General features: G+C 38.9%; 2 protein-coding genes and 1 pseudogene across 2 annotated transcripts; 1 reads left to right on the top strand and 2 right to left on the bottom strand.

Annotated features, from left to right (window-relative positions):
* Nucleotides 1–13655: 13655 nt before the first annotated feature.
* Nucleotides 13656–19026, top strand: LOC124979368 (olfactory receptor 3A2-like; annotated as a pseudogene).
* Nucleotides 19027–26008: 6982 nt separating this feature from the next.
* Nucleotides 26009–136919, bottom strand: LOC124980380 (olfactory receptor 1D2-like). The gene is given in 6 exon segments (XM_047545876.1): nt 26009–26707; nt 26710–27007; nt 128160–128267; nt 133115–133314; nt 136548–136686; nt 136800–136919. Coding segments are annotated over 3 exon segments (975 nt in total). The 5' UTR covers nt 128193–128267; nt 133115–133314; nt 136548–136686; nt 136800–136919; the 3' UTR covers nt 26009–26063.
* LOC124980381 (olfactory receptor 1P1-like) lies at nt 50604–51559 on the bottom strand. Its single transcript, XM_047545877.1, is given in 2 exon segments — nt 50604–50945; nt 50948–51559. Coding segments are annotated over 2 exon segments (954 nt in total).
* Nucleotides 136920–144179: the final 7260 nt, after the last annotated feature.

Raw genomic sequence — 144179 nt, 5'->3', positions numbered from 1 at the left:
TAATGAGATCTAACAGTTTTCTGGTGGAATCTCCTGGTTCCTCTAAGTATACAATCATATCATCAGCAAATAGGGATAGTTTGAGTTCTTCTTTTCCTATTCGTATCCCTTTAATTTCTTTGGTCTGTCTAATTGCTCTGGCTAGAGTTTCAAGGACGATATTGAAAAGAAGTGGTGAAAGAGGGCATCCCTGCCTTGTTCCAGATTTTAGGGGGAATCCTTTCAGTTTTTCACCATTTACAATGATATTAGCCATGGGCATAGCATAGACGGCCTTTACAATGTTAAGGAATGTTCCCACTATCCCTATTTTTTCTAGTGTTTTGAGCATGAAGGGGTGCTGTATTTTATCAAATGCTTTTTCTGCATCTATTGAAATAATCATGTGATTCTTGACTTCAAGTCTATTGATATGGTGAATGACATTTATTGATTTCCTGATGTTGAACCAACCTTGCATCCCTGGGATGAAACCCACTTGATCATGGTGCACTATCTTTTTAATATGTTTTTGTATGCGATTTGGTAAAATTTTGTTGAGAATTTTTGCGTCGATGTTCATTAAGGATATTGGTCTGAAATTTTCTTTCCTCGATGTGTCTCTGTCTGGTTTAGGTATCAGGGTAATATTGGCTTCATAGAATGAGTTTGGGAGGGTTCCCTCCTCTTCTATTTTATGGAATACTTTGAGAAGTATTGGAATGAGCTCTTCTTTAAAAGTTTTGTAGAAGTCGGCTGAGAACCCATCTGGTCCTGGACTTTCTTTGTTGGTAGGCTTTTGATGACTTCTTCTATTTCATTACTTGAAATTGTTCTATTTAAATTGTGTATGTCCTCCTCGTTCAGTTTAGGCAATTCATATGTCTCTAGAAACCTGTTGATGTCTTCGAAATTTTCTATTTTGTTGGAGTATAGATTTTCAAAATAGCTTCTAATTATGTTTTGTATTTCAGTCGTGTCTGTTGTGATATTTCCTTGTTCATTCCGAATTTTAGTGATTTGGGTTTTCTCTCGTCTTCTCTTTGTTAGTGTCGCTAAAGGTTTATCAATTTTGTTTATTTTTTCGAAGAACCAACTATTTATTTTGTCAATTTTTTGTATTGTTTCTTTTGTTTCAATTTCGTTGATTTCAGCTCTCAGTTTAACTATTTCCTGTCTTCTACTACTTTTGGTGTTGGTCTGTTCTTCTTTTTCTAGGGCTTTGAGCTGTAGTGTTAGGTCGTTTATTTGTTGAGTTTTACTTCTTTTATTAATTGCGCTCCATGAAATAAATTTTCCTCTAAGTACTGCTTTCATAGTGTCCCAGAGATTTTGATATGATGTTTCTTTGTTCTCATTGACCTCTAAGAATTTTAAAATTTCCTTCCTAATATCTTCTGTTATCCATTCATCATATAATAGCATATTGTTTAATCTCCAGGTGTTGGAGTAGTTTCTGTTTTTTACTCTTCCATTTATTTCTAACTTCAATCCATTATGATCTGATAGAATAGAAGGTAGTGTCTCTATCTTCTTGTATTTGCTGACATTAACTTTGTGGCATAATATATGGTCTATTTTAGAGAAGGATCCATGTGCTGCTGAGAAGAAAGTGTATTCGCTCTTGGTTGGATGGTATATTCTATAAATGTCTGTTAAGTCTAAATTATTGATTGTGTTATTGAGATCTATGGTTTCTTTGTTCAATTTTTGTTTGGAAGATCTGTCCAGTGGTGAGAGAGGCATGTTAAAATCACCTAGTATTATTGTGTTACGGTCTATTTGATTTCTAAAATTGAGAAGGATTTGTTTAACATACATGGATGAGCCACTGTTTGGGGCATAGATGTTTATGATTGTTATGTCTTGCTGATTTATGCTTCCCTTAAGCAGTATGAAATGTCCTTCTTTATCCCTTCTGACTAACTTTGGCTTGAAGTCCACATTATCTGAAATGAGGATGGATACTCTAGCTTTTTTGCTGAGTCCATGTGCATGGTATATTTTTCCCCATCCTTTCACCTATAGTCTATGGGTATCTGTTTCTAAGAGATGAGTCTCTTGCAGGCAACATGTTGTTGCATCTTTCTTTTTAATCCAATCTGCCAGTCTATGTCTTTTGATTGATGAATTCAGGCCATTAACATTCAGGGTTATTATTGAGATATGATTTGTATTCCCGGTCATTTGGTTCATATTTAAAATTTTATTTCTTTATTTCTTTCTTTCTTTCTTTATTTATTTTTTGACACATCTTGGTTCCTCCTTTATTTGACAGTTCCTTTAGGGTAATTCCTCCCTTTGCTGATTTGCTTCTTTGCTTTTTATCTCTTCCTCATGAAATATTTTGCTGAGAATGTTCTGTAATGCTGGCTTTCTTTTTGTAAATTCTTTTAGCTTTTGTTTATCATGGAATGATTTGATTTCATCGTCAAATTTGAAGGTAAGTTTTGCTGGATATAAGATTCTTGGTGGCATCCATTTTCCTTCAGAGCTTGAAAATGTTGTTCCAGGCCCTTCTTGCTTTTAGGATCTGGATTGAAAAATCTGCTGATATTCTTATTGGTTTCCCCCTGAATGTAATTTGGTTCTTTTCTCTCACAGCCTTTAAAATTCTGTCTTTATTTTGTATGTTAGGTATTTTCATTATAATGTGCCTTGGTGTGGGTCTGTTGTAATTTTGTGTATTTGGAGTCCTATAAGCCTCTTGGACTTGATTTTCCATTTCATTCTTCATATTGGGGAAATTTTCTGATATTATTTCATTGAATAGATTGTTCATTCCTTTGGTTTGTTTCTCTAAGCCTTCCTGAATCCCAATAACTCTCAAATTTGGCCTTTTCATGATATCCCATAGTTCTTGGAGATTCTGTTCATGATTTCTCACCATCTTCTCTGTTTGTTCAACTTTGTTTTCGAGATTAAATATTTTGTCTTCAATATCTGAAGTTCTGTCTTCCAGGTGTTCTATGCTATTGGTTATGCTTTCTATGGAGTTCTTAATTTGGTTTATTGTTTCCTTCATTTCAAGGATTACTGTTTGGTTTTTTTTTCAATATCTCTAACTCTTTATTGAAATGATCTTTTGCTTCCTGAATTTGCTCTGTTAACTGTCGATTGGTGCGATCATTCAATGCCTGCATTTGCTCTTTCATCTCATCATTCAATGCCTGCATTTGCTCTTTCATCTATCGTTTGCTTCCCTAATCATTTTAATTATTTACATTCTGAACTCCCTTTCTGTCATTTCTTCTGTCATGCTGTCGTTGGATTTTATTGATGTAACATCTAGATTTGTTTGGGGCATTTTCTTCCCTTGTTTTCTCATATTGTTCAGGAATCAGTGGGTCATTAAAATATTGCAGATTTCCTCTATCGACTTATAATGTCCCTGAAGATTGCTAGTATATCCCCTCTTATCCTTCAGTAGCCTGAAGTCTTGGAGGAAGTTGGTAATGCGGAGCTCCATGAAGAAGCTGCCTCTCTAGGGTTGGTGACCCTCAGGTGGGGTATATTCCCTGCTAGTGGGCAGAGGTGCCTCCACTTGTTGACCAATGGTCATCCAACAAGGAACTAGGCAAGGCCTGAGGCAAGGCCTGTTTGTGCCTGTGTCTCTAGTTTTACCGTCCCTGTGGGAAAACCTCAACCGGCAGGGAAGACTCACCTGGGGATGTCTAGCTGGTCAGTTCCCCTCCTAGAGGTTCCCCTCAATCTACAACTACCGCCTGGGCTGGGCTGTCTTCCTCTGCAACGTTCCCAGGGGCCCAGACCTACCTCCTGGGCCTGGGAGCCTCACCCTTCGCAGGCAAGTCTCCTTAGGCTGCCTCTCCCAGAGAATCTGCCGGCAGTCCTGGAAACTTTGCTCTGCCCCTAGGCGTGTCTCTGTGTGGCTCTTCCAGCAAGAAGCCGCCTAGCTCCTGGGACCCTGCTCTGCACCTAATTGCCTGGCTATGTGGCCCCTCCTCTGAGCCGCCACCTGGAGCCCCGTACAATAGCTCTGAGACCCAGAGACCCACCACACACCTCTTCCTCCGGACAGCCACCCGGTTTCCGACGCAGTCACTAGGAGTCCAAGCAACTCACTTCGCGTCTCCTCCCCCCGTCCACCGCCCGTAGCCCTCGGCAGACACTCCAAGTCCAAGTGACCCGCCCTGTTCCTCCTCCTCCTTCTCGGGGTAGCCCCCCGGGTGTTCAGGAGCGGTGGCTCCGAGACCAAGTGACCCACCGCGCTCCTCCTCCAGGCAGGCCACCGGTGTTCAGGAGCGGTCGCTTTTAGTCCAATCAACTCACCACTCGCCTCCTCCTCTGGCAACCGCCTGTGGCTCTGATGCAGTCACTCCTAGACCAAGCGACCCGCCGCACTTCTTCTCTTCCTCCGGGCAACCCGCCGCGTGTTCAGAAGCGGTAGTTCTGAATTCAAACAGCTTGCCACGCAGCTCCTCCTCTGGCATCTGCCTGTGGCTCTGATGCAGTCACTCCTAGACCAAGCAACCCGCCGTGCTCCTCCTCTTCCTCCGGGCAACCCCCCGGTGTTCAGAAGCAGTCGCTTTGAGTCCAAACAGCTCGCCACGCAGCTCCTCCTCAGGCAGCCGCCTGGAGCCCCAGTGGTTGCTCCGAGTCCAAGCGCTGTGCTGAGCCGCCTCCTCTACGATGATCCCAGTTGTCCGTGTTTACCGCTCCAGCAGGGGGAGGGGCATCTTGCCGAGCAACTCTACTTCACAAAGTTCCCTGCGTTCCGGGGCTACCGCCCCATCCGGGATGCCTCCCCAATGGGAGAGACTCACCTGGCGGGTTTGAGTTGGTCCCAAGTCTCTCACTATCTCCTCTTTTGAATCTTGCATCCTGGAGCAATGTGAAATGCAGCCGCCCTCTAGTCCGCCATCTTGAAAAACCTTCCTAGAACACTCTTAATTCAGCTTTTCCACTATCACTTCCAAAGTCATTATATGATCCCCCTACCCCCACAAGATGCAATCCCAGCAGCCCCCACTAAAAAGGTTCTGAGAGGGAAAGCACTGCACTCCTGAGGACTCATTAGGAAACCATGTTTGTAGAAAGCTTCTCCCTTTTGCCTCTTTCTTCCACCTCCTTCTCACCTCCAGGTCAAGTCAAACCTGGGGGTTGACTAACAGCTCTCACTCTGGCCAGAAATCTGGGGAAACAAATCATTTGTTCTGGGGATTCTGGTCTGGCTCTAGCACCATCATTAACTCCATGGGTGACTTGATTAACTCCATGGGAAAGATCAATCAACTCTCTGGACTTGCATATCCTTGTTTGATAAATTGAATGAATAACCATCTATTTACCCCATGGAACTATTATCAGGGGTGGAGTAGGGAATTATGTAAAATCTTTTTAAGAAAAATCAAAAGCATCATGAAGTCACAAACCACCATTATGGGGTTCATTAGATGCTTAGATTGTTTATAGGTTTGAGGCTCTCCAGACTCCCTCTCCTTCCTGGGAGAGCTAATTTCTGAGGTCCCCATAGCATTGCAGTGGATGGAGTTCTAGGACAGGATGATCTCATCTATCTTAATTTTCTTATATATTGTCCTTCCTTGTTCTCTGGGGCTAGGGCCTGAACAGTGCCTCAAATTCTTCCTTTCCCTTCTGGCTATTGTACCTGTAACAGTGTGAGTAGTCTCCAGCAATTTGAGGCAACAAGTTGTTACTAAGTGAATTGAACCTCTCATTTCACAGGGGTTTCTATAGGAAGAGTCTTGCTCAGAGAAATACATCAAAAGAGAGAAAGGGCTGGAACTCTCCTATCTAGGGAACTATATCAGACAGTCACATCAGATGGTAAAGAGTTTAGCTGGAATGGCAAAGCAGGGGTCCATGAATGTTCTATAAGTGTGGCCTGAAGCTCATGCTGCACACCTAGTAATTTTAATCTAGGAGACCCTCTTTACTCAAGGTCATCACCATAATCTTAGGTGTATAAATGGTGCTTGTCCTAGAATCTTGGTAATGACAAATTCACCTCTACAGAGTAAGGGTTATAGAGCTGTTTTCTGATGTGTGGTTTTCTTGCCTATCCTTCTTTATTCACAGGGCCTACCCTTCTATTTGCCAAATGTTCGGGGCTTTTTTGTGAAAAGAAAAATGTCATATGAATGGATAAATTTAACTGTTCTCAAATGATTCCTTAGAAATGCCCCCATCTAGACAAAAGGAGCTGAATTTCCTACAGCAGTACATCTGTGCCTGAGCACATACAAATCTCTTACCATCATGTACAAACTCCAGCTCATTCAGAAAACTTTTCCAACTTCTAAAGCCCAATCTAATGTCCTCTTTCACTGATCTTGTTGATCTTATAGTCTTAGTTTCAAAGTTCACTCACTCATTTATTTCAGAAATATCAAATATCTTCTGTATATAACCTACTATGACAGGTATTGAGAATGCAAAGTCAAATCAGGCATAAATCCCTCTGCAACCCAGAGTGGAGGGGAGGTGTGTTCTATAGAGAAATGACAGTGTAAGAAATTAAGAGAGATGAGAGCTCTGACGTGTACTACTCAAGAGTGATGGGAGTTTAGTGAAAGGAGTTTGGGATGGGGAAGAACCATAATAATTTTGTATATCTTTGGTTTTCCTTCCCTAGATTTGCTAGAGAATTATTTTATTTTATTTCTAACTGATCTTTAATGATTTTTGAGCAATTCTTGTGTTCTCTTCCTGAAGGCTTCAGGGAGAATCTATTTCTTGCCTCCTTCAGCTTCTAGAAGCTGCTGACATTCCTTGACTTGTGGCCATATCACTCCAGTTTCCACTTCTAACACCACATTGCCTTCTCCTCATCTGTGATCAAATACCACTGCTTCTCTCTTCTAAGAATACTTGAGATGAAATTTAGGTACCACCTGGCTGATCCAGATAATATTCCCATCTCAAGATCTCTAACTGCAAAATCTCCCTCTTAACTCTTATCAAGTGAAGTCCAGGGATTAGGTTGGATATCATTATGGTCCATTATCCTGCCTACCACAGCCAGGGAGGGAATTCTTTGCAGACAATAAATTGTTTTCTCTTGATTTATTGACTGGGATTTCCTTTCTTATAGAATGCTGAGAGCTGATCCTAATTATTTTGGAGGTAGAGGGAAGTGGATGAAGTTCTTGAGGAAGACATGAATAACCTTGTGAGAGATCTGCTCCATAGTAGACATTTACCTGGTCTTCAGACAAAAAGAACTTGCTCTCCTCTAGCAAAGAGGAGGGTGCTCTGACTTCAGGAAGTGGGTTTAGGGGAGTCTGAGGATGCTAAATTCTCATGCTTATTCACTCAGACATGTCTATTCCAGGACTCAGAGTCTCACTTATTCCCTACCAGGGCATAGGAGATCAGCCTAAGCTATACACTCAGCCTCCCTGGATGCACTGTTGTCTTATAACTGAATCCTAGGCCTGATTTTCAGCATCATGTGCATGTGGCTGCAGAACAGTCATGTCTCACCAAATGTTTCTTTGGAAGGCTTCTGGATTTTATTACATATCCTGAGTTGATGTTGGCTAACCTGGCCCAATTATTCCTTTTGTTCCCATCTTCCATCCCTATTCTTAAAATTTCACAGTTTTGATTTTTGCTGTGGTTAATACACTAGAGCTTATATATCAGCATTTCACCTTCCACCTGTACCTCATCTCTACCTGCCACCATGAGTCTTAGTGATTATGATGTTACTATCACATGCTAAGGATTGTCACCAACTCCACCTACTCCAAGTCATGGTGAATATGTTCTGGAATTCCATCTCAAGGATATGCTTTCTAGGGTTACTCCCAGTACTCCCTTAATTGGCTTCCTGCCAAAACAGAACATATGATAAGATTGTCAAGGGTGTGTGTGTGTGTGTGTGTGTGTGTTGTGTGTGTTTGTCAAGAAGTCATCTCAGGGAGCAAGGCTGGGGTTTTTATTTGAAAGGTGGTTCCAGGGTATAAGACTGAATTATGAAGACAGGAAGACAGAGAAAGAAAACCAGTGCTTTACTAAGGGACACATTGCCAAAATCCCTGCTACATACAAAGACTTAATTGTGCAAGAACATACAGAGTGTCTCCTGGAATTGTGTGAAGAAGTAGGCAGAATTTGTCATTCTCTCCTTTGCCCAACTGTCAAGTTGACTCTGCATTTCTGAGCCCCACATGTGCTCAGGTGGAATAAACTCCTCCATTGTTCATGGTATCAGAGGATCCCAGGGATGAGGCTGCACTGTGGGCTTGCAATCAGAAGCTTACAGGGAAGTGCCCACCCATCATGGATGAAATAAGAAGATGGCTAAACATATGTCAGTTAGGACCTCCAATGTGTCTGCTATAACCTCCATCATAGAATTGTGAGGATTGAAAGAGATGTCAGAACTGCAAAGTTCTTAGTGATGTAACTATGTACATAACAGGTTCTCATTCATATTATCAATTCATGGTTGATGCATTGTCAAATCTCTACTAGAAGCTTAATAAATCTTAATTCATTTAATGCTCACAGCAATGCTCCATGGCAGAGGATATGCCCATGTCATAGATAAGAAACTGAGGCCCAAAAGGGTTCAGCAGCTTACCCCAAATCAAACTACTAATTACCAGAAGAGCCTGTCTGTCTATAATATTGTCCGTGTTACACCACACTTCCCTGGTAGAAGAGAGAATACTCTCCCAGAGAATGGGGGAGGGGTAAGTAATTATTATGGCAATAGAAGCTGCAGGAACACCCTTCAAGCTTCCCACATCTTCAGTTCATTGTGACCTTCACCAGGGCTCTCAATTTCTAAGGAACCGGCTTAGAGAATTATACTGGTAGAGAGCATCCCAGGAGTCCTAACTTGAGATAGTTCCTAAGCTATCTCTTCCAGAGTCATTATAGTATCCTCAAGTCATAGTCCTAGGGGTCCCTGCTAACAAGGCCCTGAGAGAAAGAGATTAAGTACCACATTCCCAAGGGCTCCTTAGGAAGCTGGCTTTGAAGAAGCTTCTCCTCCTTCCTACCTGTTCTCTGGGGTCTCCTCCTCCTCCTCAAGTCCAAGGAAGGTCTGGAAATTGGCTTGTCTCTCTTCAAAGACCCTGGTCTGATACCTGGGGAAGAAAACTCTCCTTTAGGAAGCCCATGTCTAGTCCCAGTCACACCTCTCACTTCCTGGGGGGCTGTGAGGATGTGGACATGGCCTCTAGTCCTCGGTGATCACACCATTAATCAGAGCTGCATCATCTGCCCTCACTCTCTGCCCACAAAGCCAGAACTAGAGGAAACCTAAATTCCAGAAAGTGTGAGATGTTTCCATGTATATGAGGGGCTTGAAATAACCCCTTTGTTGTCTCTCACTCCCCATCCTTGTCCTCTTTCCTGGGAGGGCTAATAACTGAATCCTGTGGTAAAGAGAGTCCTGCAACAGAGGCGACATCTGCTTGCTCTTTCCTTGGCTGCACTCCTGACATGGAGCCCCTCACTTGATTCTGGGTGGGTAACTGGGTCTGCAGTTCTTTTCTGGAAGAAGCCTTGCTGGCTTCTTCTTTCCCATTCCAAGTGAGTATTCTCACAAGTCCTTCCTCTGCTCTTACAAAACAGAGAAGGGGCTTATGTTGCCATCAACTCAAACCTGATATTATCCAAGGTGCAATGATGCCCCAGAAATGGAAAAAAAGAAGTAGGGGAAGAGTGAGGACAATGGTCCAGAGATCCAGGTTCCTTTTCTGTTCACCTTTGCCCAGAACCCCCTCTCTTGAATGAAGTGTGCTCTCTGTTATTTTAGGAGTGAGTATGAGGGAATGTGCTGAGTCCAGTTCAGTGTCCAGGGTCTTCAGCATCAGGAAGCCTAGACGCTTCCCTCCATTGAAGGCCTGGTTGAGCTTCTCACCATTGGGAGCATGTAGGGATGACTGGAGTTCCAGAGCAGGGACTGTTGCCGCTCAGTGAGGGTAGCCGCCAGTGTGGTCATGCAGGAGAGCTCCTCAGGGTGCCACACGTGAGCCTCTCAGACTCTCTGTATAACCTGGGGCATCAGAATCCCATGGGTATTAAGCAAGTTCATGTCAGGCCACCTGAGGGTTGGCAGCAGCTCTCTCATGGCTCTTCTCTCAGGTTCTGATTCATCTCTCTGTAAGGTGGACCCCTCCAAATAATAAGGGCCTTATGTGGGGTAAGATCACGTGAGGAGGAATGTGTCAGCAGGTGAAATGCTGCAGGACCAGTTTATCTCATCAACACAAAGTCAACCCTGCAACCACCTTGCACCCTGCCCTCACCCTTCACCTCCATTAAGTCATACTAATCCATGAAATCTAGCCTAATTCCAGTGTGTCCACACAGTCTTCCATGGCAACTCCAGCTCATACTAATGCTCTCTTTTGCTGGAATCATATGGACACTTGAATCATCCACTTGTTTATTTAAGACATATTGGATACCTACTATGATAAAATATTGTGATGAGTCTTTCTATTGAAAGAGTGAATTAGACATTTGTTCTGTCCTCAAGTCACAGAGGAGGACAGATGTACATTCTTTACAAATGATTCTGTCAAAAGGTAAACAGAAATAAGTTCCAAGAAATTGTGTGTATTGAGAGTTTAAAGGCAGGCAGGAGGAGATATACTTCCCAAGTGGGGAAGATCCAAGGAAAGATGAATTCAGCAGCCAGCATTTGAATCTAGTTCTTGAAATACTTGGACTTGTGCAGTTGAGAGAAAGTCATTGCAGGCAGGAAAAACAACATGAGCAAGGAGGTAAAAATCACAGAGGCATAATCAGCTGCTTAAAATGAATCCAAGAGAGAAAAAGGGGAGCAGTTACTATTCTTTAGTATATATAAAAAAATCTGTTATCATCCATTGATTTGTCCATTTGTAAAGTTTTATCAGTTACCAATGTCATCAATGTTAACAAGGCCTGGGAATGATTTCATGTGATCTTAGAATTTTAAGGACCTCTTGGCGATGCCACATCACGTTCTCATCCGTGTGGTATCCCTACCACATGTCCTGAACACACAGGATGGAGACCTTACTGGGAAGACTGGTCACTAAAATAGCCTCACACTGGAGTTGGCCTGTTGCTATAGTAAAGTGTCAAATGAGATGGAATTGAAAAATATATCAATCTCTAGTTCACTGCAAGACTAGGTGCAGTGTTCTTTGCAGAAGGTCTATCTAACCTAGAAGGGCTAGTGGCCTTCCATACCCTGTAAAGAGAGAAGCAAGGAAGGTGGGAGCAAGAAGCCACAGTCACACTCCCCATGTTGCAAATATATCAGAGGTTCTCTATCCTGGCAGGGCACTTGAACCACCTGAGACACACACGTACCCATACTACATGCTATGGCTCTAATACAGTGACACACAAATCCTCAGGCCACCAAATGGCATGATGTTGGTGCCATCCTCATGGGCAAGTGGAGGGTTCTTTGCAGAAGAAGGTCAATATAGCCTGGAAGGGCTGGTGGCCCCAGCCATTTGCTGACCCCTCACCATCAAACCCTGTGAGAGCCAGAATGTCCACAGGATATTGGTGGCTGCATCCTGGGCTTGTACCTTCACCAATGCATTGCCACCAATTAAACTAATTAGATTGGAATTCCTGGTGAATGACCTGGGCATCAGTAGTTTCTTCTTAAAGCATCCCAAATAATTCCAATAATCATGGGGTCTGGGAATCACATCTAATGAGGTTTAGGAATTCTAGCTGGAAATATTGATCACCAAAACTTTGTAAGATATCTCAAATTTCTGTAACTTTTCTGTGTGTAAGGTTTTAAAATATTGTTTCTTCCTTCAGGACTATCAAAGTAAAATAAGACAGGACTATGACTTAAACTTAAGAAAATGGCAAGAAAGAGCTGCCGATTGGAAATACTCATTGAGTGGAATTCTAAGACAGCTGTGATCAGGAGGGAGCTTTGAGATATACTAACGCCCATGTCTCACCTTCAGAGATTCTGATTTAAGCACCCTGGATGTGGAGCCTGGATATTAAGGTATTTTAAAGTTCCCACATAATTCTAATGCACAGCCAAGCTTGCAACTCCTACAAAATGCTTCATTCATGATTGCTCATGTGTATGTCTTATCTTTACTTCTCTCTGGTCAATGCTGATAGGCAGCCAGGGAACTGCTGACCATGCAGTCTTTTTGTATTTCCAGTCTCCCCTGAAGACTGTACGGTCAGTCTCCCAGGAGGACTTTTCATTCATTCCTGCCTCCTGTGCATCTCAAATCTAAACCAAGACCAGTGAAGTCCATGCCATCAACCTGTGTGTACATTAGTCATTTTCATGAACAAGAGTGTTTAAGAACCTTCTTGGTGACCATGTCCCCAGACAGTCATATCAGTCATCAATTATAGCATCTCTATTTCTGAGATGTCCTTAACCACTCCTGCCCTGAATTTCACTGCCTCCCTGATCACCCATTCCCTTCTCTTAGTTACCAGACTCTCGCTGCTTCCCAGCCTCTGGCTTTACTCTATTCTGTGCAAGGGAATGACAATATATTATTTCCTCATTTTTTATTGGTGCGTGAGAGTTGTACATATTGATAGGATTCATTGTTACTAATACATGAACACAATATAGCAATATAATTTGGCCAATATCACTCCCTAACACTTTCCCCCTCACTGCCTCCCACCTATTCCCTTTCGCTTCTTGATCTCCCTTTGATTTTTAGGAGATTCACCCCCAACTTTGTTTCCCTTTTCCTCTCTGCATAATAACATTACTTTTCATAAAGCTCTGGTTTTGCTTATTCCATGGACAATAAAGACAATTGTATTTTTGATTCAGAGTTTGATGTATGTAAAAGAAAATTCAATATGACTTTCTGTGTACTTGCCTGCTTCACTGGAGGATATCCCCTTAAACTGATATCTCATTGGTCAATCTACCATGCCTGACTAAGTTCATAACAAGTGGAAAAGAAGTCACTATGCAACACAGAATCCTAACTGTACCAAGAAGCAATCAACATTTGGGGCCTACTTACAGCTTTGATTTTGGGGGGGAGTAGTTGGCTATATTAATGGAATAAATAACCTTAAATTAAGATGCTCTCCAAAGCCAACATAAAGGCTTAAGTAACAACAAGAACACTAGTAATTCATTGAACTAGAGATTTTGAATGTACACTTCAGAGTATAGCCCCTGACTTTGGGGAAATGTACTCGAAGGGTCTGACATTCACAATCACAGGTATCTTCTGATTTCTGCTATACTTTCACTTGATCTTTATCCTTTAGAGAAGCCTTTAAACCTAAGTTGTATTTTTAAATGTTTTCTAGTTTCTCTGAAAATATGAATTTTTCTATTTCAAACTCTGCTTATTAGTTTGATCTGATCCCTCAGAGAAAAGAAATAGGAAAATTCCACTAAATCTTTCTATATTTACAGTGGAAGTCTGCTTTGTATTTTGACAAGTATTCTGATCTTTTAAACTAGGAGACAATGGGAGGGAGGAGGTGGTGGCAGCACTAGGCGTCTTCATCAAGAGCAAAGTGACGGTGTTGAGGTGATGGAAGAGGTCAACCAGTAAGGTGTGGTTGGTGGGGGAAATATTCACCTAGGCAGGTACAGACATTCCCATGGGGCTTTGCAAATAAGTGATTTAAAACATTTATGTTCCATAAGTGAATGAGTGAGCTGATATACCCCCTCCTAGGACATTTCCTTATAGCAACCCATGGATCCAGAAGCTGGAACCAACAAGACAGTAGTCACTGAGTTCATTCTACTGTGCCTAGTGGAAACAGAAAAGCCGGTACATGCTGTTTTTGCTCTTATTCTTTGCCTACCTGGTCACAGTTGGGGGCAATCTCAGCACCCTGATAGCCATTTTGGTGGAGCACAAACTCCACACCCCATGTATTTCTTCCTGGGGAACTTATCAGTGCTGGATGTTGGGTGCATCACTGTCACTGTTCCCACAGTGTTGGTTTGTTTTGTGTCCTGTCGCTCCCGCCAGCAAGAACGACCCGGAGACGTGATGGGTGGCAAGCTTCTTTATTAACAGCTGATTCTTCTTTTTATTTCTTCCCTTTCTGGGAAGTTATTGTCACTTATATAGGTTATATCAACTAATTAGAATATTCACGATATGTGGGGAAAAGATAGACGTATATGGGTATAACTTGAAGCACCTAAGAATCACGCAAGAATCATGCAGAGGCCCTGACCAATTACTGAGACTTCCTCAAGGTGAAGTTAGTTGTATACGTGCAGAATAGCAGTTTTTCAACCTCACTGGCAGCTTGCCAGGCGCCATCTTGGCCAGGCTCCACCTAGGGCCGGGGGTCCGTACGCAACCCCGACAGTTCCCCCTTTTTTCTTTTAAAAGAAAAGCTCGGGACCAAGCCTGTCTTAGGCGGAGTGGTCAACCACCGTCCTTACCCGTCATCGGATAACTGCAGAGCATGCTACAGCTCCTGTCTTAGGTTGGTACGGCATTACCTACTACCTTACCCGTCTGGTCAATGGTCCAGCCTCGCGAGCCACACTTGTGGGGAGCTGCCGGCCTCTAGGGCAGCCATGGCCTGATGGAAGATGATACGATCTCTCGCTTGACTCTGGCGCACACGCATGATAGTGCGTGAGAGGAAGATAACAGCAATGATCATAAGCATGCATAATGCTTCCGTACCAGCCCACTGCTTAATAAAACTGAAAGAAGAGGATAACCAATTTAGCACTTCAGACATTGGAGCTACATCAACTCTAGTAGCATTAAGGCTAACAATTTGAGATCTAAGAATAGCTGTAAGATTATCAAATTCATAAGACCAGTTGGAACGTAGCTGAACAGACAAGATTCTAGACAAATTTGCTGCATAGCTGAAGTTATGATAAGCTACAGGTGTAACGCACAGTCCCGCCAGATGATAAATACATCCCACGTTTAACAGTTCCTGTAAAATGTCCATTTGTTCTTGAAGTAAGTCCACTCGCTGGTTCACTAAAAGAATCCCTGCTTTTAAGTGTTGATCCACTGTCTGCTGAGTAGATAAGGCTGTAGCAGTCTGTTGAACCACCTTATTGATTGTGGCTGCAGATTGTACAGACGTAGTTAAGGCTACAGCTGCCGCAGTGGCTGCTGCCGCTGATGCAACTATGGCGGTAATGACTGCCACGGTGATTCCAAAGTCCCTCTTATTTCTGGAAAGCAATACTGGCAATTCATCATCTGTAACAGAGACTGGCATAGGCAAGAAGGTAGGAACACACATTAAGTCTGCCAGCAGGAACCTAGAAGCATTTTAACATTGAGAGATAGCACAAATCTGAAGTACAATTGAGAGAAGCAGTTGTTTTGTTACATAGTTGAACTGTTCCTCCTAAGAGACTAAAAAGAGGTAGTAAGTTAGTTTATTCCGTGGAAACACACAAACTGAGCCGCAGCTCCAGTAAAGCACCGAGTTACCCTTATTTCCCAGAGTTAAAAAACCCCAAACAAAGAGACAAAGAGAAAGTTTATCTTTAGGGGACCTGAAGGTCTCCTCTATTCCCCCTTTTTGTTTATAAAGAGCATTTTTGAGGGTGAGATGTGTATGTTCAACAATACCTTGTTTTTGTGGGTTATAAGGTACATCTGTGGTTAGAGTTATTTTAATTTTAGTGAGGAATTGGTTCTTACCAATTTTAGTTTTTAGAGAAAAATTTAGACTTTATAATGCAGTACAATCTTTAACAGTTGCTTAACCATAATTGTATAAACCCCTATTTTTAAGACAATTGTTCTAAAGAATAAAACTTAAGAGACACAAAGTTAAGAATGAATTGGTGTTTTTAAGAAAACTTTGTTATTTTACCATGTCATTTTACCATATAGATTAAACTTTGGCTTATATCAGAACATTAGTATTTCACCTTAGGAAAAACCTTAAATAGCTTTAGCTGTTTTACATACATACAACCAACTTAGTTACACACAGATTTGTTGAAACTTGTCCTTTGTTACACACAGACTTTCTTATCCAGAAACATTTCCTTTTACCTTTTACTAAATATATTTCTATACCCAGAACCTTTTATTTATTTATTTATTTATTTTTTTTTTTATCTGTTGACACCTTTTTGTTCACATTTTGAAACAACTCTTATGAAATTTCTGAATTTAGATAAATCACCCTATTTTAATAAGATTAAATATTTTGTTGTTTATAGTACCCTTAATTGAAACACAGTTGAAACTTTTGGGACCCTTTATATATAGAATTCCACTTGTTAGGACATAACTTCTAATAACCTTGTTTTTAGTTTAGTGATGACACAAAGCAATTTTAAACCCTTTTATTTACCATCCTATGAGAACACCAATAAGGTTTAAGTATGATACCCCATGGAATTTGAGGAGTTAAGAGTACCTGATGTTATTTAACAATTAGCATTTTAACTTTGTAAATTAACCAGACGTCTCTACAAACACATTTGAGTAATCCCATACATGTTAACTCCAATTTATTTATTTTATAAAACCGAGATATCAGACAAGTGTCCTGAACAGGATCCGTTGCCTCTTTCCTGCTGAAGAAAAGTCCTAGAAGTAATTGATATTAGACATTGTTTAACATTAACATTTCATTAGTTTGACCACCTAGAGACTTGTGAGTTATTTTCAAAGACATTTTACTTTCATTAGTTTACCCAATTTAAATTGAACCTTTTTAATTCACGTGAATAAAAGTATTTGGATCCATTTTAAATTTTAATTTTAAGAGCGCTCAGTTTTGATGCAGATAAGACATAACACCAGACAGTACGACATACAAATAACACAAAATCAAAGGCCTTGTAATTTATAGGTGAATGTTCATTGCAATGAAACAGCTGTTTAAAAAACTTCAGTTGAATAAAAAATAGAACTGATCAAAAATAAAATCATTAACCTAGGTATGTAGGATTAAAATTATGAGCTCAAAAATACAGCATTAAAGAAAAAAAAACAAAACAAAACAAGAATCCTGAAGAATAAGTCAGTTTTATGCAGCGGCCCAGGAATTTAAAACGGACACTTTTTTTCTTCTTTTCTTCTTATCTTTAGGTTACCCCCCTTTTCTCCTTGAGACGCTGTAGTCACATTCCAATGTGGCAGGGGGAGGGAGGATCACCCAGGACTTTACTTTTTAACCCCTTTTTTACCTGGTTGAGAAATCAGGTTAGGTTTGAATGCAGAAAATCACAAAACATTATTTTTTACTACTTTTAAGGAATGGAGCTGCTGAGCTCTCTGCCTAGGGGGACCCTCCCCTAAACTGATTTTTCTCTTTGTGCTCTGTTTGTGGTTTTATTTGTACTTTCTCCTTTTTTTTTTTTTTTTTTTTTTTCACTGCGCCACTGCATATTTTTGTAAGCTCAACTCTTTTGAGTAACTCTTTTTTTTGTAACGCCTTTTTTTTGTCTTCTAGCTGCTGCCCTATGCCCTCCAATTCCCTTAATGCCTGTTGACTAATTGAACCAGCTTGAGAACACTTTGTTTCTTCACTAATTTTATTTAACTCCATTTCTGAGAGTCCCTCTTCGCTCTCATCAGAATCTGACTGAGTGCTAACAGAGCCCTTTTGTGACTCTTCTTTTACCTTTTCTAACACTTCCTCTCCCTGCGCAACTGCCTTTTGTAAAGCCTCCCGAGGGGAACGCAAACAAGTTCTGACTAATGACCAAACTGCTAACGTCCCTGGGAGCGTTACCGGACAGCGCTTTAAATCTTCCCCCGGGTGTTCCCACTGTGGGATAGTTAACAATCCTTCTTCCAGAAACCAAGGTGAAATCTCCTCTACCTGCTTTAAAAACGCCCAAGCAGTTTGTCTTTAAGGAAGTGCCGTTAGCTTTAAGAATTTCTTTCAAGGGACCTTCCATTCTACATCTAGCAACCTCGTTCCCCATTTTTTGAGGAAACTTTAACCTCTCGTTCCTAGGAACTTTATCGCAATCACAATATTCTCGTCTCTAGGAAACTTCCCTGTCCACTGACAGATCTGGGTGCACACTTTCACGGATCGTTGCTCACCTCACTCACCTCTCCGCGGCACGTAAGATTCCCGGGGTTCAGCACCACTTGTCGCTCCCGCCAGCAAGAACGACCCGGAGACGTGATGGGTGGCAAGCTTCTTTATTAACAGCTGATTCTTCTTTTATTTCTTCCCTTTCTGGGAAGTTATTGTCACTTATATAGGTTATATCAACTAATTAGAATATTCACGATATGTGGGGAAAAGATAGACGTATATGGGTATAACTTGAAGCACCTAAGAATCACGCAAGAATCATGCAGAGGCCCTGACCAATTACTGAGACTTCCTCAAGGTGAAGTTAGTTGTATACGTGCAGAATAGCAGTTTTTCAACCTCACTGGCAGCTTGCCAGGCGCCATCTTGGCCAGGCTCCACCTAGGGCCGGGGGTCCGTACGCAACCCCGACAGTGTCCCACAAGCATACAGTTCCGTATGGAGCCTACCTCATACAGCTCTGCTTCTCTATCTGCTGGTTGGGGTGGACTGCTTCCTCTTGACATCCCTGGCCTATCACTGATTTCTGGCCATTGGCCAGCCTCACCTACAGCTCCCAAATGAGCCAGGCAGTCCAGAGGATACTGATGGCTGCATCCTGCATTTGTGCCTTCACCAATGCACTGACCCATACTGTGTCCTTAACTACCCTCAACTTTTGTGGACCCAAGTAAATCACTTCTACTGTGACCTCCCCCAACTCTCCTAGCTCTGCTGCTCCAGCACTCAACTCAATGAACTGCGGATCTGTGGTTTTCATAATTGCAGCTATCCCTGTAGTTCTCATTGTCACCCCTACATCCATGTGGTGGCTGCAGTTCTGCAAATCCACTCTGCTGATGGCAGGAAGAAGGCCTTCTCCATGTGCATCTTCCACCTTACTGTGGTTGCTATATTCTGTGGTTCTGGTGTTTTTAACTATGTGTGACTAGGTTCAGCCAAACTTTCAGATAAGGATAAAGCTGCTGGAGTTTTAAATATTGTCATCAACCCCATGTGAACCCAATAATCTACTGCCTCAGGAACCCTGATGTGCAGGGTGCTCTGAGGTGAGTATTTGTGGAAAGGCAGTCACTGATCTGAGAAGTGACAGGATTCCTCATTTCCTGCCTTCACTGGACAGGGAAATTTCCCATGAAGGCAGAAATCCATATGAGTGTTTTCCTATCTCCCAATGCCTGAAATTTAGTGGTATGTGTTTTCCCTACAAGGAGACCCTACATAATTCATTCATTTATCCATTCAGTAAGTACTTGTTGAATTACTTCTGTCATTCAGTCTGATAAAAATTGGTGGATGGGATGGTGAACAAAAGAGTAAGAAGGAGGGAAGGAGGTGAGGGAAAAGACTTGATGAGAGAACAGAAGAAGAGAAGGGATGAGGGGATTTGAAGTATTAGATAAGATACGTCAGGAATGTCCATGAGGTAACAAATGGTTGCAGAATAAATGAAGAATGGGCAGGGAAAGGGAGGAGGATGAAAGTCATTGTGCGGAATCCCTTCCATCAGAGTGTGGCCACCTAATAACCCACTTCAGCAGCTTTGAGGTTATCATTGAGCCTCACTCATCCTACCAAGGAAAACAAAGAGGTGTAGTGATGCCATCACCTGGGTACTCCTCTTTGGCTTCCTCTAGATGGGGGGTAATTATAGAAGGACAGAGCATGAGCATGACAGGAGGGAGAGAGTGGGGCAGGATGTGTGTGCCGAGAGATCACCCTCCATGACCATCAGCCACCAAAGTCCTCAGCCTCTCTGCCTTTGGGCCCACACCTGCCAATTCTGTGTGACGCATAAGATGAAGTGTGTCTCTTTACTGACTTTCTTGGGTCTCCAGATACTTTGGGGTGGAAGACAGTACACTTCCCTCAAAGGGAAAAATGTTGGGGCTGCAGTTGTAACTCAGTGGTAGAGCGCTTGCCTAGCTCGTGTGAGGCACTGGGTTTGATTCTCAGAACCACATAAAAATAAATAAAATACAGGTAATATATCTTTAAAAAACAAGATTTTTTTTTTTAAAGGGAAAAATCCCTGTGAACAAAATCTGGGGATGTGGGTTGTACTCACAGCATCCCCACTCACCCTCTGCTCTGTGGTCCTGGCAAGTTCCTGACCATGCTGGCCTCATTCTGTCCTGTACAAGAGAGTGGGACAAGATTGTCTCTTCAGTCTTCACATATAGTGACAACTGATTATAATCATCTGACTGAACTGTTCCCCAGACTGTACACATCAAAAAACATTTCAATAGCATTATCCAGCACCCTGTACATCACTCTTTGTACTCCAGTAGCCTTTAACACTGCCCCAACTAATCTAATTTATGATCCCAAAAGATCCCCAGGTCTCAACAGTGGCTACTTCTGAACGGTCACCCTTTGCCCATCTCCTGCCCATCCTCCAAGACCAAAGGGCTTCCTGAAAAGTACTGGAGTTCTGTTTCCTTTGGGATTTCTCTCTTTATACCCCCAAATGTAAATATACTTATTTTAAGATTATTCAGAAATGTTATATCTGGTTGTGGAAACATTCACTTGATAGCATTTGTCAATTAGAAAATAAAAATCAGTAGAATAGAAGAAAGGACCCAGGTGTTGGAGGAGGGGAGGGATGAGGGAGAGCCTGGGAGTGATATTGGTCAAATTATATTGTTATATTGTATACATGTACAAATATGTAATAACAGATTCCATTACTATGTACAACTCTAATGGACAAATAAAAAAGTGTGTGGGAGGAATCACACAAAAAAGAAAGCACCAATCAAAAATAAATAAAGCGTGAATGGAGCCAGGTGCATTGGTACACACCTTTAATCCCAGTGGCTTGGGAGGCTGAGACAGGAGGATCATGAATTTAAAGCCAGATTCAGCAAAATCAAGGTGCTAAGCAACTCAATGAGATCCTGTCTCTAAATAAATTATAAGATAGGGTTGGATATTTACCTCAGTGGTTTAGTGCTCCTGAGTTTCATCCCTGGAACACCCCCCCCAAAAAAAAAAGATCAGTAAAGGAAGAAGAATAGGGCGAGGGAAGGTGGGATGGATAGAAGCAGAAACTGGGGCTAAAATGCAATAAATCAAATTCCATGCATATATGATTTTGTCAAAATAAACCCAACTACTATGCATAATTATAATGCTCTAATAGAATTATTTCACAAAAAAACCAATTGTTCCTTCACTGGGCCAAAAATCTCATTATTCAGAGTTAACTCTTCTTAAGAAGTTTACATTTATTCCTCCAGAGACTTTATTCATAAGAATTGTGTATGTATGATATGTGTATTTCACATCAATAGAATTATACTTTTCTGAGATTTTTTTATTTTTTTATATATTGTGCAATGCGATATTTTACATAACAAAGACTAAAATCCTGCTTTGTGTGTGCTAATGATGGCACAGGATACCATTAAACCCATAAACTGGAATTCACTTAATCAAATTTTTGGTATTTGGGTTGTTTCCACTTGTCTTGCAATAACAAATAATGTTGTGATGCATATGGTTACAGAACTGCCTTTCTAAATTTTTGTAATATTTATCCAGGATTAACTCATATGTTTGCCTTTATTAAAGAAAGTGCACACACGTCTTGATTTCAAAAATTTTTGTACCAAATTATAATATAATAGAGTCTGAGTTATAATAGAGTCTGTTTACCCAAAAACCTTCAGCATTTTTATTGATTTTTTCTAATATTACTCAGGTATATAAAAATAGAATCAATTTATTATATGTGGTGTGATGTTTTGATGAATGCATACAATATGAAGTGATAACCACAATCAAGCTAATGAACATATCCATCACCTCATATAGTTATCTTGTGGGAGGGGGAGCATTTCAGGTCTGCCCTTCTAGCAGTTTTTAAGTACATAATACACCATCATTAACTTCAGTGACCAAGCTGTGCAATAGCACTCTAGAACTGATTCCTCCTATCTGAAACTTTGTCCCCTCAGACAAACATTTTCCTTTTCTTTTTTCCTCTATAGATGAGATCTTTTCTCCTCTAGCTTCTTTCAAGATCTTCTCTTTGTTTTTCATTTTCTGCAGTTCTCTGTGAAGATTGGTATTTTTCCTGTTCAGTGTTCTCTGACTTTCTTAGATCTGTGGTTTTGTGTCTATCATTAATTTTGTAAAACTCTCAGCCACTATTACTTCATACAGTTCCTCTGTTTCTTTTCCTCTTTCTTCTCCTTCTGGTATTGCCATTGTGATATGTGACATATTTTGTACTTATGTCATAATTCTTGTATATTCCATTTCACATTTCCCATTCTTTTTTTCCTCTTTGTTTTTTGATTTGAGAAGATCCTACTGATGCATCTTAAAGTCATGGTTTTTTCTCTCATCTTCATTCAATCTACTGATGATGCTATCAGCCTTAGTCCATCCTGGCTGCTTTAAAAGAATACCATAAACTGGTGACTAGAAAACCCAAAATCAAGGTATCAGTAGATCTGATGTTTGATGAGAACCCACTTCTCGGTTCAGAGATGACTGTCTTCCAACTGCATCCTCAAATAGAACAAAGGATGAGAGAGCTCTTGGGGTCCCTTTTATAAGAACACTAATCTCATTGATGAGGGCTCTACTCTGTTATCTGCTCTTCTACTGCCCTTGGAAGTCTAAGAGGGATCAAAGAGCTATGAAATATCACTTGATGGGCCAAAACCAGGACAGAAAGGAATCCCAAAGGGATTCCATTAGCAATTAGACTGCTTTCCCTTGAACAGCAATTGCCTAGTCCAACCAGTCATTGGGAGCCACTTTGGAAGTTACCTACCCCACCACCCAAATGCCCATCAGTGAGTGACCAGACAGAAATGGAGCATCAGTCAACAACAGAAGGGAATGCATGAATATATTTTAAAACATTAGGCTGATTGAAAGAAGTCAGGCATTGCATTCACCTTAAATTCTAGAAAGTACAAACTAATCTATAGTGAAATAAGGAGATCTGTGGCTGGGTCTTGTGAAGGAGGGAAGAATCCATGACAAAAAATAACTAGGAACTCAAGAGAAGAAAATTATTCTGCATTTTGTTGAGGAGGTTTTAGTATATGTACATTCGCCAAAACTCATACAATTTTATATTTTTAAGTTTTATGTAAATTATGTTGTATGTAAATTGCACCTGCATAAACCTATTTTAAAAGAATATTTGTAATGTGGCAATATTTTCATTGAATTCCAATACATTGCAAACATAAGTAATGCACATATTTCAGGATACATATTTGTAATAAAACTACAAAGAGAAGAAGAAAATGACAAACATGAATTTCAGGATCACAATTATTTCTGAAGGAGAGACACATAAGGATTCCATGTGTCAAAGTCAAATAAAATATAGGGGTGAATTTCCAAGTAGAAAAGTTTTATTTGGGAATAACATAAAATTAGGATTGCAATCTGGGACATGCACACATAGACAAGGACAGCCTTCAGTGCATCAAATGACAAAGGAAATCTAGGGGTTTCATTAGGAAAAAAGAAAACTATATGCTCTTTTGAGAGAAAGCTTATTGGCAATTGGAGTATTTTGCAGAAGCTGGTTGGTTGCAATTGGCAAGTGGGGGCAGCTACTAAGTAAAACAAGTTTTAAAATCATAGCAGGAAGTTTCATCTTAAGTTACTAGTAAAACTAGTCAAAGTCATAGCTGGTTGTTTCTTGGGAATGGCCTTATGGAGTAGTTCTTAGAATTGGTGCTGGCAACCTGAATGTTTTCCCCAATGGTCTCTTATCTCTGTTGTTGGGTATGACTAATAACTGTATTTGTATAATCAATTTTTACATTTTCTTCTTTTAATTAATTCCTTTCTTCTCTGAAAGCATCACTGACCAACCATCCTGTAGATTTTGATTATCCCTTGGTGCTGGGGATGGACCTGTTCTGGTTATTGATCTGTTCCCATGTGGGGTTAGAGGGGTCAATGTCAGGAATCCAGGATACATGTGAGGAATAAAGTGGCCAGAAGGAAATTTTCTCAGGGCAAGTCTATGTGGAGTTCAGTGCTGAGTTCCACTTTATTGGTCCTCTAGTACCAATCATCTCAAAGACTTAGGCTAACATTATCCTGTGAGAAGAGCTAAATTTACTAAGATTTTACAGAACACAAAAACAGAGCTTAAATATCATAATGCAAAGTAAAATCAGCAACAATAGAGCAAACCCAGTTTGAACACTAGTTCTGAACCTAGTCTTTCAGGCATACATGCTACTGGAAATTGAATATATAGAGTTAACAAAACATGCAAATAATAATTGAGAAAAAAATTTCAAATCACTGATACTAGGAAAAATTCAACATTACTACATCAGAGCAATTCTAATGAGAATAATAATAGAATAGAATTTATACCCATAGAATAAATAAAACTGTTAAAATGACAACATATAATGTTACTTAGGGCATGGGGAAGTGGTTACTACTCCAGACATGGAAAACCCAGCGGACTTTCTTTGTCTCTACCGGCCTTCCCCATGTCAGCTTCAGACAGAGATCCTCTTCTATATACTACTAGTGCACGCTGGGGAGGGAGGTGTGATGACAGGGTGCACACTGGTCACTTGCTTTCAACTGACCTGCAGTCAGTTGTGGGCTTTTATTCCCTAGGACCAAAGTTGAGCCTTCAGAAATTTTAACTAGCTTATGGAGGAAATGTCTAAATGCACTGTAGCCACAAGAGATTATCACAATCTGCCACAGCTGAAAAGGTCAGACGTAGCACTATTAACACTAAGAATTTTAAAGAAAAGATGTATTTATTGGAGTGCAAAAGACAAAGAAGAACTCACGAGCATCAGCTGCCACGCAACCTGGTTCCTGTGGGACCCCACATTCCACCAGGAAGTGAGCGGCACTCCTTCAGCAGCCCCCTAGCCTCGGCCAAGCCCCACCCACCACAGGCAATATCTTCTTCCGTCCCCTGATGTGATGATTGACAGAGAACTGTTCTCACCTGCACAGCTAGCCCCAGGTTATGGATTAGAAGCTGAACCGTGCTTTTCATTGGTTGTCTGCTTAATAATTTAGAAATAACAGAAACCGATAACAGAAAGCCCCACCCACTTTTTAGCATAATGTTAACAAGCACAGTGTGGCCAACGAAGCACAACAAGATTACTTCAGCTTTTGCTTGTAGTGCATAGAAGTTCCCAAATCTTCCTCTACTTCCCATGTATCACAAGGCAAGGAAACACAAAACAAAACTAACGTACCTACTCACACTTGGAGAAAGTGTAAACTGGTACAAACTTTGTGGAGGCCAATTGGGGAACTGTATCAAAGGCCCAGAAAATTAACAAAAGGAAAAAAAGAAAAGAAAAGAAACTTTTGACCCAAATACCCCACTTTACCAATTTCTCCTAAGGAAATCAGAGATAAGTGAATGCAGATGGACCACAGAACCATTTATTGTTATGTTGCTAACAACAGGAAAAACTGAGTTACTACATATTGAATAATAGGAAGTATGTTTAATGAATTAGGACATATTCATTAAATCAAACATTGAAATACTGTGCAGGCATTAAGTAATAATATAGCTGAATATTTACTATCATAGGAAGTTTCAAAATAATTTGAATTCATTCTGGAGAAAAAGTGTATTTAGCAAAGGCCAAAGTTAAGAATTTATACCAAAGGCAAGCAAGAGTTGTATTTGGATAGAAAAAATACAAATTATTTTTGACTCATTTTTATTTCTAATATTTCTAAACTAGAGTCAATTTTTGATTAAGAAAACCAGTTAAAAGTTTTCTGCTTGCTGCTTTTGCCCAGCTGCCCCAGCTTAATAGCAACAGTGATTATTATGGGTCAAGCACCCTGCTAGGCACTTCTGCACATTATCTTATTTAATCCTCACTGATGTACATGGATCTCAATTTACAGGTATTAGCCTGACCATATTTATTGCTGAGGCTGGTGCAGGGGAGGACATCAGGTTACAAAGAGAGACCCTGTCTTCACCACAAACTGATAAACAAATCCTGAGCAGGGTCTGTTCTAGTTACTTCTATATCCCTCTACAGGACTTATATAGGGTAGAGGATACTCCCAGTTTCCACTTCAAGTTACCCTCGTGTTGACCTCTGAAGGCTTTCCCTAGGAGGATTCTTCCCAGAGAGAATGTCCTTGTTCCTCAGGCTGTAGATGAAAGGGTTCATCATGGGGGTCACCACAGCATACATCACTGTGGCTACTGCATCCTTCATGGAGTAGGTATGCAGGGGCTGCGGATACACCATGCCAAGTGTCCCACAGAAAAGAGAGACAACAGCCAAATGGGAGGCACAGGTGGAGAAGGCTTTGTACTTTCCAGTGACTGAGGGTATTCTGAGGATGGCTCTGACAATGCAGACGTATGACATGATCATGAACCCTAGTGGGGTGAGGAAGATGAAGCAGCCTGTGGTGATCAGCACGGTGTGGTTGATCTGGGTGTTGGAACATGCAAGCCTCAGCAGGACATACATCTCACAGAAGATGTAATGGATTTTCCGGGATCCACGGAAAGTCACCTTGGTCATGAGGAGAGTGTGGATGAGGCCATAGAGGATAGATAGGGCCCAACACAAGGTGAGTAGCAGGATACAAAGCTTAGAGTTCATGGCTGTGACATAGTGGAGAGGGTGGCAGATGGCCACATAATGGTCATATGCCATCACTGCCAGGATGAGATTGTCCAGGGCCACCAAGGAGACCAGGAAGAAGATTTCCCTGTGTAGGAGATGGCTTTGTTCTGGGACTGAAGGTTCACCAGCATCTTGGGAATTGTGTTGGTGACAAAGAAGAGGTCAGTGAGGGAGAGGTTGGCCAGGAAGAAGTACATGGGGGTGTGCAGGTGGGAGTCAGAGCCAATGGCCAGGATGATGAGCACATTTCCCGCCACAGTGACCAGGTACATGGGCAGAAATGTCCAGAACAGGATCCGCTGCTGCTCAGGAATCTCTGAGATCCCCATGAGCAGGAACTCAGAGTCCCCACTCTGGTTGCCTCCATCCATTCTCCCAACTTGCTGCAACATGAGCACAAACAAATGCTTACCAAATGACCTCAGAAGAATACAGACACAAACATAAACAAAACCCAATGTTTTCTCAGCATTAACAATTTTGTGATATTTTTAGGTTGGCAGCAAATTAATAACAGGCACAAAAACATAACATGGGAAAATCTTTATGGGACATAATCATCCAGCATCTTCTAATCTGTCACACGTATTATTCTAGAACTAATATCTACTTCTTATTTTAATTCTTATCCTACAATACAATACCCTTAAAGTGTTTAAAGATTAGTATGCTATGTTATGATATTGAATTGTCTTTCAAGTTATATTTAAAAATTGCTGTATGCATTATAAGCAATGGATATTGTACAAATGGACAAAGGGGATAGAAGAAAAATATAGGAAAAGGAAATATTATCATTGTTTGCTGATATGATGATCTCTCTGAGAAAATTAAGACTATCAACTGAAATGTCATTAGAAATGAAGAAGGATGTCAGTGAAGTGACCAGTCACAAGAGGAATAGACTCAGAACTAATGGTGCTCCCAGGAAGTCCTGTACCACAGTGACTGTGCCGACAGAATGCTGGAATTCAAGTCCCAGCACTGCCGTTGACTAGCTGTGGAGCCTCAGGCAGGTTGCTTGAGCCCTTTAGGTCTCACTCAGTTCCTTCAAACCAGCTGAGGTGTCTGTCAACAAGTGAATCAGAAAACATGGCTTATATACACAATTGAATTTTGTTCAACCATGAAGCAGAACGAAAGTAAGTCATTTGTAGGAAAGTGGAACTGGAGAGCATTATGTTAAGAGAAATAAGGCAAACTGAGAAAGACAAGGATCATATGCTTTCCCTTATATGTGGAAGCTAGAGAGAAAAGGCAGAGCGGGGGTAGGGGTCCCATGAAAACAGAAGAAAGACCAACAAAACATTGTGGGGGTCAGGGGAAGGGAAGATAGGAGAGCAAGGGGAAACACTGAGGAGTAAAACCGATCAAATTCTCTTACAGGCATGTACAACTAGGCCACAGTGAAATCCCCTACTCTATATAATTAATATGCACCAATAAAAAAGAATATTAAAAAATCTCAATTCCTTTAATTATAAACTGTACTATAGCAAAAAAAATGTATTGTAGCAATGATGAAATTAAATAACAAAAGATTTGGCATGCAGCAAGCACTCAGTAAATATTGCCTATTGTATGTGTGTATAATATATATGTATATTGGATATGTATGACATACACGGGTTACAATACAATGTAAAGCAACACCATCCACAATATCAGCAAAATAACGTATTATGATGTTCATGAGGATTAGGCAGTACCTCTAAATTCTCCAGAAAGACCCAAAATAATAATTTAAAAATGGAATAGTTAATAGAGAGATTCTAGAAATGAGTAGCTTCTTAAGGTCTAAGATTCTAGATAACAGGATGAAATGTGTTCATATTCAAATTTATATTTATTTGAATTAATCTAAAACTTCACTGATTTGAAGTCAAAATCATAATAGGATTTTTGGAAAATAAAATTCAATTTCATCTAGAAGTAAACATGAAAATAATCTAGGAAAACATTGAAGAAGAGTATCAAGTGGGCATGCCTGCTCTGCCAACTATCCAGGACTCTAAGCAGTGAGGTGCTGGTGCTAGAGTGAGTGGATCAGTAGAGCTGGACAAACTTCAGAAACTTCAGAAACATGAGAAATGTAGAGGATTGCAAAATACTACTTTAAATCTGCAGGTAAAGTTTGCATTATGCAATAAATGGCATTGGGACCACTGAACACTTACGTAGGACAAGTCATTTGGTCAATATTTCACATCTAACCAAAAATATTTAAAATGTATTAAAGATTAAAATAGTTTATCATGACTTTTTTCTTTTAGGCAAAGTGAAAATACTGAAAATTAAAAGAAACAAGAAAATATATATACCACTTTAATTCCACCATCTAGCAATAGATAGGAACTTTTTATACTTTGAAGTCTTTTATTGGGAAGAGCAAAAATGAAAGAAACCACTGAACCCAATAGCACACCTCTGTAATCCCAGTGACTCAGAAGTCTCAGGCAGGAGGATTGCAAGTTCAAGGCCAGCCTCAGCAACTTAGACCCTCCGCAACTTAGCAAGACCTGTCTCCAAATGAAAAATCTCTAAATGAAAAGCTGCGCTGGGGATGCAGCTAGGGTTCAATCCCCAGAACCAACACAAGAAAGAAGCCAGTCTTAGGAAGTCTTAAGCAAAGAGCACCGCAGATAGAGAGTCTTGTGTGCAGAGTCCCTGAGGTATTAAAGGGCTGCTTGTATTAAGAAACCCAATGTGGGTCAGTGTGACTGGAGTGACAAGGAGTGTGGTGAGACATGAGGTTGTGCAGTCAGTGAGACCAGGTCACAGCTTTTAAAAGTTTATTCTAAGTTCAATAAAGAGTCTTAAAAGGACTTCAAGGAGAAGGAGCTGTGTATTTTTAGCAACTGTCCTATTTGTATTTGACCAGTAGTATTTTAATACCCAAGAATGGCTGTTGCATTTTTAAACCAATATGCTTTTTTGTGCCTGTCCCAGTTAATAGCTTTCCCACTATTGAACCATATTTGCCTTCCCAGTATAAACTACTAAAGTTGATTTGTTCATGTTTTATGTAGGCTATTATTAGAAATATGTTGAAATTTCTTCAGTATCTTAACATCTCTTCTTTAGAGATATTCCATGGATATTTTTTACAAATAAAATTTTCTTTTTGCCATATTGTGATCCTTTGATTATAAACAAAAGATATTGTCATTTAGGAAAATTTAAGAAACATAGACAAATGTAAAGAAAGTAAAAATCACTTCAGATTCTGTTAATGTGGTATATAGTTTTCCAGATTTTTTCATTAAATTTCTTGTATCCATTTAACAGTGTGCCACAGAACATTCTCTAAGTCTGTATTGTCATGCATTTTTGATGGTTTCTTACTATTCGACCTTAAGACTGTATCATATATTTTTAAATTTGTTCTAATTAGTTATACATGACAGTAGAATTCTTTTACACACATTGTACACAAATGAAGCACAACTTCTCCTTCCTCTAGCTAAACATGGTTCAGAGTCACACCCATAATGTATATGGGGTAATAATATTCATCTTATTCCACCATTCTTCCCATCCCAAAGCCCCCTCCACTCCCCTCACTCCTTCTGGAGAACCAAAGTCCCTTCATTCTTCCCCCACCCTCCAGTAATTATGGATCAGCCATCCTCTTATCAGAGAAAACATTCAGCCTTTGGTTTTTTGGTTTCAGCTTATTTCACTTAGTATGATATTCTCCATCTCCATCCATTTACTGGCAAATATCATAATTTCATTCTTCTTTCAGACTGAGTAATGTACAGTCTTTAAGACTGTGTATATGCACCACATTTTCTTTATCCATTCATATATCTTTCTTGAATCAGTATTCTGATGATACAGTTAGATTGTTTCCTATTACAGAGGCTACATCAATGAACATCTCTGTGTGTACTTTTTACATTTCTAGATATAATCAAAGGGAAGCATGGGAGATGTCAGGCTCTTTCATCATTGCCAATTTGATTAGCAACATAAATAATAAGTAGTTTTAAAATGAACTCATTTGAGACGATTAATTTGTTTCACCAAAGTAATCATGTTCCTATCCATAGGTATCCTATGGCATCATGTTGTAAAAAAACACAAAATAAAACTTACTGTAAAAAAAAAAAAAAAAAAGATGGATGCAAAAACTTTTGCCAAAACTATAATGCTGCAAGGAAATTAGAAAATAAACTTTTGGGAGCTAAATCACAATTATTGGGACAGGCATCTCTCAAAGAATCCAGGCAAGTAGTCAGTGCTACACTTGACAATTATGGAAGATACTTGAGATCCGTCAACTTCTTGCTTTTATGCAAAAAGTTATGAGTGCTGGACACTGAAGCCAATGTTAGGCTGCTTATTCTTTGTCCTTCAGTTTTTAGAAAGTTTAATTTTATTTCTTGAAGATCAAGAAATATGCTAAAGGTTTTTCAAGATGGCGGACTAGAGGGCGGCTGCATTTCATGTTGCTCCAGGACGCAGGATTCAAAAGAGGAGATAGCAAGAGACTTGGGACCAACTCAAAGCCGCCGGGTGAGTCTCTCCCGTTGGGGAGGCGTCCTGAATGGGGCAGTAGCCCCAGAACGCAGGGAACTTTGTGAAGTGGAGTTGCTCGGCGAGACGCCCCTCCCCCTGCTGGAGCGGTAAACACGGACAACTGGGATCATCATAGAGGAGGTGGCTCAGCACAGCGCTTGGACTCGGAGCAACTACTGGGGCTCCGGGCAGCTGCCTGAGGAGGAGCTGTGTGGCGAGCTGTTTGGACTCAGAGCAACCGCTTCTGAACATCCAGGGGGTTGCCCGGAGGAAGAGGAGAAGTGCGGCGGGTTGCTTGGTCTAGGAGTGACTACATCAGAGCTACAGGCAGTTGCCAGAGGAGCTGCATGGCGAGCTGTTTAGACTCAGAACGACCGCTTCTGAACACCAAGGGGCTGTCCAGAGGAAGAGGAGGAACATGGCGGGTTGCTTGGTCTAGGAGTGACTGCATCAGAGCCACAGGCGGTTGCCAGAGGAGGAGGCGAGTGGTGAGTTGTTTGGACTCAAAGCGACCGCTTCTGAATACTGGTGGCCTGCCTGGAGGAGGAGTGTGGTGGGTCACTTGGTCTCCGAGTGACCGCTCCTGAACACCCAGGGGCCTATACCGAGGAGGAGGAGGAACAGGGCGGGTCACTTGGACTCGGAGTGACTGCCTAGGGCTACGGGCGGTTGGTGGGAAGAGGAGAAGTGAAGTGAGTTGCTTGGACTCCTAGTGACTGCGTCAGAACACCCGGCGGCTGTCCGGAGGAAGAGGTGTGTGGCGGGTCTCTGGGTCTCGGAGCTATTGTATGGGACTCCAGGTGGCGGCTCAGAGGAGGGGCCGCATAGCCAGGCAATTAGGTGCAGAGCAGGGTCCCAGGATCTAGGCGGCTTCTTGCTGGAAGAGCCACACAGAGACACACCTAGGGGCGGAGAGAAGTTTCCAGGACTGCGGGCAGATTCTCTGAGGAGAGGCAGCCTAAGGAGACTCGTCTGCGAAGGGTGAGGCTCCCAGGCCCAGGAGGTAGGTCCGGGCCCCTGGGAACGTTGCAGAGGAAGACAGCCCAGCCCAGGCGGTAGTTGTAGATTGAGGGGAACCTCTAGGAGGGGAACTGACCAGCGAGACATCCCCACTGGTGAGTCTTCCCTGCCGGGTGAGGTTTTCCCACAGGGACGGTAAAACCAGAGACACAGGCACAAACAGGCCTTGCCTCAACCCGCAGCCTACTTCCCCGTTGGATGACCATTGGTCAACAAGTGGAGGCACCTCTGCCCACTATCAGGGAATATACCCCACCTGAGGGTCACCAACCCTAGAGAGGCAGCTTTCTTGGGGAGCACCGCATTATCAACTTCCTCCAAGACTGCAGGCTACTGAAGGATAAGATAGCAATCTTCAGGGACATTATAAGTTGATAGAGGAAATCTGCAATAACTTAATGACCCGCTGATTCCTGAACAATATGAGAAAACAAGGGAAGACAATGCTCCAACAAATCTAGATGTTACATCAATAAAATCCAACGACAGCATGGCAGAAGAAATGACAGAAAGGGAGTTCATAATGTACATAATTAAGGTGATCAGGGAAGCAAACGATGAGATGAAAGAGCAAATGCAGGCATTGATCGCACCAATCGACAGTTAAAAGAGCAAATACAGGAAGCAAAAGGTCATTTCAATAAAGAGTTAGAGATATTGAAAAAAAACCAAACAGAAATCCTTGAAATGAAGGAAACAATAAACCAAATTAAGAACTCCATAGAAAGCATAACCAATAGGATAGAACACCTGGAAGACAGAACCTCAGATATTGAAGACAAAATATTTAACCTTGAAAACAAAGTTGAACAAACAGAGAAGATGGTAAGAAATCATGAACAGAATCTCCAAGAACTATGGGATATCATGAAAAGGCCAAATTTGAGAATTATTGGGATTGAGGAAGGCTTAGAGAAACAAACCAAAGGAATGAACAATCTATTCAATGAAATAATATCAGAAAATTTCCCCAATATGAAGAATGAAATGGAAAATCAAGTTCAAGAGGCTTATACGACTCCAAATACACAAAATTACAACAGACCCACACCAAGGCACATTATAATGAACATGCCTAACATACAAAATAAAGACAGAATTTTAAAGGCTGTGAGAGAAAAGAACCAAATTACATTCAGGGGAAAACCAATACGGATATCAGCAGATTTTTCAATCCAGACCCTAAAAGCTAGAAGGGCCTGGAACAACATTTTTCAAACTCTGAAAGAAAATGGATGCCAACCAAGAATCTTATACCCAGCAAAACTTACCTTCAAATTTGACGATGAAATCAAATCATTCCATGATAAACAAAAGCTAAAAGAATTTACAAAAAGAAAGCCAGCATTACAGAACATTCTCAGCAAAATATTCCATGAGGAAGAGATAAAAAGCAAAGAAGCAAATCAGCAAAGGGAGGAATTATCCTAAAGGAATTGTCAAATAAAGGAGGAACCAAGGTGTGTCAAAAATAAATAAATAAATAAATAAAATTTAAAAGATGAACCAAATGACTGGGAATACAAATCATATCTCAATAATAACCCTGAATGTTAATGGCCTGAATTCATCAATCAAAAGACATAGACTGGCAGATTGGATTAAAAAGAAAGATGCAACAACATGTTGCCTGCAAGAGACGCATCTCTTAGAAACAGATACCCACAGACCAAAGGTGAAAGGATGGGAAAAAACATACCATGCACATGGACTCAGCAAAAAAGCTAGAGTATCCATCCTCATTTCAGATAATGTGGACTTCAAGCCAAAGTTAGTCAGAAGGGATAAAGAAGGACATTTCATACTGCTTAAGGGAAGCATAAATCAGCAAGATATAACAATCATAAACATGTATGCCCCAAACAGTGACTCATCCATGTGTGTCAAACAAATCCTTCTCAATTTTAGAAACCAAATAGACTGTAACACAATAATACTAGGTGATTTTAACACGCCTCTCTCCCCACTGGACAGATCTTCCAAACAAAAATTGAACAAAGAAACCATAGATCTCAATAACACAATCAATAATTTAGACTTAACAGACATTTATAGAATATACCATCCAACGAAGAGTGAATATACTTTCTTCTCAGCAGCACATGGATCCTTCTTTAAAATAGACCATATTTTATGCCACAAAGCTAATGTCAGCAAATACAAGAAGATAGAGACACTTCCTTGTATTCTATCAGATCATAATGGATTGAAGTTAGAAATAAATGAAAGAGTAAAAAACAGAAACTACTCCAACACCTGGAAATTAAACAATATGTTATTATATGATGAATGGATAACAGAAGATATTAGGAAGGAAATTTAAAAATTCTTAGAGGTCAATGAGAACAAAGAAACATCATATCAAAATCTCTGGGACACTATGAAAGCAGTACTTAGAGGAAGATTTATTTCATGGACCGCATTCAACAAAAGAAGTAATACTCAACAAATAAACGACCTAACACTACAGCTCAAAGCCCTAGAAAAAGAAGAACAGACCAACACCAAAAGTAGTAGAAGACAGGAAATAGTTGAACTCAGAGCTGAAATCAATGAAATTGAAACAAAAGAAACAATACATAAAATTGACAAAATAAATAGTTGGTTCTTCGAAAAAATAAACAATATTGATAAACCTTTAGCGACACTAACAAAGAGAAGACGAGAGAAAACCCAAATCACTAAAATTTGGAATGAACAAGGAAATATCACAACAGACACGACCGAAATACAAAACATAATTAGAAGCTATTTTGAAAATCTATACTCCAACAAAATAGAAAATTTCGAAGACATCAACAGGTTTCTAGAGACATATGAATTGCCTAAACTGAACGAGGAGGACATACACAATTTAAATAGACCAATTTCAAGTAATGAAATAGAAGAAGTCATCAAAAGCCTACCAACAAAGAAAAGTTCAGGACCAGATGGGTTCTCAGCTGAGTTCTACAAAACCTTTAAAGAAGAGCTCATTCCAATACTTCTCAAAGTATTCCATAAAATAGAAGAGGAGGGAACCCTCCCAAACTCATTCTATGAAGCCAATATTACCCTGATACCTAAACCAGAGACAGAGACACATCAAGGAAAGAAAATTTCAGACCAATATCCTTAATGAACATTGACGTAAAAATTCTCAACAAAATTTTAGCAAATCGCATACAAAAACATATTAAAAAGATAGTGCACCATGATCAAGTGGGTTTCATCCCAGGGATGCAAGGTTGGTTCAACATCAGGAAATCAATAAATGTCATTCACCATATCAATAGACTTAAAGTCAAGAATCACATGATTATTTCAATAGATGCAGAAAAAGCACTTGATAAAATACAGCACCCCTTCATGCTCAAAATACTAGAAAAAATAGGGATAGTGGGAACATTCCTTAACATTGTAAAGGCCATCTATGCTAAGCCCATGGCTAATATCATTCTAAATGGTGAAAAACTGAAGGCATTCCCCCTAAAAATTGGAACAAGGCAGGGATGCCCTCTTTCACCACTTTTCAATATCGTCCTTGAAACTCTAGCCAGTGCAATTAGACAGACCAAAGAAATTAAAGGGATACGAATAGGAAAAGAAGAACTCAAACTATCCCTATTTGCTGATGATATGATTATATACTTAGAGGAGCCAGGGAATTCCACCAGAAAACTTTTAGAACTCATAAGTGAATTCAGTAAAGTAGCGGGATATAAGATCAATGCACATAAATCTAAGGCATTTTTATACATACATTTTGAATCTTCAGAAAGAGAACTTAGGAAAACTACCCCATTCACAATAGCATCGAAAAAAATAAAATACTTGGGAATCAATCTCACAAAAGAGGTGAAAGACCTCTACAATGAGAACTACAGAACACTAAAGAAAGAAATTAAAGAAAACCTTAGAAGATGGAAAGATCTCCCATGTTCTTGGATAGGAAGAGTTAATATTGTCAAAATGGCCATACTACCAAAAGTGCTATACAGATTCAACGCAATTCCAATTAAAATCCCAATGATGTACCTTACAGAAATAGAGTAAGCAATTATGAAATTCATCTGGAAGAATAAAAAACCTAGAATAGCTAAAGCAATCCTTAGCAGAAAGAGTGAAGCAGGGGGTATTGCAATACCAGATCTTCAACTCTACTACAAAGCAATAGTAACAAAAATGGCATGGTATTGGTACCAAAATAGAAAGGTGGATCAATGGTACAGAATAGAGGACACGGACACAAACCCAAATAAATACAATTTTCTCATACTAGACAAAGGGGCCAAAAATATGCAATGGAGAAAAGATAGCCTCTTCAACAAATGGTGCTGGGAGAATTGGAAATCCATATGCAACAGAATGAAACTAAACCCATATCTCTCACCATGCACGAAACTAAACTCAAAATGGATTAAAGACCTCGGATTCAGACCAGAGACCTTGCATCTTATAGAAGAAAAAGTAGGTCCAGAGCTTCAACATGTCGACTTAGGACCAGACTTCCTCAATAGGACTCCCATAGCACAAGAAATAAAAGCAAGAATCAATAACTGGGATAGATTCAAACTAAAAAGCTTCCTCTCAGCAAAGGAAACTATCAGCAATGTGAAGAAAGAGCCTACAAAGTGGGACAAAATCTTTGCCAATCATACTTCAGATAGAGCACTAATCTCCAGAATCTATATAGAACTCAAAAAACTCTACACCAAGAATGCAAATAATCCAATCGACAAATGGGCTAAGGAAATGAATCGACATTTCACAGAAGAAAATCTATAAGCAATCAACAAACATATGGAAAAATGTTCAACATCTCTAGTAATAAGAGAAATGCAAATCAAAACCACCCTAAGATTCCATCTCACCCCAATTAGAATGGCAATTATCAAGAATACAAGCAACAACAGGTGTTGGCGAGGATGTGGGGAGAAAGGTACACTCATACATTGCTGGTGGGGCTGCAAATTAGTGCAGCCACTTTGGAAAGTAGTGTGGAGACTCCTTAGAAAACTTGGAATGGAACCACCATTTGACCCATCTATCCCACTCCTTGGCCTATACCCAAAGGACTTAAAATCAGCATACTACAGAGATACAGCCACATCAATGTTCATAGCTGCTCAATTCACAATAGCCAGATTGTGGAACCAACCTAGATGTCCTTCAATTCATGAATGGATAAAGAAACTGTGGTATATATATACAATGAAATATTACTCAGCCATAAAGAATGATAAAATTATGTCATTTGCAGGCAAATGGATGAAATTGGAGAATATCATGCTAAGTGAGATAAGCCAATCTCAAAAAACCAAAGGACGAATGATATCGCTAATAAGTGGATGATGACACATAATGGGGGGTGGGAGGGGTTAGTTTTAGGGTTAGAGTTAGGTTTAGGGAGGGGGGCAAGAATGGAGAAAGGAAGGACTGCATAGAGGGAAAAGAGGGGTGGGAGGGGTTGGGGGGAGTGAAAAAATAACAGAATGAATCAAACATTACCCTATGTAAATTTATGATTACACAAACGGTATGCCTCTATGCCATGTACAGAGATACAACATATATCCCATTTGTTTACAATAAAAAAATAAAAATAAAAAATAAAATGTGATAATCTAAAAAAAAAAAAAAGAAATATGCTAAAAAATCCACTTACACGCACACACTGTTATCCTTGAAAAATATTTTCTCTAACATCAATTACTGAGTATTTTTCCACACATACAAAAAAGGAGAAAAATGTGCACTCAGCAATGTCATTCTGTGACTTTGGAAACAAACAGGAAAAGACATGTATTTGATCAAGCCTATTCTAGTTTCAGAGATTTATCATAATGTGACCAGACAAAATGTAAGAGATGAATATATTTGATGATTATCAGAGACTTGTGAATAACAGTACACATGTAGAAATAGCATAAAATTTAACACAACTGATCTGGTTTAAAAATTTCAAAAGAAGCATTCACAGAGACAGAAAGTGGACTAACGACCACCAACAGCTGAGGGGAGGGAGAAGAGGGGAGTGACTGCTAATGGGAGGAGAGTTTCTTTTGGGAAGGAAGAAAATGTTCAAAAATGAGACTCTGGATGATAACTGCAAAATGACATGATACATTAATTACAATCTTTACATGGGTGAAGTGAAGTTTACATTATCACTTATATCTCTATAGAACTGTTTCAGCACTACATAATCCATTAAATCAATGAAACACTCTGGAACTATCAAAAATGATGATGTTAATTTTTTCACTTGTGTATGGAAAGGTGTTCACAATAACTGTTATGTTAAAACTACAGGTCACTTTCATACACACACATGAACACACACACACACACACACACATACACATACACACACGCACACAATAGAAAACATGCAGCTTGCCCTTGTTTGAAGCTGATGAAACCTGCCATGTGTCACTGTGAAGATGAAAGCAAGACACACAAGGTGCTCATCATTCATGCCACACCTGATGTGTTTGCAAATAACAAATCTGTCACGTATCTGCCATGGTAGCCAAGTTCTCCATTTCCTCCAGGAGACCACAGGTTAGTGGGCAGATGATCAAGGGTCCAGGATGCCTCACCCCAGTGTATTCTCCTGACTTGTGGTCTGGCACTGCTGAGGTTGGCAATACCTTGCATTTTCTAGAATGCATAAAATGCTTTGCCTGCATCCTTAGCATCAGCTGTTCCTGTTCATGGGATGCACTTTCTCCACTCCACTCTTGCATCTCCTGCCTTGTAGGACCCATCACAGCTCCTGCTCAATCTTCCCTCCCACCCCAGGGGTCACCACTCCAGCTTCTGCACGATCCCTTGGTCTTTGTGTTCTTTTAGGATTGCACAGTCCACGTTTTGCTTAAAGGTCTATGTTCTATAACACTGAGAGAGCCTGAAGAGCAGAAACAACATTGACTCTTGACTGTCTCCTCAGGTCCCCACACAAGGACAGGACAGCATCAGGATCAATGAGTGAGGGCTGAACTGGGCTGGATATAATATTAGGCATTGCCTGCATGTGGGGAGGAGCCAAGAGCCCAAGAGCCAAAATCAATTAAAGAACAGTTAAAAATGCAGGCACAGTGTCAGGAAAGTGTGTCACTGTTCTGCAAATTCCATCTGGATATCACTCATCTAAAGTAACAGAATAAGCAAATGTAGATGTGGGAACTGCAAGCTACCTTTGATCCTGAACTGGTTTGGAACTTTGGGTTGGGAGATAGGATGAGGAGAGACCCAATATTAGACAAATGAATGGATTTATTACTTCATTTACTGAGTTGAATTCCTAGATACAAGTATCAGTGGAAGGAGATTCTGAGTCAGAACACTGGATCCCAACTCTAGCTTAACATATGTAACTATTTTTAGAGCAAACCACTATTCTTTACTGAACATGTCACTGCACAATGTGTTAAATACTTTACACGTATTAAGATCTTACATTGATAGAAACACTGTCTGGTTCTGTTGTCCTATTTTATAGATGAGCAACTGAGACTTAAAAGCTTCATGAGTTTCCTAAAGTCAATAAACTAGTAAGTGATAGAGCCCAAAACTGTTCCCCATATTTTGCTGCCAGATCCACTCCCCAACTAGTATAGTGCCTGGAATTCAGGGCCCTCCAGAACCACTACCTGAAATGAGGAGGTCAGGACGTGGGAGGGTGAGGAAAAGTCAGGGAATTTCCAAAGAAATCCTGCCTCCTGGATTACAAAGCAAGGCAAGCACCCACACACACTTTAATGTGCATCAGAATCGTCAGTGGGTTCCCTTCCTTGAGACATGGTCAGTATATCTTTTCTCAAAACCAAGCTCTTATTACCAAGTATCTGGTGCTTCTGATCTTACACTTTGGGAACAGTGCTCTGAGTTTTTAAGGGTCGGTTGACCTAAACACTGGGGTGATCATATGGCCTGGGATACACAAACCCCTCTCCTATGGTTGAGGGGAAAAGGGAGGGGAGGCAATGTGGGAGTGATATAAAAAAGGGCTCCAAGCTTGGTGTCAGAAAACTGAACTTTGTTCCTTCTCTGTTGCTCCCTAGCTGTGTGACCTTGAAGGAGTATACAACCTCTCTGAGCTGCCTCCTTGCACCCATCATGCTTTATGGGTGGGTTTGAGAACCACAAGCAACAGGGTATATGACTGCACTATGGAAACCGTAGAATGTTAAAATGATCAGAGATCATTATATTACTTTTGAACACCAAGGTATCAGATTATAAGGAGATGTTTTAAAGTATGTGAATAGTTTGTGGAAGACTGGAGACAAGAGAAGATAAAAAGGGGAAGAGAGAGAGGACATCTTGTTGGGACTAATGACACGTTAACTAACTCAGGCTGACTCCTTACTCCCTGGCGAGTGAGCAAGATCAAGGCTCAAAGGCGACTTCAAAGGTTCATGTCGATAAATCGGACCACCATCAGGGACTGGTTTACAACAGTTCCGTGAACGTGATCAGCTCGTGCTTGCCATATAGTCCTATGGGACTCTCGCTGTGTGAACCCCCATGCCTTGCTGACCTTTAGTTCCCGCCTAGCCTCCACCCTACATAAAAGCTGTGTGACTTCCTCAATAAATGAGTTCCTGCTGTGACTGGTCTCCCTGACATGTCTGATTGTCCTCCGCCCGGGGGGCTGGGAGCGGGCGGTCAGTCAGCCCTACCTATCCCGGTCTGACCTTGTTGGGAAGTGGCCCCTTCCCTTGTCGCTGGTCGAGAAGAGCAAGGGGGCTTAAGACCTCGACAACACCTGAGACCTCTGGGCCTTACCTGTGGCACTGCGCTGCCCTCAGATAGATCCCCCTGGCTCTACTGCCTGCACCTTCCTCCTCCATTGAGTGAAGGTCACAGTCAGGACATAGGAAACCTGAAGCAGTTCTGGGGGACTCAGGGCTTCCTAGGGTGAAGGTGAAAAGAAGGGGCACTGGCACCTGGACCTTTGGTCCCCATATAGGAGGAGACACAAGGCAGACTGTGGGTGCCCCTGCAGGGCCAGGGACCTGAGAGCTGAGGCTTGAGCTCTGGTTCAGAATGGAAGGGGCTGAGTCAGGGCTGTGCCAGGCTTATTTATCACTTTTGAAGAGGCCTCAGGGAAGCAAGCAATCCCAAGACATCTTCTTCAAATGAATGTAATTTCCTCAGTGTTAATTTCTGGGAGCAAGGGCCTTGGGAAATGAACCTTGTTTACAAGGAGTCATCGGATTCTCTCTCCTCCTCACTCTTTGTAACCTTCCCTTCCCTTTTTCTGGTGGAAAGTTTGGGCTTAAATCTCCCAAACCATAGAGCCCTCAGCCCACCCTCTCTCTGCCCTAACCACTGCCTCAGAGTTGAAAGGATTCTAGATTCAAACCATGCACTCCATCCCCTCTCCATAGAGGAACTGGCCTCAGCACTGCTGTCCAGACAATGCCTGTCATTGTTCTTTCTATCTCCTCGTTGATGGGAGTCACTACCTTCAAGCAGATCGCAAGCAAAGAGCCTCTAGTCTCCTATGTGGTAGCTGTCAAGCAACATCTCAGTTGGGAATCCTTCATGCTGCAGGGGAGGGTGAAAGGTTTCAGGCTGGTCCTAGGTCCACTAGTAGATGGGCCATGATTATTGCTAAAGATCTGGGTTTCTCCCACTTTTCAGTGCTAGCAATAACAAACCTTCTGCTGCCAAATTATGAGATGGGCAGAGTTGTCATTGGTGCCACCACCCAGACATCCTACAGAGTTGTTTGCATACAGTAGTCACCCCTCACCCACAGGGGATAGGTTGCAAGACCTCCAGCGAGTGCCTGAAACTGCAGGAGTTCCAACCTTTGCATGCTGTGCTTTTTCCTATAAATGTATGCTTATCATAAAAATTAAAAATGTAAGTCATTTAAACTTATGAATTGCTTATTTCTGGAATTTTCCATTTAATATTTTTGGACCCTAGTTGGCTATGGCTTACAAACACAGAAGGCAAGGCTGTGGCCAAGTGGACATCACAGCACTTGGCCTCCCTCCTGCTCCTGAGGTTCTTGGATTTGGTCTTCACCACAAGCCCCCCGCCTTTCTGGGGGTAGCCCTGACTCCAAACACATCTCACCAAAATGGTCTCAGTTCTACTCTTGCCTGAGAGTCTCCTCCCTCTGATTTATTTGTGTATAGTTTGTTGATGACAGATGTGGGACTAAGCACTGGAGATACCACCATGAAGAAGATGGACATGGTGCCTCTCTCATGGAGCTTGCAGACCAGTATGAGAGGCCTTCTGAAAGCAAACAGATGAGGAACTAAAATACTTACAAATTGATGAGGGCCCCAAGGAAAAAGTAACCTGAGATAGAGAGCAATGGGGGACAGGAGCAGGCAAGTTCTTGGGTTGATGCATCAGAAAGGCTCTCTGAGAGGGACTGGGGGTGGCTCAATGGTAGAAACTGCTGCTTAGCATGCCAGAGCCCTGGGTTCATTCCCAGCACCAAACAAACAAATACAGAGATCTCTGAGAAAGAGACATTTAATCTGGGAGAAGATCCATCTAGGGAGGGGGAATAACATTTGTAAAGTCACTAAAGTGGGAAATGAACTTAGTGTGCGGATGGCTGGTGGGAAGGCAGCCTGGATTTTGTAGGCAAAGCTGTGAGTGATGCAAAGCAGGGACAGATGAAGCCAGGGGAGTGGCTCTGTTTTTATTCAATTACAATGTGAAGTCACTGAAGTACTTTAAGCTGGGAAGTGAACTGGGTACTCAGAGATCAGGCAAAGTCTAAAACTTTTGGCAGGAAGCTCCATCAGGAGCAGTGGATGTGGATTTTCATCTGCTCTGTAGTGAAGCTTTTCTGGTGGGATTCAATTATTCTTTGCATTTTGTGTTCTTTGCCTTCTTTTACCTTTTGTTACTAATCATCATTTTTATTATTATTTTTCCTTCAATAAGAGAAATGAATGATAGAATATCACCATTAAGCTACCCCCAGAGAATGAATGAACCCAGACAGTGGGCAACGGTACTGCAAACATCACAAAAGGAGAGCTGATCAGATATCATTTTCCTCATGATAGAAGAAAACACACCCTCCCACGGTCTCGCAGATGGGTTGGAACTGGAGGTTGAGCAAGCCTCTGGCCAGGAGGTCTGGAGCAGCCACCATCTGGGAACCCTCAACTCTAGCCATTGTCCTCCTCCAGGACAAGTCACCCCCACAGTGAAGAGGAGTTACTGAGAATAGACCCTGAATAGAGTAAACAGGAGTAAAAAGACAAGTAAAGACACTGTCCAGGTGAAACTGTGAGAGAGAAAACACCAGGAGAGATCAGAAAATGTGTCCACATATTTGAACACTCCACCAAAATAACAGGGAACTCTTAGGTGGCAAAGTTAGGGGAACTATCACTGATATCTGCCTTCTGAGAAGTAAGGAAAAATAGCTGCTCTTGAAGCTGAATTATACAAGAGATTGAGTTCTCGAAAGAAGGTAAAAAAATGGGCACTCATCAATTTTAGAGAAAATTATTATTGGTATAAACTTATTAGCAATTTAACACATCTATAAAAATTTAAATTTTCATTCTGTTAAGGAGAAATACACTTACCAGACATACTCTATCACAAGTGTAAAGAGTAAAAAGATTATTAATAAATGTATGACAACATTGTTTATAACTATAAAAACTTGCAGTTAATCAAATATTCATCAACAGATGATTGAATAAAATAAATTATTATACATGCATACAATGAATTTTGAGTTAACTTCTACTAACTTAGAGTGACTTTATGTTGTTGTAAAAAAAATGGAATGAGGTATATCTTAAGACAGTGATGTGAAGATTTTTTCCATGATAAAGTTCCAAATAAAAAGAAACAAACTTGTGTGAACTTATTTGTACAATTAATATATGTGCATTTGTATATTATTAGAAAAACCTGCAATTGTATCCATCAAACCACTAAGATTTTATACTAATTTTATTATTTAAAACCTAAGATATTAAAAAATCATACTATGTTTATAATTTGACTCTCATTTATAATTATAGGGGTAGATAATGTAATAAATAATCCAAAATTGAATTAGGTTTATAACTGAAGGTGTCCATCGCAGAATTATTTGCAATTATTTTTCTTAATGAAGTGACCAAATGCACACCAATGGGGAAATGCTTGAGCCTCCAGATGGTACCTACAACAGGTGAGATGCATGTTTGGGCATAGGAAATTTCTTTTTTTTTTTTCAGCTTCTTTTTTTTATTGTAAACAAATGGGATACATGTTGTTTCTCTGTTTGTACATGGAGTAAAGGCATACCACTTGTGTAATCATAAATTTATATAGGGTAACGTTGTTTGATTCATTCTGTTATTTTTTCCCTTCCTCCCGACCCCTCCCACCCCTCCCACCCCTCCCACCCCTCTTTTCCCTCTATACAGTCCTTCCTTCCTCCATTCTTGCCCCCCCAACCCTAACTCTAACCCTAACACTAACCCCTCCCACCCCCCATTATGTGTCATCATCCACTTATTAGCGAAATCATTCGTCCTTTGGTTTTTTGAGATTGTCTTATCTCACTTAGCATGATATTCTCCAATTTCATCCACTTGCCTGCAAATGCCATAATTTTATCATTCTTTATGACTGAGTAATATTCCGTTGTATATATATACCACAGTTTCTTTATCCATTCATCAATTGAAGGACAAGGAAATTTCTTATGAGATGTTGACAAGAAGCAAAACTTTCTTCATGGATAGGAAAATATTGAAAGTAAATATACCAATATATTGCATGCAATGATCTCTGTTGTTGGGATTAGACATTATTTTTATTTATGTCTGTTTCCCACTGAACCAAGATCTGGAATTTCTCTTGGGAAAGACCCTTTCATTTCTTCCAATGTCCCCAGGGCTCAGCCCAGGACTTGGGACCCTGCAGACATTAGTCTATCTATTGAGAGATACATCGGTTAAGATTCCAGCAAGGGTTTCCTCCTCTATGCTGCTCAGCTCCAAAGCTAATCACAAAGAAACTACATGCAGTCCAAGGAATTTTGCTCAGTAAGAATATTTGGATTCTGAGGATTCTTGAAGAGTGTCTGAGAAGAGACCCTAAAGTCCCTCAGAGCTGCATGTTGTTGATTAAAGCTGACACACTCTCTCCCCCAAATGTGCATTTCAGTCGCCAGGACTCTAAAGGTTAGACAGAGAAACAGAAGAACCAACATAAATTACAAAATAACAAATACATTTGACAAATACATTTGAGGACTATGTCATATGCTTCTGTGGACACTTAAAAGAGAAAGGGATATCTCACAGTCCTTGTCCTCAATAAGCATTGAAGCAATTGCTTTTACTCCACAGACTTTTACTGACTCCTCACAGAGGTTTATCCTTGCATTGTGGGTTGAAAGCACAGAGCTTTAATCAGACACGGTAGAAACTTATTTTCCAGATCTGATGGTACTGGGACATAAACTTGAGCAAAGGGGACATAAGATGTCTCAAGACCAGGTTCCATGGAATCAATCAGGGAAAGAAAAAATTGGGCTGAGATGTTGCATTGGGAATATCCACCACCACCAGTCATCAGCCTGTCTTGGTGCTCCTGTCTGTTTCTTCCATAATGAGAGTCCAGGGAGGCTCTGCTTCCTTCAGGTTCCTTGAATCAGATGCTGAATTATTCCCTGGGGAAAGTCTCTCCAATCCTGTAAATCCCACTTAGTGAGTAAAAGTTTGGATTATTTTAAATGTCTCTTGGAGAACCTGGTCCTGGAATCCCTCAACTACAAGGTGCTATTACTCTCTGCTCTTCCTCCATGACAGACATGGGCCTCCATGAGGAAAGTGAATGTATGGGAACAGAGATGGATGGTTGCTGCTGTTTTGCTTTTTGCTTTCTTAGGTGCAGAGTAGAATAAATCCTATATCTCCATGACACATCACCCATTTTTACAAGACACCACTTGTTTTTATTGCCTTCAATTTGCTCAAATCTCCATCCCCTTCCTCTCCCTCCACATATAGTGGCCACTTCAATATATGCATGGATCTTTGAAGAAAATGTATCATTGTGCATTTTTGTGTTTTATGTACATAAATAGTATTGTGCTATAGATCTAATTAAGTTTCTTCCTCTTTGCAGGAATGCTAATTTTTATTATCCATTTTCCTTGCTGTGTGATCCTTTTCCTTGCTTCTCTTATCTCTTTCCAATCCACTCTTAAATAGAGAGTAACTCTCTTAAAATTTAAATTGAACATATCCCTTCACTGCTTAAACCATGACATCACAATTAACATCACACTTAGGCAAAAAATGAATCAGGCTACAAATCTTTACCTGGTCTTGCTCCTGCGCATATTTACAACTTCAGCCAACATCATTCTCTTTTCTTTGTTCCCAATACTTAAGCCATATTGGCTTTATTTCAGTCCTCTGGATTCACAAATTCTTTATCTTCTTGGAGCTTTTGCTTTTGCTTATTCCCATGCCCAGAAGCTCCTCCCTCAACCCTAAATGTCTGTTTCTCAGAATTGGAACTTCAGCTCAAATATATATATTGGTACAATTATTTTGGAACAACTTCAGCAATACTAGTTATCTTGGGTCAGGTTCCCTAGAAGCAGAGCAAGTCATGGGAATGGAGAGAGTGGGCATTTATGAGGACTTTCAGAAGAAGATGGAGATTAGCAGGATGATGGTTCAGTACATCAACTTCACCCTGGTCTTGAGTGGGCCTCTGGAACATGAATTGCTCCTAGAGAGTTAGTCCCACCCACAGTCAAGAAGCTAGCCTTGACACTGTCAGTACTTGGCCACTGGGTGCCTGCCTCCTACCTCTCAAAGTAGTAAGAGCCTGGAAGTCTGTATAACCTCTCTCATCAAAAATGGAACTTATGAGTCATTAACAGTCAACAATCACAGCAACTCGGGGGATGGGCCATGGGATGAGTGAACTAGCCAGTGAAAGATACCAACTAGTGAAAGCATCCTCTAGTAAGAGCTGAGGTGCCTATGGTCTTCCTCCCAACAATCCGTTCTTAGCTGTGCACCCTGGAAAACCTTTATTCCTGTGCCTTAGGAAAAGCATATTAAGATGTCATTTCAGCTTTGTTGAAACTGGTGGAAAACTAGAAATTACTGATTAAGACTTTCTTCTTCTCTAAGGCTTTTATTTAGTGCCATGAAATTCCCTCTCATCACCATTTTGGTTATGTCTTACAAATTTTGGTGTGTTGTATTTTCCTTTTAATTCAGTTCAATACAGTTTTACTACACTTGTAACTTCTTTGTGGGTTATTTATAAGTATGATATTTGGTTATCAAGTGTCTGGAAATTTTTCTCTTATCTTTGTGTCTTTGGTTTCTAGTTGGATTTCATTGTGTTCAGAGAACAACTTGTGTATGATTTCAATTATGTCAAATTTGTTGAGGCCTGTTTTATACCCAGGACATAGTCTATCTTGTATGTTCTATAAGCACATGAAAGTAATGCTTGTTTGCTATTATCAAAGGGAGTGGGCTATAAATGTCAAATAGATCCTGTTCCTCACTGCTGTTGTAGAGTTCTTCTATATTCTTACCGATTTACTGTCCAGTTGTTTAAACAACTGTTGAAAGAGGGATCTTGAATTCTCACACTATAACTGTGGATTTGTCTATGTATCTCTTCAATTCTCTCAGTTCTTGTTTTCATATATTTTGCTTCTCAACTGAATGAGCACACATTTCAAATTGCTATGTCTTTGTAATAGATCAACCTTTTTATTATTATGAAATATCCCACTGTCTCTGGTAATTTCCTTTGCTCTAAAAATCTACCTTATATGAAATTGATATATCCACTTCACTTTTTTTCATTAATATTTGCATGTCTTTTTCAATCCTATTCCTTTACACCTAAGATATTACATTTTAATATTTGGAGAGAGATTCTTGTGGACTGCATACAGTTAGATAATGCTCATTTCAAACCCACTCCATCAATCTTTGTCTTTTAATTTGTGTATTTAGACCATTTATATTTAATATAGTTGTCGGAATGCTCAGACTTAACATTTTCCCTTTTATTTTTTATTTATGTTTGTCTTCTCTATTTTTCTTTTCTTATTTCTTCTTCCTGTCTTCTTGTAAGTTACTCAAATGCTTAATTTATCTATAGTGTTTTTGAGTGTACCCTTTTGTATACCTTGCTTAGTGGTTTCTCTGAGAATTTACATTATAGAAAAACATACAATCTAATGTTTTATCATTTAAGCAGTTCAAACAAAATATACACATATTATTTCCCATTAAGGAATCCATTAAAATAGAAACTGTGATTACCCGCTGACCATTTTGTCCTCCTCATGAAGTAGACCTAGAGGAAAAGATAGGTGGTACTTTTCTAACCAGAATAATTGATAATAATTTTCATGAGGATTTGTGGTTGCCTCTACACAGTTAGGACAGGTAGTGGTATGTCTTAAACTTAAGGCATTCACTTGGATATTTCTTAGTATTTCCATGAAGGGTAATAAATATTAAAGGAAAGCTTAGTCATTATAACACAGAAAGATCAGTATAACTAACAAGTCAGACCTATATGAATGAAGAACAAAGACATTATATCAGATCTGCCAAACTGACAGCCTAAGTAAGGGAAATTTAGAATGGGCAGTGGGAGTGGAGAAGATGACCTTCAATTATATCCTTGGGACATCCTACAGTATTGGGGGCTATATCTTGTTTCACTACATTTCCACTCAAATATTTCCAACTAATAACTGATCACCACCTCGAGGGAATTCTTAATTATGGGACGTATGCACACCCTATGTGGAAAGGACCGAGGCTGAATTCATTTTAACAACAATAATAACAAATATAGGCCCCATATTATAGTAGGAAAGCTGGATAAAATTGGAAACTACAAATGGATCTGAATGACAGAATGCATGGATTGTATTGACAGAAGGCATTAGATTGCAACTTGGTGCACCTCCCCAGTCTCCTTCTTTCTGAAGGCATCACCTGACCCCTGAACCATGGCACTACCACTGATTGCCTCACCCCTATTGGTGGTAGCAGGGGTTGCTATTTAGCATACAGAAGAACAAATGTGTGTGTGCTACATGATCATCTGTGCCAAATTCCCTGAGATGGCTGGAACCCCAGTTGAAGCCTCAGACCTACATGGACTGTAGTCAGACAATCTCACATAACATTCATAATCAGCCATGATGTAGTAGAGAATGACTACATGCCAATTCCCAAAAGAGTGAAACTAATTTTATTGTGTCTTCTCATAAATAACTTTACTAAAAACTGCATAGATCACTTCTGTTATTGTTGAGAGATTTGCTGTGATAGCTGCAATTTTTTGATAGTTCATAACCTTGAGGCAATAAGTATTTTATAATTTCCTATTTTGTGGGAAAAAAATATACTCATTCACTTAAAGTTTAAACACTTTGCCATCTGCTATTGACCTTACTTGTTAATGGTTTTATCATTAACCCACTTTCTATCACCTTTCTATGATAAAGCTTTGATGAATTAGCATGAAAGGCTACACAAATGTTTAGAATTATAAATTCATAATTTCATCCTCCTTCTGAAAAGTTACTAAGTACAGCCATTCATGTCTTAATGACAGGGACACATTCCAAGGAATATATAGTTAGGTAACTTCATCACTGTGTGAACAAATCTAGGTGGTACAGCTCAATCAATCAACATGGCTTCTCTTTATTGTTGTACTAGGGAGTTTTTTGTTTTTGGTACCACTGAGCAACATCACAGTCCTTTTATACATTTAATTTGAGACAGGGTCATGCTAAATTGCAGAAGTTGGCCTAAACTTGGGATCCTCCTGCTTCAGTTCCTGATTACTGAGATTACAGGCATGTGCCACCATATTCAACTTCAACATGGCCCCTTAGTAAGTCAAGAAATTCAGTAAGCAAGACAAGCAAGGCTGCTGCCAGCACAACACTGCATATGATTTTATAGTAAACTTTATTTTATAAGTGAAAAAATTTACAAAACTATAATAAATACTTTAACAGTGGCCTAGTCTTTCATTGTTACTATTAAGTTGCTACACTCTTATATGTCTGCAGTGCACTAGGAATGCACTGTGTTCTGATGTTAGGACACAAGGACGCTAGGCAAGGGGGATTTTTCAGCTCTATTGTAATCTTATAGGGCCAATGTCATGTATGCAGCCTATTATTGACTGACAAATCATTCTGTGGTGCATGACCATAAAATAAATGAGCAAATGAGCAAGTCATAAAAGATTAACTTTAAAGTACAAATCCAAATCTTGATTTTCCACAATACCAAACTCATAGTGGGGAATCAGGGAGGGGAACAGCAAGGTCCATGAGGGACTCAGTAATGAGACCCCTGAGGTAGAAATTTCTGGAGGGCGCTCCATGGAGGGTGTAGAGGAACAGCTTCAGTTTCCTTGCAGAAGTCACTGGCCCCTCAAGAAGGAGACTTTGACCCTGAGAAGTCTGACCAGTGCTGCCTTCATGTTCTTGTTCCTCAGGCTATAACTGAAGGGGTTCAGCATAGAAGTCACTACTGTGTATGTGATCACAGCTGCTGTGTCCTCCACCAGGGGGTTAGAGGAAGAGGATGAGGGGCACAGATAAGCCCTGATCACTGTCCCAAAGAACAGGGCAACCACAGAGAGGTGTGAACCACAGGCAGAGAAAGCCTTGAGCCTTCCCTGGGCAGAGGGAAATCTAAGGATAGCTGACACAATCTGGATATAAGAGACCTGGATGAGCAAGAAAGGGATTAAAATAACTGTAACCCCCACAAGAAGAGAAGTACAAGTTTATTGACCTGAATATCAGAGCAAGAGATCTTTATCAAGTGTCCTAGGTCATGGAGGAAATCAGGAATAGTCTTCTTAGAGCAGAAGGAAAGCCAGAATATGAGGAAGGTGTGGGTCATAGCCACATAACTAGTGAAGGTCCAGCAGGCAATCATGATGAACGTGCAGTGCTGGAAGTTCATGATCACTGCATAGGGGAGAGGGTGGCAAATAACAATGAAGTGGCCATAGGCCACTGTGGCCAGGAGAAAGATGTCCATGTCCCTCAAAGCTAAGAAGAAGTAGAGCTGGGCCAAGCATCCTGCATAGGAGATGGACTTCCTCTTGGTGTGGATGTTCAACAGGGCCTTGGGCACAGTGATGGAGGTGAACAGGATGTCTGCACATGAAAGGCTGGTGAGGAAGAAGTACACAGGGGTGTGGATTTGTGTGTCAGCACCAATGGCCAAGACAACGAGCAGTTTCCCAGCCACAGTGATCACATACAGGCACAGGAAAATCAGGAAGAGGATGTGCTTCTGCTCTGGCCACTCTGAGAGTCCCCAGAGGAGGAACTCAGAGCTGTTGGTTTGATTTCCTCCTGCCATGATCCCATAGGTCAGAGAAAAAGATCTTCAATAAACTGTATTAAAATTCTGTAAAAATATTTCACTTAAGATGATTACTGAGCATGCCATCCTCTGAACTCTGAAGGAAAAATAACAACATATTTGACAATGTATTAACCACCTACTATGCATGCAGTAAAGTTTTATTAAAGCCTACTAAATACTCTGTGCTAGAAAGTATGGGGAACACAATTTAAGATACTTGAAATAGATTTATTCTTTGATTTTTCTACATTCTTATCTGTTCCAATTATATTTGGGTGTACTTTCTCTTTAATGGTACTCTCAGAAGGGTCAAAAAACTGTTCATGCATTCGTTCATTCATTCTACAGATATAGATAGAGTACCACCTATGAATCTGACATAGTGTCAGATAAATACCATAGTGACAATCCTTTACCTCAGAGGACTTTTTAATCTAATGGGATGGACATAACTGCATATATTAATGTCTTATAAAATTCTTATTCAGAGTCCCCTATCCATTCAAACCAATCTTGGACCCCAGGTTGAACCTGTTCTGCGTCCAGCATGTTCGAAGTCAATATTCTGAAGACAAAATTTCCTATTCTTCCAGAAACAAAATTCTATTCTTCCAGAAACCACCATTCAATAATCAAACTATTTAGTAAACACCCATTAGGCAGTCCAAGGTGTCAGTGAAACAGCAAAGAAGAAATCAGAATCTCTAGTCTCCAGAATCTTAAAACTGTTTGCATACACATGCATGCACACTCACACAATTTGTGATACAAACAGACCAAGGCAGAATCAGGAGAATTCTGGGACAAAATGTAGTTGAGAGTTTTACAAGAAGGGTGTGGACAGCATACTGAAACAGACTCTTGAACAAAGGCCAGGAGGAAGGAAGTACTGAACAGGCCCAGCACAGGAAGCAGGAGCTTTGAGCATGAGGTGGAGAGATAACTGACTGAGGTAAAGTGGGAAGAGATCATCTTTGGAAAAGCTCTGAACTGCAAACAAAGAACCTGGAATCCTAGAGGTTCTAAAAAGTACCTAAAATTATTTGAGCAGATAAAGACATTAGGGCCAATACAGGGAAATCCTGTTCCCCTCCCATGTGTGGAACTGACAGAGATATGGAGTCGGACAGTCAGATGGAGACAAAAAGTATTCCTTTATTACTAAAAAAGAGTAGGTCAGAGAATGTGTCTTAGTTGTGAAACTTTTAGTACTCCCTGAAAACAAGTGTATTTTCTCTTTCATGAGATAAACAAGTCACTAAAATAAAAAGTAGTTTTTAATAGCACAGGAGGCCAATATAAACAAAAGAACATGATCTGTATATCGAGCATGGCAGAGCTCAGGACAAAAAGGATTAAACAGTATGCAGGCTGCCTAGTAAAAGTGAAACCTACACTCACAATTACTAAAAATACAATATCTAGGATATCTGAGCACCAAATAAAACAGCAAAATTTTCTTGAAATAGAAACTGCAGAAGATGCAGGAAAATATGTAAACATATCAATAAAAAGAGACTTAAGTAAACGTTTGTCATTCCAAGTCAGAACAATGATTAAAAAGTAATAATAAAGAATACTAAACAAAATAATAAAATATGTGTATGAATGTGTGTGAGGGTATACATATCACTGCTCCAATCATAGTAGTGAACACACTTCACTGTCAAGTTCCTGTTGAACATAGAGAAAAAGGACAGATATAATGTCGCAGAGAAAAACTCAAATAACTTCCAAAAAGTAGCAATAATTAAACTAATGCTCTCTGATGATATTGCAATGAAAATTAATTATAGTAATTAATAACAAAATAAAATAATAAAAATGACCCTTCAACTTGAAAAAGTGTTTAAATACCTTTATTAAGTAACTCTTGGATTCAAAGGAATTAGATACTTTAAAAATCTAAATTTGAAAAATATATAACAGATTGTTGTCAGCTATAGTCACTGGAACTCATTTCTCCTATTTGACAGTATTTTGGCTCCTGTTATCCAAACTACCTCCACCCACATCACCCCTACTCTGCCAGCCTCTGGTCATCACAATTCTACATGTGTTCAACTATCACATGGCACCCAGTAAATCCATACATTTATGTGCCAATGAAAAAAAAAAAAATTTTTAAAGATATAAATGGCAGAAATTTTAGAAAACAATGACAATAATAATGTCAAATATCAGAGGCTATGGTATATTATTAACATGGTAATTAAATGAAAACTCTCTTCCTTAAATATTTACATAAGTAAATATAAAGAATAAACTACATGAATTAAGTATCTAATGCAAAAAAGGGACAACAAAAATAAACTGAAGGAAAGCAAGGAGAAAAAAATTTTAAGCCAAAACTGTATTAGAAATCAGAAAGCAAAGTAACAAAATCAGCTCTTAGGTCTTTTCAACAAATGGTCTTAGAAGACATCTAAGCTCACCCCTAGACCACCATGGCCACCCAACAACAAATGGTTTTGGGTTAAGAGAATATCCAGTTTCAAAAGAACAGATTTCAACTCCTGCCTCAGATCACATACAAAATTAATTAAAAATGAATCAAAGTCCTAAGTGTAAGGACTGAAACTGTGAAAGTAATAGGAGAATGTACGGGCATAGATCTTCATGACCTCAAATAAGGCAATGGTTTCTTAGCTATGACACCAAAACACACACCACAAAATAAAAAGTAGCTAAATTTCACATCATCAGTTTTAAAATACTTGTGCTTCAAAGGACACTCTCAAGAAGGGGTAAAAAACAGCTCATAGAATGTGGGAGAAAATCTAGGCCAATCATCTATCTGATGAGAAATTTCAGTCTAGACTACACAAACAGCAATTGCAATTAAAAAGGCAACATGTATAATCAGAAGTATTATTAGATTGGATAACAGGAACCAAAATATAGTCAAAAAGGAGGAATGAGATTCAGCGTTTAATGACACAGTAGGCGACCATAGTTTGCAACAATCTGTTATATATTTATGAAATTTAGATTTTTAAAATATCTAATTCCTTTGGATCCAAGAGTTATTTAATAAAGGTATTTAAACACTTTTCCAGGTTGAAAGATCATCAGAAAAATGACAGATTACACTTCATTTATATATGATGTATCAAAATATATAAATGCATCCTACTGCCAAGTACAACTAATTAGGACAAAAATATTAAAAAATAATTTAAAAAGAAAAAAAGCAACTAACAATGATATATATAAGAAACTGGTCCAGATACAAGTTTTTCCAAGCAAAATTTTCTGATCCCATATAATGGGGTGCATTTTTCTTGAAGCGAGTCTATACAATCATCTTCTATGTGTACCTGAACTAATGTTTTAGTATGAAGAAAATAGTGTTTGTGGTTTTGAAGACAACTATGAAGTACAATGGTTTCACATGCAAACAAAAAAGATAGAAGGAAAAAAACCCAGACATATCCACAGTGGGATACCACTCCACACCCTCTAAGATGGCTAGAGTCAGATAACAAGTGTGTTGAGAAATCGGAACCCTCATACACTGCTGGTGGGACTGTAAAACAGCTCAACCTCTTTGAAAAATATTTTGGCAGTTCCTCAAAAGGCTATGTGTAGAGTTACCCTGTGACCTAGCGATTCTACCCCATGGTGTATTCAAGAGACACGAAAATGTACATTCACACAAAAATGTTATTAACCCCATTATTCATAATAGACAAAACTGAAGACAACCAAACATCCATCAACTTGTGAATGGATGAAAAAATGTGGCATATGCATCAGTGGAATAATATTTGGCAACAAAAAGGAATAATACATATTACAACATGTGTGGGCTTTGAAAACATTATGCTATGTGAAAGAAGTCAGTCACAAAGGGCCATACTGTATGACTGCATTTACATGAGTGTTCAGAACATGTAAATTTACAGACAGAAAGTAGACTAGTGATTGCCAGGAGCTGGGAAAGTAGGCAAGTGAGGGAGATGGCCAAAGAGTGAGGGGTTTCTTTTGGGTGCTGAACATTCTTTGCATCCAAAGAATGTGTTGGTTGCTCTACTTCTCTATGAATACACTAAAAGCCATTAGCTATATACATGGAAAGGGGGAATTTTATGGTATGGGGATTACATCTCAATAAAACTTTTAAACTTCTTTCATCAATTTTTTTTAAGTTTCATTTCATTTTTAAGAGATAAATAATAATTGTATATATTTATGGGTTGCAATGTGAAGTTTCCATACATGTATACATCACAGAACAAAAGTTATAGTTAGGTAGGAGGAATAAAGTCTGGAGATCTATTGCACAGCAAGGTAAATATAGTTCATAATGCACTGTACATTTCATAATAGCTAAAATAAGTAATTTGGTAAATGGAGAGGAAGGAGGGGCATTAAAAGAGAGGAACTGTGGAATGAAATTGACCAAATTACACTATGTGCATGTACAAATATAACTTGGTGAATTTCACCTATGTATATCTATAATGCACCAATTAAAAAATAATAGGTAAACAGCTGGAAGACTAGGGCTGAGGATATAGCTTACTTGGTAGAATGCCTGCCTCCTATGCACAAAGCTCTGGGTTCAATTCTCAACACCAGAAAAACAAAAAGAAGCAAACAGCTGGAAGACCAGTAGAGTAGAGGAAGGATAACCAGGATGGGAGGAGGGGCAGGAAAGAGGAAGGACTGGGGATTGAGGGAGAGTAAATTAAATTCCATATATATATGATTATGTCAAAATGAAAAACACTATTATGTATAACTCTAATGCACTAATAAAAACATTTTTAAAGAAAGGATTTTTGGGGAATCCAAGATGGCACTAGAGGGAGGCTGCGTTCCTTGTTGCTCTATAACTCCGGTTTCAAGCAGAGGATATCTGTTTCTTGGTGAGGCAGTTTTTGCTGCTTATCGATCCCCTGCTGTTTACTCCATTTGTCTGCTGTGATGACCTGCAGTCTGCCAGCATATTGACGCCTTTTTTGAGTGCAGATTGCTCACTGTCAGGTGCCTATCATCTGCCATTTGCCTGCCTCTTGCCTGTCCATTGCCTGCCTTACACCTATCCAACACCCAACGCACGAGGTTCACCTCCCAATTGTCCGACAAAAGTCAGCAAACTGATCCCTGACCACCAGTGGAGCACCAGCTGCCTGCTGTTGCTTGGAAGTTCACTGTTACAAAACCTGCAGGTTTGATTACACGTGGCTGCCGCCATTTTGAGACAACAGCCAGGCCCCGTAGGACCCCTGGCCGGACTGACTGAGCCCCGTCTCTAGGATCCCTCAGCCAGACCGATCACTCCCTGCCTCTGGGGCCCTCACATCAACTGACTGCTCCCTGCCACCAGGACCCCCAGACCAACTGACTGCGCCCTGTCACCGGGACCCCAGACTAACTGATTGTAACCGGCCTCCAGGATCCCACAACCACACCAAACACACCGGACCTCCAGGACCCCTGCCTGACCAACCACATCCTACCTCCAGGACCTCCAGCTGACCACGTCCACACCCTGAGCTGCAGCTCCCCATTTGCTAACACATTTCGAAGTCAGAGTGGCCATCTTGGATAATCCAGGAAACCGTAGCTCCGATCTTTAGGTGGGGCATCCCATCCTGAGATGCCTGCTAGAGGCTTGACGCATTGTCAGGTACCTCTCATGCATCAGGCTACTAAAGACTGGGAGGTTTCATTACTATATGACTGTTATACTGTAGATTTTCTTTTTTCTCCTTATAGAAAAAATTTAAGTTTTTATTTCTTTACTTTTCTTGCTCTCTTTTCCTTTTGTTTACCTGTTCCCTCAGAGTCTCTTTCTCCCTTTTTTGCATGCTAACATCCAATTTCTTTTGATTACACTCTCACCCTTTCTATTTTCTAGAACTTACATATAATCATTTCTTATCCCATTAACAGTCACATTCTACATCCCTCTGCATCCTCTTTGTCCTCCATTAGAAACTGCAGACCTTATTGAAAATCTGTTTGTTTTATTGAAGATAATATTTTAACTCATTCTGTTTATTTTGACAATTTTGTTATTGTCCTCATAGGGGCTATTTGGTCTAGGATTTCATAGTGTCTGAATTGGGCACTGCTAATATTGATCTCCCCTTAAAGAAAGGGTTTTGGAAACCTATAGGGCCATTATATGCCTATAGGGGGAAATCTGCAATACCCCGTATCTGCACTGCTAGAGGGGAAGATACATGAACAACATGAAAAAACAAGGGAAGAAAATGATCCAAACAAATCTAGATACTATATTAATAGAATCCAATGACAGTATGTTAGAAGAAATGTCAGAAAAGGACTTCAGATTATACATGATTAAGATGATTCATGAAGCAAAGGATGAGATAAGAGAGCAAATGAAGACACTGAATAATAATATAAATAAGCTGAAAGAGCACCTGCAGGAAGCAAAAGATCATTTCAACAAAGAGATAGAGATTCTCAAAAAAAAAAAAAAAAAAAAACAAAAAAAAAAAACAAATGGAAATCCTTGAAATGAAGGAGACAATAAACCCAATAAAAAACTCAATGTAAAGCATCCCCAAAAGACTAGACCACTTGGAAGACAGAACCTCAGACAATGAAGACAAAATATTTAATCTTGAAAATAAAGTTGCCCAAACAGAGAAGATGGTAAGAAATCATGAACAGAATCTCCAAGAACCATGGGACATCATGAAAAGACCAAATTTAAGAATTATTGGATACTCCAACAAAACAGAAAACCTTGAAGACATCAACAAATTTCTAGAGACATATGAATTACCTAAACTGAATGAGGAGGACTAACAACTTAAATAAATCAATTTAAAGCAATGAAATAGAAGAGGTCATCAAAAGCCTACCAACAAAGAAAAGTCCAGGACCAGATGGGTTCTCAGCCGAGTTCTACAAAACCTTTTAAGAAGAGCTCATTCCAATACTCCTCAAACTATTCCATGAAATAGAAGAGGAGGGAACCCTCCCAAACTCATTGTATGAAGCCAATATCACCCTGATACCTAAACCAGACAGAGACACATCGAGGAAAGAAAATTTCAGACCAATATCCTTAATGAACATTGACGCAAAAATTCTCAACAAAATTTTAGCAAATCCCATACAAATATATATTAAAAAGATAGTGCACCATGATCAAGTGGGTTTTATTCCAGGGATGCAAGGTTGGTTCAACATTCGGAAATCAATTAATGTCATTCACCATATCAACAGACTTAAAGTTAAGAATCACATGATTATTTAAATAGATGCATAAAAAGCATTTGATAAAATACAGCATCCCTTCATGCTCAAAACACTAGAAAAAATTGGGGTAGTGGGAACATTCCTTAACATTATAAAGGCCATCTACGCTAAGTCCATGGCCAATATCATTCTAAATGGTGAAAAACTGAAAGGATTCCCCCTAAAAACTGGAACAAGACAGGAATGCCCTCTTTCACCACTTCTATTCAACATCATCCTTGAGACTCTAGCCAGAGCAATCAGACAAACCAAAGAAATTAAAGGGATACGAATTGGAAAAGAAGAACTCAAACTATTCCTGTTTGTTCATGACATGATTATATATTTAGAGGAACCTGGAAATTCTACCAGAAAACTTTTAGAACTCATAAGTGAATTCAGTAAAGTAGCAGGTTACAAGATCAATGCTCATAAATCCAATACATTTTTATACATAAGTGATGAATCTTCAGAAAGAGAAATTAGGAAAACTACCCCATTCACAATAGCATCGAAAAAAATAAAATACTTGGGAATCAATCTCACAAAAGAGGTGAAAGACCTCTACAATGAGAACTACAGAACACTAAAGAAAGAAATTCAAGAAAACCTTAGAAGATGGAAAGATCTCCCATGTTCCTGGATAGGCAGAATTAATATTGTCAAAATGGCCATACTACCTAAAGTGCTATACAGATTCAATGCAATTCCAATTAAAATCCCAATGATGTACCTTGCAGAAATAGAGCAAGCAATTATGAAATTCATCTGGAAGAATAAAAAACCTAGAATAGCTAAAGCAATCCTAAGTAGCAAGAACGAAGCAGGGGGTATTGCAATACCAGATCTTCAACTCTACTACAAAGCAATAGTAACAAAAACGGCATGGTATTGGTACCAAAATAGACAGGTAGATCAATGGTACAGGATAGAGGACATGGACACAAACCCAAATAAATACAATTTTCTCATACTAGACAAAGGTGCCAAAAATATGTAATGGAGAAAAGATAGCCTCTTCAACAAATGGTGCTGGGAAAACTGGAAAACCATATGCAACAGAATGAAATTAAACCCCTATCTCTCACCCTACACAAAACTCAACTCAAAATGGATTAAGGACCTCGGAATCAGACCAGAGACCCTGCATCTTATAGAAGAAAAAGTAGGTCCAAATCTTCACCTTGTTGGCTTAGGATCAGACTTCCTTAACAGGACTCCCATAGCACAAGAAATAAAAGCAAGAATCAACAACTGGGATAGATTCAAACTAAAAAGCTTTCTCTCAGCAAAGGAAACTATCAGCAATGTGAAGAGAGAGCCTACAGAGTAGGAGAATATCTTTGCCAACTATACTTCAGATAGAGCACCGATTTCCAGAATCTATAAAGAACTCAAAAAACTCTACACGAAGAATACAAATAATCCAATCAACAAATGGGCTAAGGATATGAACAGACGCTTCACAGAATAAGATCTTCAAGCAATCAACAAACATGAAAAAATGTTCACCATCTTTAGTAATAAGAGAAATGCAAATCAAAACCACCCTAAGATTCCATCTCACCCCAATTAGAATGGCGATTATCAAGAATACAAGCAACAACAGGTGTTGGCGAGGATGTGGGGAGAAAGGTACACTCATACATTGCTGGTGGGGCTGCAAATTAGTGCAGTCACTCTGGAAAGCAGTATGGAGACTCCTTAGAAAACTTGGATCGGAACCACCATTTGACCCAGCTATCCCACTCCTTGGCCTATACCCAAAGGACTTAAAATCAGCATACTACAGAGATACAGCCACATCAATGTTCATTGCTGCTCAATTCACCCTAGCCAGATTGTGGAACCAACCTAGATGCCCTTCAGTTGATGAATGGATAAAGAAACTGTGGCATATATATACAATGGAATATTACTCCACAATGAAGAATGATAAAATTATGGCATTTGCAGGCAAATGGATGAAATTGGAGAATATCATGCTAAGTGAGATAAGCCAATCTCAAAAAACTAAAGGATGAATGATCTCGCTGATAAGCGGATGAGGACATATAATGGGGGGTGGGAGGAGTTAGCATTAGGTTTAGGGTTAGGTTTAGGGTTAGGGATAAGGAGTGTGGTAAGAATGAAGGAAAGAAGGACTGTATAGAGGGAAAAGAGGGGTGGGAGGGGTTGGGGGGAAGGGAAAATAATAATGAATCAAACATCATTGCCCTATGTAAACATATGATTACACAAATGGTACGCCTTGACTCCATGTACAAATAGAGAAACAATATGTATCCCATTTGTATACAATAATAATAGAAAAAAAAACATTGACCCATTAACCTCTTTTTAAAAAAAAAAAAAAGAATTATTGGGATTGAGGAAGGCACAGAGATACAAACCAAAGGAATGAACAACCTATTCAATGAAATAATAGCAGAAAATTTCCCAAGCCTGAAGAATGAAATGGAAAATCAAATACAAGAGGCTTACGGAACACCAAATGCACAAAATCACAACAGATCCACACCAAGGCACATTATAATGAAAATGCCTACCATTCAAAATAAAGATAGGATTTTGAAGGCCGCGAGAGAAAAGCATCAGATTACTTACAGAGGGAGACCAATATGGATAGCAGCCAACTTCTCAACCCAGACTCTAAAAGCTAGAAGGGCCTGGAATAACATATATCAAGCTCTGAAAGAACATGGTTGCCAACCAAGAATCCTATACCCAGCAAAACTAACCTTCAGATTTGAAGACAAAATAAAATCCTTCCATGATAAACAAAAGTTAAAAGAATTTACAAATAGAAAACCTGCGCTACAGAATGTTCTCAACAAAATATTCCATGAGGAGGAAATGAAAAACAACAATGTAGGTAAGCAAAGGGAGGAACTACCTTAGAGAAAAACCACTCAAAGGAAAAACCAAGCCAACTTAAAAACCAAAAATAAGTCAAATGACTGGGAATACAAATCATATCTCAATAATAACCTTGAACGTTAATGGCCTAAACTCATCAATCAAAAGACATAGACTGGCAGAAAGGATTAAAAAGAAAGACCGAACAATATGCTACCTGCAAGAGACTCATCTCATAGAAAGACATACCCATAGACTAAAGGTGAAAGGATGGGAAAAAACCTACCATGCACATGGACTCAGTAAAAAAGCGGGAGTTTCCATCCTTATATCAGCTAAAGTGGACTTCAAGCCAAAGTTAGTCAGAAGGGATAAAGAAGGACATTTCATACTGCTTAAGGGAACCATAAATCAGGAAGACATAATGATAGTAAATATTTATGCCCCAAACAATGGTGCATCCCTGTACATCAAACAAATCCTTCTCAATTTCAGGAATCAAATAGACCACAACACAGTAATTCTGGGTGACTTTAACACATCACTGTGACCACTAGATAGATCCTCCAAACAAAAACCGAACAAAGAAACCATAGAACTCAATAACACAATCAATAACCTAGACTTAATAGACATATATAGAATATTCCATCCATCAATGAGTGGATTCACTTTCTACTCAGCAGCACATGGAACCTTCTCAAAAATAGACCATATGTTATGCCACAAAGCAGCCCTTAGGAAATGCAAAAAAATAGAGATACTGCCTTGTGTTCTATCAGATCATAATGGACTGAGAGTAGAAATCAATGACAAAATAAAAAAGAGAAATTACTCCAACACCTGGAGACTAAATAATATGCTATTGAATGAAACATGGATAACAGAAAACATCAGGGAGGAGATAAAAAAAAATTCTTAGAGGTCAAAGAGAATGATGATACAACATATCAAAATCTCTGGGACACTATGAAAGCGGTACTAAGAGGAAAATTCATTGCATGGAGCGCATTCCAGAAAAGAATGAAAAGTCAACAACAAAATGACCTAACATTACAGCTCAAAGTCCTAGAAAAAGAAGAACAGAATAACAGCAAAAGTAGTAGAAGACAGGAAATAATTAAAATCAGAGCTGAAATCAATGAAATTGAAACAAAAGAAACTACTCAAAAAATTGACAAAACAAAAAGTTGGTTCTTTGAGAAAGTAAACAAAATAGACAAACCCTAAGCCACACTAACAAAGAGAAGGAGAGAGAAAACTCAAATTACTAAAATTCATGATGAAAAAGGAAATATCACGACATACACCACTGAGATACAGAACATAATTAGAAGCTACTTTGAAAATTTGTATTCCAACAAAATAGAATCTACCAAAGACATTGACAAATTTCTAGAGACATATGCTCCTCCCAAACTGAACCAGGAGGACATACACAATTTAAACAGATCACTATCAAGCAATGAAATAGAAGAAGCCATTAAAAACCTACCATCCAAGAAAAGCCCAGGACCAGATGGATTCTCAGCTGAGTTCTACAAGACCTTCAAAGAAGATCTCATCCCAATACTTCTTAAAGTATTCCAGGAAATAGAAAAAGAGGGTACCCTACCAAACTCATTCTATGAAGCTAATATCACCCTCATACCCAAACCAGAAAAAGACACATCAAGGAAAGAAAAGAAAATTTTAGACCAATATCCTTGATGAATATAGATGCAAAGATCCTTAACAAAATATTGGCAAACCGTATCCAAAAACATATTAAGAAAATCATGCACCACAATCAAGTGGGGTTCATCCCTGGAATGCAAGGATGATTTAACATCTGTAAATCAATAAACATAATCCATCATGTCAATAGACTTAAGGATAAGAATCATATGGTTATTTCAATTGATGCAGAAAAAGCGTTCGACAAAATACAACACCCCTTCATGCTCAAAACTCTAGAAAAAATAGGGATAGTAGAAACATACCTGAACATTGTAAAGGCTATTTATGCTAAGCCCATGGCCAACATCATTCTTAATGGAGAAAAACTGAAACCGTTCCCTTTAAAAACAGGAACAAGACAGGGATGTCCTCTTTTTTTTTTTATTTATTTATTTTTTTTTACGTTTACATAGGGTAATGATGTTTATTATATTTTTCCCCCTCCCCCCCACCCCTCCCACCCCTCCCACCCCTCCCACCCCTCTTTTCCCTCTACACAGTCCTTCTTTCCTTCATTCTTACTGCTCTCCTTGGCCTAACTCTAAACCTAACCCTAAACCTAATGCTAGCCCGTCCCACCCCCCATTATATGTCCTCATCCGCTTATCAGCGAGATCATTCGTCCTTTAGTTTTTTGAGATTGGCTTATCTCACTTAGCATGATATTCTCCAATTTCGACCATTTGCCTACAAATGCCATAATTTTATCATTCTTCATTGCGGAGTAATATTCCATTGTATAAATATGCCACAGTTTCTTTATCCATTCATCAACTGAAGGGCATCTAGGTTGGTTCCACAATCTGGCTATGGTGAATTGAGCAGCAATGAACATTGATGTGGCTGTATCTCTGTAGTATGCTGATTTTAAGTCCTTTGGGTATAGGCCAAGGAGTGGGATAGCTGGGTCAAATGGTGTTTCCATTCCAAGCTTTCTGAGGAATCTCCACACTGCTTTCCAAAGTGGTTGCACTAATTTGCAACCCCACCAGCAATGTATGAGTGTTCCTTTTTCACCACATCCTCGCCAACACCTATTGTTGCTTGTATTCTTGATAATCGCCATTGTAATTGGGGTGAGATGAAATCTTAGGGTATTTTGATTTGCATTTCCCTTATTACTAGGGATGTTGAACATTTTTTCATATATCTGGTGATTACTTGTACATCTTCTTCTGTGAAGTGTCTGTTCATTTCCTTAGCCCATTTGTTGATTGGATTATTTGTATTCTTCATGTAGAGTTTTTTGAGTTCTTTATAGATTCTGGAAATTAGCGCTCTATCTGAGGTATGGTTGGCAAAGATATTCTCCCACTCTGTAGGCTCTCTCTTCACATTTCTGATAGTTTCCTTTGCTGAGAGAAAGCTTTTTAGTTTGAATCTATCCCAGTTGTTTATTCTTCCTTTTATTTCTTGTGCTATGGGAGTCCTGTTAAGGAAATCTGATCCTGAGCCAACAAGTTGAAGATTTGGACCTACTTTTTCTTCTATAATATGCAGGGTCTCTGGTCTGATTCCGAGGTCCTTGATCCATTTTGAGTTGAGTTTTGTGTAGGGTGAGAGATAGGGGTTTAGTTTCATTCTATTGCATATAGTTTTACAGTTTTCCCAGCACCATTTGTTGAAGAGGCTATCTTTTCTCCATTGCATATTTTTGGCCCCTTTGTCTAGTATGAGAAAATTGTATTTATTTGGGTTTGTGTCCATGTCCTCTATTCTGTACCATTGATCTACCTGTCTATTTTGGTACCAATACCATGCCGTTTTTGTTACTATTGCTTTGTAGTAGAGTTGAAGATCTGGTATTGCAATACACCCTGCTTCGCTCTTGCTACTGAGGATTGCTTTAGCTATTCTAGGTTTTTTATTCTTCCAGATGAATTTCATAATTGCTTGCTCTATTTCTGCGAGGTACATCATTGGGATTTTAATTGGAATTGCATTGAATCTGTATAGAACTTTAGGTAGTATAGCCATTTTGACGATATTAATTCTGCCTATCCAGGAACATGGGAGATCTTTCCATCTTCTAAGGTTTTCTTGAATTTCTTTCTTTAGTGTTCTGTAGTTCTCATTGTAGAGGTCTTTCACCTCTTTTGTGAGATTGATTCCCAAGTATTTTATTTTTTTCGATGCTATTGTGAATGGGGTAGTTTTCCTAATTTCTCTTTCTGAAGATTCATCACTTATGTATAAAAATGCATTGGATTTATGAGCATTGATCTTGTAACCTGCTACTTTACTGAATTCACTTATGAGTTCTAAAAGTTTTCTGGTTGAATTTCCAGGTTCCTCTAAATATATAATCATGTCATCAGCGAACAGGGATAGTTTGAGTTCTTCTTTTCCTATTCGTATCCCTTTAATTTCTTTGGTTTGTCTGATTGCTCTGGCTAGAGTCTCAAGGACGATGTTGAATAGAAGTGGTGAAAGAGGGCATCCCTGCCTTGTTCCAGTTTTTAGGGGGAACGCTTTCAGTTTTTCACCATTTAGAATGATATTAGCCATGGGCTTAGCGTAGATGGCCTTTATAATGTTTAGGAATGTTCCCATTACCCCAATTTTTTCTAGTGTTTTGAGCATGAAGGGGTGCTGTATTTTATCAAATGCTTTTTATGCATCTATTGAAATAATCATGTGATTCTTAACTTTAAGTCTGTTGATATGGTGAATGACATTTATTGATTTCCGAATGTTGAACCAACCTTGCATCCCTGGGATAAAACCCACTTGATCGTGGTGCACTATCTTTTTAATATATATTTGTATGCGATTTGCTAAAATTTTGTTGAGAATATTTGCATCGATGTTCATTAAGGATATTGGTCTGAAATTTTCTTTCCTTGATGTGTCTCTGTCTGGTTTAGGTATCAGGGTGATATTGGCTTCATAGAACGAGTTTGGTAGGGTTCCCTCCTCTTCTATTTCATGGAATAGTTTGAGGAGTATTGGAATGAGCTCTTCTTTAAAGGTTTTGTAGAACTCGGCTGAGAACCCATCTGGTCCTGGACTTTTCTTTGTTGGTAGGCTTTTGATGACCTCTTCTATTTCATTGCTTGAAATTGGTTTATTTAAGTTGTGTATGTCCTCCTCGTTCAGTTTAGGTAGTTCATATGTCTCTAGAAATTTGTTGATGTCTTCAAGGTTTTCTGTTTTGTTGGAGTATAGATTTTCGAAATAGCTTCTAATTATGTTTTGTATTTCACTCGTGTCTGTTGTGATGTTTCCTTGTTCATTCTGAATTTTAGTAATTTGAGTTTTCTCCCTCTTTCTCTTTGTTAGTGTGGCTAAGGGTTTATCAATTTTATTTATTTTTTCAAAGAACCAACTATTTATTTTATTAATTTTTCCGATTGTTTCTTTTGTTTCGATTTCGTTGATTTCGGCTCTGATTTTAACTATTTCCTGTCTTCTACTACTTTTGGTATTGGTCTGCTCTTCTTTTTCTAGTGCTTTGAGCTGTAGTGTTAACTCGTTTATTTGTTGATTTCTACTTCTTTTTTTGAATGCACCCCATGAAATAAATCTTCCTCTAAGTACTGCTTTCATAGTGTCCCAGAGATTTTGATATGATGTGTCTTTGTTCTCGTTTACTTCTAAGAATTTTTTTATTTCCCTCCTGATGTCTTCTGTTATCCATTCATCATATAATAGTGTATTATTTAGTCTCCAGGTATTGGAGAAGTTTCTGTTTTTTATTCTGTCATTTATTTCTAATTTCAATCCATTATGATCTGATAGAGTACAAGGTAGTATCTCTATCTTCTTGTATTTACTAACAGTAGCTTTGTGGCATAAAATATGGTCTATTTTAGAGAAGGATCCATGTGCTGCTGAGAAGAAAGTGTATTCATTCTTTGTTGGATGGTATATTCTATATATGTCCGTTAAGTCTAAATTGCTGATTGTGTTGTTGAGATCTATAGTTTCTTTATTCAATTTTTGTTTGGACGATCTATCCAGTGGTGAGAGAGGTGTGTTAAAATCGCCTAGTATTATTGTGTTGTGGTCTATTTGATTTCTGGAATTGAGAAGGATTTGTTTGATGTACGTGGATGAACCAATGTTCGGGGCATAGATATTTATGATTGTTATGTCTTGCTGATTTATGCTTCCCTTAAGCAGCATGTAATGTCCTTCTTTATCCCTTCTGACTAGTTTTGGTTTGAAGTCCACATTATCTGAGATGAGGATGGATACTCCAGCTTTTTTGCTGTGTCCGTGTGCATGGTATGTTTTTCCCCATCCTTTCACCTTTAGTCTATGGGTGTCTCTTTCTATGAGATGAGTCTCTTGCAGGCAGCATATTGTTGCATTTTTCTTTTTAATCCAATCTGCCAGTCTATGTCTTTTGATTGATGAGTTCAGGCCATTAACATTCAGGGTTATTATTGTGATATGATTTGTATTCCCAGTCAATTGACTCATATTTGTTTTTGACATGATTTGGTTTCTCCTTTATTTGGCTATTCCTTTAGGCTAGCGCCTCCTGTTGCTGATTTGCATCGTTGTTTTTCATCTCTTCCTCATGGAATATTTTGCTGAGAATGTTCTGTAATGCTGGCTTTCTTTTTGTAAATTCCTTTAGCTTTTGTTTATCATGGAAGGATCTTATTTCATCGTCAAATTTGAAGGTAAGTTTTGCTGGGTATAAGATTCTTGGTTGGCATCCGTTTTCTTTCAGGGCTTGGTATATGTTGTTCCAGGCCCTTCTAGCTTTTAGGGTCTGGATTGAAAAATCTGCTGATATTCTTATTGGTTTCCCTCTGAATGTAATTTGATTCTTTTCTCTCGCGGCCTTTAAAATTCTGTCTTTATTTTGTATGTTAGGTATTTTCATAATAATGTGCCTTGGTGTGGGTCTGTTGTAATTTTGTATGTTTGGAGTTCTATAAGCCTCTTGTACTTGGTTTTCCATTTCGTTCTTCAGATTTGGGAAATTTTCTGATATTATTTCATTGAATAGATTGTTCATTCCTTTGGTTTGTTTCTCTAAGCCTTCCTCAATCCCAATAATTCTCAAATTTGGCCTTTTCATGATATTCCATAGTTCTTGGAGATTCTGTTCATGATTTCTTACCATCTTCTCTGTTTGTTCAACTTTGTTTTCAAGGTTAAATATTTTGTCTTCAATGTCTGAGGTTCTGTCTTCCAGGTGTTCTATCCTATTGGTTATGCTTTCTATGGAGTTTTTAACTTGGTTTATTGTTTCCTTCATTTCAAGGATTTCAGTTTGGTTTTTTTTCAGTATCTCTAACTCTTTATTGAAATGATCTCTTGCTTCCCGTGTTTGGTCTTTTAACTGTTGATTGGTGCGATCATTTAATGCCTGCATTTGCTCTTTCATCTCCTCCTTCAATGCCTGCATTTGCTCTTTCATCTCCTCATTAGCTTCCCTGATCGTTTTAATTACGTACATTCTGAACTCCCTTTCTGACCTTTCTTCTGCTGTGCTGTCATTGGGTTTTATTGATGTAGTATCTAGGTTTGTTTGGGACATTTTCTTCCCTTGTTTTCTCATAATGGTCAGTTGTCAGTGGGACCCTGAGATATTGCAGTTTTCCACTATTGGCTTATAGTGTCCCAGTAGATTTCCAGTGTATCACCTCCCAGCCTTCAGTAGCCTGATGTCTTGGAGGAATCTGATAAAGCAGCTCATTCGAAGAATACTGCCCCTAGCCCCCTACTGGTTCCACGTTTTGGAACTGGCTCTGTGCGGAAATGCTCTCACTGTGGGCCTGCACCGTGCAGCTGGCCGTGTGGGAAGAGCCCACTGCCGGAGTGTGGAAGACTACCTTGGGAAGACTCAAGCTGCCCTGCCCGGCTCTGCTAAGCCACCTCTATCTGGGCCTGCCACCCGGGCTGAGCTTTACCCAGTGGGCAGACTCACCCGTGGCTCTATTTCAGTCCGAGTCTCTCAATGCCTCCCCTTCTTAACTCCTGGGTTGTGGAGCGACCGGGGGTGCAGTCTCCCTCTAGGCCGCCATCTTGGATCGCCCCGTGAAGAGAGCCCGCAGCCGGAGTGGGCAGAGCCGCCTGAAGAGGTCTCCGGCTGCCCTGCCCTTATCCCTAAGGCTGATTGCAGATCGAGGCTCTCCGCTGGTTCTTTGCAGGAGTACACTGCACTGCAGCGGCTCCGGGACTCGGAGCCTGCTCTGTTCAGACAGGCTCTCACTAGTGGGCCAGATCCGTTCCGAGAACCTGGAGAAGCTGGCTGTGTGGGCGGGGCCCACCGCCGGAGTGCGCAGGACTGCCTGTGGATGACTCTAGCTGCCCTGCCCGGCTCCGATAAGCCACCTCTATCTGGGCCTGCCACCCGGGCTGAGCTTTACCCAGTGGGCAGACTCACCCGTGGCTCCGCTTCAGTCCGAGTCTCTCAATGCCTCCCCTTCTTAACTCCTGGGTTGTGGAGCGACTGGAGGTGCAGTCTCCCTCTAGGCCGCCATCTTGGATCGCCCCGTGAAGAGAGCCCGCAGCCGGAGTGGGCAGAGCCGCCTGAAGAGGTCTCCGGCTGCCCTGCCCTTATCCCTGAGGCTGATTGCAGATCGAGGCTCTCCGCTGGTTCTTTGCAGGAGTACACTGCACTGCAGCAGCTCCGGGACTCGGAGCCTGCTCTGTTCAGACAGGCTCTCACTAGCGGGCCAGTTCCGTTCCGAGAACCTGGAGAAGCTGGCTGTGTGGGCGGGGCCCACCGCCGGAGTGCGCAGGACTGCCTGTGGATGACTCTAGCTGCCCTGCCCGGCTCCGATAAGCCACCTCTATCTGGGCCTGCCACCCGGGCCGAGCTTTACCCAGTGGGCAGACTCACCCGTGGCTCCGCTTCAGTCCGAGTCTCTCAATGCCTCCCCTTCTTAACTCCTGGGTTGTGGGGCGACTGGAGGTGCAGTCTCCCTCTAGGCCGCCATCTTGAATCGCCCCGTCAGAGATGTCCTCTTTCACCACTTCTATTCAACATTGTCCTCAAAACTCTAGCCAGAGCAATTAGGCAGACTAAAGAAATTAAAGGAATACGAATAGGAAAAGAGGAACTTAAGCTGTCACTATATGCTGATGACATGATTCTATATTTCGAGGATCCAAAAAACTCCTCCAGAAAAGTTCTAGACCTCATCTATGAATTCAGCAAAATAGCAGGCTATAAAATCAACATGCATAAATCTAAAGCATTTTTATATGCAAGCGACGAAACAGCTGAAAGAGAAATGAGGAAAACAACTCCATTTGCAATAGCCTCAATAAAAATAAAATACTTGGGAATCAATCTAACCAAAGAGGTAAAAGATCTCTACAATGAAAACTACAAAACATTGAAGAAAGAAATTGAGGAAGACCTTAGAAGACGGAAAGATCTCCACGTTCTCCCATGAATTAATATTGTCAAAATGGCCATACTACCAAAAGTGCTATACAGATTCAATGCAATTCCAATTAAAATACCAATGCTGTACCTTACAGAAATAGAGCAAGCAATCATGAAATTCATCTGGAAGAATAAGAAACCCAGAATAGCTAAAACAATCCTTAGCAGGAAGAATAATGCAGGGGGTATCGCAATGCCAAAACTTCAACTATACTACAAAGCAATAGTAACAAAAATGGCATGGTATTGGCACCAAAATAAACAGGTAGATCAATAGTACAGAATAGAGGACATGGACACAAACCCAAATAAATACAATTTTCTCATACTAGACAAAAGTATCTCCAAAAATATGCAATGGAGAAAAGATAGCCTCTTCAACAAATGGTGCTGGGAAAACTGGAAATCCATATGCAACAGAATGAAACTAAACCTATTTCTCACCCTACACAAAAATCAACTCACAATGAATCAAGGACCTCGAAATCAGATCAGAGACCTTGCATTTTATAGAAGAAAAAGTAGGTCCAAATCTTCACCTTGTTGGCTTAAGATCAGACTTCCTTAACAGGTCTCCCATAGCACAAGAAATAAAAGCAAGAATCAATAACTGGGATAGATTCAAACTAAAAAGCTTTCTCTCAGCAAAGGAAACTATCAGCAATTCGAAGAAAGAGCCTACAGAGTGGGAGAAAATCTTTGCCACTCATACTTCAGATAGAGCACTAATCTCCAGAATCTAAAAAGAACTCAAAAAACTCCACACCAAGAATGTAAATAATCCAATCAACAAATGGGCTAAGGAAATGAATAGACACTTCACAGAAGAAGATCTACAAGCAATCAACAGATATATGGAAAAATGTTCAACATCTCTAGTAATAAGAGAAATGCAAATCAAAACCACCCTAAGATTCCATCTCACCCCAAGTAGAATGGCGATTATCAAGAATACAAGCAACAACAGATGTTGGAGAGGATGTGGGGAAAAAGGTACACTCATACATTGCTGATGGGGTTGCAAATTAGTGCAGCCACTCTGGAAAGCAGTGTGGAGATTCCTCAGAAAGCTTGGAATGGAACCACCATTTGACCCAGCTATCCCACTCCTTGGCCTATACCCAGAGGACTTAAAATGAGCATATTACAGAGATACAGCCACATCAATGTTCATAGCTGCTCAATTCACAATAGCCAGACCGTGGAACCAACCTAGATGTCCTTCAATTGATGAATGGATAAAGAAACTGTGGTATATATATATATATATATATATATATATATATATATATATGATGGACTATTACTCAGCTATAAAGAATAATAAAATTATGGCATTTGCAGGCAAATGGATGAAATTGGAGAATATCATGCTAAGTGAGATAAGCCAATCTCAAAAATCCAAAAGGCGAATGATCTCACTGATAAGCGGATGATGACACATAATGGGGGCTGGGAGGGGGGCAAGAATGGAGGAAGGAGGGTCTGTATAGAGGGAAAAGAGGGGTGGGAGGGTGGGGGAGAGGAAAAAAATAACAGAATGAATCAAACATCATTACCCTATGTAAATGTATGATTATGCAAATGGTATGCTGTTACTCCATGTAGAAACAGAAACAACATGTATCCCATTTGTTTACAATAAAAATAAATGAAAATTTTTAAAAAAGAGAGGATTTTTAAATGTTCTTACCACAGAGAAATGATAAATATTTTCAGTGATAGATATGCTAATTTAACTGAAAATTTTTATCTGAAAACATTTTCTTTGAAGAAAATCAATAAAAGAGAGAAGCCGCTTGTTAAAGGAAGAGAGAAATAGAACACAAGTAGGCAAAATAAGAAATGACTGGGGGATTCTCTGTTTCTCCCACTGAAGATGGCCCATATTCTCCTTTGAATGTGCTCTACTTTGCTAAATAAACCTGTATGGGTCTCTTTAAAACAGAAGAAAGAAAAAAAGAAAGGGCAGGGAGATATAAATGTATTTTTTCTTTAATCGTAAGACTGTTTTGCTTAAGTCCATGCAAATAAATGTATAATACCAGATGAAATAAACAGTCTATGAAGAAGGCAATACAGCAAAAATAACCCTGGAATGGTTGGAAAGTCTAAGCCAACTACATTTCACAAAGGAAAATAAGTGATTGTATTAATCATTTTTGTCTTATTAAAGCTGATAGAAAACACCCAAAATCTCAGGAGCCTAAAAAGAGAAAGATTTATTTGCTCATTTACATTACATATGAGCTCAAGTTGTGTGTACCTTGATTAACTGTTTCATGTGCCCACTTCATTCAGGGATCCAAGCTGAAGAATCAGCCCTTTGGGAAATGCCTTTCTTAGGTTGAAGATGAAAAGAGCAAAAGAACTCAATAGAAACACAATAACTCTTGATGCTTTTGCCTGGAAAGGGCACATATCACGTTCGGGCCGATAATAAGAGGGTATAATCCAATTTTAGGAAAGCAAGAAAAAACTGATGACAAAAATACAGTCTGGTCAGGCATGATGGCACACAACAGTAATCCCAGCAGCTCAGGAGGCTGAGGCAGGAAGATCACAAGTTTGAGGCCAGCCTCAGCAACTTAGCAAGGCCCTTAGTAACTTAGTAAGACCCTGTCTCAAAATTAAAAATAAAAAGGACTGGGGATGTGGCTCAGTAATTAAGTGCCCTTGGGTTCATTTTCCAGCACCCCCCAAAAATTAATAAAGAAGGAACGATATCAATAATAACTATGCCAAAAAATACTACAAAAGAATCTTACTTTTAAGTATACACACAGGCTCACAAAGTCTCAAAAAATAAAAGCAAAATCCAACAGAACTTTTAAAAAATACTATATCTTTACCACAGAGGGGATGATTCCAGGAATGCTGAGCTGGTTAAATATAGAAAAAATAATATTCTTTCCTTGGGAATGCTGAAAAGGCATTTAACACCATTCAACACCCATTTATGTCTTGGAGGACAGGGGGAGTCTAAATGTTGCTTTTATTATTAGGGTTTCAGGCAGGCTTCAGTCACTTCCCTTTTTAAATTTTTTATTTTTAATTTTTAGTATTTTTATTAGTGCATTATTGTTATATATAATATTGGGATTCATTTTGACATAATCCTACTTGCATGGAATATAATTTGCTCCACTTTGGTCCCCCAAACTTCCCCTTTCCTGTGCTACCCTTCCTCCCCCTTAACACTTTCCTCTACTTTATTGATCTTCCTTCTATTTATTTATTTATTTTTAATTCATGCATTATAGTTATACATAAAAGTGGAATGCATTGTGTATGAAGTTGATCAGACTATGCTATGTGCACATATGAATATATCAAAATGCAACCCACTTCCTGTTTTTTATAAATCAGTGAATATTTCCTTAACATGATAAAAATATGCCTATCCTTGTTAAAAAGTCAACCTCTTTTATTTTTAAAAGTTTTTTAACATTTAACATTTATTTAGTATTTTACATTTATTGAGAGTATTTAAAATACTTCATATATACTAATTCATTTAATCTTTTTAAAAATTCTTGGTGAAAAAGTCTAGCTCTCAGTGGTGAAACAAAGGAGATATTTATACTAAAGTCAAGAATAAGATGATAAAACTAAGTTGAAATTCCTATTTCACTTCCTATTGGAGGATTTATAACACAATTGAACAGGAAAATCAATTAAAATGATAAAAATGGAAAGGAAGAGACAGGCACATGCCTTTAATCCCAGTGACTGGACAGAATGAGACAAGAGGATTGCATATTTGAAGCCAGCCTATGCAGCTTAGCAAGGCCCTGTCTCAAAATAAAAAGGGTTGTAGCTCAGTGGTAAAGAGTCCCTGGGTTCAATCCCTAGTACTGAAAAATAAAAAATTTTAAAAAGGAAAGGAAGGCGTATAATTATCTGTATTTACAGAAGAAAAGATTTCCTAGATAACACAGAAAAACTGAAAAACAGTAAGAATATTGAGAAGAGTAACAAGTTATAGAATTGACATATAGAAATCAATCATCTTCATATACATGAACAACACCCAGATAGAAGATGTGATGAAAGAGAAGAACTCGTTTCAAATAAGAATCAAAAGGGAGAGGGGGCAAAATACCTAGGTGGAATATCTGCAAAACAGGTATTCAAGACCTATGAGAGAAAACTTTCAAACTCTTATTAAAGCATCAGTTCAAAATAAATAAGATTATAAAATGATGCTAACAGTATTCAGTGAATGGCTGATGGAGATGCAGTGATTTGTAGGAAACCAAACTAACATCACACTGAGTACCACCTGGTCACCTAGGGGAAACAGAGTTTATCCCTCAAATACAGTAGGAGTTCTTGGCATTGGTCAATCATGGCACACAGCATCGTATGTTGTACTTTAGCGAAAAGTGTTTAACTTAAATGTAATCAGATTGCTAGCAATAAACTCCTGGTAACAATAATACAGTATCCCAAGGATCAAACTATTTCCACTAGGAGGAAATGATCAGAAGGATCCATGGTGGAACAGTACATCTCACCATGGGAACAGGGGTCGATATGGCTTTGTGTTGAGTGGTCTGGGCTGGGACCTGAAAATTTGAGAAAACAAGTTCCAGATGATACTGATGCTGCAGTCAGTGAACTTGTCTGGGAGAAAGAGGAGGTAGGGTCCATCACTTCATGCAGTCACTGCTGTGAAAAATGAATTGTCACAGACTCAAAAATCTACAAGGTGGATCTTAACAACCAGTTCTAATGCATGGTCCTGGATAGGATTCCTATTTTGACAAATCAACTGGAAAGGACAGTTTGGGGGAAAACTGGAGAAAGTGAATATGGACCAGTGATAGACATTAGTAAAGAGTTATTAATTGAATTGGTGTAAAAATGTTATTTGGGGTATAAAAGGTTTGAGGTTTTTTCCTACTTTTTTGAAGATGCAGGATAAATGTTTAGGGGACTAATGCCACAATAATTATTATTTATTTTAAAATATTTTAGCATAACAATGTAAATTTTGAAAAGTTGCACCAGGTACAGATGATATCTGTAAGGACACTCCAGAAAGGACCATTTATTTTGTAAAAATTCAGATGGAGACAAAGAAATTGAAATAACAAACCATAGTTAAAGGAATTAGAGATCCAAGATCCAATCTAAGAATTTGAGAAACCCCAAACCAAAAGAAGAATGAAGTAAAATATAAGAACTCGAAGCATTTTTTACTAAAATGGAAGGGTCACACATTGTAAACCTAAATTGTTCTATAAAATATGCACATAATTTTTGAAGCATAAAAAGATTCATACATTTACACATCCTGGAAGTTTTTAATTTCAAAGATAAACAGTCATCAAACCCTATTAAACACTAATCAGCATGTATTGAGAGTTTAATGTCAGGATGCTTCCCAAAGTGCTCTGTCATATCTTGTTTAACCTTCATTTTGTATCAAGAAACAAATAGGGTTTGAATCTTGATTCTACTACTAAAAAGTTCTGTGAATTATTAAAGATCTTTGAACATTAATTTCCTCACCTGTAAATGAAGACAATAAATGATTTCATCTTGATACAAAATGAAGCTTAAACAAGATAAGACAGGTAGAGCACTTTGGGAAACATCACGTCACAACATAGACATCCCAAAGGAGGCTTGTGGGCCCTCTGCACCTTGATGGGTATTCTGACATAACTCTTTCCTGCCTCTATTTTTAACACCACTATAATTTACAATACCACCACTATAATTGATAAGTTCAGTTTTGCCATCAGATGCAAGCTTCTATAAGTCATGCCCCTGTGTGTCTCGTTGACCCAGTATCTAAGGTAATGCCTGGCACAAATCAGATCATTAAGATACATGTGATGCCCCAAGTAATGGAATGCATGAACCCTGGACATGCACCACGCAGCTCCTCCTTTATGCCTTCAGATGGAGGCACATGGAAGTGAAAGGAAAGATTGTTTCCCTGAGTTTGTGTGGAGGGTGTCAGGGGAGGTGCTGTGCACTACACCTATATTCCAAGAAGTATAAAATTCTGTGCTGTCTGCAATCAGGTATGATGAATCAATGATAGGCTTACCTTAATGCAGAGCAAGAGATTAATAGACATTCTCTGCCCGCCCCTCACACCTATAGAATATGATCAGTCCCACAGAAGGAGCTTCTCAGACAAAGCACAGGTCCCCTTTCCTGGAAGTGCCCACTTTTCTGAGTGCTCCATCTGGGATGACAGTAGGAAATCCAGACTTCACCAATTGGTCCTCCAGCACATGGGGCTGGCTTGTTTGAGAAGATTTCCTAGGTTACACCAGCCTGCAGGGATCCTCCTCCATCTGCTCTCTCCCTCATCGGTTTTCTGTACCCCCTTACCCAAAAATCTGCTGACTCCATCGACTGCCTTTTTGGGCTGGAAAGACTTTCAGACTTACATCAACTTTCCTCCCAAACAGTGCAAATGTCAAGATTTCACTGTTCTTTTGTTATCAAATGATGAGATCTTGTATTCTCTGTTTGACTTGGACTCATTAGAGATGAAGAGCAAGCCTTATTTACATATTCCTCACAGGACCTAGGACACACTAGCTTGACAGTAGTGAACAGGGGCTCTCTGGTGTCACACCCTCATTGTGAGCCTCACCACACTGCCTGTGGGCATCTCAGTCACCATCACAATGACCTGGTGCCTTTTCTTCAGTCTTCTAAGTCATTGGGACTTAACATGAAAGAGCTGTCAGCACTCTGAGACTGTCTCTGTCTGGAGCAAAGAGTATGATAACAGGCTTGCTTGCCTCCTCTAGTGCAACAGGGCTTTCCTGCACCCCAACTGCAGCTAGACTGCAGGTGGGAGAGGTCCTTTCATTAACATCAGTACCTCTGGAATAGCCTGAGTGTCAGCCCGGGGCTATGAGAGGATTTATCAATCTATTTACATACCAGATAGTATCAGTGCAAGTTCTCAAGTGTCCTCTGGCAGGCTGGACCTTCATGATTGTCCCATGCCCCACATATTCCCTCAAGAGTGATTTCTTAGAATTTCCAGTGGGGTTGGGTTTCCTTTAATTAAAAACTACAAAAAACAGACAGAAGTTTATTTCTTGTACAGAACTAAAGAACCCATTCCATCTATTAAAAAAGAAAATATCTCCTTTGGTTCACAACATTTGAAATTATTTTCTTTAAATAAAGTTGGAAATGTGCTCTCTTAAAAGTATTTCATTATGTGGAATTCTTGTAAAAAGGGAAAAACTACTTAAGATAGTGAAAACTTTGTGAAGTAATTTTCATTCTCATTTCAGCATGGATTTTTTTTCTCACTGTCTTTATAATAAGGTCATCCTATCATGGTTGGGTATTGGGGAGGGGACCAAGAGTGAAGCACAAGGATTGATGGAAACTTGCCAAGACACAGAGAAGCCAAATCATAGGACTCTTGTTGGCCATGTAATGAACTATGACCAAAATAATAAAATAGATTTAATCATACTGACAAAATAGATAAATGAATGGATGGATGGATGGATGAATAAACACATAAGCAAAGCAACAAGAAAGAAACATTGTCCCTTGGGATAGAATTTCAATTCATAAGTTTTGAAGATAGGATAGCATTATGAAAAAAAAGCAATATTGGGCAAACATTACAGTAATAGTTGTTGCAAGATATTCATAACAAATGAAAATTAGTGTCTGCTCAGCACACAATTCTGTCTATATCACCTGTTTTAAGTGATCAAAGTCAACAAGCCCAAACTGGAACAAATCATGGGCCTTTTGATACAATGCATTGAGGACAAAATATCACTTCCTGGCAAAACACACACACCATGAACTTCAGTATAAGAAAATTGCAGACAAAATCTCTACAAGCTTTACTGGAGCTATGTCAACAAAATGGCAGTCTAGGAGGTCCCAGCCCTCTTTCCCAACAAAAACAAGGATGTAACAACAACCCACTAATGAAAATAGCTCCAAAACCTGTTCTCACTGAAATAAATTGAACACCCACTGCCTCCCCACCTGAGTGTGTTGAAAATCAACCCAATGGACTAGACATAATGAGGAATGGCAGAACTGAATTGTGATGAGATTCACTACTGTCCTGGGAGCACTTGACCCTGGTGCTGTCACTAGAATACTTTTCTTCAGAGAAGATTGATTCTTACCAACCATGAACATCAGATTCTCTGACAGCCAGGAAGTGTCAAGGGAATTGAGGGGTTGCGGGGCTTACAAAGTCCTCAGCACTGAATACCAGTGACCACACACTCCACTCCTCATTGCAGAATCTCACTTTCTCCCTGTCAGTGCCCTTACCTGAGCATGACACCTTGCAGGATTGAGAACTGGAAAACAGCTGCAACTTTAAATCCTCACCATCAGAACCTGGATTTTTCCCTCAAAGAAACAGGCACTATTAACAAAAGTCAAATTGTAAATTAAAATATTGGTTTTTGTAGTTACAGAGGAAAGACAGATTTCTGAACTGGGAATCAGCTTTGAGATGTGGTTCATTTGGTAAAATTTTAAGCTCAGAAAACAAATAAAATAGTCCATTTTACTCCTTTATCTAGGATAAAGACTTAAGTGACAACTTTCAACTATAAGCATACTGTTCAGGTGTCAGATAATCATCTTCTTGGGGAAAAAAAGTGTCTTCACGATACTTGGATTTCAAAGATTACATTTATGTCCTATGGAATGTAACTTATTTTATTTGCTAGCTTTGTTTTTAACTGATACATAGTCATTGTGTATATTTATGGGGAAATGTGTGATGTATTGATATCAGCATACATTTTGTAATGATCAAACTAAGGTATATGGTATAATCTTTCATCTCAGGTGAAAATGAAAGAAAAATTAAGGTGAACACAGCAACTTTAACAACAGTCTTTCTCTAAGTGGACAGAACTAATGCAGGGCTCAAGCTTCTGCCAGGAACATGAACTTTGGTCCTCTCCACCCTTCCACTGCAGGCATCTGGAATGACAGGTTACATCATGGTGCATATCAAGAGGTTTTTGGAACATTCTTTTATGAACATTTTCATTCTGCTAATACAATCTTTTCTTTATCTTCTTTTAGTCATTAACCACTCTTCTTCACCTTTCAATAGAAGTTTCAAATCCTCCCAGTCTTCAAATACATGGTCTTTGTTCAATTATTGAGATGTAAAATATAGATTATTGAAAGATATATCACGAAAATACTATTAAGAACATTTTCATTTAATTTTGCAAACATATGTACAAAAGAAATAATCTGGCTGGGTATAGAATGTTGAGTTGTGAAATTTCTTCTGGTATTGATGTTTTCAGAAAGAATCTGAAGCCAGTTTGAACTCATTTCTTTTTAAATAATATATTATATTTTGGCAATACTGGTTCCAAGATCACTTAGTATTTCAGAATCTGGGACAATTGATGGTCTTCACATAATGAGAGTATGAGCCAAGGACTTTTAAATTCTGTTCTATAATTATAAGTGTAATACTATTTAACATGCAAGGATTAATGTGTCTATCCAAAGAAATTCTAGAGATGGCCTATGAGATGAAAGTTAATTGTTATCCTGGGGATATTCTGGAAGAGATCAAAGAAATAGAGCCCCTGGATGACAAAGAGCCTACTCACAGGTAGCCTTCCTGTACATAGTCCCACTCACCTCCCTTGCTCCATTTAAATGTTCTTTCAAGCACCTGAGTTTCCTAAGAGGGTGTTTGAGGATGCTAGCCCCCTCCATCTTCTCAGGAATGGTCCTTGAATGAAGCTGATTTCCTGCAATTTAACTTACATATCCTGAGTATTGGTTTTTTAGAAGTGAGCAAAAAAAACTAAGGACTTGTAAGAGTTTTAACATCTACCATGTTAAAAGTATATATAGGGGGTTTTTCAAGATGGTGGTCTAGAGGATGGCTGCATTTCATGTTGTTCCAGGACTCAGGATTCAAGAAGACGAGGTTTTGAGAGACTTGGAACCAACTCAAAGCCGCTGGGTGAGTCTCTCCCACTGGGGAGTTGTCCCGGAAGGGGCGGTAGTCCTGGAATGCAGGGAACTTTGTGAAGTAGAGTTGCCCAAAGAGACACCCCTCCCCCAGCCGGAGCAGTGAACTCGGACAATTGGGAGCATTGTAGAAGAGGCGGCTCAGGACAACACTTGGACTTGAGCAACTGCACTGGAACTCCAGGTGGCTGCTTGGAGGAGAACTCGTGCAGTGAGTTGCTTGGACTTGGAGCGACTGCACCGGGGCTACAGGCGGCTGCTCAGAAGAAGAGGTGCATAGCAAGTTGCTTGGACTCAGAGTGAATGCACCAGAACTCCAGGCAGCTGCCCAGAGGAGGAGGAAAGTGGTGGGTCGCTTGGACTCTGAGTGACTACACTGGGGCACCAGGCGGCTGCACAGAGGAGGGGCCGCACAACCAGATGATTAGGTGCAGAGCACGGTCCCAGGATCTAGGCGGCTTCTTGGTGGAAGAACTGCTCAAAGATACGCTAAGGGGCAGAGCAAAGGTTCCAGGACTGCGGGCAGCTTCTCTGAGGAGGGGAAGCCCAAGGAGAATCTTCGGCACAGGGCGAGGCTCCCAGACCCAAGAGATAGGTCAAGGCCCCTGGGAACTTTGCAGAAGAAGGCAGCCCAGTCCAGATGGTAGTTGTGAATTGAGGGGAACCTCTAGGAGGGGAACTGACCAATGAGACCTCCCCACCAAGTAAGTATTCCCTGCCGGGCGAGGTTTTCCCACAAGGACGGTAAAACCAGAGACACAGGCACAAACAGGCCTTGCCTCAGCCTGCAGCCTCGTTCCCCTTTGGATGACCATTGGTCAACAAGTGAAGGCACCTCTGCCCACTAGCAGGGAATATACCCCACCTGAGGGTCACCAACCCTAGAGAGGCAGCTTCCTTGTGGAGCACTGCATTATCAACTTCTTCCAAGACTTCAGGCTACTTACGGCTAGGAGGGGATATACTAGAAATCTTCAGGGACACTATAAATCAATAGAGGAAATCTGCACTAACTCAGCGATCCACTGATACCAGAACAATATGAGAAAACAAGGGAAGAAAATGCCCCAAACAAATCTAAATGTTTCATAAATAAAATCCAATGACAGCATTGCAGAAGAAATGACAGAAAGGGAGTTCAGAATGTACATAATTAAAATGATCAGGGAAGCAAACAATGAGATGAAAGAGCAAATGCAGGCATTGAATGAGGAGATGAAAGAGCAAATGCAGGCATTGAATGATTGCACCAATCAACAGTTAAAAGAGGAAATACAGGAAGCAAAAGATCATTTCAATAAAGAGAGATTCTGAAAAAAACAAACAGAAATCCTTGAAGGAAAGGAAACAATAAACCAAATTAAAAACTCCACAGAGGATAAGCAATAGGATAGAACACCGGGAAGACAGAACCTCAGACACTGAAGTCAAAATATTTAACCTTGAAAACAAAGTTCACCAAACACAGAAGATGGTAAGAAATCATGAACAGAATACCAGGAATTATGGGATATCAAGAAAAGAACAATGTAAGAATTATTGGGATTCAGGAAAGCACAGAGAAACAAACCAAAGGAATGAACAATCTATTCAATGAAATAATATCAGAAAATTTCCGAAATCTGAAGAATGAAATGGAAAATCAAGTACAAGAGGTTTATAGGACTCCACATATACAAGGCACATTATAAAGAAAAATACCTAACATACAAAATAAAGAGAGAATTTTAAAGGCTGCAAGACAAAAGAACCAAATTACATTCAGGGGTAAATCAATAATGATATAGCAGATTTTTCAATCCAGACCCTAAAAGCTGGAAGGGCCTGGAACAACATTTTTCAAACTCTGAAAGAAAATGGATGCCAACCAAGAATTTTATACCCAGCAAAACTTACTTTCATATTTGACGATGAAATAAAATCCTTCCATGATAAACAAAAGCTCAAAGAATTTACAAAAAGAAAGCCGGCATTACAGAACAGTCTCAGCAAAATATTCCATGAAGAAGAGATGAAAAAAAAAAAAGAAAAAAATCAACAAATAAACAACTTAACACTACAGCTCAAAGCCCTAGAAAAAGAAGAGCAGACCAACACCAAAAGTAGTAGAAGACAGGAAATAGTTAAAATCAGAGTTGAAATCAACAAAATTGAAACAAAAGAAACAATCGAAAAATTAACAAAATAAATAGTTGGTTCTTTTTAAAAAATAAACAAAATTGATAAACCCTTAGTCAAACTAACAAAGAGAAAGAGGGAGAAAACTCAAATTACTAAAATTCGGAATGAACAAGGAAACATCACAACAGACACGAGTGAAATACAAAACATAATTAGAAGCTATTTTGAAAATCTATACTCCAACAAAACAGAAAACCTCAAAGACATCAACAAGTTTCTAGAGACATATGAATTACCTAAACTGGACCAGGAGGACATACACAACTTAAATAAATCAATTTCAAGCAATGAAATAGAAGAGGTCATCAAAAGCCTACCAACAAAGAAAAGTCCAGGACCAGATGGGTTCTCAGCCAAGTTCTACAAAACCTTTAAAGAAGAGCTCATTCCAATACTCCTCAAACTATTCCATGAAATAGAAGAGGAGGGAACCCTCCCAAACTCATTGTATGAAGCCAATATCACCCTGATACCTAAACCAGACAGAGACACATCGAGGAAAGAAAATTTCAGACCAACATCCTTAATGAACATCGATGCAAAAATTCTCAACAAAATTTTAGCAAATCGCATACAAAAATACATTAAAAAGATAGTGCACCATGATCAAGTGGGTTTTATCCCAGGGATGCAAGGTTGGTTCAACATCTTGAAATCAATAAATGTCATTCACCATATCAACAGACTTAAAGTCAAGAATCACATGATTATTTTGAGAGATGCAGAAAAAGCATTCAATAAAATACAGCATTCCTTCATGCTCAAAACACTAGAAAAAATTGGGGTAGTGGGAACATTCCTTAACATTGTAAAGGCCATTTACGCTAAGCCCATGGCCAATATCAGTCTAAATGGTGAAAAACTGAAAGCGTTCCCCCTAAAAACTGGAACAAGACAGGGATGCCCTCTTTCACTACTTCTATTCAACATCATCCTTGAAATTCTAGCCAGAGCAATTAGGCAGACCAAAGAAATTAAAGGGAAAAAAATAGGAAAAGAAGAACTCAAACAATTCCTATTTGCTGATGACATGATTATATATTTAGAGGAACCAGAAAATTCCACCAGAAAACTTTTAGAACTCATAAATGAATTCAGTAAAGTAGCAGGTTATAAGATCCATGCTCATAAATCTAAAGCATTTTTATACATAAGTGATGAATCTTCAGAAAGAGAACTTAGGAAAACTACCCCATTCACAATAGCCTCAAAAAAAAAAATACTTGGGAATCAATCTCACAAAAGAGGTCAAAGACCTCTACAATGAGAACCACACAACACTAAAGAAAGAAATTAAATAAAACCTTAGAAGATGGAAAGATCTCCCATGTTCTTGGATAGGAAGAATTAATATTGTCAAAATGGCCATACTACCAAAAGTGCTATACAGATTCAATGCAATTCCAATTAAAATCCCAATGATGTACCTTACAGAAATAGAGCAATCAATCATGAAATTCATCTGGAAGAATAAGAAGCCCAGAATAGCTGAAGCAATCATTAGCAGGAAGAGTAAAGTTGGGGGTATCGCAATACCAGAACTTCAACTATACTACAAAGCAATAGTAACAAAAACGGCATGGTATTGGTACCAATATAGAAAAGTGGATCAATGGTACAGAAGACGACATGGACACAAACCCGAATAAATACAATTTTCTCATACTAGACAAAGGGGCCAAAAATATGCAATGGAGAAAAGATAACCTCTTCAACAAATGGTGCTGGGAAAATTGGAAATCCATATGCAACAGAATGAAACTAAACCCATATCTCTCACCGTGCATGAAATTTAACTCAAAATGGATTAAGGACCTTGGAATCAGACCAGAGACCCTGCATTTTATAGAAGAAAAAGTAGGTCCAAATCTTCAACATGTCGACTTAGGATCAGACTTCCTTAACAGGACTCCCATAGCACAAGAAATAAAAGCAAGAATCAATAACTGGGATAGATTCAAACTAAAAAGCTTTCTCTCAGCAAAGGGAACTATCAGCAATGTGAAGCAAGAGCCTACAGAGTGGGAGAAAATCTTTGCCACTCATACTTCAAATAGAGCACCGATTTCCAGAATCTATAAAGAACTCAAAAACTCTACACAAAGAATACAAATAATCCAATCAACAAATGGGCTAAGGAAATGAACAGACACTTCACAGAAGATCTACAATCAATAAACATTTGAAAAAATGTTCACCATCTTTAGTAATAAGAGAAATGCAAATCAAAGCCACCCTAAGATTCCATCTCACTCCAATTAGAATGGCGATTATCAAGAATACAAGCAACAATAGGTGTTGGAAAGGATGTGGTGGGGCTCATACATGCTGGTGGGGCTGCAAATTAGTGCAGCCACTCTGGAAAACAGTGTGGAGATTCCTCAGAAAGCTTGGAATGGAACCACCATTTGACCCAGCTATCCCACTCCTCAGCCTATACCCAAAGGACTTAAAATCAGCATACTACAGAGATACAGCCACCTCAATGTTCATAGCTGCTCAATTCACAATAGCCAGATTGTGGAACCAACCTAGATGCCCTTCAATTGATGAATGAATAAGGAAACTGTGGAATATATATACAATGGAATATTACAGAGCCATAAAGAATAATAAAATTATGTCATTTGCAGGCAAATGGATGAAATTGGAGAATATCATGCTAAGTGAGATAAGCCAATCTCAAAAATCCGAAGGACGAATGATATCCCTGATCAGTGGATGATGACACACTGTGGGGGGTGGGAAGGAGGTACGAATGGAGGAAAGAGGAACTGTGTAGAGGGAAAAGAGGGGTGGGAGGGGTAGGGGGAAGGAAAAATTAATGGAATGAATCAAATACTATTATCCTATGTAAAAGTATGTCTACACAAATGGTATGCTTTTACTTCATGTACAAACAGAGAAACGGTATGTATCCCATTTGTGTACAATAAAAATAAATTTTAAAAAAAGCATATATACTTTATATATATTATTTCTCACTTATCTGTTTCCCTTGATTCTCTTTCTTTCTTTCCCTCCGTGAACAGCCAATGTCTATGTTCTCTTTTTCACTGTTTTTTAAATTTTTTAGTTTTATCTTCTCTCTTTCTTCCTCATAATCATCACATCCTACATTGCTTCTGTTCTCTCCCTGTTCACTATTTTAAATTATAAACCCTTCTGCAAACATTGTTTTTATTGTAGGAAATAACTGATCATATCATTTCTGTTTATTGCAATAATTCACATTGTAAATGTCATAGCAGGTACTATTTGGTTTAATGCTATATATTGTTTGCATTGGCTGTTATTTGTCTCCCCCTAAACCTGGGAGGTACTGGAAACCTTCAGGGACACTATAAGTTCGCAGGATAGAAACTCTACTGTCTAAGATCCATACTGTTAAATGGGAAGACACACAGACAACATGAAAAAGCAAGGGAACAAATTGCTCCAAACAAACCAATAGAATCTATCAATACCACAGAGAAAGAAATGTCAGAGAAAGAGTTCAGAATGTACATAGTTAAACTGATCTGAAATGTAAAGGACAATGTAAGGAGTGAAATCAGAGGAAAAATAAAGAAAGGGAAAGATCACCTCAATAAAGAGATAGAGATTCTGAAAAGAAATCAAGGCAAAATTCTTGAAATGAAGAAATCAACACACCAAATAAAAATTCAATGGAAAGTATCAGCACCACACTAGTCTACCTGAAAGACAAAGTTCCAGGTAATGAAGACAAAATATACAGTCTTGAAAATAAAGTTGACCACAGAAAAAAGATTTTAAGAGATCGTGAACAGAATTTCCAGGAAATATGGGATAAAATGAAAAGACCAAGTTTAAGATTTATTGGGATAGATAAAGGGTCAGAGATAGAAAACAATATTTTCAATGAAATAATATCCAAAAATTTCCCAAACCTAAATAATGAAATGGAAAATCAAATACGGGTGCTTATAGGATCCCAAATATGAAAAATTGCACAGACCCATACCAAAGCACATTACTATGAAAATGCTTAATAATACAAAATAAGGATAAAATTTTAAAGGCTGCCAAAGAAAATGAGGGAAACAAATTCAAATCCCAGTCAGTTTCTTAACCCATATCCTCAAAGAAAGGAGGTCTTGGAATAATAGATACCATGCTCTGAAAGAAAATAAATGTCAGCCAAGAATATTATACCCACGAAAATTAAGCTTCAGAAATTATGATGAAACAAAAACTTTGAATGATAAACACAAGTTAAAAGAATTCACAACTAGAAAACCTGCACTACCAAACATACTCAATAAAAACTTTCATGAATAAGAAATGAAAAATAAAAGTGAAGACCAGCAAGGAGAATAACTATACTAGAAGAAAGTCAATCAGAGAAGAAACTATTTCCAATTAAAAAACAAAAATAAATCAAAATGACAGGGAATAAAAATCATTTCTCAATAATAACATTGAATGTAAATGGCCTAAACTCATCAATTACAGGACATGGGCTGGCAGATTGGAAAAAAAAATACCCAACAATGTCTCCATGAGACTCACCTCATAGGCAAATACAACCATAGTCTGAGGTAAAAAGGATAGGCAAAAAAAAAAAAAAAAAGAAAAAAAAATATATATATATAAAATTCACATGAATCCTATAAACAAGCTGCAGTTGCTATACACATATCAGATAAACTGGACTTCAATCCAAAGTTAATCAGAAGTGACAAAGACAGACATTTCATACTGCTTAAGGGAATTATACATCAACATGACAATTATAAATATTTATGCCACAAACAATGTAGTATCTATGTACATCAAACAAATCCTTCTCAATTTCAAGAATCAAATAGATCACAACACAATAATACAGGGTGACTTTAACACAACACAACTCTCTCACCATTGGATAGATCTTCCAAACAAAAACTAAATAAAGAAGCTATTGAACTAAAAAAAAAAATACAATTAATTTAGACTTAACAGATACATATAGAATATTTCTTCCATCAATGACTGAAAACACTTTCTTCTCAGCAGCACATAGATCCTTCTCTAAGATAGATATCAGACCACAAAGCAAATTGTAGCAGATTTTTAAAAGTACAGGTAATAGCTTGCATTCTATCAGACCACAATGGAATGAAATTAGAAATCAATGATAAAATAAAAAATAGAAGATACTCTAACACCTGGAGACTAAATGACATATTATTGAATTATCACTCACAAGCAGAAGAAATCAGGGATAAAATTTTTAAAAAAATTTAGAGTTAAATGAGAATAGTGATACAACATATCAAACTCTTTGGGACACAATGAAGGAAGTTCTAAGAGGAAATTTCATTGCATTGAGCTCCTTTAGTAAAAGAACAGAAAATCACCAAATAAATAACCTCACATTATATCTCAATGTTCTAGCAAAAGAAAAACAAATCAACACCAAAAGCAGTAGAAAACAGGAAATAATTAAAATCAGAGATAAAATCAATGAAATTGAAACAAAATTTTTTTCTTTAAAAAAAATGAATAAAATTGATAAACAGCCAAAAAAGATAGAGAAAACTCAAATTACTAAAATTCATGATGAAAAAGAAGATATCATGTTGGACATTACTGCAATACAGATGATACTCAGAACCTATTTTGAAAATTTATAATCTAATAAAATAGAAAATCTTGAAGACATCAACACATTTCTAGAGATATATGGACTTCTCAAATTAAATCAGGAGGACACAAAATTTAAGTAGATCAACTTTTCAAGCAATGAAATTGAAGATGCCATCAAAAGACTAACAACAAAGAAAAGTCTAAATAAAGACAGATTCTCAGCCAAGGTCTACCAGACTTTCAAAGAACACCAGTACTCCTCAAATTATTCCATGAAATAGAAAAGAAGGAAACCTTTCCAAATTTATTTTATAAAGCTACTATTGCTCTGATACCAAAACCAGACAGATACATCAAGTGAGAAAAAATTTATACCAGTATCTCTGATGAACATAGATGCAAAAATTCTTAATAAAACACTGTCAAATTGCATATAAAAACATATTTAAAAGATAGTGCACCATGATCAAGTGGGGTTCATCCCAGGGATGCAAGTTTGGTTCAACATATAGAAATCAATAAATGTAATTCATCACATCAATAGACTTAAAGATATGAATCACATGATTATCTCAATAGATGCAGAAAAAGCATTTGACAAAATATAGCATCCATTCATAGTCAAAACACTACAAAAATTAGGGAGAATAGGAATATACCTCAAATTGTAAAAGCTGTATATGCTAAACCCCAGGCCAAAATCATTCTAAATGGAGAAAAATTAAAAGCATTACCTCTAAAAACTGGAACAAGACAGGAATGATCTCTTCCACCACTTCTATTCAACATATTCCTTGAAACTCTAGCCAGAGCAATTAGACGGAAGAAAGAAATTAAAGGGATATGAATAGGAAAAGAAGAACTCAAACTATTACTATTTGCAGATGACACAATTTTAAACTTAGACGATCCAAAAAGCCCCAACCAGAAAACTTCTAGAACTCAAATGAATTCAGCAAAGTAGCAGGATATAAAATTAACACATATAAATCAATTGTGTTCCTATACTTCAGGGATGAATCAACTCAAAAAGAAATTAGGAAAACTATCCCATTCACAATAGCCAAAAAAAATAAAATATTTTGGAATCAATCTTACAAAAGGGATGGAAGACCTCTATAATAAAAACTACAGAACACTAAAGACAGAAATTGAAGAAGACCTTAGAAGATGGAAAGGGCTCTCTCATGTTCTTGGATAGGTAGAATTCGTACTGTCATAATGGCCACACTACCAAAAGCACTATTAGGATTCAATACAATTTCCATTAAAATTCCAATTAGGTTCTTCATAGAAATAGAAAAAGCAGTCATGAAATTTATTTGGAAAACTAAGAGGCCCAGAATACCCAAAGCAATCCTCAGTGAGAAAAGAGAAGGCATCATGATACCAGACCTTAAACTATGCTAAAGAGCTAGAGTAACAAAAATGGCATGGTATTGGCACCAAAGAGATATGAAAACCAGTGGGACAGAATAGAAGGCACAGAGACAAACCTACATAAAAACAGTTATCTCATACTAGACAAGGCACCATAAACATACATTGGAGAAAAGATAACCTCTTCAACAAATGGTGCTGGGAAAACTGGAAATTGATATGCAGCAAAATGAAATTAAACCCTATCTCACCCTGCACAAAACTCAAGGTGGATAAGGGTCTAAGAATAGACCAGAGACCCTGCACTTACTAGAAGAAAAAGAATGCCAAACTCTCATCATGTTGGCTTAGGAACCAAATTTCTCAACGAGCCTCCTAAAGCACAAGAAGTGAAATCAAGAATCAATATGTGGTATGGTATCAAACTAAAAAGCTTCTTCACAACAAAGGAAAAAAATAAAGAACATAGAGAGCTTACAGAATGGGAGAAAATCTTTGTCACCTGGACCTCAAATAGAGCATTAACCTCCAGGATATATAAAGAATTCAAAAAACATGATACCAAAAAAACCCAAATAACCCAATCCATAAATGTGCTACAGAACTGAACAGACATGTCTCAAATATATGAAAAAAGTTCAACATCTCTAGCAATTAGAGAAATGCAAATTAAAACTACACTGAGATTCCATCTCACTCCAGTCAGGATGGCAATTATCAAGAATACAAGCAACAATAAATGTTGGTTAGGATGTGGGGAAAAAGGTACACTTATACACTGTTGGTGGGAATACAAATTGGCGAAACCACTCTGGAAAGCAGTATGGAGTTTCCTCAGAAAACTTGGAATGGAACCACCATTTGATCCAGTTACCGTACTCCTTTGTATATACTCAAAGAACTAAAAATCATCATACTGTTGTGACATAGCCACATCAATATTTGTAGCAACTCAATGCACAATAGCTAAATTATGAAACCAACCAGGGAACCCTTCAACAGATGAATGGATAAAGAAAATGTGGTACCTATACACAATGGAATATTGCTTGGCCATAAAGATGAATGAAATTATGGCATTTGGCAGTAAATTGGTGGAACTGGAGATTATCATGATAAGTAAAATAATTCAATCCCCAAAAACATAGACCGAATGTTCTCTCTGATATGTAGATGTTAAAACACAATGCGGGAGTTTCAAGATGGTGGCCTAGAGGGCGGCTGCATTTCACGTTGCTCCAGGATGCAGGATTCAAAAGAGGAGATAGTGAGAGACTTGGGACCAACTCAAAGCCGCCGGGTGAGTCTCTCCCGTTGGGGAGGCATCCCGGATGGGGCGGTAGCCCCGGAACGCAGGGAAATTGTGAAGTGGAGTTGCTTGGCGAGACACCCCTCCCCCGCTGGAGCGGTAAACACGGACAACTGGGATCATCGTAGAGGAGGTGGCTCAGCACAGTGCTTGGACTCGGAGCAACCACTGGGGCTCCGGGCGGCTGCCTGAGGAGGAGCTGCGTGGCGAGCTGTTTGGACTCAGAACGACCGCTTCTGAACACCGGGGGGTTGCCCGGAGGAAGAGGAGGAGCACGGCGGGTTGCTTGGTCTAGGAGTGACTGCATCAGAGCCACAGGCAGTTGCCAGAGGAGGAGGAGAGTGGTGAGTTGATTGCACTCAGAGCGACCGCTCCTGAACACCGGTGGCCTGCCTGGAGGAGGAGCGCGGTGGGTCACTTGGTCTCGGAGCCACCGCCCCTGAACACCTGGGGGGCTACCCCGAGGAGGAGGAGGAGGAACAGGGCAGGTCACTTGGGCTTGGAGTGACTGCCTAGGGCTACGGGAGGTTGTCGGGAGGAGGAGACTCGAAGTGAGTTGCTTGGACTCCCAGTGACTGCGTCGGAAACCGGGCTGCTGTCCGGTGGAGGAGGTGTGTGGCGTGTCTCTGGGTATTGGAGCTATTGTACAGGGCTCCAGGTGGCGACTCAGAGGAGGGGCCGCATAGCCAGGCGATTAGGTGCAGAGTAGGGTCCCAGGAGCTAGGTGGCTTCTTGCTGGAAGAGCCACACAGAGACACGCTTAGGGGCGGAGCGAAGTTTCCAGGACTGCGGGCAGATTATCTGGGAGAGGCAGCCTAAGGAGACTCGCCTGCGGAGGGTGAGGCTCCCAGGCCCATGAGGTAGGTCCGGGCCCCTGGGAACGTTGCAGAGGAAGACAGCCCAGCCCAGGCGGTAGTTGTAGATTGAGGGGAACCTCTAGGAGGGGAACTGACCAGCGAGACTTCCCTACCGGGAGAGGTTTTCCCACAGGGACGGTAAAACCAGAGACACAGGCACAAACAGGACTTGCCTCAGCCCGCAGCCTAGTTCCCCGTTGGATGACCATTGGTCAACAAGTGGAGACACCTCTGACCACTAGCAGGGAATATACGCCACCTGAGGGTCACCACCCTAGAGAGGCAGCTTCTTCGTGGAGCTCCGCATTATCAACTTCCTCCAAGACTTCAGGCTACTGAAGGATAAGAGGGGATATACTAGCAATCTTCAGGGACATTATAAGTCGATAGAGGAAATCTGCAATATCTTAATGACCCACTGATTCCTGAACAATATGAGAAAACAAGGGAAGACAATGCCCCAAACAAATCTAGATGTTACATCAATAGAATCCAACGACAGCATGGCAGAAGAAATAACAGAAAGGGAGTTCAGAATGTACATAATTAAAATGATTAGGGAAGCAAACGATAGATGAAAGAGCAAATGCAGGCATTGAATGATGAGATGAAAGAGCAAATGCAGGCATTGAATGATCGCACCAATCGACAGTTAACAGAACAAATTCAGGAAGCAAAAGATCATTTCAATAAAGAGTTAGAGATATTGAAAAAAAAACAGAAATCCTTGAAATGAAGGAAACAATAAACCAAGTTAAAAACTCCATAGAAAGCATAACCAATTGGATAGAACACCTGGAAGACAGAACTTCAGATATTGAAGACAAAATATTTAACCTCGAAAACAAAGTTGAACAAACAGAGAAGATGGTAAGAAATCATGAACAGAATCTGCAAGAACTATGGGATATCATGAAAAGGCCAAATTTGAGAATTATTGGGATTGAGGAAGGCTTAGAGAAACAAACCAAAGGAATGAACAATCTATTCAATGAAATAATATCAGAAAATTTCCCAAATCTGAAGAATGAAATGGAAAATCAAGTTCAAGAGGCTTATAGGACTCCAAATACACAGAATTACAACAGACCCACACCAAGGCACATTATAATGAAAATACCTAACATACAAAATAAAGACAGAATTTTAAAGACTGTGAGAGAAAAGAACCAAATTACATTCAGGGGGGAAGCAATACGGATATCAGCAGATTTTTCAATCCAGACCCTAAAAGCTAGAAGGGCCTGGAACAACATTTTTCAAGCCCTAAAAGAAAATGGATGCCAACCAAGAATCTTATACCCAGCAAAGCTTACCTTCAAATTTGACGATGAAATCAAATCTTTCCATGATAAACAAAAGCTAAAAGAATTCACAAAAAGAAAGCCAGCATTACAGAACATGCTCGGCAAAATATTTCATGAGGAAGAAATAAAAAACAAGGAAGCAAATCAGCAAAGGGAGGAATTATCCTAAAGGAACTGTCAAATAAAGGAGGAACCAAGATGTGTCAAAAAAGAAATAAATAAAATTTTAAAAATGAACCAAATGACTGGGAATACAAATCATATCTCAATAATAACCCTGAATGTTAATGGCCTGAATTCATCAATCAAAAGACATAGACTGGCGGATTGGATTAAAAAGAAAGATCCAACAATATGTTGCCTGCAAGAGACTCACCTCATAGAAAGAGATACCCATAGACTAAAGGTGAAAGGATGGGGAAAAACATACCATGCACATGGACTCAGCAAAAAAGCTGGAGTATCCATCCTCATTTCAGATAATGTGGACTTCAAGCCAATGTTAGTCAGAAGGGATAAGGAAGGACATTTCATACTGCTTAAGGGAAGCATAAATCAGCAAGATATAACAATCATAAACATCTATGCCCCAAACAGTGGCTCATCCATGTATGTCAAACAAATCCTTCTCAATTTTAGAAACCAAATAGACCATAACACAATAATACTAGGTGATTTTAACACGCCTCTCTCACCACTGGACAGATCTTCCAAAAAAAAATTGAACAAAGAAACCATAGATCTCAATAACACAATCAATAATTTAGATTTAACAGACATTTATAGAATATACCATCCAACCAAGAGCGAATACACTTTTTTCTCAGCAGCACATGGATCCTTCTCTAAAATAGACCATATATTATGCCACAAAGCTAATGTCAGCAAATACAAGAAGATAGAGACACTACCTTGTATTCTATCAGATCATAATGGATTGAAGTTAGAAATAAATGAAAGAGTAAAAAACAGAAACTACTCCAACACCTGGAGATTAAACAATATGCTATTATATGATGAATGGATAACAAAAGATATTAGGAAGGAAATTAAAAAATTCTTAGAAGTAAACAGAACAAAGAAACATCATATGAAAATCTCTGGGACACTATGAAAGCAGTACTTAGAGGAAGATTTATTTCATGGAGCACATTTAATAAAAGAAGTAAAACTCAACAAATAAACGACCTGACACTACAGCTCAAAGCCCTTGAAAAAGAAGAACAGACCAACACCAAAAGTAGTAGAAGACAGGAAATAGTCAAACTTAGAGCTGAAATCAATGAAATTGAAACAAAAGAAACAATACAAAAAATTGACAAAATAAATAGTTGGTTCTTCGAAAAAATAAACAAAATTGATAAACCTTTAGCCACACTAACAAAGAGAAGACGAGAGAAAACCCAAATCACTAAAATTCGGAATGAACAAGGAAATATCACAACAGACACGACTGAAATACAAAACATAATTAGAAGCTATTTTGAAAATCTATACTCCAACAAAATAGAAAATTTCGAAGACATCAACAGGTTTCTAGAGACATATGAATTGCCTAAACTGAACGAGGAGGACATACACAATTTAAATAGACCAATTTCAAGTAATGAAATAGAAGAAGTCATCAAAAGCCTACCAACAAAGAAAAGTCCAGGACCAGATGGGTTCTCAGCCGAGTTCTACAAAACTTTTAAAGAAGAGCTCATTCCAATACTTCTCAAAGTATTCCATAAAATAGAAGAGGAGGGAACCCTCCCAAACTCGTTCTATGAAGACAATATTACCCTGATACCTAAACCAGACAGAGACACATCGAGGAAAGAAAAATTCAGACCAATATCCTTAATGAACATCAACGCAAAAATTCTCAACAAAATTTTAGCAAATCGCATACAAAAACATATTAAAAAGATAGTGCACCATGATCAAGTGGGTTTCATCCCAGGGATGCAAGGTTGGTTCAACATCAGGAAATCAATAAATGTAATTCACCATATCAACAGACTTAAAGTCAAGAATCACATGATTATTTTGAGAGATGCAGAAAAAGCATTTGATAAAATACAGCATCCCTTCATGCTCAAAACACTAGAAAAAATAGGGAGAGTGGGAACATTCCTTAACATTGTAAAAGCCATCTACGCTAAGCCCATGGCCAATATCAGTCTAAATGGTGAAAAACTGAAAGCATTCCCCCTAAAAACTGGAACAAGGCAGGGATGCCCTCTTTCACCACTTCTATTCAATATCGTCCTTGAAACTCTAGCCAGAGCAATTAGACAGACCAAAGAAATTAAAGGGATACGAATAGGAAAAGAAGAACTCAAACTATCCCTATTTGCTGATGATATGATTGTATACTTAGAGGAACCAGGAAATTCCACCAGAAAACTGTTAGATCTCATAAGTGAATTCAGTAAAGTAGCGGATATAAGATCAATGTACATAAATCTAAGGCATTTCTATACATAAGCGATGAATCTTCAGAAAGAGAAATTAGGAAAACTACCCCATTCACAATAGCTTCAAAAAAAATAAAATACTTGGGAAAGACCTCTACAATGAGAACTACAGAACACTAAAGAAAGAAATTAAAGAAAACCTCAGACGATGGAAAGATCTCCCATGTTCTTGGATAGGAAGAATTAATATTGTCAAAATGGCCATACTACCGAAAGTGCTATTCAGATTCAATGCAATTCCAATTAAAATCCCAATGACGTATCTTACAGAAATAGAACAAGCAATCATGAAATTCATCTGGAAGAATAAGAAACCCAGAATAGCTAAAGCAATCCTTGGCAGAAAGAGTGAAGCAGGGGGTATTGCAATACCAGATCTTCAACTCTACTACAAAGCAAGAGTAACAAAAACGGCATGGTATTGGTACCAAAATAGACAGGTAGATCAATGGTACAGAATAGAGGACACGGACACAAACCCAAATAAATACAATTTTCTCATACTAGACAAAGGTGCCAAAAATATGCAATGGAGAAAAGATAGCCTCTTCAACAAATGGTGCTGGGAAAATTGGAAATCCATATGCAACAGAATGAAACTAAACCTGTCGGGGTTTCGGCCGGACCCCTGGCCCTAGGTGGAGCCTGGCCAAGATGGCGCCTGGCAAGCTGCCAGTGAGGTTGAAAAACTGCTATTCTGCACGTATACAACTAACTTCACCTTGAGGAAGTCTCAGTAATTGGTCAGGGCCTCTGCATGATTCTTGCGTGATTCTTAGGTGCTTCAAGTTATACCCATATACGTCTATCTTCTCCCCACATATCATGAATATTCTAATTAGTTGATATAACCTATATAAGTGACAATAACTTCCCTAAAGGAGGAAGAAATAAAAAGAAGAATCAGCTGTTAATAGGGAAGTTTGCCACCCATCACGTCTCCGGGTCGTTCTTGCTGGCGGGAGCGACAAGTGGTGCTGAACCCCGGGAATCTTACGTGCCGCGGAGAGGTGAGTGAGGTGAGCAACGGATCGGTGAAAGTGTGCACCCAGATCTGTCAGTGGACAGGGAGGTTTCCTAGAGACGATAATATTGTGATTGTGATAAAGTTCCTAGGAACGAGAGGTGAAAGTTTCCTCAAAAAATGGGGAACGAGGTTGCTAGATGTAGAATGGAAGGTCCCTTGAAAGAAATTCTTAAAGCTAACGGCACTTCCTTAAAGACAAACTGCTTGGGCATTTTTAAAGCAGGTAGAGGAGATTTCACCTTGGTTTCTGGAAGAAGGATTGTTAACTATCCCACAGTGGGAACACCCGGGGGAAGATTTAAAGCGCTGTCCGGTAACGCTCCCAGGGACGTTAGCAGTTTGGTCATTAGTCAGAACTTGCCTGCGCTCCCCTCGGGAGGCTTTACAAAAGGCAGTTGCGCAGGGAGAGGAAGTGTTAGAAAAGGTAAAAGAAGAGTCACAAAAGGGCTCTGTTAGCGCTCAGTCAGATTCTGATGAGAGCGAAGAGGGACTCTCAGAGATGGAGTTAAATAAAATTAGTAAAGAAACAAAGTGTTCTCAAGCTGGTTCAATTAGTCAACAGGCATTAAGGGAATTGGAGGGCAGCAGCTAGAAGACAAAAAAAAGGCGTTACAAAAAAAAGAGTTACTCAAAAGAGTTGAGCTTACAAAAATATGCAGTGGCGCAGTGAAAAAAAAAAAAAAAAAAAAAAAAGGGAGAAAGTACAAATAAAACCACAAACAGAGCACAAAGAGAAAAATCAGTTTAGGGGAGGGTCCCCCTAGGCAGAGAGCTCAGCAGCTCCATTCCTTAAAAGTAGTAAAAAATAATGTTTTGTGATTTTCTGCATTCAAACCTAACCTGATTTCTCAACCAGGTAAAAAAGGGGTTAAAAAGTAAAGTCCTGGGTGATCCTCCCTCCCCCTGCCACATTGGAATGTGACTACAGCGTCTCAAGGAGAAAAGGGGGGTAACCTAAAGATAAGAAGAAAAGAAAAAAAAAAAAAAAAAAAGTGTCCGTTTTAACTCCTGGGCCGCTACAAAAAACTAACTTATTCTTCAGGATTCTTGTTTTGTTTTTTCTTTAATGCTGTATTTTTGAGCTCATAATTTTGATCCTACATACCTAGGTTAATGATTTTATTTTTGATCAGTTCTATTTTTTATTCAACTGAAGTTTTTTAAACAGCTGTTTCATTGCAATGAACATTTACCTATAAATTACAAGGCCTTTGATTTTGTGTTATTTGTATGTCGTACTGTCTGGTGTTATGTCTTATCTGCATCAAAACTGAGAGCTCTTAAAATTAAAATTTAAAAATGGATCCAAATACTTTTATTCACATGATTTAAAAAGGTTCAATTTAAATTGGGTAAACTAATAAAAGTAAAATATTTTTAAAAATAACTTGCAAGTTTCCAGGTGGTCAAACTAATGAAATGTTAATGTTAAACAATGTCTAATATCAATTGCTTCTAGGACTTTTCTTCAACAGGAAAGAGGCAGCAGATCCTGTTCAGGACACTTGTCTGATATCTTGGTTTTTATAAAATAAATAAATTGGAGTTAACATGTATGGGATTACTCAAATGTGTTTGTAGAGACGTCTGGTTAATTTACAAAGTTGAAATGCTAATTGTTAAATAACATCAAGTACTTTTAACTCCTCAAATTCCATGGGGTATCATACTTAAACATTATTGGTGTTTTCATAGGATGGTAAATAAAAGGGTTTAAAATTGCTTTGTGTCATCACTAAACTAAAAACAAGGTTATTAGAAGTTATGTCCTAACAAGTGGAATTCTATATATAAAGGGTCCCAAAAGTTTCAACTGTGTTTCAATTAAGGGTACTATAAACAACAAAATATTTAATCTTATTAAAATAGGGTGATTTATCTAAATTCAGAAATTTCATAAGAGTTGTTTCAAAATGTGAACAAAAAGGTGTCAACAGATAAAAATAAATAAATAAATAAATAAAAGGTTCTGGGTATAAAAATATATTTAGTAAAAGGTAAAAGAAAATGTTTCTGGATAAAAAAGTCTGTGTGTAACAAAGGGCAAGTTTCAACAAGTCTGTGTGTAACTAAGTTGGTTGTGTGTATGTAAAACAGCTAAAGCTATTTAAGGTTTTTCCTAAGGTAAAATACTAATGTTCTGATATAAGCCAAAGTTCAATCTATAGGGTAAAATGACATGGTAAAATGACAAGGATTTCTTAGAAACACTAATTTACTCTTAACTTTGTGTCTCTTAAGTTTTATTCTTTAGAACAATTGTCTTAAAAATAGGGGTTTATACAATTATGGTTAAACAACTGTTAAAGATTGTACTACGTTATAAAGTCTAAATTTTTCTTTAAAAACTAAAATTGGTAAGAACCAATTCCTCACTAAAATTAAAATAACTCTAACCACAGATGTACCTTATAACCCACAAAAACAAGGTATTGTTGAACATACACATCTCACCCTCAAAAATGTTCTTTATAAACAAAAAGGGGGAATAGAGGAGACCTTCAGGTCCCCTAAAGATAAACTTTCTCTTTGTCTCTTTGTTTGGGGTTTTTTAACTCTGGGTAATAAGGGTAACTCGGTGCTTTACTGGAGCTGTGGCTCAGTTTGTGTGTTTCCACGGAATAAACTAACTTACTACCTCTTTTTAGTCTCTTAGGAGGAACAGTTCAACTATGTAACAAAACAACTGCTTCTCTCAATTGTACTTCAGATTTGTGCTATCTCTCAATGTTAAAATGCTTCTAGGTTCCTGCTGGCAGACTTAATGTGTGTTCCTACCTTCCTACCAGTCCCAGTCTCTGTTACAGATGCAAAATTGCCAGTGTTACTATCAAGAAACAGGAGAGAATTTGACATCACAGCGGCTATGGTCACTGCAATAGTGGTTTCTGCAACAGCAGCACTAGCAACTGCCATACCTACAGCAACAGCAGTCAATCACTTGGCCGAAAATATAGCTGCAGCCTTACAGACTAAAGAGACCCTAAACCAACATCTAACAGCAGGCATACTCCTTATGAACCAGCGAGTGGACTTACTTCAAGAACAAATGGACATTTTACAGGAACTGTTAAACGTGGGATGTATTTATCATCTGGCGGGACTGTGCGTTACACCTGTAGCTTACCATAACTTCAGCTATGCAGCAAACTTGTCTAGAATCTTGTCTGCTCAGCTACAAACAAACTGGTCTTACGAATTTGATAATCTTACTGCTATTCTTAGATCTCAAATTGTTAGTCTCAATGCTACTAGAGTTAATGTAGCCCCTATGTCCGAAGTGCTAAGTTGGCTATCCTCCTCTTTCAGCTTTGTAAGCAATGGGCAGGTATGGGAGCCTTTTGTATGTTCATGGTTATTACTGTTATCTTCCTCACACGCCTTATCATGCGCATGCGCCGAGATCAAGTTAGAGATCGTATCATCTTCCATCAGGCCATGGCTGCCCTAGAGGCCGGCAGCTCCCCACAAGTGTGGCTCGCGAGGCTGGACCATTGACCAGACGGGTAAGGTAGTAGGTAACGCCGTACCAACCTAAGACAGGAGCTGTAGCATGCTCTACAGTTATCCGATGACGGGTAAGGACGGTAGTTGACCACTCCGCCTAAGACAGGCTTGGTCCCAAGCTTTTCTTTTAAAAGAAAAAAGGGGGAACTGTCGGGGTTTCGGCCGGACCCCTGGCCCTAGGTGGAGCCTGGCCAAGATGGCGCCTGGCAAGCTGCCAGTGAGGTTGAAAAACTGCTATTCTGCACGTATACAACTAACTTCACCTTGAGGAAGTCTCAGTAATTGGTCAGGGCCTCTGCATGATTCTTGCGTGATTCTTAGGTGCTTCAAGTTATACCCATATACGTCTATCTTCTCCCCACATATCATGAATATTCTAATTAGTTGATATAACCTATATAAGTGACAATAACTTCCCTAAAGGAGGAAGAAATAAAAAGAAGAATCAGCTGTTAATAGGGAAGTTTGCCACCCATCACGTCTCCGGGTCGTTCTTGCTGGCGGGAGCGACATAAACCCATATCTCTCACTGAGCACGAAACTCAACTCAAAATGGATTAAGGACCTCGGAATCAGACCAGAGACCTTGCATCTTATAGAAGAAAAAGTAGGTCCAGAGCTTCAACATGTCGGCTTAGGACCAGACATCCTAAACAGGACTCCAATAGCACAAGAAATAAAAGCAAGAATTAATAACTGGGATAGATTCAAACTAAAAAGCTTTCTCTCAGCAAAGGAAACTATCAGCAATGCGAAGAAAGAGCCTACAGAGTGGGAGAAAATCTTTGCCAATCATACTTCAGATAGAGCACTAATCTCCAGAATCTATAAAGAACTCAAAAAACTCTACACCAAGAATGCAAGTAATCCAATTGACAAATGGGCTAAGGAAATGAACAGACACTTCACAGAAGAAGATCTACAAGCAATCAACAAACATATGGAAAAATGTTCAACATCTCTAGTAATAAGAGAAATGCAAATCAAAACCACCCTAAGATTCCATCTCACCCCAATTACAATGGCAATTATCAAGAATACAAGCAACAACAGGTGTTGGCGAGGATGTGGGGAGAAAGGTACACTCATACATTGCTGGTGGGGCTGCATATTAGTGCAGCCACTCTGGAAGGCAGTATGGAGATTCCTTAAAAAACTTGGAATGGAACTACCATTTGACCCAGCTATCCCACTCCTTGGCCTATACCCAAAGGACTTAAAATCAGCATACTACAGAGATACAGCCACATCAATGTTCATTGCTGCTCAATTCACCCTAGCCAGATTGTGGAACCAACCTAGATGTCCTTCAGTTGATGAATGGATAAAGAAACTGTGGCATATTTATACAATGGAATATTACTCAGCCATAAAGAATGATAAATTTATGGCATTTGCAGGCAAATGGTTGAAACTGGAGAATATCATGCTAAGTGAGATAAGCCAATCTCAAAAAACCAAAGGAAGAATGATATCGCTAATAAGTGGATGATGACACATAATGGGGGGTGGGAAGAGTTAGTGTTAGGGTTAGAGTTAGGGTTAGGGAGGGGGGCAAGAATGGAGGAAGGAAGGACTGTATAGAGGGAAAAGAGGGGTGGGAGGGGTGGGGGAAGGGAAAAAAATAACAGAATGAATCAAACATTACCCTATGTAAATTTATGATTACACAAATGGTATGCCTTTACACCATGTACAAACAGAGAAACAACATGTATCCCATTTGTGTACAATAATAAAAAAAAAAAAGCACAATGCGGTGGTGGGATTAGAAGTTCACTGGATTAGACAAAGATGAATCAGGGGAAGGGAGGGAGATGGTCATAGGAAAGGCAGTAGAATGAATCAGACATAAACATTCTTATGTTCATATATGAATACACAACCAGTATAACTTCACATCGTGTACAACCACAAGATGGGAAGTTATTCTCCTTGAATATATAATATATCAAAATATATTCCAGTGTCATGTATGTCAAAAAAGAACAAATTTTTTAAAAAAACTGACAGAAGCAGTTTCAGCTTAAAGGTGAAGTTGTGAATTAGATAATTGTACAAGGTTTCTTGTAGCCAGAACATTCTAAGAACAAAAACTAAGACTCATTGTTCTCAAGATATGGTCTTTGGCTTTTCAACAATTTTACTCATATGAAACATGTGCCTATATTTTATATATTGGATAATGTCATATTCTAAATACAAAACTTATTTAAAATCTAGAAAAAAAATTTCTAGCTACTAATTCATTCAATCTTTATTACTTTATGAGAATGTTGTTCTTACTATCATTATTATTTCCATTTTAGTAGTGTGTAAGTAAGTTAAATAATAGTTTGAGGTCAGTTATATTCAGTATGTGACAGAGTCAGTAATTGGCTGAGCAGTCAGGGCTCACAGTCTTTGCCATTATCCTCTACAGAAGATAGTGGCTCACTGCCACAGGAGGTGCTAGATCATGGGACAATGACCATTATTCAGGCTATTTTATAGGTAACACATACATACAATGGACTAGATAACATCTAGGTCCTTTCCTTCTCTAAGAATCTAGGAAATGTGGAGACCAATGTGGAGTACACATTGCACCCTAAAATGTTCCATGTCAAATTTGATGGAAAAGATGAGGTATAATTATTTTCCTTTGTTACACATAACAGAATATGAGGGCAGAAACACCAGCAGCTCAACTGAACCATAGCCCTTGCAACTCCCAAGAAGCTGTTTCAAGTTTAAGCTGAACAGCAAAGGAGAGAAGACCACAATGAAGTTGGAATAGGTTAGCCCACAGTCAAACCCTGGAGACAGACAGTCTCCAAGAAATCTCCTCCATCCTGCCTTCAAGAGAAGATTACTATCAGGAGCCACTATATCCCGAGGGCCCCACTGGAGAAGCATCAATGAGTCCCAACAATTATTCTGACTTTGATCTGAATGAAGACACAAGAGAGTCATGTTTCAGGAGATTTATAAACCTGGTGACTGATTCCCAACCATCTTTATGCTAAGGCCTTCCCAACTTTCTGGAAATGGAAACTAGGTTTTTCATTCTCAGGCTCCATCCCGAACAGTTCTTTCCATCCCTTCTATTCCACAGGTCAACTAAGAGTGACGCTCTCCAAACCATCCTGGGCCTTTCTTCTCCACCTCACTCACAGAGGGCCAGGCTTGCTTGAACTCCAAAAGGAATGCTAGCAGATACTAGACCAGCTGCCTACACACTTCCCACTTGGAAGAGTAGTGAAGGTCACCTGACCAGGACACACTTCTTGACAACATCTGAGCTGACTCCAGAGGTGAGGGCTATGCACAATATAGATGGTTTATAGCACCATCATCAAGCAATAGATCACCAGCATCCGCACCACATGAGTTCCTTTCCTTGAACCTCGCAAAGATCCCACAAGGTAAGTAGAATTATTTTGCCATTTCATAAGATATCATTTATCAGGTGAAATAAATGGCCAAAAGTCACACTGAGGGGTAGTAGTCAAAGCAGGGCACAAACATCAACCTGACTCCAGACCTCAAGTTCCTAAGATGTGATATACAAAAGAGATGGCATCCTTCCCATTGACCTCACCTCACCAGGCCTCCTGTCCATGAACACAGGATTAGGATGAGGTAGTTAAAACTGGTTATCTCAGTCATAGGTCCTATCTATTTCCTGAAATTATACTCTGTGTGTGGCTTTTGCCGTGCACATGCACACTCACACACTGCATGACCTTCTAGAGGAGACACCGTCCACTCCATACTCAGTGACACCTGGTAATCAGCCCTTCACAAGGTGGCGGTGTCTCCTTGTCAAAGCACTGGTGAGAATATAAAGCACTTGAAGGGTGTCTCCTCGGCTATGGCTGTTGCCCCCAAAGATGAGGGGAAGCATTTGGCCTCCTCTGTCCTTGAAAAATTGTTCACAGCACAATCACACTCATGTGGCTGATTTCTCAGAACACAAACATGTCCCAGGTAGTGGATATTGGTGGTCAGCAGCGTTTGAGACTCTGACTTCCCTCCAGTGAACTCAAGGCTCTCACTTTGCCTCTAGCATTCATGTGGATGCACCTCCTGCTCCTCTTTCTGGTAGCAAGAGGGTCTTTTCACCTCTTTCTCCATGGTTTCCACAGAAATCCTCTCTCCCTGTAACGACACTCTAATACCATACCCTTCAGTTCTCCATCCTGAAGACCATCCCTGTGCTCAGATCCTCTGGTTCCCTGTTGCTTTAGTTCCTGCATTGACCAACCATTTCTCCTACTCTGGTATCTCTCTTTCTTACATCTTAACACCTCCACACACACACACACACGTTTTCTTCTCTTTTAGGTTGTCCTTATACTGGATTGTTAGTCAAAATGTTTCCAACTCATTGATCAATTAATGTATACATTTAAACACTTGTGTTCACACTGAACAAACCAAAAATGGTTAGTGGAAACCTCAACCACTCTACCAATTCTTAGTACCTATTGAATAAATCATAAAGACCTTGCATGAGATGAAAATCCTCCACAAAACTAAATCACAACTTGTATTCCTGGCTGATTTCTTCCATTCCCTGTCTTGGCCTATTCTCTCTGCTTTGATAAAGACATACAACACATTTTTTTTTCCTGGAGTCATCCTCTACTGTCTGAATTTTTGGTACTTGAGGTTATTTCCATGATAAGGAGTTTGGATTTCATCCATGTATTGATGCATAGAAATGTGATGTTAAAGAAATGGATACAATCATATCTGCTTAATATATTTTTCATTCCAACAGACAGACATCTCTGTAGGCAAGACCAATTCAGAAAGGAAGAATAGAGATAAGAAAAGGAGTGATAATTAGAAAGAGTTACAGGACTGTGAACAATTCATTGAATGACTAAAGGGGCTACAATATATTTGCCAGTTAATGGGAAAGAGCTGGTATTAAGGAAGATTCTGAAAATACTGCTGTGTTTTCTCCCTCATGTAGCTTGACATACGGACCCTGGATCTCTCTCCTAATGTAGCCTTCTTTTGTTCTAAGCTTACTCACAGGGAAACCTCTCTCCATCTCCTACCTTCAGTGAAACAGTGAAACACGGTAGTACACGCTGGCAATCCCAGTGACTCTGGAGACTGAGGCCAGAGATTTAAAGTTTCAGTCTGAACTTAGCAACTGAATGAGACCCTATCTCAAAATTTTAAAACATTAAAAGGGCTGGGAATGTAGCTCAGTGGGAGACTGTCCCTTGGTTCAATCTCTAGTACTGGAAAAAAATGGACTTGATCCACTAGTACCATGGCCACACTCAGAACCAAGTACATTATGGTATTGCTAAAAAAAAAAAAAAAACCCAAGTAGCACAAAGAATAACATAACAGAAACTTATGTAGAATTAATAAAGAGAACATTTCATATTTACTTCAGTTTTTTAAAATAAATATTACAGATATACTTGAAAAGTCCTTCTTCCCACCCAGTGTCTTCTTTCTGATTCCCACTCCAGAGATAACCACTCTTCTCTCATTGGTAAGATGCTTCCATTCAGGACTTACACTTCTGCTACATTTCAGGTATATCTTACTGTAGGTTAAAATTTACATGTACTTTCTGATGTCCCATATATCATCCAGCAACTTACTTTTTCTCACCACATTGTGTCTCACTTATCTATGCAAATTCATTTTTAAAACCATTGAAAAGATGGGCTGGGGTTGTGGATTAGTAGCAAAGTGTTTGCCTAGCAGGTGTGAGGCACTGGTTCAAGTCTCAGTGCCACATATAAATAAGTAAAATAAAGGTTCTTTGGCAACTAAAAAAATGAAAAAAAAAACATTGAAAGGAATTCATTGATCAGAAAGTAGCACAATTTCCTTATTCATTCCTCACTGTGTGGGCCATTTCTAACTTTCCTATGTGACAATACACATCCCTTATATGTCTTCTTGAGGTCATATGCTGGCGTTTCGCTGGAGTTAGTTAGGGGGAGGAATTGCTGGGTTGAAGGTGTATGGGGTTCAGCTTTCCTACATATGGGCTCATTGTTTGCCAATTCCTTCTTGCTTATAGTCCTTTCACAAATTGTTTTAGTTTGGATCAGTTTGTTAAATTTTATGTTTTAAAAAGAACCTGTGGTATTTGGATTGGGATTTCAATAAATTCAGAGATTAATTGGAGAAGAACTGAGGTTTCCATAGTGAGATTTTCCATGAACATTCTCTATACCCTCAACTTACCTTTATTTTTTTGTCCTTCATTAAAGTTTATTTAAATTTATTGGATCTCTTTAGTTAAAATTATTTCTAGATGCCTCAAAATTTTCTCCAACTATTTTTTTTCTTTTTTTTTATTGTAAACAAATGGGATACATGTTGTTTCTCGGTTTGTACATAGAGTAAAGGCATACCATTTGTGTAATCATAAATTTATATAGGGTAATGTTGGTTGATTCATTCTGTTATTTTTTCCCTTCCCCCCACCCCTCCAACCCCTCTTTTCCCTCTATACAGTCCTTCCTTCCCCCATTCTTGCCCCCCTCCCTAACCCTAACTTTAACCCTAAAACTAACCCCCTCCCACGCCCCATTATGTATCATCATCCACTTATCAGCGAGATCATTCTTCCTTTGGTTTTTTGAGATTGGCTTATCTCACTTAGCATGATATTCTCCAATTTCATTCATTTGCCTGCAAATGCCATAAATTTATCATTCTTTATGGCTGAGTAATATTCCATTGTATATATATGCCACAGTTTCTTTATCCATTCATCAACTGAAGGACATCTAGGTTGGTTCCACAATCTGGCTAGGGTGAATTGAGCAGCAATGAACATTGATGTGGCTGTATCTCTGTAGTATGCTGATTTTAAGTCCTTTGGGTATAGGCCAAGGAGTGGGATAGCTGGGTCAAATGGTAGTTCCATTCCAAGCTTTCTGAGGAATCTCCATACTGCTTTCCAGAGTGACTACACTAATTTGCAACCCCACCAGCAATGTATGAGTGTACCTTTGTCCCCACATCCTCACCAACACCTGTTGTTGCTTGTATTCTTGATAATTGCCATTGTAATTGGGGTGAGATGGAATCTTAGGGTGGTTTTGATTTGCATTTCTTTTATTACTAGAGATGTTGAACATTTTTCCATATGTTTGTTGATTGTTTGTAGGTCTTCTTCTGTGAAGTGTCTGTTCATTTCCTTAGCCCATTTGTCGATTGGATTATTTGCATTCTTGGTGTAGAGTTTTTTGAGTTCTTTATAGATTCTGGAGATTAGTGCTCTATCTGAAGTATGAGTGGCAAAGATATTCTCCCACTCTGTAGGCTCTTTCTTCGCATTGCTGATAGTTTCCTTTGCTGAGAGAAAGCTTTTTAGTTTGAATCTATCCCAGTTGTTGATTCTTGCTTTTATTTCTTGTGCTATTGGAGTCCTGTTGAGGAAGTCTGGTCCTAAGCTGACATGTGGAAGATTTGGACCTACTTTTTCTTCTATAAGATGCAGGGTCTCTGGTCTGATTCCGAGGTCCTTAATCCATTTTGAGTTGAGTTTCATGCTCAGTGAGAGATATGGGTTTAGTTTCATTCTGTTGCATATGGTTTTCCAATTTTCCCAGCACCATTTGTTGAAGAAGCTATCTTTTCTCCATTGCATATTTTTGGCACCTTTGTCTAGTATGAGAAAATTATATTTATTTGGGTTTGTGTCTGTGTCCTCTATTCTGTACCATTGATCTACCTGTCTATTTTGGTACCAATACCATGTCGTTTTTGTTACTATTGCTTTGTAGTATAGTTGAAGTTCAGGTATTGCAATACCCCCTGCTTCATTTTTCCTGCGAAAAATTGCTTTAGCTATTCTGGGTTTCTTATTCTTCCAGATGAATTTCATGATTGCTTGTTCTATTTCTGTAAGGTACGTCGTTGGGATTTTAATTGGAATTGCATTGAATATGTATAGCACTTTTGGTAGTATGGCCATTTTGACAATATTAATTCTGCCTATCCAGGAACATGGGAGATCTTTCCATCTTCTAAGGTGTTCTTTAATTTCTTTGTTTAGTGTTCTGTAGTTCTCATTGTAGAGGTCTTTCACCTCTTTTGTGAGATTGATTCACAAGTATTTTATTTTTTTCAAGGCTATTGTGAATGGGGTAGTTTTCCTAAGTTCTCTTTCTGAAGATTCATCACTTATGTATAAAAATGCATTAGAATTATGTGCATTGATCTTATATCCCGCTACTTTACTGAATTCACTTATGAGTTCTAAGAGTTTTCTGGTGGAATTTCCTGGTTCCTCTAAGTATATAATCATATCATCAGCAAATAGGGATAGTTTGAGTTCTTCTTTTCCTATTCGTATCCCTTTAATTTCTTTGGTTTGTCTAATTGCTCTGGCTAGAGTCTCAAGGACAATATTGAATAGGAGTGGTGAAAGAGGGCATCCCTGCCTTGTTCCAGATTTTAGGGGGAATCCTTTCAGTTTTTCACCATTTAGAATAATATTAGCCATGGGCTTAGCGTAGATGGCCTTTACAATGTTAAGGAACGTTCCCACTATCCCTATTTTTTTCTATTGTTTTGAGCATGAAGGGATGCTCTATTTTATCAATTGCTTTTTCTGCATCTATTGAAATAATCATGTGATTCTTGACTTTAAGTCTGTTGATATGGTGAATTACATTTATTGATTTCCTGATGTTGAACCAACCTTGCATCCCTGGGATGAAACCCACTTGATCATGGTGCACTATCTTTTTAATATGTTTTGTATGCAATTTGCTAAAATTTTGTTAAGAATTTTTGGGTCAATGTTCATTAAGGATATTGGTCTAAAATTTTCTTTCCTCGATGTGTCTCTGTCTAGTTTAGGTATCAGGGTGATACTGGCTTCATAGAATGAGTTTGGGAGGGTTCCCTCCTCTTCTATTTCATGGAATACTTTGAAAAGTATTGGAATGAGCTCTTCTTTAAAGGTTTTGTAGAACTCAGCTGAGAACCCATCAGGTCCTGAACTTTTCTTTGTTGGTAGGCTTTTGATGACTTCTTCTATTTCATTACTTGAAATTGGTCTATTTAAATTGTGTATGTCCTCCTCGTTCAGTTTAGGCAATTCATATGTCTCTAGAAACTTGTTGATATCTTCGAAATTTTCTATTTTGTTGGAGTATAGATTTTCAAAATAGCTTCTAATTATGTTTTGTATTTCAGTCATGTCTGTTGTGATATTTCCTTGTTCATTCTGAATTTTGGTGATTTGGGTTTTCTCTCGTCTTCTCTTTGTTAGTATGGCTAAAGGTTTATCAATTTTGTTTATTTTTTCGAAGAACCAACTATTTATTTTGTCAATTTTTTGTATTGTTTCTTTTGTTTCAATTTCGTTGATTTCAGCTCTCAGTTTAACTATTTCCTGTCTTCTACTACTTTTGGTGTTGGTCTGTTGCTCTTTTTCTAGGGCTTTGAGCTGTAGTGTCAGGTCGTTTATTTGTTGAGTTTTACTTCTTTTGTTGAATGCGCTCCATGAAATAAATTTTCCTCTAAGTACTGTTTTCATAGCATCCCAGAGATTTTGATATGATGTTTCTTTGTTCTCATTTACCTCTAAGAATTTTTAAATTTCCTTCCTAATATCTTCTGTTATCCATTCAACATATAATAGCATATTGTTTAATCTCCAGGTGTTGGAGTAATTTCTGTTTTTTATTCTTTCATTTATTTCTAATTTCAATCCATTATGATCTGATAGAATACAAGGAAGTGTCTCTATCTTCTTGTATTTGCTGACATTAGCTTTGTGGCATAAAATATGGTCTATTTTAAAGAAGGATCCATGTGCTGCTGAGAAGAAAGTATATTCACTCTTCGTTGGATGGTATATTCTATAAATGTCAGTTAAGTCTAAATTATTGATTGTGTTATTGAGTTCTATGGTTTCCAACTATTTTTAATGAGGAGACTTTTTGAAATTATATTTTCTAATTTATTTAAATATAGCATCAATTTTTCTATGTAATGGTTTATACCTAACAAAAATTTTTAAATCTCTTTGTTCATCCAGTGATTCCATGGATTTATTTGTAGATGATCACATTTTCTAAGAATAATGTCTTTTGTTTATAATCATTACTTAGCAAATTCTTTCTAGTGCTCTTTCCACAAAGAGGTTAATACTTCAAGCACTTTACAGACTACTGAACTCCATGCTTTATGTGACTCTGTGGCCACATCTACTCTACCAAATGACACAAACACCCCAAGTCCCAGGCCTGAGGACCTAATTCCTGATACAAACCCCGAAGGGCCACCACAGCATCGACTATGGCTTATATTTCTTGTTCTGAGTTTCTTTTTGCTCCTTAGTCAGGCATGCCCATCTGTTTCTTTTAAGTTTGGCTATGTTTTTGGTGGGAGGGTTGTATTTACATTTTTCTAAACTTTCTATGTATTTTATTAAAAATGGGACCTGTCAACATCAGCTTGGTGTGCCATGTTTCTTAGAGTCCAACCTCTGAAACCCTACATTTCTATATCATGTGAGATATCATAGTCTCTGAACCTCCAGGTTTAGAGAACCCTTTGAAATCAGAGGTGTAGAAATTCTAAATGAAGATAAGAAAAGACGTCTTAAAAGACAAACTCAAACTGCTTTAGATGTAGAGATGAGAATGCACATCCTGATTAGATATGACAGATATGATTCCATCCCCCATGCCTAGCATATAATTCACATATTACTATAGGAAACACTGAGAATCAGTGATTGAATTCATTACAGATTTAATTAGTTTTTAAGTAGAAGCCTCTTCAGAAAAATTGGTAAATTATTTATGAAAACTCAGATTACTGCAACTACTCGATCATACCATGTAAAACAGGCTTTAAGAAAATAAGAGGTTACATGTTACATAAGTAACAGTCCGTGTGGGTATTCTTGGTGGTGAGTGTCTCTCCTGAATGTGGAGAATTTGGGATACAAGCTCATCAACCCCCTTGTGATTCCATCATCCCATTCAGCATCCTCCACATTTGAATACATTTGGCACAAGACAGTAGAGGAAGTCCAGCACTAGATCACATAAGTCAATTGGCTAGAACTCACTCATACAACCAAACCTCAACACAAGGGAACCTGGGAAGTGTAGTCTAGTTGAATGTCCAAGAAGAAGAGAATAGCATGGATTTGGACAAGCAGCTAGTAGTCTCTCATATTTAGTATGTCTTGCAATGCAAGATGGGTCAAAGAGGAACATACAGTGGAGCAGTCAGGGAGAATTAATGATGTTTCAGTTAGAAGAGTAAAATGGTGTGAGCAAAAGCACTGAGATATGAAGTATAAAGGTGGATGTGTATGTATTAAAATAAGAATCAGAATAACCAAGGCACTGATGAGAAATAAAATGGGAGATTTGTCTTGTGAGCATCCTATACTTAGGTAATGCCATGAACCAGGATTTCACACAAGCAATATTGAGGGAAAGCATGTTGATGTGTGCAGTGAACAACACTTCACCATTATCAATCTGGAGAAGCTAAAAATAAACAATGTATGATATCCCACTTCCCTAAGCCTCACAGTCTTCTTAGGCTACATATATGCTGAGTGGGGATGGCCAGAAATATTGACCAGAGGACTTGATATGGAAATATGGGAAGGACTGCCAAAATAGACCTAAGAGTTTATGGAACGGTAGTTGTAGATACAGTGGAGTTCCATGAGTTACAAAATGAAATAACCAAGGACAGAAAGAAGACTGGAGAGAAAAGAATGGTGATTATGCATACTTGAGGACCTGTCAGATATAAAACCTCTTAAAGAAGGTAGTAAGAGGACCAAGATAGTGGACTAGAGGGTGACTGCATATCCTGTTGCTCCAGAACTCAGGATTCAAGAAGGGGAGGTATTGAGAGACTCGGACAAACTCAGAGCCACTGGGTGAGTCTCTCCATTGGGTGAATCTTGGCCTAGTTGGCAGGCCCGGAGAGGGGGCAACTTCTCAGAGTAGGGCAGGGCAGCAAGAGACTTCCCCCAAGCACCTGGCTCTCTCCAGCGGCAGGGCCAGTCCACAGCCAGCTTCTCAGAGCAGGCCCACCCAGTGAGAGGCTTTCCACGCACAACTAGCCCCCAGCCCTGAACCCAGCAATGGGACCCAGTCTGCAGTCAGATTCTGGGACCAGGGCAGGGCAGCGAGAGACTTCCCCGAGAAGCCTGACTCCCTCCGGCGGCAGGCCCGGTCCACAGCCAGCTTCTCGGAGCAGGCCCACCCAGTGAGAGACTTTCTGCGCACAGCCAGCCCCCAACTGCACACACAGCGGCACACCCCAGTCCACAGGCAGCTTCTTGAACCAGGGCAGGGCAGCAAGAGACTTCCCTGAGCAGCCAGGCTCCATCTGGCAGCAGGCCCAGTCCATAGCCAGCCTCTAGGAGCAGGCCCACTAAGTGAGAGGCTTTCCATGCACACCCAGTTCCCACCCCCCGGACCCAGCGGCGGGCCAGGGGCAGCTTTCTTTGGAAGCACTGCATTATCAAGTTCCTCCAAGACTTCAGGCTACTGAAGGCTAGGAGGTGATATACTGGAAATCTACATGGACACTATAAGCCAATAGAGGAAATCTGCAATATCTCAGAGTTCCACTGATATCTGACCAATATGAGAAAACAAGGGAAGAAAATGTCCCAAACAAACCTAGATGACATATCAATAAAACCCAATGACAGCATGGCAGAAGAAATGACAGAAAGGGAGTTCAGAATGTACATAATTAAAATGATTAGGGAAGCAAATGAGGAGATGAAAGAGCAAATGCAGGCATTGAAGGATGAGATGAAAGACTAAATGCAGGCATTAAATGATAGCACCAATCAACAGTTAAAAGAGCAAATACAGGAAGTAGAAGATCATTTCAATAAAGAGATAGAGATATTGAAAAAAAACCAAACAGAAATCCTTGAAATGAAGGAAACAATAAACCAAATTAAAAACTCCATAGAAAGCAAACCAATAGGATAGAACGCCTGGAAGACAGAACCTCAGACATTAAAGACAAAATATTTATCTTGAAAACAAAGTTGACCAAACAGAGGACATGGTAAGAAATCATGAACAGAATCTACAAGAACTGTGGGATATGATGAAAATGACAAATTTAAGAATTATTGGGATTGAGGAAGGCTCAGAGAAACAAACCAAAGGAATGAACAATCTACTCAATGAAATAATATCAGAAAAATTCCCATATCTGAAGAATGAAGTGGAAAATTGTTGGGGGCTATGCCATGCGGACTACACCAAGATGGCACCTGGCAGCCAGCCAGAAGTTGTTTTGGTCACATCGGCAGTGAGGAGGTTAATTAACATAAGCATACTCAGGTGATTTGTCATTGACCGTATTCAATAAAGTTCACGCACACAATGCATGCACATGTGTTCTCGAGTGCTCCTGATCATGCCTGCTCGTTTTGACCTTTACCATGATTGGGCAATGGCTCCTCCCCTGATCTTCACATAATTGGCGGCAGCCCTACCCTTCACCTCCTGGAGGGGATATAAGCCTGCTCTCCTCAAGCACTGGGCTTCCAGGTTTGAGGTTCCGGTTCCCGGGTTTCCTGAATCTACAATAAACCGTTCCAAATTCAAGAGCCTCGCTACTCATTTGTCTCCTGCGCCAAAATGACTCCGCTGGATGGCGTCAGAAAATCAAGTACAAGAGGCTTACAGGACTCCAAATACACAAAATTACAACAGACCCACACCAAGGTACATTATTATGAAAATACCCAACATACAAAATAAAGACAGAATTTTAAAGACTGTGAGAAAAAAAAATCAAATTACATTCAGGGAGAAACCAATAAGAATATGAGCAGATTTTTCAAAACAGACCCTAAAAGCTAGAAGGGCCTGGAACAACATATAGCAAGCCCTGAAAGAAAATGGATGCCAACCAAGAATCTTGTACCCAGCAAAACTTACCTTCAGATTTGATGATAAAATAAAATCCTTCCATGATAAACAAAAGCTAAAAGAATTTGCAAAAAGAAAACCAGCATTACAGAACATTCTCATCAAAATATTCCATGAGGAAGAGATGAAAAACAATGATACAAATCAGCAAAGGGAGGAACTAGCCTAAAGGAATAGCCAAATAAAGAAAAAAACCAAGTCATGTCAAAAAATAAAAATAAGCCAAATGACCGAGAATACAAATCATATCTCAATAATAACCCTGAATGTTAATGGCCTGAACTCATCAATCAAAAGACAAAGACTGGCAGATTGGATTAAAAAGAAAGATCCAAAAATTTGCTGCCTGCAAGAGACTCATCTCTTAGAAAGAGATACCCACAGACCAAAGGTGATTGGATGGGGAAAAACATACCATGCACATGGACTCAGCAAAAAAGCTGGAGTATCCATCCTCATTTCAGATAATATGGACTTCAAGCCAAAGTGAGTCAGAAGGGATAAAGAAGGAGATTTAATACTGCTTAAGAGAAGCATAAACCAGCAAGACATAACAATCATAAATATCTATGCCCCAAACATTGGCTCATCCATATACGTCAAACAAATCCTTCTCAATTCCAGAAATCAGATAGACCACAACACAATAATATTAGGCGATTTTAACACACCTCTCTCACCACTGATCAGATCTTCGACAAAAAAATTGAACAAAGAAACCATAGATCTCAAAAACACAATCAATAATTTAGACTTAATGGACATATATAGAATATACCATCCAACAAAGAGCGAATACATTTTCTTCTCAGCAGCACATGGATCCTTCTCTAAAATAGACCATATTTTATGCCACAAAGCTACTGTTAGCAAATACAAGAAGATAGAGAACTACATTGTATTCTATCAGATCATAATGCATTAAAATTAGAAATAAATGACAGAATAAAAAAGAGAAACTACTCCAAAACCTGGAGATTAAATAATATGCTATTATATGATGAATGGATAACAGAAGACATCAGGAGGGAAAAAAAAAATTCTTAGAAGTAAATGAGAACAAAGACACATCATATCAAAATCTCTGGGACACTATGAAAGCAGTTCTTAAAGGAAAATTTATTTCATGGAGCATATTCAACAAAAGAAGAAAAAAATCAACATATAAATGACTTAACACTACGGCTCAAAGCCCTAGAAAAAGAGCAACAGACCAACACCAAAAGCAGTAGAAGACAGGAAATACTTAAAATCACAGTTGAAATCAAAGAAATTGAAACAAAAGAAACAATGGAAAAAATTGACAAAATAAATAGTTGGTTCTTTGAAAAAAATTAACAAAATTGATAAACCCTTAGTCACACTAACAAAGAGAAGGAGAGAAAAAACTCAAATTACTAAAATTCGGAATGAACAAGGAAATATCACAACAGACACGAGTGAAATACAAAACATAATTAGAAGCTATTTTGAAAATCTGTACTCCAACACAACAGAAAATCTTGAAGATATCAACAGGTTTCTAGAGACATATGAATTACCTAAACTGAACCAGGAGGACATACACAACTTAAATAGATCAATTTCAAGTAATGAAATAGAAGAGGTCATCAAAAGCCTACCAAAAAAGAAAAGTACAGGACCAGATGGGTTCTCAGCTGAGTTCTACAAAACATTTAAAGAAGTGCTCATTCCAATGCTTCTCAAAGTATTCCATGAAATAGAAGAGGAGGGAACCCTCCCAAACTCATTCTATGAAGCCCATATCACCCTAATACCTAAATCAGACAGAGACACATCGAGGAAAGAAAATTTCAGACCAATATACTTAATGAACATTGACACAAAAATTCTCAACAAAATTTTAGCAAATCGCATACAAAAATATATTTAAAAGATAGTGCACCATGATCAAGTGGGTTTTATCCCAGGGATGCAAGGATGGTTCAACATCAGGAAATCAATAAATGTAATTCACCATATCAACAGACTTAAAGTCAAGCATCACATGATTATTTTGAGAGATGCAGAAAAAGCATTTGATAAAATACAGCATCCCTTCATGCTCAAAACACTGGAAAAAATAGGGATAGTGGAACATTCCTTAACATTGTAAAGGCCATCTATGCTAAGCCCATGGCCAATATTATTCTAAATGGTGAAAAACTGAAAGCGTTCCCCCTAAAAACTGGAACGAGACATGGATGCCCTCTTTCACCACTTCTATTCAACATTGTCCTTGAGACTCTAGCCAGAGCAATTAGAGAGACCAAAGAAATTAAAGGGAAAAAGATAGGAAAAGAAGAACTCAAACTGTCCCTATTTGCTGAAGATATAATTATATATTTAGAGGAACCAGAAAATTCCACCAGAAAACTTTTAGAACTCATAAGTGAATTCAGTAAAGCAGCAGGTTATAAGATCAATGCTCATATAGCTAATGCATTTTTTTACATAAGTGATGAATCTTCAGAAAGAGAACTTAGGAAAACTACCCCATTCACAATAGCCTCAAAAAAAAAAAATACTTGGGAATCAATCTCACAAAAGAGGTGAAAGGCCTCTACAATGAGAACTACAGAACACTAAAGAAAGAAATTAAAGAAAACCTTAGAAGATGGAAAAATATTCCATGTTCTTGGATAGGCAGAATTAATATTGTCAAAATGGTCATACTACCAAAAGTGCTATACAGATTCAATGCAATTCCAACTAAAATACCAATGATGTACCTTACAGAAATAGAGCAAGCAATCATGAAATTAATCTGGAAGAATAAGAAACCCAGAATAGCTAAAGCAATCCTTAGCAGGAAGAGTGAAGCTGGGGATATCACAATACCAGAACTTCAACTATACTACAAAGCAATAGTAACAACAATGGTATGGTATTGGTACCAAAATAGAGAGGTAGATCAATGGTACAGAATAGAGGACACAGACACAAACCCAAATAAATACAATTTTCTCATATTAGACAAAGGTGCCAAAAACATGCAATGGAGAAAAGATAACCTCTTCAACAAATGGTGCTGGGAAAACTGGAAAGCCATATGCAGCTGAATGAAAGTAAACCCCTGTCTCTCACCCTGCACAAAACTCAACTCAAAATGGATGAAGGACCTCGGAATCAGACCAGAGACCCTGCATCTTATAGAAGAAAAAGTAGGTCCAAATCTTCCACATGTCAGCCTAGGTTCAGACTTCCTTAATAGGACTTCCATAGCACAAGAAATAAAAGCAAGAATCAATAACTGGGATAGATGCAAACTAAAAAGCTTTCTCTCAGCAAAGGAAACTAACGGCAATGTGAAGAGAGAGCCTACAGAGTGGGAGAATATCTTTGCCACTCATACTTCAGATAGAGCACTAATTTCCAGAATATATAAAGAACTCAAAAAACTCTACACCAAGAATACAAATAATCCAATCAACAAATAGGTTAAGGAAATGAACAGACACTTCACAGAAGATCTACAATCAATAAACATATGAAAAAATGTTCAACATCTCTAGTAATAAGAGAAATGCAAATCAAAATTACCCTAAGATTCCATCTCAGCCCCATTAGAATGGCGATTATCAAGAACACAAGCAACAATAGGTGTTGGAGAGCATGTGGGGAAAAAGGTACACTCATACATTGCTGGTGGGGTTGCAAATTAGTGCAGCCACTCTGGAAAGCAGTGTGGAGATTCCTCAGAAAGCTTGGAATGGAACCATCATTTGACCCAGCTATCCCACTCCTTGGCCTATACCCAAAGGACTTAAAATCAGCATATTACAGAGATACAGCCACATCAATGTTCATAGCTGCTCAGTTCACAATAGCCAGATTGTGGAACCAACCTAGATGTCCTTCAATTGATGAATGGATAAAGAAACTGTGGTATATATATATACCATGGAATATTACTCAGCCATAAAGAATGATAAAATTATGGCATTTGCAGGCAAATGGATGAAATTGGAGAATATCATGCTAAGTGAGATAAGCCAATCTCAAAAATCCAAAAGGCAAATGATCTCACTGATAAGCGGATGATGACACATAATGGGGGTTGGGAGGGGGGCAAGAATGGAGGAAGGAGGGACTGTATAGAGGGAAAAGAGGGGTGGGTGACAGGGGTAGGGGGAAGGAAAAATAACAGAATGAATCAAACAACATTACCCTATGTAAATATATGATTACACAAATGGTATACCTTGACTTCATGTACAAACAGAGAAACAACATGTATCCCATTTTTTTACAATAAAAATAAATTTAAAAGAAAAGAAGGTAGTAAAAGTCTACTTCAAAATTGGACAGTAGGGGAGAAAATTCACTGCATTTATTTTGGTGGAACATAAACCCAGTGACCCTTGTGACCCAATACCAGTGTACACACCCATTACCTTATGGGTTTTGTGACCATTCTTTGATCAATGGAACAATTCCACACTTTCAGGTTAGTCTTTCCTCTAACAAATCCTTTGCACTTTAGAACTTAGTCGAAAACGCCAAAATTCTCTCTGTTCCTTATCATATATAATAAAATTAGTCTGTGATGCTGGCTTCTCCATTAAATTATCAGGCACATGAGAGCAGGGACTATGCCTTAAACAGTGAATGAACGACTGAATAAACTGTATTTGTCATGTATTTATGATTTTTCCGAAGGTCTAACAAAGACTCTAGACCATGGAATATGAGATTTAATTATGAAATGACTGAGTCCTGGGTGTTTATGGTGTGCTGATAGGGAAGATGAGCACTTCTGATTCACACATTGCTCACTTCTCACACATGAGTGTCTGGCTGAGTGTTGGTTAGTTCCAGAAACCAACAGGAATATTTCCCCAAACTTTGAGTATATCTGGGTTTTATAAAGGCAGGCATTAAGAAAGCTGATCAGGGGGCGATCCAAGATGGCGGCCTAGAGGGTGACTGCATCCCCAGTCGCTCCAGAACCCAGGAGTTAAGAAGGGGAGGCTTGAGAGACTCGAACTAAAATAAGCCACGGGGTGAGTCTGCCCACTGGGTAAAGCTCGGCCCGGGTGGCAGGCCCAGATAGAGGTGGCTTATCGGAGCAGGGCAGGGCAGCTAGAGTCTTCCACAGGCAGCCCTGCGCACTCCGGCGGTAGGCCCCACCCACACAGCCAGCTTCTCCAGGTTCTCGGAGCGGGCCCGCTAGTGAGAGCCTTTCTGACCAGAACAAGCTCCAAGTCCCGGAGCCAGCACAGCGTACTCCCAGCATACTCTGGCATGCAAGCAGCTTCAGGGACCAGGATAGGGCAGCCAGAGACTTCCCCCACCAGCCTGGACCCCTGCGGTGGGAGGTGCCTTTCAAGGCTAGCTTCTCAGACCAGACCGCCAGTGAGAGGCTTTCTACATAGAGCCAGCCACAAGTCCCCGACCAAACGGAGAGCTTCGATCCGCAAGCAGCCTCTGGGATCAGGGCAGGGCAGCCAGAGACCTCTTCAGGTGGCTCTGCCCACTCCGGCCGCAAGCTCTTTCCATGGGGCGTTCCAAGATGGAGGCCTAGAGGGTGACTGCATCCCCAGTCGCTCCAGAACCCAGGAGTTAAGAAGGGGAGGCATTGAGAGACTCGGACTGAAATAGAGCCACGGGTGAGTCTGCCCACTGGGTAAAGCTCGGCCCGGGTGGCAGGCACAGATAGGGTGGCTTATCAGAGCAGGGTAGGGCAGCTACAGTCTTCCCCAGGTAGCCTTCCACACTCCGGCAGTGAGCTCCTCCCACACGGCCAGCTGAACGGTGCAGGCCCCCAGTGAGAGCCTTTCCACACAGAGCCAGCTCCAAACCCTGGAACCAGTAGGGGGCTAGGGGCAGCTTTCTTCGGATGCACTGCATTATCAAATTCCTCCAAGACATCAGGCTACTGAAGGCTGGGAGGTGATACACTGGAAATCTACCGGGACACTATAAGCCAATAGCGGAAATCTGCAATATCTCAGGGTCCCACTGACAGCTGACCAATATGAGAAAACAAGGGAAGAAAATGTCCCAAACAAACCTAGATACTACATCAATAAAACCCAATGACAGCACAGCAGAAGAAATGTCAGAAAGGGAGTTCAGAATGTACATAATTAAAACGATCAGGGAAGCAAATGAGGAGATGAAAGAGCAAATGCAGGCATTGAAGGAGGAGATGAAAGAGCAAATGCAGGCATTAAATGATCGCACCAATCAACAGTTAAAAGACCAAATACGGGAAGCAAGAGTTCATTTCAATAAAGAGTTAGAGATACTGAAAAAAAAGCAAACTGAAATACTTGAAATGAAGGAAACAATAAACCAAGTTAAAAACTCCATAGAAAGCACAACCAATAGGATAGAACACCTGGAAGACAGAACCTCAGACATTGAAGACTAATTATTTAATCTTGAAAACAAAGTTGGCCAAATAGAGAAGATGGTAAGAAATCATGAACAGAATCTACAAGAACTGTGGGATATCATGAAAAGGCCAAATTTAAGAATTATTGGGATTGAGGAAGGCTTAGAGAAACAAACCAAAGGAATGAACAATCTATTCAATGAAATAATATCAGAAAATTTCCCAAATCTGAAAAATGAAATGGAAAACCAAGTACAAGAGGCTTATAGAACTCCAAACATACAAAATTACAACAGACCCACACCAAGGTACATTATTATGAAAATACCTAACATACAAAATAAAGACAGAATTTTAAAGGCCACGAGAGAAAAGAATCAAATTACATTCAGAGGGAAACCAATAAGAATATCAGCAGATTTTTCAATCCAGACCCTAAAAGCTAGAAGGGCCTGGAACAACATATACCAAGCCCTGAAAGAAAACGGATGCCAACCAAGCATCTTATACCCAGCAAAACTTACCTTCAAATTTGATGATGAAATAAGATCCTTCCATGATAAACAAAAGCTAAAGGAATTTACAAAAAGAAAGCCAGCATTACAGAACATTCTCAGCAAAATATTCCATGAGGAAGAGATGAGAAACAACGATGCAAATCAGCAACAGGAGGTGCTAACCTAAAGGAATAGCCAAATAAAGGAGAAACCAAATCATGTCAAAAACAAATATTAGTCAATTGACTTGGAATACAAATCATATCACAATAATAACCCTGAATGTTAATGGCCTGAACTCATCAATCAAAAGACATAGACTGGCAGATTGGATTAAAAAGAAAAATCCAACAATATGCTGCCTGCAAGAGACTCATCTCATAGAAAGAGACACCCATAGACTAAAGGTGAAAGGATGGGGAAAAACATACCATGCACACGGACACAGCAAAAAAGCTGGAGTATCCATCCTCATTTCAGATAATGTGGACTTCAAACCAAAACTAGTCAGAAGGGATAAAGAAGGACATTACATGCTGCTTAAGGGAAGCATAAATCAGCAAGACATAACAATCATAAATATCTAGGCCCCGAACATTGGCTCATCCACGTACATCAAACAAGTCCTTCTCAATTCCAGAAATCAAATAGACCACAACACAATAATACTAGGCGACTTTAACACACCTCTCTCACCAATGGATAGATCGTCCAAACAAAAATTGAATAAAGAAACTATAGATCTCAACAACACAATCAACAATTTAGACTTAACGGACATATACAGAATACATCATCCAACAAAGAATGAATACACTTTCTTCTCAACAGCACATGGATCCTTCTCCAAAATAGACCATATTTTATGCCACAAAGCTACTGTTAGCAAATACAAGAAGATAGAGATACTACCTTGTACTCTATCAGATCATAATGGATTGAAATTAGAAATAAATGACAGAATAAAAAACAGAAACTTCTCCAATACCTGGAGATTAAACAATACACTATTATATGATGAATAGATAACAGAAGACATCAGGAGGGAAATAAAAAAATTCTTAGAAGTAAATGAGAACAAAGACACATCATATCAAAATCTCTGGGACACTATGAATGCAGTACTTAGAGGAAGATTTATTTCATGGGGCGCATTCAAAAAAAGAAGCAGAAATCAACAAATAAACGACTTAACACTACAGCTCAAAGCGCTAGAAAAAGAAGAGCAGACCAATACCAAAAGTAGTAGAAGACAGGAAATAGTTAAACTCAGAGCTGAAATCAACGAAATTGAAACAAAAGAAACAATACAAAAAATTGACAAAATAAATAGTTGGTTCTTTGAAAAAATAAATAAAATTGATAAACCCTTAGCCACACTAACAAAGAGAAAGAGGGAGAAAACTCAAATTACTAAAATTCGGAATGAACAAGGAAACATCACAACAGACACGACTGAAATACAAAACATAATTAGGAGCTATTTCAAAAATCTATACTCCAACAAAACAGAAAACCTCGAAGACATCAACAAATTTCTAGAGACATATGAATTACCTAAACTGAACAAGGAGGACATACACAACTTAAATAAACCAATTTCAAGCAATGAAATAGAAGAGGTCATCAAAAGCCTACCAACAAAGAAAAGTCCAGGACCAGATGGGTTCTCAGTCGAGTTCTACAAAACCTTTAAAGAAGAGCTCATTCCAATACTCCTCAAAGTATTCCATGAAATAGAAGAGGAGGGAACCCTCCCAAACTCGTTCTATGAAGTCAATATCACCCTGATACCTAAACCAGACAGAGACACATCGAGGAAAGAAAATTTCAGACCAATATCCTTAATGAACATTGACGCAAAAATTCTCAACAAAATTTTAGCAAATCCCATACAAATATATATTAAAAAGATAGTGCACCATGATCAAGTGGGTTTTATTCCAGGGATGCAAGGTTGGTTCAACATTCGGAAATCAATTAATGTCATTCACCATATCAACAGACTTAAAGTTAAGAATCACATTATTTCAATAGATGCAGAAAAAGCATTCGATAAAATACAGCATCCCTTCATGCTCAAAACAATAGAAAAAATTGAGGTAGTGGGAACATTCCTTAACATTATAAAGGCCATCTACGCTAAGCCCATGGCTAATATCATTCTAAATGGTGAAAAACTGAAAGCGTTCCCCCTAAAAACTGGAACAAGGCAGGGATGCCCTCTTTCACCACTTCTATTCAACATCGTCCTTGAGACTCTAGGCAGAGCAATTAGACAGACCAAGAAATTAAAGGGATACGAATAGGAAAAGAAGAACTCAAACTATCCCTGTTCACTGATGACATGATTATATATTTAGAGGAACCTGGAAATTCAACCAGAAAACTTTTAGAACTCATAAGTGAATTCAGTAAAGTAGCAGGTTACAAGATCAATGCTCATAAATCCAATGCATTTTTATACATAAGTGATGAATCTTCAGAAAGAGAAATTAGGAAAACTACCCCATTCACAAAAGCATCGAAAAAAATAAAATACTTGGGAATCAATCTCACAAAAGAGGTGAAAGACCTCTACAATGAGAACTACAGAACACTAAAGAAAGAAATTAAAGAAAACCTTAGAAGATGGAAAGATCTCCCATGTTCCTGGATAGGCAGAATTAATATTGTCAAAATGGCTATACTACCTAAAGTGCTATACAGATTCAATGCAATTCCAATTAAAATCCCAATAATGTACCTTGCAGAAATAGAACAAGCAATTATGAAATTCATCTGGAAGAATGAAAAACCTAGAATAGCTAAAGCAATCCTCAGTAGCAAGAGCGAAGCACGGGGTATTGCAATACCAGATCTTCAACTCTACTACAAAGCAATAGTAACAAAAACGGCATGGTATTGGTACCAAAATAGACAGGTAGATCAATGGTACAGAATAGAGGACATGGACACAAACCCAAATAAATACAATTTTCTCATACTAGACAAAGGTTCCAGCAATATGCAATGGAGAAAAGATAGCCTCTTCAACAAATGGTGCTGGGAAAACTGGAAAACCATATGCAATAGAATGAAATTAAACCCCTATCTCTCACCCTACACAAAACTCAACTCAAAATGGATGAAGGACCTCGGAATCAGACCAGAGACCCTGCATCTTATAGAAGAAAAAGTAGGTCCAAATCTTCAACTTGTTGGCTTAGGATCAGACTTCCTTAACAGGACTCCCATAGCACAAGAAATAAAAGCAAGAATCAACAACTGGGATAGATTCAAACTAAAAAGTTTTCTCTCAGCAAAGGAAACTATCAGCAATGTGAAGAGAGAGCCTACAGAGTGGGAGAATATCTTTGCCAACCATACTTCAGATAGAGCGCTAATTTCCAGAATCTATAAAGAACTCAAAAAACTCTACACCAAGAATACAAATAATCCAATCAACAAATGGGCTAAGGAAATGAACAGACACTTCACAGATATATGAAAAAATGTTCAACATCCCTAGTAATAAGGGAAATGCAAATCAAAAGTACCCTAAGATTTCATCTCACCCCAATTAGAATGGTGATTATCAAGAACACAAGCAACAATAGGTGTTGGCGAGGATGTGGTGAACAAGGAACACTCATACATTGCTGGTGGGGTTGCAAATTAGTGCAGCCACTCTGGAAAGCAGTGTGGAGATTCCTCAGAAAGCTTGGAATGGAAACACCATTTGACCTAGCTATCCCACTCCTTGGTCTATACCCAAAGGACTTAAAATCAGCATACTACAGAGATACAGCCACATCAATGTTCATTGCTGCTCAATTCACCATAGCCACATTGTGGAACCAACCTAGATGCCCTTCAGTTGATGAATGGATAAAGAAACTGTGGCATATATATACAATGGAATATTACTCCGCAATGAAGAATGATAAAATTATGGCATTTGCAGGCAAATGGATGAAATTGGAGAATATCATGCTAAGTGAGATAAGCCAATCTCAAAAAACTAAAGGACGAATGATCTCTCTGATAAGCGGATGAGGACATATAATGGGGGGTGGGAGGGGTTAGCACTAGGTTTAGGGTTAGGTTTAGAGTTAAGGATAAGGAGAGCGGTAAGAATGAAGGAAAGAAGGACTGTATAGAGGGGAAAGAGGGGTGGGAGGGGTGGGGGGAAGGAAAAAAAATAATCAAACATCATTGCCCTATGTAAACGTATGATTACACAAATGGTATGCCTTGACTCTATGTACAAATAGAGAAACAACATGTATCCCATTTGTATACAATAATAAAAAAAATAAAAATAAAAAAAATTTTTTAAAAATGAAGACAGTTACAAGGAGAATACATTAAATTTAGCTAAAGATGTTCATAAATGATATAAAGTCAAAAAGTTCTGCAATTATTCCTATAAGTACACTGATGAACAGAAGTAGAAAATAGAACTTAAAAAACCTGTGTGGGAGAACAAGAGCCTGGGACTGCAAGTCAGGACCCTGGACTCTGTTCTGCTGACAACTGTTTTCCTAGCTGTGAAATTTTGAGCAAGATGCTTAACTTCTAGAGGTTCACTTTCACTACTTGTCAAAAGAGGGTTTTGGATTAGCCTATCTTGGAGGACCCTCCAGCTCTGACATTCAGGGATTGCATATTCTCAGGGGGACTTTCAGCAAGTTAGGTTGCTTCAGCCTAGGGGCTCTTCCTCTTAACCAAGATCATTAAACACTTAGATGGCTCTTGAGCAGTGTAATCTTGGGATGCAGGCAGTCTACCAGCAGTGGAGTTCAGCTTCCAAACATATGACAACATCAAAATGGCTGAATGCCCAGAAACTTGGAAAAGGGAGTAGTTTACATAAATACCATGCAACCTTTGAGCAAATAGGAACATGGGTCCAATAGGGTGTCCACAGGATGTTATGGTTTCATTTAAAGGAAAAAATCTTCCTTTGCCTTTAAAGTGGAGTTGTGAAGGGGAGACCCTGTGATCAATCCTACTTCAGCTAACTTTTGCTTAATAGCACACTTTCCCAGAACTTAGTGACTTAAAGCAACAACCTTTTTAATTTAGCTTGTAGTTCTGTGGGTTGGTTAGGCAGTTCCTCTAGTCTGGACTGTCTTTACTGGTTTCTGATTGCCTTGCTCGTGCATCTGGAGTGGATTGGCAGATCAGCTTGTAGCTGGATGATCTGGGATGGCCTCAATCTAATATCTGGCAGTTGACAGGCTGCAGGCTCGAGCTGCATGACTATTGGCTGGGGTGTCTGAGGATGACCTTTTAGTATCCATCAGATTAGTGTGAACCGATTCACATAATAGCCAAACAGGGTTCCCAAAAGCCATAAGAGGGCAAGTCCAAATGTGTAAGTCCCTTTCAAGCCTACTCTGTGACACAAAAACAAGCCACCTAGGCAATCCAGATTCAAGAGATGGGTGACTGATGAATGCAAAAAAGGAGAATGGAGTGTCCCCATCCCTGTGGTAGGGATATAGGGACCATGATTTGTAAACTTTGCTTTCCACTCAGGTTTGTGGCATTCTCCCTGGGTATATCATTTCTTAACATATTAGAGTTCCACACTTACTATTTGAGAATTTCTTGTGAATATGTTGTTACCTTCCCAATACCAGTTCCATTAGATAGTGTAGAACCTGCCCACATACAAAGATGGTGAACAGCTCACTTTTAGTTTTCATGATTATGAAGTCAAGGATTCTCAAATCCAGAAGTTTCTGTGGTCACAGAGGGCTGCATAATATGAGGCTAAGGAATTACCTTTCCCACAGGCACTGAACTACACAGATGCTATGTCACCATAATTACATCTTTGTCAACAATTTCATACTTATATGCATTCTAGCAAGTGATTAATACTATTTTAAAGTAAATTTGTATATCATATATTGGTCTACAATTTTCTTTCTTTTAATCAATAATGTGTATTGAAGATTCTTTCATTATTTTCATTTAACTGTTCACCACATTTGAGTCAGTTCCATTGCAAACCAAGCTTTAATAACCATCCTTGAAAACAGGAACTGGGAGTTTTTGAGCTTGTGTTTCTTTGAAATGTGGAACTGTTATGTCATAAGATTTGCACAATTTAATAAGTAGATACAGTAGATATTATAAAATTACCCTTTAAAGTGTCTTAACTAATCCAAATATTTGTCAGCAAGAAATGAGAGTGTCTACTTTTCCTATACCCACACTTTACATCATCAGATTCTATTTTTTTCCAATCTAATGGGGAAAAATGTTTTCTCACACTGATTTGAATTTCTCTTATTACTTGTGATATTGAACATATTTTCTTCTTTTATTGGACATTTGCATTTCCTACTCTGTCTTTGGTTTTTAAAAATGGAGATTAATAGGATTTGCATTGTTTATTTGCCAACTGGTTTTCTTATATGTGTGTCTTCTGGTTATTGAAGAACAGCTGAAGCAAAAAAAATTGAAAAAGCATCTAAGATTATAAGCAAAACAAATTTGACCTAGGTTACAATTACTATTTCAATGTTTAGTGGTTAAGTTTTACACACACACACACACACACACACAAAGTAAGTGATGCACACATATGTAATATATGTATAGTATTGTTATGGTTTGGATATGAGGTATCCCCTAAAACTCCTATGTTAATACAGGAATATTCACAAGTGAAATGATTTGATTATGATAGTTATAATCAGTTCATCCTAGTTTGAATGGACTGATTAGGTGGTAACTGTAGGCAAGTGGAGAGTGACTGGAAGAGGTGGGTTCACCTTCTCTGAGGCCCCCTCCCTCTCTGCGTTCTAGCTGCCATGTACTGAGCAGCTTCCTTCTGCTTTGCCCTTCTGCCATGATGGCTGCCTTGCCTTGGCCCAGAGCAATGGATCCAGCCAACCATGTACTAAACCTTTGAGAATGTGATCCAAAATAAAGTTTTCCTTCTAAGTTGTCTTTGTCAGATATTTTGGTCATAATAATGACTAACACACACCTATATATGCAAATACCCACAATTAAGGAAACAACTCTTACCCACTACTTACCTTCATTGAACTGATATATAAAATCAAGAACATGTTTTATCATTTTTCTTATTTCATCCAAAATATCAGCTTGCAGAACACATTGGAGTTGGTGATCAACTTCTATACCTAGGTACAGAAGGGAAGATAGTAATATTATACAAGCATTAGAACATATTTTGAAATCAAGCATTTTGATACCTAGAACCCCATTATTATAAACTATTTAAAAGTTAGACCAGTTAGCATCGTGGAAAGTATTTGAGACAGAATGTTCAGCAAAAAATAAAGCAGAACATTTACATGTTTAAATATGCATAGTGATAAATGCATAGTGAATAAAGACTGAAAGAGAACATGGAAAAAATCACAGACTTGTGTTTGAGTAGTTAGAACTCAGGGTTATTTTTCCTTTAAATTTACTTCAATAAGATTCATATATTTAAGTGTCATAACATAGCAAAAGAAGTGGACAAGCCTGTAATGACAAAATAATAGGTGGTCACAAAGAGAAACTGTCAGAGACCTAATATTCAGCTCTAACAGGGAGACAGACATCAAGTTAGTCATTGAAATCTAGCAAGATGAAGTATAATTTTAAGTTAACATGCAATCTATGTGGCTTTGGGACAACATTGTTATACTTAATAATAATCCATCTGACATGATGGATTCTTATTTTCTGTAGAAAAATGTGTATTTCCTCTAACCTCAATAAAATTATGCTTGTACTACCATATCTATTTCCTGTAGCTGTCAAGCATCCATCCTTATATATACATAGTACTCCTTCTCCACCTGTTCAGGTCTCCCACAAAGTCATCACTCCAATCATTGCTTTCTCCTTTTATCAAACTGTTTACTAAGTATATCACCCACATGCATTCTCTTCTATTCAACTCAAATATATTCTTTTAACCCATCCTATTTTCACCCATTTCTATTATTTTCCAGTTCTAAAAATCTCATTATATTGCATTGTGTTTAACCTTCTTGGATATACATATAGGCATTTATTTAAGTATATGGTATCATAAGTGTGGCTAAGGTATGCCTCTGTGCATAAATGATTTGTACAAATGAATGACAATTGTGTTCATGGATGTATCTGTGTGCATATTGTAGAAGACACTGTTGTTTGCCTACCCCAAATACATTCCGTTTTCCTTCCTTCTTATACAATCATAATTTTGGTTGAGTATCCAATCTTTCAGGTAAATAACTTTTCTTTGGCTTAAGAGTAAATATTCAATAGTTTAATTCATTTATAGTAATCCAATTATCCTGATGATTTAAGAATGGAAATTTGATTCAGTTTTGACAAAGAGGGAATAAGGAAAGATAGGTAGGGGAGTTCCTGAGGGTTCCTTCCTCCATTAGATACTGTCAGGTTGGCATATGATACTTGGAACTACAGTGGACTCTTTATAACCTGGGGTCAGCTAACAACGTACTAAAACCAGGTAGATAAAAAGAGCCTGGTCCCTCATGACATTGTTAAATTGTTATGTAAAATAATATGCTAATATTATTGTTTAAGGCATTTTAGGTTACCTGCAGCCAAAAGCATTCTACATATTCTTGTTTGGGAAGGGGATGGAAGGTATGATTCAGGTAGTCCTATATAGGACAGGCAGAAGCTATGAACTAACCAGTAGGAGTGCATAATTCCCTGAGAAGGGCCAGTTATTGAAAGTTTATTTTGGTTTTTGGCTTGTTTGTTTTTGTTTCTGTTTCTTGTTTTCCTTATTGTGGGTGCAGAATAATAGGTTGGCTGGCCCTAGAGCAGCATACTTGAATTTGTAGGACATGACTGTGGCATCTTCAGGAGTGGAGCTGAAGGAATAATGATCAAAAATAACCTGTCTGAATCTCAGGCGAGACCATAGTCAGTCTAGACAAGTTAGGAGAAGATTGTGTGTGTGTGTGTGTGTGTGTGTGTGTGTGTGTGTGAGAGAGAGAGAGAGAGAGAGAGAGAGAGAGAGAGAGAGAGAGAAAGAGAGAGAGAGAAACAGGTCAGAGAAGGAAAGAATATAGAGAGTGTTGGATGTTGGAGAACGATCCTGAGGCTGGTGGCAGCAAACAACTTCTTTCTGGGATAAATTTATGGAGAATAGTCATGTTATATTTTAGTCACCTTGGCAATAGAACAAAGGTGGTCTTTGTAGGTAGCTTGTAGAAGTTAAAAGAAGTTATATGGGTAATATTCTTATTATAAATTGTTGACTCAGAAAGAATGCCTCTTGTGATCTTAAGTGTTTTGTCCAATGTATATGTGACATAATATGTCAAATATAAAAGAGTAAAGTTGGAATGAGAACATAATAATATCTCTAATTATTTATAATGTACTTAATACTCCCTCATATTGAAATGTTTTGAAGATTTGGCTCTATTTGTAAGGGCCAAACTTATCAGCAGATATTTGTTCTAGCTAGAATAGCATTGTCCACAAACAACGTAATCTAAAGCTAATCTTTCAAAGTTTGAAAGTCTTACACTTTTATTTGGTATCAAAGGGAACCATAATCTCTATTATTCTTATTATTATTTTGTGGTGCCAAGGATGGAACCCTAGGTCTTACACATGGCACTGTTTCACTGAACTCAGTACTCAACCTTATCTAACATAGTAAGGTTTCAGTTTATTACATTTATTACAACTCTGTGTCTATATTTGGATACTTAGCTTCCTACAATTATAATTAATAATTCATTTCTTTTCTTAGTTATGTACCCAAAGTATCAATACTTGAATAACCAGGATAATTTCATTTGTTTATATTATTTGCTATCTTTCTCTTAAATTTACTCTTGGTTAAGGCATCCAAGATCTAACAAAAAATACCTTAAGTTGTAATAGAAATTTTAATTACACTATAGTTAGCAAATTGTTAATCATGCTAGTAGGTCTCACAGGAAAGAGAATAAATTTTTCGTACTATGGCCATTTATCCCTCTATGCAGTAATGACCTCCTTAATGTCTGTCTTCTCATAAGATACTAAGCTCTTTGAGGGAACCTGTGTGCCTTGTTCATTACTGTTTCCCCAGAACCTAGCACAGTGCTGGTCTGTAGTGGACACATAATAATTACCTATTAAAAGTACAAATTTTTAGAGTAATTAATTCTATGGAGTGGAGTTAGAGAGAAGGTTCTGTAGAAGGTGACATTTCACTTAAGTCTTGGGAATGAGAAGAATCTGTCATACTCATTTGAAGGGCCAAACATAACAGCAAAGGAAATAATATGAATGGAACCAGAAAGATACTCAGAAATATTGAGGAAATTAAGTACAATGTCTGCCTGGGGTTAATTTGCTTATTATCTAATAATTATAAGCCTTAATGATGTGCAAGTTAGCTACAAATATTCTTTAATTTTTCTGGAGTTTCAGGTAAGACATACTTTATTCAGTTATGCCAATAGACTTACCAACAGGATACTTGGCTCTAGAGAGAGTGATTGTATATTTGAGAAAAGAATGCTCAATAAGATAAACATAGCAGGGTAAGGAAGCCAAAGAAGTCTGATAAGAAATTTTTAAATGTCTTTCTTTTATGTAAAGACCATATGTTTTATTCTCTTTGCTGCTATGGAGAGAGTGATGCCTTCATATTCTTTACTTTATCAACCAAGATTAGTAAGACAACTTTAGGAAACACTCTAAAGCTCAATGTTATAGCTTTGAAAACATTCAAATAAATTGCACATAAAATTACATGCAGCTTTCTGGGTAAAATGTACATTACAAAATTCTCCTGAGCCATGACCAAATAAGAGGAAATAAATTTTCTTTCTGAATGGATGTGGTTGTTTTTGTTTTCATCATTAGTTACCCTTACTATTTAGCTTTTTTATTCTCTTAAGAACTCTGTTTCTACCCCTGTAATTTAGGTTCTACAGATGTGAGGTGATTCACCTTCATCCTGCTTATTTGAATAAAAATTTGAGTCACCTCTCTTAGTTCGATAACCAGGAATCAATCTTGTGGCTTCCAGTCTGGCCACCAAAGCATTCAGCTCTCTTCAATGAGCAACAGAGATCAGCTGCATAAGGATCTCCCACCTGAACCATGACCTACTGATTGTCCACAACTCAAGAGAAACAAAAATAATAGTTAACCTCACATGGGGTAGACATTAGTCTAAATGCTTTGAATACATTTTCTCATTTAAACCTTTTAGCAGTCATATTGGGTATTATTATGGCAATTTTATAAAAAGCCTTTTTGAGAGTTGAACTTCTTGTTTAAGGTAAGTGAAGGAGAAAGCCAAGATTTAAGCCCAGCTTCTGGCTACATGGGTCAAACTTTTCCCACTAAACCATTTTAGCTCTCTCAGGAAGAAAGAACATCTATTATATAAAATCAAACACAAAATTCATTATTTGTGTTTTCACTTGTTTGGTATTTTTTAGCATTGTTTCTTTAGTTAAAGGCATTGGAATGCTCAATTTTTAATCTCACAGATTCCTGAGTCTTAAAATGATTAGCCATATGAAGTATAGGACAAAAGTTTGGCAGTATGTTATGTAATCCCAATCAAAATGTTGACAAGGGCAGGACTAAAGGGAAACAATGTCTTCACCACTGAAAATAACAATTATTTGAACTTCCTAAAACCCTATAATTTTGATATTTCAACTCTACCATATAAAATTCTGATATTCATTTTACTTGACTTTTTGTCAAATAACTTATGAATTGGTGGCTTTCTCAAAACCTAAGCTTATAGGCATAAGAATCCACAAGGGTCTTGTTATTTTTTTCATCGTAGTTGCTCTTTTACTTGTTTCTCCCTTTCTCCTGCCTGTCACCACCACCTCTGTGTCTGGGTATAGCCTCCCATCCAGCCTCCCAGCCTGACTGTGGAATAGATCTATTTCTCTTGAACCTTCCTTCCTGACCCTGTTCTGGTTGTTTCACATCTATAATTGACTTATATAAACTTATAAATTAATAACATTGACATTACCTTAAAATAATGAAACATCTGAATTAAAAAGTCAGTCCTGGAATCTTCAAGAATAAGGGTGCACCCCAAGTGAGAGGTTGTGTTGTGAAGGTCATAAATGATGTCATAGGAATCTTCACTATTTTTGGACCAAATAAATGATTTCTTTCTTGTGTTCTTTTCACTTCATATGGAAAATCCTCTGACATCTTTTTGCCATGCTATTATTAGCAGAAAGGAAAAGATTAACATTATTTGTGGCTAAGAAAACATAAATACTCAATAATATTGTATAGAGGGAAATGAGGGGTGGGGTGGGGATGGGGGAAGGAAAGATAATGGAATGAGACAGACATCATTACCCTATATACATGTATGATTACACAAATGGTGTGACTCTACATCATGTACAACCAGAGAAATGAAAAGTACCCCATTTGTGTATAATAAATAAAAAAAGAAGTAAAATAAAATAGCCAATAAGAATACAGTGTACAAAGAACCAGTTGTCAAACTTTTAACATGGAAAATCTTGTGAGAGGAGTAAGAACATCTAAAACTTTTATATACAAAAAAATCTTTTTCTCTCCATTTTATTCCACACAACTGATATTACATTGGTATTCATGAAAAATAATATGTTCATTATGTGGCTAGTCACAGGTAGGACATTTCAAACAATTTACCATTGACTTCAACCCTAAACAAAACTTTTCCATTAATCTTATTTATAGTTTCTTTGCAATTATGGTACATTTGTTATTTATAATGGAGATGAATCATTAAATGCATCTTCCCCCCAATCTTTACTCTGGCTAGTTCAAGTTCTCAAAACATAATCAAACTCAGGTGTTCACATCATCTTAATGCTAGATAATTTTAACTGAGGCCCAACTGTCATTAATGGTCCAGGGTAAAGGTTTACAGATTAGAGTCCCCAGATATACAAAAATGTGCAGGTACATGTGTATATATTTTTGTGGGACAAGTGTTAATAGCTATTATTATATTCTTACATGGTTCTCAATCAGTTTCTCCATACTTCCTGAAATGGTTAGGATACATTTTTTCTTGTCGTATGTGACAATGGTTTAGATTTCTTTTTTCTCATTAAATCATTCTACCACATTTTCATGTAGTTCCATCTCTTTTTATTTCCTGGTTATTTTTACTAGTATCTCAAGGGACCTCCACTTTGTACCTGAGTGCTTCCTGTCTGGAATATAGTCAAGAAGGTGGATTAGTCATTTTGCAGTTATGAAGCAAAAGCCATGAGTCCAAAAATGTTCATGTGAAGAAGAGCACAGTGGGAAGAGAGAAGCAACCTGTGGCACTGATGATATCATGAAGCCACCCCACCAGCCCTGGAAAGCCTACCTTTGGACTCGTTATTTGTGAATAAGAAACCCTTATTTCCTTAAGCTACTATGTTTAAGTTTCTATTATATGCAACCAAACATAATTCCTAAAGGATTAATGTACATGTATTATACACATACATATTATATACACATGTGCACACACAAATATCTGTTTTTAAAGTTAATTCATGATAATCCCATGAGACCATTCCCTACCTTATTTGCTTCTACATCTTTCTACCCCAATTGAGTAAATGGCACCACTGCCCACCCAGCTGCTCAGAGTTTAGGCTGGAAGTTTTGAAAGACAATGGACATTTTGAGTTTCCATGCCTGGAGTACAGGTACCACTGGAACAGTTCCAAGGGATGAGACTGAAAGAACAGACAGAGGCAAGAACCCAAAGAGCACTATCATCTATACTAGGTAGCTTAGATCTATTCTGAGGAGGAGACTTTTAAAAAAAATTGACAGGGGAAAAGCATGTTAGGATTATCTCTATAACATAAGGGAAGGCAATAAGGACTGGAGCAAGTCTCAATCTACAGTCTGTTGAGAGGTTATTGTAACTGTCTGCAGGATAAATAAACTAAGGGAGTAAAACAGGAGAGCAAGACTGGATATGTGAAGTTCTTGCAAACAATATTTGGAAAAACTTACCCACTAGACAAGGGGGATGAAGAACTGTCATTTCTATGGAGGATTTTCTATGGTGGATGACAGTGCCCTTACTGAGATGAGGAATATAGGAAAAGAAATTTGGGGTGGGTAGGAAAAGATATATATTTCATAAATTTTCATAGCTGCTCTAAGAGAGAACTGCTTGACCTCTGAAAAGTGTTATGAAGAAGAAGCAGAATGTGAATTCAATTTAAAAAACTTCTCTCACTGAAAGGCACACTTATAGAATAAGTGGTCATAATAAGAAAACTCACCCAAGTTCATTTTAGAGTCATTTGTGAACTTAATATGCTGACAGTTGTTCTTCAACAAATTATTTTTTGTACTATAATATGTATATGTATAATACTCATTTTAGGTTAATAACTTTTTATATTGATATCACCTCAATCATAAAGATAAAGCATTTTAAAAATTAAAATTGAATTCATCTTTTGTTCCATAGTGACACTAAACCTAAGGACTTCTCTAACTCAAATTATGTATCAGAAAACAGGTACATAAAGCAGTGCAGCTAGTTGTTCCTGTGCATGTCTTATATCTTGTCTAGCAGTCTACCCACTCCTTGGGGGGAAAAAAACAACTGTACACAGTGTTGTACTCCCACAGTACTTGGCACAATGATAAAAGATGTTTAATAATATTTTTTGGTAAATGAAAGAAAAAAATGAAAAAGGTAAAACACTTAGAGGCATATACAGTGATAGCTATCAGGACACAAACAAAGGCAACAATAATTAGTCAGGATCCATCTAGAATATTAGGATTAAGTATATTGTATGGAATGCATTTTAAATCAGCTACAACTCAAATTCAGAAAGTCCAGGGTAAGTGTCTTTGGCTCTCATTATTTAATCCACCCTCAAAGGTAAATACTATTCCTCAGGTTGCAGAGTGGCCTGATGTTTTCAGAAAATGGGTACGTATTCACTCTTCATTCAACAAATATTAATTGGAACATCATATTTTTCTTAACTAGAACTTTATGTGCTACCATAAACAGTTGCAAGAAAACATTGTAGTGAATTTCCCACACAGCTAACAAGTATGTACGTAAATACAGTGGTCAAACACTAACTTAATGCAAAGGATTATTAAATCTGTCTTTCCAGATATGATTTAAAAATAAAATCTTTCTTATATATTTTTGTAGTCTGCATAGGATATATTTGTAAAGAAAAATCAAATAATGTGGTATTTTTAAAAGTATTTAAAAGAGCATATGAATGCTTAGTTTCCACAACTGTGTAATTCACAAGGCAGCATGACTTAAAGTGAAAGATATGTACATATTACAGGCACTATATGTACAAACATGAATATTCATCACACAGATATGTGTACATGTTCTCTCACACACATACCACACTTCACACATGCATGTATGCACACTATACAAAACATGTTCTTACCTAAGATTTTCAAGGTCAAAAACACGATTCAGATCACAGTCAAAATATCTGGTACACTTCTTCACCGCTCTTGGGTTGGTAATAAGTGGTTTACTTCCAGCCCTGTTCTCTGAATCTCAGCATCATTCTCTAGCCAGTGCTTAACCAGAAATACTCCTGTTAGCTCATTCCTGTGAGTTTCTCCAAAGACAGCCATCTTTTTTATAGGTTCTTCAGTAATGTGATGAGAGGTCATTTTACCAATAGTCTTACCTGATTTCTGCAAATCAAAAGAGAGATTAAATGAAGCTTAACATTCTAAGAAAAGTTTAGAAATTTAAATTTAAATACAATTTAAACAAAGTGTAAAGCACAGAGAACTTTAAACCTCTCCTGTTACAAGCTCTGTATATTATGTGGACACTCCTCTCTGTAGCCCTGTCCTTTACCATATTTGGATTAAAATATACAAAGAGCAACCAGAGATACAAATGTTAACTTGTAACTCCCTCAGATGGTCAGTAGATTGAAGTACAATAATAAATTGGCCTCTCCTACCAGTACAAAAAGTCTGTTTTTTCTTCAGCTAGGACGACATCCAACAAGGCTTTCGTGATCATTTGTAATAATAAAAATAGTTCAAAGAGTTCTAATCTGCCAAAATTTTAAAAATTAAGAAATGATTCATTCAATATTTGTTTCCACTGGCATTAAATATATATATATCTAAAGTGAATCCAGTCATTTTTCATGACATGAGAGTATTGAGTCTCATGTCTACAAACAGTCAAAAACAGATACTCAGAACTTCCTCTTGAACCAGCACCCTTTCTCATGGAATGCTTTTTCAGGGAGACACAGAGAACCAATCTGTGATCACTAAGTCTTGAAATGCTACTTTGAAACATCCCTTAGTTTCTTTCTCATGATGTTTTTGTTTATTCTCTGTCAATTTCCTTAGGAATTTTGCCTAAATACCAAAGGAAAAGCAACTCTTAGTAATTTTCAAGTCCTTTTAATGCACAAAAATGTCTTGGGACATACTATATATATTAACACATGATATGAATTTATAAAGACATGGCCTCATTTACTGAAAGCAAGTCCTTTCCACTGGAATGTGTGATGTAAAACAGGGTCTTTTTAGAAGAAATCACCCAGAATGCTACGATGATTACGTGCCTTTGGATAAATGACTCTGAGGCAAATCTGATTTGATTTCATGCTTGATCACACAGAAAGTCAAATATGTTCAATTATTAAAATTCTATGTATTAGTATTATCAGGTTGTTTCATAGGAGTACAAGAATAATTCATTACAACTGTGGAGTACTTAAATATATGATGTTCTTCCACATATATTAGTTCAATTTACTCATATACCCACTTTGTAAAACAGGACAGGTTAGGTATTGACATCCCCATTGCAGGGATAAAACAAAGAGAGGTTAAACAACCTGATTTAGTTTATACAGCTACATAAGAGAAAACTAGGCCTGGGTCCCATGGTTCTGATTTAAGTTCAGTGCTTTCTCACAGGGCAATAGGGTGCCTCTGTTATTTTTGGTCTCCTCTGAAGTTCTACTTTTGCTGTTTCAGAATTCACATAAACAACCACTACAGTGTACTCAGGAAATAAGCAAGCATGCAAATAATATGCATGATAGAAATATGAAATGTGATATTTAATTAACTAATTCCCACATTTTTCCTTTAAAAGACCATAATGCAGAGATAAAGCAAAATAACAAAATCTAAATTTAAAAGTTAAAATTACTGTTCTAAGTCAAAGCCCTGCAGCCTTTTTTTTTGGCACATATTAGTGCACACTCGACACTTCATTGTGAAGATGATGAAAACACCAGTAAATGTAAACAGATAACACTTGTAATGCTACTGTGGTTTCAAGAGTAGTAACTATGGTAAATTATTAACACAACTGTTCTGTTTCTTTCCTTGCTGATTTGTACTTTGTTCTGCCATTTGCCCTAGTCTCTCTGGAAATGCTGCTTCAGTTATTTACGTGTAGCTGGCACAAATGACTTGCGTTCTGAGGCTTGTTTTATGGAATTTTACAGATCAGCATTTTCAAGCACACTTCACATTCATAAAGTTTCTGTTACATGTCCAAGTGAATAACTTATCTGAAGTCAATGAACTGCAGTAATTCCTTCTTATACTTACCTTGTGTATTGTGTATAGTGTCTTCTGTGGAAAGCTTTCCTAGAAAAAGAAGAGCATTTCCTTAGAACTAGAGCAACAGAGGCTTTTCATACTCTTATACCAACTTAACTTCCAAAACATTTATAACTCCCTGTCTCCCAAAGCACACTTGAGTTTGACCCTTGCAAAACTATGCAGTTTTATTAGTTCTTTTTTGAGGGCTTAGAGAACTGACAGTATATAAAGTGAAACCTTTTTCAGTTGTCACTATCTCACTATTAACTTGAATACTTAATGCTTTGAAGTAGGGTTAAGTACAAAAACTTCCAGCACTACAAGTGTTTTGTGCCAATGGAGGTGACTGATTTGGTAATAAATAGAATAATGTATTTTAAAACAACAGGAGAGCAAATTTTTACTTCATATGTATGGCTACCCAACAGATCAATGTAAGAAATTTTGTAGGAGACAGATTTAAGGTGGGCTTGTTTCCTAATAGGTATGATTGGGGGATAAGGAGGATTTTCTGTTCAATATTATGAAGTATCTCATACATAATGTGGCTGTCCAGAGTCATGCCACCAAACTACTCTCACTACTTTAGTGTTTTCCTTCCTTTGTGGCCCTGTGGCTGTCAACCATTCTGATCAACTTTTCACGTGGAAATAAATTAATGATAACCAGAATGAGACTGTTATGGAACAGATAAGTTTATAAACTGCTAGCAAAAGTCGGTTTTTATGCTGTACACCTGTAATACCACTGGCTCTGGAGGCTGAGGCAGAAGAATAGTGAGTTCAAAGCCAGTCTAGGCAATTTAACGAGGCCCTAAGCAACTCAATGAGACCCTGTCTCAAAATAAAATACAAAAGAGGGCGGGGAATGTTGCTCAGTGGTTAAGCACCCCTGAGTTCAATCCCTGGTACCAAAAACAAAAACAAACAAACAAACAAAACTAATAGCAAAGATTCCATATTTCTTATGTCTGCATTCCTTACAGATAGAGCACAGGATATTGCTCCTCCTGGGCTTAAATTTGTTTTGATGAGAAATATTTTTTTTTGAGAAGTGTGTGTTATACATGTGCATATGTATGTTTGTATGTATATATGTATACATCAGGTCAAAATCAGCTTCCTTGATCTTCACATTTTTAGTAAGTCCCTAATTGTAACTATGATGAATAACAAGTCTTCTCAGATATTTTTTTATTTGATATATTCTTGCCAAATTAGAAAGATGAACCTCTTCCCTCAAAACTTAATCCTCACCCTAGCATTCAAGGTCTACTATTATTTGGTGTCAGACTATCTCTAATCTTATCTCCAAACATTCTTATTTGATCTAATTCTCAAAGAAACCAGGAATATGTTTTATTGTCCCATAGTTTTAGACTTTATTAACAATCTTCCCCCATCTCTCAGCTCTCTCTACCTCTTCCTTTCACCAGTCTCAGCCTTTGAAGAGCAGAAAATATGGTTAAAAAAAAGAACATGGTCTTTGAACTCAGATCTAAAATTATTACCCCAGGCCTATAGTAAGTACCCAATAAATGGCAGCTACTATTATGAAATAAGGCCTACCATTTATGGAGCACTTACTGTGTGTTACATAGGACTGTTCATTTTCACAGTATTTCTTAGGGAAATTAAGTAAATATTGATAGTGCTATTTTACTGAGAAAGGAAATGTAAGTATAGAGGGTTAAGTTATCCAAAATCAAGGCCCAAGAACCCACAGTCTTCACAGACAGGAAGCCTGGAGCTGGAGCTCAGAGGTGGTGCTCCATTCTGCTTCCTTTGTTGAATATCTCTGTGGTTCATGTGCCCTTTTGCTCCAGCAGCACTAGCTCTGCCTTACTGATTGCTCTCTGCCTTGCACAGGTGTCACCCACACACAGGCCTCTCCTACCAACCTCTTGGGGACTGTGCGCACCACACACTGGACTCTGCATTGTACTGTGAGGCAAATTTGGCATCACAAAACCTGATCTGCCAGTTCATAGGACTGTACAGCATAGTTCAATGATGGACCACAACTCAACAGTGGGGCTCAAAATCAGTCGAGTGTCACAGCCTGCCTTTCCAATGCAATAAAACAGGCTAGATTACAGAAGGCATGTCATGCCCAGTTACAAGCTGAGTGTGTGCATCTGTGTGGAACCCACATGTGTGCATCCTGGGCTGCTGTGCTGATGTGCTCTGCACTTCTCTGCCCAGGTCATCCAAGCCTCAGGCACTGGCCTGATCTTAGCCCAAGCCTGCTCCACCAGGTGGTCCCCTCTGTAAGACCACCACTCAGGAGCCACATGGCTGGTGCACAGGCCCTGAGCACAGCAATCTGCATTTCTTAGGACCTGCAGCACTGGGAGCTAGAGGAAGCCCACCGGTCCCTCGGGCTCAGCTGGTCACGGAAACCAGAGAGGAGAGCAGAAGATCTGTTTGCACTGGGTGGTGAGGCACAGCTGGGACCAGTTCCCCTGGAGCAGTTCTCACTCCAGGACCCTCCCCACGGTCACAGCTCTGCCCCACCATTAGCCCTGTGAGAGTCTGTAGAAAGCTGTGGGATCCCAGCCCCTCTGTCAAACACAGAAAAGGGACAGCATGAAGTCTACTTGGCCCTGAGTCCAACCAGATTACCTTCTCAATGAAGTACATTAAGGGCTCTTTGCTGATGGAAGTGGGCAGGTCCCAACTGAGGACCACATAAGTCCTGCTGACCTCTGAGACGTGCATTATGGACAGAGAGCCCGGGATCTGAACATCACCTGCAGGAGAAATGAACTGCACGAACCACGTGAGCACCAACCCCGGCTTCCTCCGGCTCAGTCACAGAGTGGCGCTGGGCTCCACTGCCACTCAAGAAGGCCAACAAACCCAGGGCTGTGCTTTCAAAGCCAAAGCATAATGCACTACTTGAGATAGTCCAGTTACTTTTGTTTCTAATATAAGCCAGTTTACAAGACTGTCATCCAAAATCTTTCAGTTTCTGCCAGAAGGGAAAAGGATTTACCCAAAACGAATCAGTGTTTTCCCAGCACGAAGATCCCAGGGCACTGGGAATGTGCAGGAAATACCAGCAACCTGCATTGGCACCGGGCAGCCCTGTGGACACTGCCAGGGCTAACAACCCTCCCTGGCTGCTTTCCCCATCATGTGCCCTCAAGGCACTTGAATCACAAGTCAGCTCCTACAACTCCTGCTTCTTCCTCCCCCAGACATTCTGTGCAGATTTGTAAGTACCATGAGTTATGCCTATGTGCTTGAGCAGAAGCATTAACAAGCAGAAACTGTGATAGAGTATTTGCAACCAGAGACATCTGGCATGCCTCTCCTCTGATCTCACCTTCTTAAAAATGAGGTGAGGGGCTAGAGATCTGTATTGGAATTGATGGGAGATTCTCGAAGGGTGGAGGCTTTCCAGACCTGTGGCCCCTTTAATAGTGAAATGAAATCTTGTGAGCTTCCAGATAGATTAGCACATAATTAGAATGGTTGAACCATCCCCAGGACCTCTCTGTACCCTTCACAATATTCAATTACTCCCCCATGACTCAGCTGCAGGCGAGGAATTGAACAGTCACATGGAAACAGCACAAAACAAGACTGGGTTTCATTTCATGAGGAAACAGTGAACTTTAGATGGAATGCAGGTCTGATCTAGGATCATCCTGGCGATTGGGTTGAATTTCAAATAGGAGTCAGCATGTCCCAGAAAAGTGCAGTGGCAGAGGCAAAGGAGCAGAGTGGGGGCAGCCCAGGACCCTGGCCAGCCTCCCTCAACCCACACGTGTCCACACCCAGAGGTCCAAGCAAGGACACTAAAGAGGGGAGACATGGGAAACCCACGCCAAGCTCCCAAAGCTGAATCTGGGGAGTCCCAGCAGCTCCCAAAGACAGAGGGCAAGACACAGCTGAGGAGCAGTGTGAGGGCAGAGGCGGAGTCTGGTCCCAGAGAAAGGAGAATAGAAATGCTTATTTGACTCCAAGGCAAGAAAAAGAACCCAGTATCTGTGAGCAGGAAGCCCCTGGAGTGAGACTTTTGAGTCTGGAGGACGTTCTGCATCACCTTGGGGAAGTGACCACAGATGTTCAGGCAGTTGCCAAATGCTTGCCCTGGGGCAATTTCCATGGTGAGACCCAGCAGCCACTTAGTGGTGCTACCCTCACTGGAGGCCTCTGAGAAGGCCTCCCTGGATCCCCATCCTGTGGGTCAGGGCAAGACGGATGAGAAGGGGAGAAGACAGCATTGCTTAACTACTCCCATAATTAAGACGGTGCTTTCAGGAAAAAGCAGTCTTGCTAACTAAAAAATAATAATTATATAGAAACATACATATGTTTACACATGCACATATATCACTGTGTGCATATGACTACACATGTATGTGTACATACACTGTATGTGTGTATATGTACATTATATGTGTGTATGCACATCCTTTTCATTCAGGTGTTGTGCATCCAAGGTCATTATCTTAGGTATGGAGCAAGATGACAGTAAATTTCAAATAGGAGTCGGTGTGTTCAACCTCAAAATGCAGAAATGGAGCCCAGATCTTTTGGATCACACAACCACCCTAGGTGAACTGGACTCCAAGTCTGGGTCTTCTGATTCCAAATCCTGAGCCTTGTTCCACCAACCTGAGCACACCATGACCACCCCAGGAGATGTCTCTCCCTCAAGGAAACCTGAGGTTGGGATGGAATCTGTAGAACTGGATGTGGAGTGCTGTGAGAGGAGCACAGGAGAGGCTGCCCTGCAGCTTTGCTCCAGGTGCACAGGGCCACGGTGAGTTGGCCGCCATGCACACCCAGCCTGCGATCTGGGATTTCCCAGCACAGGCAGTCTACACATAAAAGCTTGCCCCACCAAGAGGCAAGGTTGGAAAGGCCCCTGCCTGGGAAGACTCATCAGCCTGTGTTGCTCATGCCTCCTCTGCTCATCACAATGACCTTTACGCAGCTAGGGTTTCATCGGATGTGTGACATGTGTGAAACAAGCTGCACCTTCTCCCTGTGGCCAATTTCTGACTGAATTCCTAGGTGTCTGCCCTGGGTAGACAGACTGCATCTCTCTACCATTCCCATCTCCCATGAGGTAGAAGAACTGCCCTCCCTTGGTACACCAGAAACTCTTGTCTTGTAAGGCTGGCCTGCAGCAAAGAATCTCTCCAGTATCACCTGGAGTCATTTCTCCATCATGCAAGCCTCTATATTCTAACCCTTAAAGCAAGGTAGAGTGTGGACTGGCACTGGGCATGGTGCTGGCTGGGAGAGAGACAGTGACTGGGGAGTCAGGAGTCAACCTGCCCAGGACACGGCCTTCTGTTCCTATTTATGGAGCATCCCTGCCAGTGTCTAAGGTCTCCTCGAGGTAGAGGTGTTCCAAGGGCTTGGGTGCTACCTCAGAGAGCTGTGCAGAGCCCTTGAGGACAGTCCTCAGTACATGACTTCCCTCATGGACAGCCCTGAGACACCTGTCCACTC

Source organism: Sciurus carolinensis, chromosome 3, assembly GCF_902686445.1.
Source record: "Sciurus carolinensis chromosome 3, mSciCar1.2, whole genome shotgun sequence".
Lineage (NCBI taxonomy): Eukaryota > Metazoa > Chordata > Mammalia > Rodentia > Sciuridae > Sciurus > Sciurus carolinensis.
This window is presented reverse-complemented; position numbering and strand designations above follow the sequence as displayed.